At 37.7% G+C, this 122,574-nt stretch overlaps 2 protein-coding genes and 3 long non-coding RNA genes across 5 annotated transcripts, besides 6 other annotated features; 3 read left to right on the top strand and 2 right to left on the bottom strand.

The window, feature by feature from the left end:
- Positions 4,783-4,932: a silencer, noted in NCBI's record as "silent region_17530". NCBI's record gives its function as "represses an Ori minimal core promoter by ATAC-STARR-seq in GM12878 lymphoblastoid cells {active_cell/tissue: GM12878}" and the evidence as "EXISTENCE:reporter gene assay evidence [ECO:0000049][PMID:35858748]".
- Positions 40,161-86,522, top strand: MTCL3 (MTCL family member 3). The gene is made up of 7 exons (NM_001400265.1): positions 40,161-40,917; positions 42,794-43,982; positions 44,449-44,673; positions 46,447-46,605; positions 76,512-76,583; positions 83,028-84,203; positions 86,105-86,522. Exons 2-7 carry the CDS (start codon positions 42,882-42,884, stop codon positions 86,213-86,215), a joined length of 2,844 nt encoding a protein of 947 aa, NP_001387194.1. The 5' UTR covers positions 40,161-40,917; positions 42,794-42,881; the 3' UTR covers positions 86,216-86,522.
- Positions 40,161-121,090, top strand: SOGA3-KIAA0408 (SOGA3-KIAA0408 readthrough). The gene is made up of 13 exons (NR_174482.1): positions 40,161-40,917; positions 42,794-43,982; positions 44,449-44,673; positions 46,447-46,605; positions 76,512-76,583; positions 83,028-84,203; positions 86,105-86,416; positions 105,395-105,649; positions 108,179-108,214; positions 109,144-109,506; positions 109,595-109,674; positions 111,756-113,088; positions 115,214-121,090. It is a non-coding gene; the product is annotated as an SOGA3-KIAA0408 readthrough (long non-coding RNA).
- Positions 43,248-43,477: a silencer, noted in NCBI's record as "silent region_17529". NCBI's record gives its function as "represses an Ori minimal core promoter by ATAC-STARR-seq in GM12878 lymphoblastoid cells {active_cell/tissue: GM12878}" and the evidence as "EXISTENCE:reporter gene assay evidence [ECO:0000049][PMID:35858748]".
- Positions 44,165-44,689: an enhancer, noted in NCBI's record as "H3K4me1 hESC enhancer chr6:127835952-127836476 (GRCh37/hg19 assembly coordinates)". NCBI's record gives its function as "activates a minimal SCP1, AML or CMV promoter by ChIP-STARR-seq in naive H9 embryonic stem cells {active_cell/tissue: H9 hESC(naive)}" and the evidence as "EXISTENCE:reporter gene assay evidence [ECO:0000049][PMID:30033119]".
- On the bottom strand, positions 44,196-49,425 carry LOC107986642 (uncharacterized). Its single transcript, XR_001744337.2, has 2 exons — positions 48,256-49,425; positions 44,196-45,209 (listed from the first exon to the last, which is right to left on the bottom strand). It is a non-coding gene; the product is annotated as an uncharacterized LOC107986642 (long non-coding RNA).
- Positions 75,063-75,192: an enhancer, noted in NCBI's record as "active region_25041". NCBI's record gives its function as "activates an Ori minimal core promoter by ATAC-STARR-seq in GM12878 lymphoblastoid cells {active_cell/tissue: GM12878}" and the evidence as "EXISTENCE:reporter gene assay evidence [ECO:0000049][PMID:35858748]".
- Positions 77,105-78,304: an enhancer, noted in NCBI's record as "BRD4-independent group 4 enhancer chr6:127802337-127803536 (GRCh37/hg19 assembly coordinates)". NCBI's record gives its function as "activates an origin of replication core promoter dependent on BRD2, P300/CBP, MED14 and CDK7 cofactors, and independent of BRD4, by STARR-seq in HCT116 cells {active_cell/tissue: HCT116}" and the evidence as "EXISTENCE:reporter gene assay evidence [ECO:0000049][PMID:35650434]".
- Positions 94,258-94,552: a silencer, noted in NCBI's record as "tiled region #7566; HepG2 Repressive DNase unmatched - State 12:CtcfO". NCBI's record gives its function as "represses a minimal TATA promoter and a strong SV40 promoter by Sharpr-MPRA in HepG2 cells {active_cell/tissue: HepG2}" and the evidence as "EXISTENCE:reporter gene assay evidence [ECO:0000049][PMID:27701403]".
- LOC124901399 (uncharacterized) lies at positions 94,962-95,902 on the bottom strand. Its single transcript, XR_007059750.1, has 2 exons — positions 95,787-95,902; positions 94,962-95,400 (listed from the first exon to the last, which is right to left on the bottom strand). It is a non-coding gene; the product is annotated as an uncharacterized LOC124901399 (long non-coding RNA).
- KIAA0408 lies at positions 100,107-121,090 on the top strand. Its single transcript, NM_014702.5, has 6 exons — positions 100,107-100,321; positions 105,395-105,649; positions 109,144-109,506; positions 109,595-109,674; positions 111,756-113,088; positions 115,214-121,090. The coding sequence occupies exons 2-6, from the start codon at positions 105,515-105,517 to the stop codon at positions 115,385-115,387; spliced, it is 2,085 nt and encodes a 694-aa protein (NP_055517.3). The 5' UTR covers positions 100,107-100,321; positions 105,395-105,514; the 3' UTR covers positions 115,388-121,090.
- Positions 121,091-122,574: the final 1,484 nt, after the last annotated feature.

Raw genomic sequence — 122,574 nt, 5'->3', positions numbered from 1 at the left:
GTGCCCTTACTAGAAAAGGGGGTCTCTTGTAGGCAGCATATAGTTGTATTTTTTTTTACTGTATTTGGCCATTCTGTATTTTTATTGGATCATTTAATCTATTTACATTCAAGGTAATTATTGATAGGTTAGAGCTTGTGTATTAATCTGTTCTCATGCTGCTTATAAAGACATACCCGAGACTTGGTAATTTATAAAGGAAAGAGGTTAAATTGACTCACAATTCCACACTGCTGGTAGGCCTCAGGAAACACAATCATGGAGGAAGGGGAAGCAAAACTGTCCTTCTTCACATTATGGCAGCAAGGAGAAGTGCCAAGCAAAAGGAGGAAAAACCCCTTATAAAACCATCAGATCTCATGAGAACTCACTCACTATCATGAGAACAGCAACATGGGGGTAACCGCCCCCATAGTTCAATTTCTTTTCACTGGCTCCCTCCCATGATACATGGGGATTAAAGGAGCTACAATTCAAGATGAGATTTGGAGGGGGACACAACCAAACCATATCATTATGCTCCTGGCCCCTCCCAAATCTCATGTCCTAATATTTCAGAATACAATGATGCCCTTCTAAAAGTATACCAAAGTCTTAATTCATTCCAGCATTAACTCAAAAGTCCAAGTACAAAGTCTCATCTGAGACAAGGAAGTTCCTTCCACCTATGAGCCTGTAAAATCACAAGCAAGTTAGGTACCTCCTAGATACAACAGGGGTACAGGAAGTGGGTGAATACACCCTCTCCAAATGGGAGAAATTGGCCAAAACATAGGGGCAACAGACCCCATAAAAGTCCAAAACCCAATGGGGTAGTCATTAAACCTTAAAGTTCCAAAATGATCTCCTTTGACTCGCTGTCTCATATCCAGGTCACACTGAAGCAAGAGGTGGGCTCTCATGACCTTGGGAAGCTCCACCCCTGTGGCTTTGCAGTGTACTGCCCCCATGGACTGGTGATGAGTGTCTGCAGCTTTTCCAGTGTACTACCCCCACGGACTGGTGATGAGTGTCTGCAGCTTTTCCAGGTGCACGGAGCAAGCTGTCAGTGAATCTATCATTCTGGAGTCTGGAGGACAGTGACCCTCTTTTCACAGCTTCACTAGGTAGTGCCCCAGTGGGGACTCTGTATGGGTGCTCTGACCCCACATTTTCCTTCCACACTACCCTAGCAGAGGTTCTCCATGACGGCTTCACCCCTGTGGAAAACTTCTTCCTGGACATCCAGGCATTTCCATACATCCCTGGAAACCTAGACAGAGGTTCCCAAACCACAATTGTTGACTTCTGTGCACCCACAGGCTCAACACCACATGGATGCCACCAAGTCTTGGCGTCTGTGCCATCTGAAGCCATGGACTGAGGTGTACTTTGGCCCCTTTTAGCCAGACTGGAGCAGCTGGAACGCAGGGCACTAAGTCCCTAGGCTGCACACAGCAGGAAAAAATCTGAAATCTGCTGAAAGCTTTGAATGTGATCTGTTTTTTATCTTTTGCTATTGTTAGTATTTTCTTTGTCTAAATTTTCACAATTTGATTATAATGTGTCTTAGTGAACTTCTCTTTTGGTTGAATTTTACTGCCAGTTTCTGAGCTTCTATATCTGAATGTTATCATCTTTACCTAGATCTGGAGATTTTTCAGCCATTATTTTCTTAAATATGCCTTCTAGGCCTTTATATCTCTCTTCTCCTTCTGAAACTCCTATTATATGGTGGATAGTTTTTGCTTGATGGTGTCCCATAATTTATGTAGGTCTTATTTATTCTTTTTCATTCTTTTTTCTTTTTATTTCTCTGATTGGATAATTTCAAATGTCCTGTCTTTGAGATCATTACTCTTTCTTCTGCTGGATCAAGTCTGCTATTTAAACTACCTATTGGATTTTTCTCAGTTGTTATATTCTTTATCTCTAGGATTTTTATTTTTTAATTTTTACATTTCTTTGTTAAACTTCTAATTTTGTTGATGCATTGCTTTCCAAATTTTATTTATGTTTCTATTTAAATTTTCTTAGAGCTTTCTGAATTTCTTTATAGGTTGATTATTTGGAATTATTTTTTGGTCATTTTATAGATCTCCATTTCTTCCAGGTCTATTACTGGAGCTGTATTAGTTTTTTTTTTTTTTTTTTTTTGGTGGTATCATATATTTTCCTGATTTTTCATAATCTTTCTGTCCTTATAATGATACCTGTGTGTTTTAGCAGACAGCCACCTCTTCCAGCCCTTGCAGGTGTTCTTTGGTGGTGATAGAACTTTACTATATAGTCTAGCCTGGGATTCTGGAGGAATCAGCTAATAGCAACCTCAGACAGGCTAACCGTGGTTCAGGTGTCCTAGTTGGACTGGTCACTTCCTGTGCTCTGAGGTCTAATGGTACTGCTGGTTGTACTCTGTGGTTTGGTGAGACCACTAACTGGACTCTACTGTCAAATGGGGCTTCTGGCTGGACTCTATGCTTGTCTCTGAATGGGCAGGGTTGTAGATTTTCTTCCTTGGCTGGATGATTCTGTTGCTCAGAATCTGTAGTTGTGCAGGATTATACGCTGGGCTCTGAGACTGGATGAAGTGGCTGGGGTAGCTGCTCAACCACACAAGATGAGCAGGGCCAGAGGCCATGTTTCATAGATATGCATGTAGTCTTGCCTCTTGGACTATGGTGGGCTTAAGCAGAGCACCAAGGCTTTTTGGAGTCACTGCTCTTCAGTTTAGGTTGAGTGGGGCCACATGCTCTCTCTGTGAGTACCAAGGCTGTATGGAGTAGCTGGCTAGGGACTCAATCCTGGCAAACTTGTGGACTGTGTTCCTGTAGCACTATGCTGTTGGCTAGTCATGATGTAATCCTGCTGGTACTCCCAATGTTTCCCATAGGCTGACAGGAGTGAGATTTCTATGAAGGGTCCCAGAATTGTATGGAAACTGAATGTCTACCTCCAACTCATTTTTCTCACTGTAGAAACCATGGGTCCATGGGAATCCTCTGTGTGTGGCACTGTACTGCCTTGGGGTATGGGTGGTGCAGTCAAAGAGAACCATTCCTCTGATCTCCTGAACATGGTTTTTCTCGCTTTGGTGGTCCAAGTGGATCTCTCAGCCTCACTCCTGAGTTCGGGGATTTCCCACAGTTATTCTTGTCTGTGGGCAGTTGCTAGCTGGATTTCTGTGGGGAGAGAGTGGAGGTGGAGAACTTCTATTCTGCCATCTTGCTGATGTCACTCCAATTTTGGAATTTTTGACTGACTTGTTCACGTTTTACTTTAGAAGTATATTTAATGACTGATGAATGTAATTCAATCCCAACAAATCCAAAAGTTATGATTTGGGAACTTGGCCAGAGATTCTAAAATTCATGATAGAGAACAATCATGGCCAAAAATTTCTAAAATATAAAAGTTACACACCAAAAAATTGTTTTTCAGTTTCCACTGGTGAAGCTTTTCAAATATATTTTTAGAACACAAGATAGAAATATCTCTGCAGTAACAAAAATCATAGGCCAGAATGAGGCTGAGTATTGACAATGATCCATTCCATCTACTGGAGAAAAGTTAACACACATGCACACACAGAAACACACACACACACAAATGCATTCATGCAGTAAGCCATGCCTATAATTGGAGATGAATCCCTATGCAAAGTCTACCCCATTTATCATTGCTACACTGTGTTGCTCTAATCCAGAAATTTCCCACTTCCAGAAGTATACTCCACAGTCACAATAAACTAGAGCATTCTCTATAAAACTCAGTATGTTCCAGGCCCCATACTAAGTGCTTTACATACATTATCATATTGAATCTTCCCAAATAGTGACTATTCCTAAGATAACAGATGTATTTTCATCCTCACTTTATGGATGAGGAAGCAGAACTTTAGAGAGTTTAAGTCTTCGTGCAAGATTTAGGTGAGTATGTGGTTAAACATGGATTTGGAATAGCTAAACAGAAGATATATTTTCTTAATTTATAATAGAATTGCTAACAGTTGACACAATAATTTTTTACTGATGTTATATGAACATTTCAGTATCTCACTCAATGTTTTTGCTATGAACCACAAATTATTAAAGGTGATTTTTAAAAACTGCTTACCAAACCACACTCACACACTGCAAGAAAAGCAATGTAAAAGTCTCAAAGATGTTTTGTTAACATTCATGTTAAATATTTGTGCTCCAGATATTTTAAAAATGCAAATCCATAAAATTATATTTTATGAACAAATTTTAGTATTATTTTATGATGATATTAACCAGAACAGCAGCTCCAAGAAACTAATCATCAGGTGGTGAATTAGACATCATTTATTTATTCATTTCAGACAAAGTGTTAGGTTCCAAGAGAATGGTGAATATGAAAACTATGTACCATCCTGCCAATGAGCACATTCACATGGTGACAATCTGATTTCCTAAAACTGAAACAGACTGCTTTAAAATAGCTCTTCACCATTCTCCAGAAAACACATTAAACATGTTTTACTTTTCTTTTAATAAGAGAAGCAGGAGTAATTTAAGACTCAGAATTAGTAAGTGTCCTTTTCAAGAGTGTAAGTAAAAAAATATATGTAATTAATTGTGAAAAGCACTACTAGCACTAATACCAATTCTCAAGTTGTTTAATTTATATTAAGTTCTTTCTAAAAATTAAAACATTCTAAAATATGTATAATTTTCATACATGGCAATCAAAGGTAGATATTATTTTCTTCTTTGAGGTATTTTCATACAAAGGCACTATGGAGCCTCTTGATATGGTCTCAGCATAGAGGTCTCATTTAGCCATGCCTATCTGAGGACATCATACTAACCCTGGTTTTGCCTAATCGGGGCACATGCCCAGCAGGCCATGAGTAACAGTGTTCAAATGCTGCCACCATTCGGCTAAAGAAAATAGGCACCAGGTCCCAGGTAAAAGGCAGAGAGGGGAAACATAAAGAGGCTGACATAATTTTATGTTTTGAGGGAGTTTTTTTCATTTTAGATTTGCTTCATTGTAAAGACCATTGAAATAAATTACAAGAATTTTTATATGCTAGGGTCTTTCCATTAATAGTTTTCATTAATGAAGTTTTCTGCTCATGCTATTGGGGAAAAACATGTAAAGAATAATACAATTTAAAAATTAGGTAGTTAAATGTTTGATGATCTAACCTTGATTAGTTTACTTCCTTATTCATTTATTTATTGACTTAGGCAAGTGACCCTAATGATTCAAAACAAAATTAACAATTTAACAATTTAGTGGTAAAATTTTGGTAGATAACCTTCCGTATTCTTTCTATGCATATTTAAATTTATTTTACCAGAAAGGAAATATATCATACAGTTTGTCAACATTTATTTACATATAATTTAATCCTTTATATTTCATCCAGAGATATTGATAAATTTTTTAAAATGCCAGTTCTTACAGACTTACTTTGTTCTTTCAAGGTTGACACAATACTATATTGTAAGTTCGTATAACCAACCTCTTAGCATGGAAATTTTAATTGGTTGCAAATTTTTGTATTTAAAATGATCCTGTGGTAAATATTATTTGCCATTTTATTCCCAGTATCTCACATAGTGCCTGGCACATAAAAGGTGACCATGAATGTTTACTTAAGAAAACATGTGCATCTACAGTAGGAAAACTTTCTTTGGGTTAAAATATATATCACTTGAAATTGAATTTTGAGAGACTTTATCACATGGGATTCCAAGAAGGATATATTAATTTATACTACCTCTCTTATGAAATAAATTTGCACATCTTACTAACTCTCAACAATTCTATTATAAATCATTGTAATGCTTGCCTATCTGATCAAATAAAATTTTAATTGTTTTCTTTTTTATTCTTCCTTTAGTGAGATCAAGTCTTTACAAATTATTTTTAGCCAGTTTCTCTCTCTCAGATTAATTGACTGTTCACTCTGTTTAGCTATTTTTCTAAGTTATTTCTTTTTCTTAATGACTTATAAAATCCATTTACATAACATGGTCTGGATATTAAAATTTTCTCTGTAATATGAGACAAACATTTCAATTTGGATTATGTTGACTTTACAAAGATTATTAATTTTTTCTGAGGCAATTACGTCTTCATTAAATCTAACATGTAAATTTATTATATAAATAGTTTCTTAGAGAATTAAGATGGTCAAAAAATAAAAGAATAATTGTTATTTTAAAATATTAGACAAATTAAATGAGTCAACCCATTTCATAAGGATATTGGGTACTATAATTTAATTTGCTTGAACAGCTGTTGGCATGTTCATAATTGTAAAATTCTGCCAAATTAATGTTAGCCCATCTGTCTAGGCATTCCATAGTAAGTAAATTCATGCCTTGCATAAACTATACCATTATTTTAACATTATGTTTTTTGTGCTACCCTTTATGTTAATATTATTTTGAAACTATGATAAAATAAAGAAGATATTAACCCTGTCTAATGTCTAAGTATTTACCAAATTTTATTGAACTTTTGTTATATTTATATGCCACCTACTAAAATTTTTAATTTGTTCTAAAGTCCTCCAGTTCTGTTATTAGGTCTTTTTTTCTAGTGTGACATGAACTCATACATAGTAACATTGTAAGCATGGCCATTAACTTGACTCAAAGTTAAAGTCTTTCTATTTGTAAGATAAACTTTAGCAAAACAGTTTTTTCTTAAGGAATTGACATATTTTAATAATATGGAATTACATTTTCTCTAGAAATCCTTCAGTTTCCCCTTTTCAAAATGTTATCAGCAATATATTAGATTATAAACCAATAAACATAGAAGTTAGCATTATAATGAATACACCATTAGAAACTGGGATTCCCTTCAGATTGTTGACTCTTTTGAGCTCAGAGGCCCCATGTTTATCATAGGATTCAGAGGAAAGTAAGCCAAATATGACAAAGATAATGTGCTAATGTGCAAGGAATGACACAGAGCAACTTTCCACCTGAGTTTTGGTCCATATTTTGGCCAATGAAGGTCTGCGTATGGGTTAAAGAAGTTGGGAAAAGACACAAAGGACAGGTAGATGGGGTACAGGTTGAGTGAAGATCCAATTAACTATGTATTCCAAATCTTGACAACAAATACTTCTCATTTTCTGTAGAAATGTAGTGGACAAACAGACCACAAACAATGAATGGGAGCTCAATCAACCAGCTCTGGGCACAACATAGTGGCGTTGTGTACTACTCACAGAAGACTGCTGGTTACAATACAAACCAGACTAAGTGAGGACAGTAAAAACTCTGTCATCATTGAGTTACTGACCACTGGAAAAAGTAGACCCCGGGAACATAAACTCAAGAGGGCCACTCATGACCTTCAAGTCCTTTGTTGATCTAAACAACAGATTCTCAACTAGAGATAATTTTGCCTACCAGAGGACATTTGGCAATGTCTGGAAACATTTTCTACTGTCACAACTGGAAGGGAAGGTGCTACTGATGTTTAGAAGGCAGAGGCCAGGGATGAGGCTAATTATCCCACAGTGCACGTAACAGCACCCCCACCCTCAACAAAGAATTATGTAGCCTGAAACATCAATAGTGCCAAGGTTGAGAAACTTCAATCTAGATGAAGGAAAGCTAACAGGTTCATTCAGTAGGATGTCTTTTTTAAAAGAATGTCAAAGACATTCCTTCAATAATATAAACACTGAGTTTCCTTGCTTGCTCAGGCGAAACAAAGTAGCCCAGTGAAGAACTTCCCTGAGTGGCCCTCTGACGGATAGAAGAATTTATGTGATAGAAAGGCAATGTTTACTGTAGTTAGGCACATTAAAAAATTGAAATTTGTATACTGCAAAGGGGAGGATTAGTATTGCACATAACTGGGTAAAACACATCCTATTGTTCATTGACCTGTAGCTTTCTTTTTTTGATGTGTCTTAGTCTGGTTTTAGTATCAGGGTGATACTGGCCTCACAGAATGAGTTTGGAAGTGTTCCCACCTCCTCTATTTTTTGGAATAGTTGGAGTAGAATTGGTATTTGTTCTTCTTTAAAAGTTTGGTAGAATTCACAGTGAAGCCATTTGGTCCTGGACTTTTCTTTGATAGGAGGCTTTTTATTACGGCTTCAGTCTCATTACTTATTATTGGAACATGACATCACTCTTGATGTTAACTGTGATCACCTGGCTGAGATCGTGTTTGTCAGATTTCTGTAGTGTAAAATTATTATTTCTCCCCTTCCCTATTGCTCTCTGTGGAAGTTACTGTGCACAGCCTACACTGATGGTGTAGGAAGTTAGTTATTCAATGATTTATTTATATCTGTGTGGAATCATGGATATTTGTTTTGTACTTTGCATTTACTCCAACACCATGCTATTTTGCTGCTCAGATTATTCCAGCTTTGGCCATAGAGAGCTCTTTTGGTGGGCTTTCATGCCTCATGGACATACCCCATTGCAGTGTTTTATGTTTTATGAGAGGGTTTTTGTTTTTGTTCGTGTGTATGTGTGTGTGTGCATTTGTTTGATATTTTGTTTTCAGCACTTTCTTGTTTTCTGGCACCACACAATGCTCCAGGCTCATCTCCTATGCTTGTGCCCTGGTCTTAGAATCAGCCATTTCCTAAAGAGCCCTGATTCTTTGTATTGGAAAATGGTGTTGGAAACCAAGATCTGAGTACTGGGTGTGTTCATTACTACTGGGGGATCATTGCTTCTAGACCTTCTCAAATAGTATCTATACTAACCTATGTTTTTATAAATATTCCTATAAATGGCCATCTATACCTATGTTAAGCTGAACATGAGTTCATGCTGATGTCTCCAATTCTAATCTATTGCAATATAGACCATTCTAGCCTTCTTTTTGCCTGTCTGTAACCTCCCACTCCATAAATGAGAAACATGACTCATGATCTACCATCCAGTTACTTAATTATTCAATTCTGAACTCACTCCAATAGAGTGAGTTCAGAATTCCAGTAGAGTGAGTTCAGTTTGTTGATATTTTGTTAAGAACTCTTGTGTCTATATTCACAAGAAATACTGGCCTGCAGGTTATTTTCTCTAGCAATGTCTTTATCTTGTTTTGGTATTAGAGTGATTCTGGTATCATAAAATGAGTTAGGAAGTATTTACTACTATTTTGGGAAGAAATTCAAAATAATTATTATTTCTTCATTAATTGCTGGATAGAATCCACCTAAAAATCATCTTGCCCTGGTGCTTTCTTTCTTGAAAGATTTTTTAATTACTGATTTAATTTCCTTAATATATATACTGAGAGATTAAGTTTATTATTTTTCCCTTTGAGTGAATGTTGCTAGTGTGTGTCTCTCAAAAAAATCAGTCCATTTCATCATTTCATCTACTTATCAAATTTGTGGGCACACATTTATTCATAGTATTCCCTCTTTCTCCTTTGAGTGTCCATGAAATCAGTTGTAATGATCCTTCTTTCGTTTGTGAAATGGTAATTCATGTCTTTTCCCTACATTTTTGTGTGTTGGTAAGCCTTGCTGGAGGTTTCCCTATTTTACTGATCTTTTCAAATAACTACCTTTGGTGTTAGATATTTTCTATATTGTTTTTTCATTTTCTTTTCTTTTCTTTCTTTTTTTTTCTGAGACAGGGTCTTGCTCTATCAACCAGGCATGGTTATGGTTCACTGTAACCTCAAACTCCTAGGCTCAAGCAATACTCCCACTTCAGCCTTCTCTGAGTAGCTGGAACTACAGGCACCTGCCACCACACCTGAATTATTTTTTATTTTTTGTAGAAATTAGGTCTTGCTATGTTGCTCAGGCTGGCATCAAATTTCTAGCCTCAAGCAGTCACCTTTCTGTGGCATCCAGAAATGCTGTGATTACAGGTGTGAGCCACCCAACCCATCGTGTTTTCTCATTTTCATGAAGTTGAAACTTTATGAAAATGAGAAAACAAATTTATGCTTACATTTTTATTATTTCCCTACATGGCAAATTTATAGTAATAGATTTAAGACGAAGTATGCTCTCACACCACAGCGGAATTAAGCTAGAAGTAATAACAGAAAGTTGACTGGAAAATCTCCAAATATTTGGAGATTAAACAAAACATCTCTAAATAAAACTAGGGTCAAAGAATAAGCCTTGAAAAAAATTAAAATATATTTTGAATGAAATTATAGCTAGTACAAGTAGTGCTTCAAAGGAAATGTTTGGCTTTTAATACATATATTTATCAAGAAGTTAGAAAAGGTTAAAATTAATAACCTATTCCACTTTAGGAAGCTAGAAAAGATTAACAAATTAAATTTAGAAAGTAGAAGTGAAAAAAATATGAAAAATGAGAGCATGAATTTAAAACATTGAAAGTGGGAAAGCAATCTAGAAAATAAAGTTACAAAAGCTGATTCTCTGATAAGATCAATAAAATGCATAAACTTCCAGCAAGCTTAACCAAGACAAAGTAAAAGAGTGAATTCCAAGTCATACCATTAATTTATAAAGAATCTTTTATGTAATAGTTTGGGTGAAAATTATTGTAACTCTTTCTTCAAATTGATGAATTACATGGAATTTAAATGATCCCACAGATCCCGGCCTAAATTTTAGCTGTTGGCTTCCGAATAAAATTGATCTAACAAAAGTGGCCTAACAGTATTAGAAGAACTCAAATAAGAAGACTGAGTAATAGCAAAGATTCTTACTCCACTCTTTTATCCTCATCCATAATAAAAAGCCTAAGAACAACTATTATAACAAAGTGTTTTGAGCTTCAGAATTCTGAGTAGTACATCTGTTCCCTGGGACCTTATTTTATGCCACTGCCTTTTTCCAAAATTTCACCTAGGCTCCTGAACTTCCCAGCAGCTCTATAACTAGCCTACTTGTTCAGTGGTCCACAGGGGCAGCCTGAACAAATGAGAAGAAGTGGCAAAAAACAGAAACTCCACTCAGCTGTTCAAATGGGGTGTGTTCCAGACAATCGGATATTATAGTTCCCTTCTGCATACACCTTCCAGGATTTAAAAATGAATAAATAAACTTTGCCCTGCCTGTGTGTCAACTTTAAACAGATGACTCTTATTCTCTCATGCTGTCTCTGATTTTGTCAGGGATTAGTTGCCTTCAAATCTCATTACTCAAAGTAACTGTAAAAAACCAAGGCACACAAAAAATTCTTAGTCATTTGAGGCATAAAGGTCTTCAAAGCAGCTTCTAGAAACAACCTTTTAAAAATTCTTTTTCTGCCTTTCTGGTAACTCCAGCCCTTGTAATTATCATGCAGGGTGGATACAGGAGGATTGTCAGCCATCATCTTGAACCTGATGTTAAAAAACATGGCCTACATATATATACCGTGTATCATTTCCCCAAGAAAACATCATTTGGGTGTGATAAATAAAATCCCTTTTCTCTCCAAGTATGAGTTGCTATTTTAACTTTTAATCACTAGGTGGGGATAAGTTACATGGAGAAAAATAAAATGCATACTTGGGCCAGGACTTAATTTCCTAGAAACCTTGAGTTTCAGATACCCCAATTGCTTCATTACTCCTCTCAACAGCCAATGGGCCAGGACAGCAAGTCATAGACAAACAGAAAGGTAACCTTGAGATGAATGACAGTTTTAAATTTTAGGACAGGAGATGTCACTAAATATCATATAATCCAAAACACTCATTTTACTTCCTAGAATACTGAGGTCCAGCCTAGAGACAATGATTTACCCAGAATCACATATTGGATCAGGAATAGAACCAGACCTAGAATGTAGATTGTACAGTTCTTTTATCTGGCACTTTTATTTGCAAGGGTAGTGCCCTATATGTAAAAGACTGCATCAGCCAGGTGCTGGGGCGCACATCTATAGTCCCAGGTACTCAGAAGGCTAAGACCGGAGGATCACCTCAGCCCAGGAGTTTGAGTCCAGGCTGGGCAACACAGCAAAGCCAGCCCCCTACCCTCTGCCACAGTCCAGTCTTAAAAAATATAAATAAATAAATAAATAGCTTCATCAGTGTACATCAGGAGGGTGAGCAGAGGATTGTTCTGGCCATATAGAAGAAGAAACAGTTCTAAGGAACACGTGGGCCTTTCCACTAGTGGAGTGACTGCACCAGTGAGGCCACCAACCCACCAGCAGGAGGTGCACAGCTGCCTTCTTGAAAAAAATTTCAGTCAGCCCAAGAAGTTACTGGGTTGGTAAATCTTAGCATCCACAGTGTGTGTCATTGAAGACTATCTGTTCTGAGGCTTTGCAGAATTCTGAGATAACTTTCTTGAATTTGACAGCTATAGAAGAATGGCATTTGCAGACATTAAAAATATATTTAATAACACGTTACTTATATAACATCTTCAGTATGATTGAAAGTAGGGGAGTCAGGGTAATTGGCCAGGCTGTCCAGGGCAGAGTCATGTTAAACCAAGTATCCAGTTCCTGAAAAATAATGTAACCCTTCATACTATCATATCTTTAACACTGAGTCATAATAATGAGTTGATGTGAGAGTATAGCATAGAGAAAAAGACTATGGACAGATTTAGAATTGGTCTGACAGATCAGCCAGCTTTTACTTTGGTAATCAGGGAAGTGGGTCAGGGAAATCAGAGGACGAGTTGAATCAAACGATGCAAATAAGAAAAACTCCAAACATGAGGTGCTGACAAAACCGATCTGGGTTAGGGACCAAAGTGCTAATTGATGTCCGCTGAAGAAATAAAATGAGAATATAGGTGTCTGGGAAAGGAAGAAAAAAGAACAAAGATGAGGTGCAGTGGTGTAGATTGAAGGCGGCATTCATATTCGTTTTGAATTTGGAACTTAGTCTAAAAACATGTTAACAACTGAAAAAAGAGCTTCTTACAGCTTTGCCGTAAGAAACTAATTTATTTCAAAAAAGCATTACAGATTTTGTTAAATGCCCTTGTTACACACAGGGGCAAATTTCCCACGCCAAAACAAAAATTCATGAATAAGCTTTATAGATAAGATTTGTCTCCCTCCTCTCTCAGGCTCCTATGATACCCCCAAAATGTAAAAGAACACCATCCTGCCAAAAATGTGATTCAAACAATGAAGATATTTCACTGTGGAGGACACGAGGAAATCTACTACTGCAAAACATACATCAGAGTGGTAAATCTTTGAAAAATAAGTCATTAACATGCGCAAACGTACAGTGATCCAACTGGAAAAATACTTGTTATTCAGAGAGAATAATAAGGGTGCTTTTTTTTCCTAATTAGTATTCAGTGTTGATACAAAATTAAACATTGTTTCTTAGCAAGGTTCTTTTTCAATATCAAAAAAGGAAAATAATTCATAGATTAATTTGAATAAGAAGCACTTTTTCAGTATACTTGCTAGTTTTCAGTTCTTTTGTAAAAGAGCAGTTTATTTATATTCATATTTTCATTTTGAAACCACTTAATCCAATGCAGGATAACATTTTTAAGTGAGTTACCATTGCAGATATGTGATAGGAGCTGAGTTTTTAATATAGTATTTCCATCTGTCATTATTACTTAAGGGAGGATTCATTTATATTTTAACACTTGAGAATTAGAAATGATAATTTTTAAAGGAACTATTTCAAGTTGGTTGGCTGAGCTGATTTTTTTTTTTTTTTTTTACTTAGTTCTCATTGAAATTCAAAAGAACTACCAAAAAGTTAAGGGAAATCAGAGAAGAGTGACTTCAAGCAATTTCTGGAAGACATGATACTGATGAGATTAAACTTAGTGAATGGCAAACCACCCAGCAGTTTATTAGCCCACCTGGAAAGCCAAAGGACAGCTTTCAGAAAGATCTGAAAACCCAGTGAAGTTCTGCTTGGCAAGAAATACAGGCAAGCCTAGCCTAAAGAAGGGGATGATGGGTGAGAAGGGGAAAGGGAATTCTCAATCTTACCTTACACCTATCTTATGAAAGTGCATGGAGGCTTGTTCACAGGCTCTCCTCCTATCCTGCACTCGGCCCAAATAGTATATTAGTAATCAATCCAATAGCAACAACTATGTTTGATTGAAAAACAAAAGCAAAGACAAACCCCACTATTTCCATTACAGTCATGAAGAATGTGATATAAATGACACTGCACCATTACCTACTCTTTTTCAGCATTGTTTAGAAAGCTTTAACCTAGAGAAAGAGAGAGACAGAGAGAAAGAGAAAAAAAGAAACAGGGATAGAAGGAAGGGTGGGGAGGGAAGAATGGAAGGAGAAAGGAAATCAGTAGAGTATAATTATGAAAAAAGAGTCAGTCAGGCATGGTGGCTCACGCCTGTAATGCCAGCACTTTGGGAGGCCAAGGCAGGTGGATCACAAGGTCAGGAGATTGAGACCATCCTGGCCAACATGGTGAAACCCCATCTCTACTAAAAATACAAGAAAATTAGCCGGGCATGGCGGTGCGCGCTATAGTCCCAGCTATTCAGGAGACTGAGGCAGGAGAATTGCTTGAACCCGGGAGGCAGAGACTGCAGTGAGCCAAGATCATGCCACTGCACTCCAGCCTGGCGACAGAGTGAGACTCCATTAAAAAAAAAAAAAAAAAAGAAAGGCAAATTTATTATTATTTACAAGCAATAAGATTATTTATTTAGAAAATCCAAGATAATCAAATAAAGAACTGTCAGTGCCTATGAGAGAATTTAGAAACGCAAAGTGTTTCTGGAAAAAAATAGAAAATTAAAGACTTTTCTATATCTGAGAAAAATAAAGAAAGAGGAATCAGGTGTGGTGGCTCATGCCTGCAATCCCAGCTACTTGCGAGGCCAAGGCAGGAGGATCACTTGAGACCAGGAGTTTGAGACTGCAGTGAACTATAATCATGCCACTGCATTCCAGCCTGAGTGGCAGAGTGAGAGCCTGTCTCCCTAAACAAACAAACAAAAAAAGAAAGGAAAGAAACTAAAAAAGTAAACAAGACATTTGTCAATAGTTTAAAAACAAGCAGATACACAGAAGAAGAAAAAAAGACAAGAAATTGACCCAAGCATTTGAAATAATTTGGTATATGATAGAAGTATAATTTTAAATCAGTTTGACTTTCGAATAATGCATTGGGCTAAGTGACTAAACATCAAGATAGACCACTACCTCAGAGAAATATATTCTACATCATAGAAAAAATTGAAAGGTTTTTATAAAGAAAAGAAAAATCCATGTTAATGAGTTAATGAAAACATGTAAATATAAAAATGCTAGAAAAAAATATTGATGAACAATCCCAAATTGGGAGAAAACTATCCAGTTATGTAACCAAATGCAGAAACCAATAATTAATTTGTAAAGAAGATTCTTTTTCATTAAAAAAATTATTTGTTTTTTGTTTTGTTTTGGTTTGGTTTTGGTTTGAGACGATCTCAACTCACTGCAACCTCTGCCTCCTGGGTTCAAGCAATTCTCCTGCCTCAGCCTCCCGAGTAGCTGAGACTACAGGCATGTGCCACCATGCCTGGCTAATTTTTGTATTTTTAGTGGAGACGAGGTTTCACTACGTTGGCCAGGCTGGTCTCGAACTCCTGACTGCAGGTGATCCGCCCTCCTCGGCCTCCTAAAGTGCTAGGATTACAGGCGTGAGCCACCTTGCTCAGCCAAAAAAAAAAAAAATATATATATATATATATATGTGTGTGTGTATATATATGTGTGTATATATATGTGTATATATATGTGTATATATATGTGTATATATATATGTGTATATATATGTGTATATATATGTGTATATATATATGTGTATATATATGTGTATATATATGTGTATATATGTATATATATGTGTATATATATGTGTGTATATATATGTGTGTATATATATATATATATGAAGTGAAGGTGGGAAAATGGGATAGGGATAGGTAAATGTTAGTAGTGGTCTCTCATGGCCACGCATTGAGGCTGAAGAAAACGTGTTGGAAATGTAGTTATCCAATTTTCTTCTTCATGATATGCACTGGATGAGTCCCAGAGGAGACTGATGGCATGTGATTGATACGGTGTTGCATAGAGGTAGACATATAACCTGGGACTATGCACTGTAGAAAGGAGGGTAATGGAGTTCCGTGCTGAACCCACCGAAATCTAGAATTTATTGGATGTCCTTAATGTTGGGACCCTTCCCATTCAGAGTAAATGATGAAACCTGGTGTTCTGCAGGTGACCTTAGCAGATGAAATATTTCCAGGGAATTCTACTACAGGCCTCCAGATACATGTTTCTTAGCTTTGGAACAAATATGGTACTGCTATAATCAGCCCAAAAATACTTGGACCTGAGACCATACAAAACAGATTAGTGGAATATACTATGTAGGTAACTAATGATACTGGCTGTTTCACAATGTTGTGCAGATTCTAGTATGTCAGTTGTCAGAAGAAACCAGAATATAAAAGACACAAGTAGAAATTTGGGTTGTTCAGGAATCTCTGAAAATGTGTTTCTCTTCACTTATTTCTCAGATATTTATGTCCCCCAAAGCTCTGGCTTTGTGGCGATCAGGGCTAGGAAAGGACTGGTAAATGTTAGTAGTGGTCTCTCATGGCCACGCATTGAGGCTGAAGAAAACATGTTGGAAATGTAGTTATCCAATTTTCTTCTTCATGACATGCACTGGATGAGTCCCAGAGGAGACTGATGGCCCGTGATTGATACGGTGTTTCATAGAGGTAGACATATAACCTGGGACTATGCTACTGTAGAAAGGAGGGTAATGGAGTTCAGTATTGAACCTCTCTTTCCTCATCACACTCACTAGGAGGCCAGAATAATATGTAAAACAATAATATGATTTAGGTTAAATCACATCTGCTAACCTATATTAAAATATCAGAAATACTTTTTCCTGCCATATATGAATCATGTCCAAATAATCAAGGGGTCCAGGGCCTCTCAGCTAAGGCCTTAGGGCCACTACCTACCTACCCTGTGACTAGTAGGCCCCTACCCTGTGACTAGTAGGCAATAAGCAAATGTTCCCTCTTGGCCCACCATCTCTTCTCTCCTCTGCTCTCAACTTCACATGTCTCTGGATCCCTCTTGCTCCTGCCACAGGTTTATGCCTCTTCTCTTCAGTGTGCCCTGCTTCAGATTGTGAAGTGTTCTGATATCATCCATCTCCAAGGTTCTGGAGATAGGAGTGAAGCTGTGAGTAGAAAGTGAGGACCTAAGAGGGCCTCTTCCTCTCATGTCTCCTGGGGTTACTAAGCTAAAGTTGTCTCTGCCTCTTCCTGTGATTTATGTTGTATTTCCAAAAGCTGGCTTTTAATCCAAGATTTGTCTTAAACTTAGCCTCAGAAAGAAGGGTAGATACAGGAAACATGGTCATCAAGGGTTGCAAAAATCCCAATCTCAGGCTCAGGGGGTGGAAACAGCAGTTTAATAAAGAGGCTTGTCTCTCCACTGGCAACACTCCCCAGGTGAGGAAGAGGTTTGGTGGGTTCACTTCTTGGTAAATGACACATTTAGAAAGGAATCCAGATGCCAAATAAGGGGAAAGAGAGAGAAGAGGTAATAGAGTGGAATAGAAATCTGTGGTCCTGCAGAAAACTTGGATAGGTGTGTGCAAATGTATAGCAGCAAGTTCTCCAGCGGGTGTTGGTTCTGTGTGTTTTCAGCAGGAAACTAATGACTGAAGAAAATGTGGGAAATGTATGTAGAGAACATGGCAGTTTGGAGTTGATTCTCATGCAAAGTCCACAGGGTGAGGGTGGGGGATTTTGTCTGTATTAGGGGCCCCATCAGAAGGCATCCATTTGAAAAGTTCACACATTGGGATGGCCCTCCATGGAGGGGATAAAAAACTACCTGGAACCAAAGATTTCATCCATAAAATGGATTAAAGCACATCTTCTCCACCCCACTTCCCCTCTTTAAATTACTCTAGACAGGCTCTGTGAAACAAGACTGCTCTGGTTTTATCTGATTTTCATTATAAACCCAAGTCTGCTAAGGGCCAGGGTCCTGTGGGCATCGGAGATTCATCTCTCCTTTTATAGGTTACCCCTGACGTAGAAGTTTCATGGAGGCTGTTGTGCTTCCAAATAAACAAGCCCAGCCACAGCTTTCCCAGGCTCACCTGGGGAAGATGATTCCACTGCATTAGATCTTGGGGGTGGAGGACCCTTTACAGTATGGCGAAGATGAGCAGACATACCTTTGCCTTAAGTACATCTGCTTGAATAATGCTCTAACAACACTTAAGCTGATTTATCTCCTAGCATCTCTGAATAATTTGCTAAGCTGTTCCTGGTTACTGCCAAGAACAGTGTAAGTTATGTCTTGCCATGAAGAATTGGTGAATAATAGTGTTCATTCGGTTGTAATATGCAAGCCCATGTAAATATGCCTACAGGAGGCCCAGGAATCCTGCATCCTGCTTGGATGCAGGAAAACCCACCAGTACGCTTTCCTCAATCAGGGCACTATGACCAAATGCCACTCTTTCAGGCTCCCCCAGATCTTGAGCCTTGTGTATGTGAATGTTGATTCTTGCTGAATCTCAGGAGATTTCTAGGACACCTACGGATTACTCTGGAAGGAAGGAATGAGATGGAGGGGAGCAATATTGCTTTCTATATTCCAATGAAACATTCTTAGAATTGTCATTAATGTGGTACATTGTTAAATAACTGCTAAGAAGCCGGATGATTTCAATAAATATTCCAGATATATTTAAAATATATCACCCACATGGCTATACTAAAGAAAATATGTTAATGACTACACGTATACATTTTATATTTTAAGACTCCATTTAAAAAAACCTTTTACCTCAGTAAAACTGTGATTTATATTCAAAATATGTCTGATTTTAAATCTTACCACTCAACGGATTGCACTCATCAGCCCTTAGTTTACAATGTGACTAAAAACTGCTCCTATGGTGGCATTTGATACAGAAAGGGGAAATTAAACTAATTTTTTTAACAAGCTGGAGTAGCAGCTCTTTCTCACCTGAGGACGGATAGAATAATATTTCCACACACCAGGAAATATTGCTACGTCAAGGGAAGAAAATATGTTCAAATTACCTCTTTTTTCATGACTTTTTCCCTTGTTGATCATATCAAGGTTTGAAAAACTTCATCAAATAACTGAGGATTTGTAAATATTAGCCAGCTCCCAGGGATATGGGTCATGATATGATGAATTTTCTAAAGATATGTAAAAGACCTTGGTACACATCTAGTGCTCCCAGTACAAGCTTATTGATCACATACACTATGAAATATTATATCTTCTAAGTCAATGTCAGTTTATACTAAATATCATCAAATAATATTGGACTAAATATAGTCTTTAAAATATTCATGGTTGAGTGCTCAATTTTTTAATATATAAGCCTGTCAGGAATCCCTCACATTAAAATTATGTTGTGCTATGTAGACCTGATAAATGCTAGAATCCCGCTGTTGTAAATCACACATTTGTAAAAGAAAGGGGAACATGGCTACATTGTATTAAAATATTTGTTGGGTACAGAGTGAACATGTGGATTCAGAACCAAGCTGACTGCCAGCTTAGAGCCCTGTGACTCCCTATTTCCTATCCTAGTACCAAAGTGGCACAGCAGCTCTCAGGGCTGGCCCTGGAGTAAGCAAGCATGCCCTCCAGATGGTAGGCTAATGAGACCACTTATTTAACTATGTTTTGCCTCATTCTCAAGAGCACCTATTTGTCTCCTAGGAAGAAGGCTCACATACCAGGCTATCTGTTGCAAACCTTGACATCTGGTTCATTTCATACCATAAAATGAGAGCAAATGAATATTTTATGCAAGATAATTTATCCCAAATTTTCTAAATTTCAAAGTTATTGTGACATCCACCTTAAAAACGTGGGTTTTGAAAACATTAATTGAAATGATCCTTTAAATGGCTGCTATTCTCTTACTGGGCCCATAAAATATGTAAATATGTGGTTATATAGTTATTGCCAATTTATGATACATTTGTAAAGATTACATCAAGAAAAATAAAACTTCGAATATTAAATACATATTTAATGTATAATGCTGAAATTCTCTAGATTATCACTAGATGGTAGTATACAACATTAAATACAGTCTATTCCCCTGATTGTGCTGTTCTCTGCTTCAAGCTCTTTCCAAATGGCTTTTTAATGATCACAGATTTAATTATAACTAATATTTAATATCTTCTCTAGACACTGATCAAATAATATTATAGTAACTGAGTGATCTTGGACAAGTCGCTTATCCTCTCTGTGCCTCAGTTTCCTCATCTATGAATTGTAGTGCACAATCCCCCATGTAGCCTCTTGATGTTGCCTGAATATACCAAAGGTAAGCCTATAACCTAAAAAGTGACTCAGAATCTTTCCCCAGGGTTTTTCAAACTGTACTTAGGAGTAGCTAGTACATCCCTGGTAGTGGGAGCAGCACAATGTAAAATGCAGATGCTGGAGGAAGCAGGGCAGGAAGCTGCCCTTGAGTAGGAAAAAAAAAAAAAATGAAACTGAAAAGCAGAGAGGAGCACAGACAGTATACTGAGGTAGAGAGTGGGGGGTTCGGTGGGAGAGAGTCCTGATCATGTTGATTCCCTGGTTCCAGCTATTCCTGGAAGCCATGATGTCATTCTTCCAGGAGTTGATTATTCATTCATATTATTTTTCTTTCTGCCTTTCTTTCTTTCTCTTTCTTTCTTTCTTTTTCTTTTCTTTTCTTTTTTTCTTTCTTTCTTTTTTTTTTTTTTTTGGAGTCTCACTCTGTCACCCAGGCTGGAGTGCAATGGTGCAATCTCGGCTCACTGCAACCTCTGCCTCCTGGGCTCAAGCGATTCTCCTGCCTCAGACTCCCGAGTAGCTGGGATTACAGCCACACGCCACCACACCCAGCTAATTTTTGTATTTTTAGTAGAGACATGGTTTCACCATGTTGACCAGGCTAGACTTGAACTCCTGACCTCAGGTGAGACACCTGCCTTGGCCTCTCAAAGTGCTGGGATTACAGGCATGAGCCACCGTGCGCAGCCACATTCATGTACTTCTTTAATCAAACTTGATAAGAAGGCGTTTCTCCAATAAATATTCACTTTTGCCCCAGCTACTTTGACTAGGCTTAGTTACTTTAACCAATGCAATTCTTACCAATTCTTTCCCAGGTGAGAAAGAGATGCTACTCTAGCTCTTAAAAATTAGTTTAATTTCCCATTCCTGTATCAAATGCCAGCATGGGAGCAGTTTTATTCACATTGGTAAACTAAGGGCTGACAGAAGCTGCTCACTCATTCTGTCCATTGAGGAATAGTGGAGCTGTTTAAGTCCTTACCCACGTGGTCTATTTCAAGTTTAACTCCCAGCTATACATTTAACACCAAAAGAGGAAAAATGCAAAGAAGGGAGAAGACGAAATAAGGAGAAGTTCAAAGCTTTGGCTCATTAGAACTAATTAGAATCTTTTTTTTTTTTTTTTTTTTTTTTTGAGACAGAGTCTTGCTCTGTCGCCCAGGCTAGAGTGCAGTGGCAAGCTCTCAGTTCACTACAGCCTCTGATTCCTGGGCGCAAGCAATTCTGCTGCCTCGGCCTCCTGAGTAGTTGGGATTACAGAGCCCCCGCCACCACGCCCGGCTAATTTTTGTATTTTTAGTAGAGATGGGGTTTCGCCGTGTTGGCCAGGTAGTCTCCAACTCCTGACCTCAGGTGATCCGCATGCTTTGGCCTCCCAAAGTGCTGGGATTACAGGAGCGAGAATCTTAAAGAGATACACGGGCCGGGTGCAGTGGCTCACGCCTGTAATCCCAGCACTTTGGGAGGCCAAGGCGGGCGGATCACCTGAGATCAGGAGTTGGAGACCAGCCTGGCCAACATGGTGAAACCCCGTCTCTACTAAAAACACAAAAATTAGCCGGGCTTGGTGGCGCATGCCTATAATCCCAGCTACTCGTTAGTCTGAGGCAGGAGAATCGCTTGAACCCAGGAGGCGGAGGTTGCAGTGAGCCGAGATGGCACCACTGCACTCTAGCCTAGGCGACAAGGAGGAAAACTGTCTCTCAAAAAGAGAGAGAGAGAGAGAGAGAGATACACCTGCCCAAAAAACTCAAGCACTTTGAAAATAGGTATTGCCATTTAAAACCACAACTTCAATCCTAAAAATCTAGATACTTCAGTCCTCCCAGACATTTTCCTAGTGGGGATTTTAATAGTTTTGAGGGTAGGTGAGTGGTATAACTTTATTCTATTAACTTATAGAGGTCCTAATTTGATGTTTATAAACTGATGGTGTTGGCTGGGTGCAGTGGCTCACACCTGTAATCCCAGCAATTTGAGAGGCTAGGGCAGGCAGATCACTTGAGGCCAGGAGTTCAAGACCAGCCTGGCCAACATGGCAAGACCCTGTCTCTACTAAAAATACAAAAATTAGCTTGGCGTGGTGGCATGCGCCTGTGGTCCCAGTTACTTGGGAGGCTGAGGCACGAGAATCACTTAAACCTGGGAGGCAGAGGTTACACTGAGCCAAGATCATGCCATTGTACTCCAGCCTGGGCAACACATCTGGAGTGCAGTGGCATGAGACTCTGTCTCAAAAAATAATAATAATAAAAATAAAAATATGTTAATTAAACATGTTTTAAAAATACAGTAAACTGATAGTGTTAACATATATTTCCCAGGTACCTAAATTTTCAGAAATCCAAGACTAAAGTACGTAGCAGAAATTACCAGGGGTTCTAATCCAGTACAGAACCTCAAAGCAATAAGCCAATTTGGAGATATTCCTACCTCTCTCTCAATCTGTCTGTCTTCTTTCTCCCTCTCTTTCTCTCTCTTTTCCTCTCCCCCCTCCCTGTCTGTCTTCTCTCTCCCTTCCTCCCTCTATCTCTTTCTCTTAGTGTTTATATCTCTCTGTCTTTTCTCTCTCTCTCTGGAAAGATGTTGGATTTTGGAGTCCACTATGGCAATGAGCTGCTTATGAAGGCAGAATCCTAAAATGGGGACACAGCTAGCAGGGTAGGGCCACAGAGAACCTCAGGATTTATTTGTTGGTTTTATGACTCCTTTAGACCCAGCAGGAACATACCCTAAGCTAATCTGGATCTGTACAGAGCCGCTCCTCTGCTGGCTAGTATACAGATCAAATGGCAGCTGCCTGATATGTGGAGGAGAAATATGAAGTATAAAAAGTAAGAACGTGGCTTAAAAGGGACAGTCTTTTAACAGTGTGTCCATTCACCCTTCACTAAGTCATTGCAATAAAGAATACTGTGGGTTCGAAATGATTAAAGAAAAAATTATCAATAAGCCATGGCTGCCCACCCCACTCCCGTTCACAACAGTGTCATCTTCCCCAAACAAACGGAACTTTCCAAGTTCTCCTTGTTGTGAGTGGACCCACATTTTCCAGTTCTCAAAGATCTCAGTATTGGGAATGTCTATGAAATACCATTTTCATCCTCCCACTATAGTTAATCTGGCCAATTCACATTTTCTCCCACATGAAAATTATAACATTTTCTTCATTTCCATAACTATTTATGTAAACCCGATTTCAGTTTGGATTATAGCAGTCCCTTCTTTACTCTTTCTTGTCTTCCTTAGATTTATCTAGCTTTCTGACTGAAGATAATCTCTATTCCCTTCCTCAGGTATCTGCAGTGTGTTCTTGCTGATTTTCACACCAAAACAAAACTCCATTTGGAATTTGTAATCTCCATCAATGCTTTTTGTTTATTCATGCATTTATATTTTACCCATACATGCATTCATTTATTCAAATAAGTTAAAACTTTTTTAGTGTTTACTAAGATCCTCTATCCTGAGTCTTAGGGATACAGCAGTGAAAAAAACAAAGCTCCACCATCATGGAGCTCCCACTGTAAGGCGAGGAAGCAGACAAGTAACAGTATATCAGGTGGAGAATACTGCTATGAGAAAAAAAATAAAGCAATGTAAGAAGAGTAGGGATTATTGAATGGGTGGAAATTTATGTAAAGAATTAAGATTATATTCTGACAATCAGAGAAGGTGACATTTGAAACGAGACCATAAGGAAGTGTGAAAAGCAAGCAATTATTTGGGGAAAGAGAATTCTTATCAAATGGAAAACGATGCTTCAAAAATCATGAGTCATGAGTGTGCATCTAGTATTTGAGGAACAGTAAGGAGGTCAGTGTGAAAGAAGACTAGAGAAGGTCAGAGAGAGTGCAGGAGCCAGAATTGGTAGGGCTTCATGAGAAATATATATACCAATATGGAGAGCTTCCTGAGGAATATATATATACCTTGGGTTTGCTATGGGAGAGATCCCAAGCCATTGTACAGGCTGAGCTAGGAGCATCATGATCTGACTAACCTTTGAAAAGATGACTCTGGTCACCATGTAAGCTTTACTTATATGAGAAGGAGAGCAAAGTTAGAAGCGGGGAGACTCTTACAGGCACCATAAGATTCTCCCTTGGATTGTGTTGGTAACAGTGAAAGTGGTGCCAAAAGGGTCTCTTCTATTAGAGAATTATTTTGCTTATAGGTCTGACAAGATTTCCTGAATAACCAAAGTAGGATATGAGAAGAAAGAGAGGAGCCAAAGATTTTTAATTGAATAATTAGAAAGTTGGCATTTTCACTAACTGACATTGGAGAACTACAGAAGATGTCCAAGTACTCCATAATAAAAAGATTCTATGTGTTTCAGTTTGGCCTCCTTCCTGGACTTACTCTGCATCTCTCATTTCCTTTGCTAAAATTCATCTGCCCACCCACAACACTCTTATTCAATCAAGAACATTTATCAGCCACTCATAATTTGCAAAGCCCTGCATTAGAAACTGAAAAGGACATCAAAATATGTTATGTGACTCCACAAGTTTCTAAGAATTTATGTGAGAAAAATAATGTTTACCTGGAATAATATAAAAATATAATTCAAATATGCAAAATTATCTTGATAAATAACCTTTTATGAGCAAAATTAGTGAATAGCCACAGACATACAGTAGGGATATAACTATGAACAAGAAATGACTGCTCTTAGGAAGTTTGTAACATATGCTGAAAGTTCAATAAGTGACATCCATGTTTCCTGGTTGGAATGTAACAGTTTTTCAAAATGCATTAAATGAAAAAATGAAACACCAGAACTAAAGTGGGAAGAGGTCATTGTCAGCCAGGGGAATTAAATAAATAGGTCAAACCTGCAGTTCCTGCAATACCAGCTTGCATTTTACTGTTTCATGATGATTTCTCTAACTAAATGCTTCTCCAGCAAGTTTCCTCTATACTTACATACTATCAGCACTAGTCTGATTTTCACTTATGTTTATGTTTGCTTAGAAGTATACATTAGTTATGCTCTAGAATATCAATTTGATAGCAGGAGCTTCATCATATTTAATTTCCCTTGAGCTTTATAGATGCTAAATAAATATTGTGAAAAAGTTACAACATATACTTGAATATTACAAAATGTTTTACATTACTTAAAATCGCTTTCATAAAAGGGGGAGAGGGTAGGGAGTCTTTCCAAAAGTCCAGAAAACTTCCTTCTTTGGGAATATATATCTTTTGCAGCCCAAGATAGGAATCCACTCAGTGTTCAAGAGAATCCGTCAAGTACTTGTTCCCTAATTTTAGTTGTCAGATTTTAAGCCAGGAAGTGGTACTATTTCCACATATTGTGTACAATTTCAATCAATCATGAGATGTGTGATGTAAAGATCCCTTTTATCAGGAACTGCACGTTATTTTAATTTCTTCTAAAATAATTCTAATTTAAATTCCCACTGAATACTGGTTTTTCTAGCCTCTTCAGTGGGAGTGAAAACTACACTTTAATTTCTTCTAAAATATTTCTAATTTAAATTCCCACTGAATACTGATTTTTCTAAGCCTCTTCAGTGGGAGTGAAAACTTCACTTGACGTGCAGTCAGATCTATATTTTGTTCCAACTCTGTGGCTCATTCATCTCCATGCCTGGTTAACTCAGACTAGTAGATTTGCTCTCTCATCGATAACACAGAGCAACTAAACCCTGCCTTTGTCACATAGCACTGGATGGTGATGAAAATTTTAAAAATAATAATAACCATGTATGGAAACGCTATCAATCGTGAAGCATTGTACTAAAATAGAGTATTTTTGTTTACCAGTAAAACCTGCTAATATGCCAGTTCTGTCTTCTGGCAAGATGCCTTTGGTCAAAATGGGGCACTTATCTAAAATGGCGGACAGCAGTTTGTTACTTTGCTGATTTTGTTTCTCACACTTTAGGAATTGTGTGTGTGCATTTCAAACAAAATATCCTTTAGATTGTCTCAGGCCATCAGTGACATTCATAGCATGAAGTTTTTGTTTTTAAAGATGCCAAGATTGACAAAACATGATGAAAGAAATTATTGCACAATGCTGATGTTTTCCATTTGTCAGCCACACTTGAGTTTCTTAAGCAATATTTGAGATCATCATAATGTAAACTGAAATATCATTTTTATTGTACTTTTTATGCAAAAGAAAAAGAAAAAGCCAAAAAAAGATAGCAAAGAGAAAAAACATTGAACTGAAGGAAATTGCTTCAAACACAGATCAAGTAGCTGAAAATACATAAAATGTAGTTAGTTACTTTGATGGGTAGATTCAGTGAACATTATAGTTCTTTTTGCCTTCTTCCTCTGTTTATTCATTTCTGTAACCATTTTATATTCTTCATTTCTAAAGGAAGCATAAAAGGCTTTTAATATTCTTTATTTGTAAAAGAAATTTAATATGATACATGAAATAACAATTAGAATTTATAAAAGCATTCAGCTTTGTGATAGAGACAAAAATCAACTAGTTTTAGTTTCCATACATAGCAATAAATAATTGGAAAATTAAGCTGAAAAATAGTTTGCTTATAATTGAAACAAATATTCTGGAATACCTGGACATAAAACTAGAAGAAAAGTGCAACACTATAACAAAAAAACCTGAAACATTATTAAGGACCTTTTTTTAAAAGCCTAAATCAATGTATAGATTATGCAAAAATACTCTAATTTTTAAGGACATTAATTTTCCTAAACAAATGTATGAAGTCAGATAATCACAGCAAGATTTTCATGAAACTTGACAAACCAACTTTAAAGTTCATTTGAAAGATAAAATAAAAATAAACAAGAAAAGATTTAAATAAATAAGAGGGAATGCCCTACCAGATATCAACATGGTGTATGAATTCATGGTAATTAGCATACCATATATTAGCATAATAATAGATTAATCAACAGACTAGATAGTACGAAAAAGACTCGTACTAATATTGGAATTTAGAATATTAAATAATTAGTATACAGTTAAGAGCATGTATTCTGGAGCCAGAGTGCCTGTGTTCAAATTTGATCCTGACACTAACTGGCTGTGTCACCTTGAAAAAATTATTTAATCTCACTTAACCTAAATTTTGATATGTATAAAATGGAGATAATAACAGTATCTACCCATTTATAAAATTAAGCTCCTTTTTTTTATTGAGAAGAACTTTCTAAGCTAGATGCAAACCTAAGCACTATAAATATAATGATTTGAAAAGTGCCTGCATAAGAATTTAAAATTTTGTCCAAAACACTATCAAGTCAAAGAGCAAAGGACAATCTGGAGAAAAAAATATGAGTAGACTATAGAAAGGTATATTATCTAGAATATTTTAAAAATCCTAAATAGTAATAAGAAAACTTGACTCTAATTGAAAAATAAGTAAAGGAGATGAAGAGCAATTCAAATACAAATGATATATAAAAAGATGCCCAATATCATTAATAATCAGGAAAACATATATTGAATAAAAATTATATATAGTTTTTTTTTTACTTTTTCTTAACCTTAAGTTCTGGGATACATGTGCAGAATATGTAGGTTTGTTACACAGGTATACATGTGCCATGGTGGTTTGCTGTACCTATCAACTCATCATGTAGGTTTTAAGCCCTGCATGCATTAGATATTTTTACTAATGCTCTCCCTCCCCTTGCTTCACACCCCCTACATATAGTTTTTAATCAAATATATTGTAAACTATTTAAAAGATACCTAGTTTTGACAAAAAGAGGAAAAACAAGTCCTGTCATGCACTGTTAGTAGGAAAATGCATTAATAATGATGTTCTAGAAAGTAAAAGGGCAAATTCTTAAAATATTAAAGGAGCATATATTTCAATCAGTAAGTCATTTTTGAATGTCTACTCTACAGAAAAACAGAGGTGCACAAGGGCATATGTACAAAGTGGGCTTTTTATGTTTTTACCTACAATAAAAAGTCATAAACAATATAAATGTCTTAAATATATTGGAATATTTCTAGTACGGTGTACTAAGCAGCAACTAGAGAATAAGGCAAATTCGTATGACTCATAGGAGAAGATATCCAACTCATATTGTTAAGTTAAAATAAAGTATATTGCAGGACTATACAAGTGGTATGTTCGCATTTTATATTTAATTCATTTATTTCTAATACACATTCATAGGAAAGGCCAGCAAGTGCCCGCACTAAACTCTCAGCAATGATCAATTTTGTGTTGAATAACGAAACAAAAGAGATGTGAAAGTAGACTTTCAGTTTTTAGTCTATATTTCTCTATTTTAAAAATCTTTCACAGTACAATATGTAGGCATCGCTTATGTAAATAAAATAAAGAATCCATAGTAGACACCCCTATCGTACGAGGCTCCTTTTCAGTCGATTATATGATGTTTTGCTATGGTTTGAATTTTTGTCCCCTCCAAAATTCATGTTGAAGCTTAATCCCCAATGTAGCAGTACTGAGACGTGGCCCTTTTTTTTTTTTTTTTTGAGACGGAGTTTCCCTCGTCGCCCAAGCTGGAGTGCAATGGCGTGATCTTGGCCCACTGTAACCTCCGTCTCCCTGGTTCAAGCAATTCTCCTGCCTCAGCCTCCCTAGTAGCTGGGGTTACAGGCACCCACCACCATGCCCAGCTAATTTTTTGTATTTTTTGTAGAGGCAGGGTTTCACCATGTTGGTCAGGCTGGTCTTGAACCTTGCCCTCAGGTGATCCACCTGCCTCGGCCTCCCGAAGTGCTGGGATTACAGGCATGAGCCATCGTGCCTGGCCCGAGACGTGGGACCTTTAAAGGTGATTGAGTCATGAGAAGAGATTGAGTCATAAGAGTTCTGCCCTGAAGAATAAATTAATCCATTCATAGATTAATGGATTCATGGGTTATCATGGGAATGGGACTAGTGGTCTTATGAGAAAAGAGAGACCTGAACTAGCAAGCTCAGCTCCCTCACCATGTGATGTCTTGTGCATCCTTGGGACTCTGCAGAGGGTCCCCACCAGCAAGAAGGCCCTCAACCAGATGCACTCACTCAACCTTAGGCTTCTCAGCTTTCATAACTATAAGAAATAAATTCCTTTTTTTTATAAATTATCCAGTATTAGGTATTACATAATGAGCAACAGAAAATGAACTAATACACCACAGAATGCCCAGCCTTACTGATTTCTATTTCTCTAAGATTTTCTACCACCCAAGGAGCTTTAACCTCCCTCCTCTGCCAACTATAATGCAGAACAATTGAACTTTGCCCCATTTTGTACTCCAAACCCAATGTGTGGAAATACAGAGTTGTAGTATAATCCCTTGTTTAAAAGCATTTAGTTGAGATGTTTCACAACTACACTGAAGGTGTCTTGGTACCACTAACATTATAAGTTTATAATAGACTCATCTACCCGCTGAAGAACCCTCAACTCACTTCCTTTCCTTTCAGATTTTGTACTATGAGGATGTGATACTTCAAGCCAGGACAACAGTCCACTACCTCAAGATGTAAAGCCAAGAAAATATTAGAAGATGAGAATCAAAACCTTAACATTGTTGAGCTATAAAATTTTCCCTAGACTGCCTAACTCTGGAAATCTACAGGTAAAAAATATCATAATGCATATTAATATATTTGTTATATACTAGTATATAAACATATTATATATGTATATATTAATTTGTTATATAGTAATAGAAAATATATATTTCTTTACTATACAATAAATTAATATATAATAAATAATACATATTCATATCTAATATATTAATATATTATTAGTTATATTAACACATAATATGTATTAATATATGTGTTAATACAACATATTAATATAACTAATGTTTAATTATATATTCATATATTAATATAACTAATATGTGATAGAATATCCTAATATATTAATATATAATATGCTAATATATAAACATATTTTATACATTAGCATATTTTTTATCTGTAGATTTCCAGAGTTAGGCAGTCCCAGGGACAATTATATATATATGTACACACACGCACACACACACACACACACACACCACCATGACCAAAACAAATCAGCATGTGGTATTTTCACTGAACAGGTTTAAGTTAAAACATTATATTGAATGTTTTTTTTCTATCCCTGCTCTATGTGGATAAGAGAGATGGGGAAAGCTAGAAGTGTGTGTCTAAGTGGTCCCAGCTGTCTGACTGAGTCCCAGGCCCCCCATTCTGAAAGTCTCCACTCAGGACCCTTCTTATTAGCAGTGTCCACTCCTTGGGCCTATGCTTATCAGGAATTCCACTTGTAGAGGTTGTATGAGCTCCAGTTCTCCAAATATGAATTTAAAACTCAAATCTGACCCCATAATTTAGTTATGTTACCTGAGAGCATCCAATTTGGTTTCCTTTCTTACAGTAATAACTACATAAATGGTGAGAACTTGGGGGAGTCCTTTGGATCTTTAATGAAGTCTCAGCTTCCTCAGTAACAAGTTGGTGCAAATTTTACTCATAACTTGCTCCAATTGAGTCAGACCTTCCAGAGGGTATTCCACAGTGGCATGGTGTCTTGTCAAACATATCCAGAGGTCTGTCCTCCCATCTGCTAATTTCTGGTCAGAACTCAACTAGGCATCTTAGAGACTCGCCACATTATCAATCACCATTTAAAGGTTGTTTGACCCTTGATTCAGAAACTGTTATTGTTTGCCTTGAGACTGAAGTACATATCTATTGTTTGGGCATCTCAGCATCAGTATCTCATTCCTTTGATAACAAAGACTTAATTTTCCTTTGGAAGACCTGAATCTTCCATCCTGCCATATGGACTGATGAGATTTACCCTACAGCCTAGCTTAAGCATCTGACACATGGTCTAGATCTGGTAGTGATAATTACACATTCCCAACATCACTGGAGGGTGAACTTAAGACCTAACGTGGAACAAGGAGAGTGGTATCTGGAATTTCACTAAAGCTAACTGAAAAAAAAAAAAAAAAAACAGATGTTCTTATTTCTCTGAGGTTGATAAGCCTGGAAATGCGGGTGGTTCCCCACAGATGAAGAGACTGTCTGAGATTGAAGCCAATACAGAGGAAAGCAGACATACAGGGGGAAAATGACAAATTGAAGATATGCTTTGAACACTGAAATCCAGCTTTATCAGGTGTCACTAAAGCCAGTTCTACCCGGAACTACTTTTTTCTTGCACTCAAGAGTTAACTACTATTCTGAATTTTGTTATTATTTCCTTGGTTTTCATTCTAGATTCACTTCTATGCATGCATCCCTAAATAATATTGCTTAATTTGGCATGGTTGTTTTTTGTTTTTGTTTTTTGTTTTTTGTTTTGAGACAGAGTCTCGCTCCGTCTCCCAGGCTGGAGTGTAGTGGCGCCATCTCGGCTCACTGCAAGCTCCGCCTCCCGGGTTCACGCCATTCTCCTGCCTCAGCCTCCCGAGTAGCTGGGACTACAGGCGCCCGCCACCAAGCCCGGCTACTGTTTTGTATTTTTAGTAGAGGCGGGATTTCACTGTGTTAGCCAAGATCGTCTCGATTTCCTGACCTCGTGATCTGCCCACCTCGGCCTCCCAAAATGCTGGGATTACAGACATGAGCCACAGCGCCCGGCCTGATTTTGCATGTTTTAAAATTATGTGAGTAAATGTTTTGTTCATGTATTTTATGAATGTCTTCTTTTACTTAGCACTATTGAGAACTATTTACATTGTTTGTAGCTACAGTTCATTCATTTTGACTGTTATATAGCAATCCATTGAATAAATATGTCACAATTTTATTATTCATGTAATTTCTGGGTTTTTGAAATTACAAATGTCTTCATGAACACACACACACTGGAAAACATGGAAGAAATTCTATCCCTGTGATTGAAGATCCCAGATCGTAAGAATTTATTGCCTGTAATATTTCTGCATAACATTACAATATTTCCCAAAGTGATTACACAAATATGTAATCCTACCAGGCTTAATGTTGCTCCATATCCATTTCAACATTTAGTTTTATCAGACTTTTTAATATCTTGAAAATATGATGGGAATATGTTAGTTCAAGTATTTTTATTAATATTTCCTTTTTTACTAATAAGATTGAAAATATTTTCTGTATTTGTGAGACATCCATTGCTTTATTTATGTCTTTTGATAATTTTTTATTAAGCTGTTAATTTTTTTATTGATTAGTAGGGACACTGAGATTTTCTGGATATTAATCCTTTGTTGTTACAAATTTAAAGCTACTTTAAAGCTACCATATTTGCACTTTAAAAAAATTATCTTTTGATAAAGATAAATTATTATATTTAATAAAGTCTGATAGATTAATGTTCCCATTTGTGTTATACAATTTTTGAATTTTATTTTTTAAAACTTCCTTCTTTATTTGAGACCAAAAAATATTTTCTCCTAATCTTCCTTTTAACTGTTTTAAAGTTTTGCCCTTCATGTTAAGCCACAAATCCATTGTCAAATGATATTTTATGATGTAACATAGTGACTCAATTTCTTTTTTTTTATTTTCATAGATTTAACCATTTGTCTTAGCACTATTTATTGAATAATCTATCATTTCTCTGGTGATTTTAATGCGCCATGTTACTTTACCATCTCTGTTTCTTTAGGTTTTCTATCCCTGAGGCATATACATATACTAAGTGTTATAGTTTAGATATAAATGTCTGGTACAGCCTGTTAACTCACTTTGTGTTATGGCTATCATTGGTCTTCGAGACTTATGTACAAAACTAATACTCATATACTAAAGTTCAAAAAATAAACCTGTGAGATTTTGATTGGTATTCTTTGAACCTATCAATCAACTTGGAAAAAATGGACACCTTTTGGATAACAAGTTCTCTTAATAACATCTATTAACATCAATTTCTTAGTTGACTTAGGCTTGTTTAACTTTTCTGAATAAGAGTTTATTGTTTTCTTCAAAAAGATATATTTCCTGTTAGAGATTTTTATAGATACTTTAACTGTTTTGTAGTTATGATAATATATCTTTTAAAACCTTATTTTTGTTTGTTGCTGGTGTGTTGGCATGACTTATAAGTTGATTTTTTATTATATAACAATATTTCCTAACTCTAGCATCCATAACTTATCTGCAGATCCTTAAGATTTTTGATAGTTAATCATACAATATATCATCTAAAATAAAAATCAATTTTGCTTCCATTTCAATCCTTAAACTTTTATTCTCTTTGTTTCCCTGTAGAACCTTCAGCACAATATTGAATAAAAGTAGTGAGAGTATGTCTCCATGTTTGGTTCTAATTTTTAACTGAATGTTTCTAATCAATCATAAAGTATGCTGCTTACTCTGGATACTTTTAGTAGATATACTGTATTATGATAAGAAAGTTCTCATGTATTCTTAATTTAGTAATAGCCAGTGATATGATTTGGCTGTATCCTCACCCAAATTTCATCTTGAATTGTAGTTCCCATAATCCCCAAGTGTCATGGGAGGGACCCAGTGGGAAGTAATTAAATCATGGGGGTGGTTAGCCTCATGCTGTCCTCATGATAGTGAGTGAGTTCTCATGAGATCTGATGGTTTTATAACGGGCTTTCCCCCCTTTTGCTCAGCACTTCTCTTGCCTGCTGCCATGTAGGTCATGGCTTTGCTCCTCCTTCGCCTTCCACCATGATTATGAGGCCTCCTCAGCCCATGTGGAACTGTGAGTCTATTGAACCTCTCTTTCCTTTATAAATTACCCAGTCTCAGGTATGTCTTTATTAGCAGCATGAGAACAGACTAATACAGCCATTTGTCACAATTTCTATATATATGGTACCACAGAGCCTAGCCAGTACCATAAAACAAGAAACATATATTTAAGACAAAAAATTTGGAAAGGAGGAAATAGATGTCATTATTTTCACATAATTATCTACTTAAAAATTAATCTTCAAAAAAATTATCAGAAATGATCAAAGAATAAAGCAAGTTTAGTGGACATAAGATCATTGCAAAGAAGTCCATTGTGATTCTATACGCTAACAAGAAATAATTAGCAAACATGCTTTAAAAGACACCTTTGACAACAGCATAAAAATATCAAACACCTAGGAATAAATCTGGCAAAGCGTGTGCCAGATCTTTGAGAAAAAAATATTGATATTTAGAAAGGCAACCTAATTAAATAAAAAGACATATCATGTGGATATATATAGGTAAATTTAATACCATAAAATTGTAATTCTCCAATTGATTAATGTGCAGTTCCAATGAAAATACCCACATAGAAAATTCATTACCAGAATTATAAGAAATAACTCAACATACATGCTTTTACTGAAATTTTTAGATCACCACCATATATAAAAATGAGTTTGAAGGCCGGGCGCAGTGGCTCACGCCTGTAATCCCAGCACTTAGGGAGGCTGAGGTGGGCAGATCACAAGGTCAGGAGATCAAGACCATCCTGGCTAACACGGTGAAACCCCGTCTCTACTAAAAAGACAAAAAAAAATTAGCCGGGCATGGTGGCAGGCGCCTATAGTCCCAGCTACTCGGGAGGCTGAGGCAGGAGAATGGCGTGAACCCGGGAGGTGGAGCTTGCAATGAGCCGACATAGTGCCACTGCACTCCAGCCTGGGTGACAGGGCAAGACTCCATCTCAAAAAAAAAAAAGAAAAAAAATGAGTTTGTGAGGGACATTGTAAATTTAAAGACTTTGCATTATTGATCATATTGTTGCTTATTGTGCTGAATATTTTACATTTCACATCTTAAGATCTAATCTCAAACCAGGAGGTGGCCTTTATGGGCCACATCAGTTGGTTCTATAGCCTTCTGGACTTCAAGGGACCAAGCAATGGACAGCACCAGCAGGACACCAGAGACAGGGATGAAAATTGCAGTAATGATAATTGTAACACTGAATCCCTCACAGCAAGATAATCTTGGGCTAGCTATGTCATCCAATAGGAAATCACTCTTCTCAAAGTAGCATGCTCTGCACATCTTTTTCTGGGTACAGTGACCACTCTGTTCTCTCATCTTTTTAATCCCATTGTCAATAGTATCCTCTTTTCTGCATAAGTGTGGTGATAGCACCATCCTGGTACTTAACTCCAGTTTATTGAACTCTCCATTGTGGTTTCTCCGACATCTGATCCACATCTTGTAAGTAGTCCCTTTGTAAATAAACCTTTTTCAAATTATTTTACATTGAATGTGCTATGTATTTCCTTGAAGGACCCTAAAAATTACTCATGTATAATAAATATCACTGGGTGAAGAATGAATCAAGTCAAAGCAATCTAGCATCCTGTCAGAAGAAAGTACTCTGAATTTGCATAGCATATTACAATATCCAAAACTTTAATGACTACAAATTGAATTTAAATCCTACTGATATCTAAGAACAATAACAAGAAAAGCAAGATATTAAAGTATAACATATAAGTGGCAGTTTGCTTACATTTTCATAACTGGATCAACTGAATATCAAGACCTTACATTTGAAGTTTGCTTAACAGATATTCAGTATATAATAATATAAATATCTGTCAGATCCATTTACAGTTACTAGGATCTTTCTTAGATTATGTCTATGCAGAGGACTATTTGACTTTTTTTCAGACAGCATAGGGGAAGAGGGGAGCTAGAAATGTAAAGTTTGTAACTTAGGATGCCATCCTTTTCGGTCTGGCTAATGAAACTTGGTCTACTGTGCTCATTTTAAGGCATAATAATTAGTGATGAATTCTGAAACTAGCAAGATGATCCACAATAGCTAAGATAAAGGATTATTAAAATGCAGATAGAGACAATTTAATGACTCTGAGTTATTAAAGTAGAGATATTAGGGGAACTTTAATGGTGATTCTAAATATGTATAATGCATTTATATAATAAGTACCAGAGTTGTTAAAAGTTTTCACTAAGGTTAAGACTAGAATGAGAATGGGTTTAGATTGAAATCAGGAATCCAACAATATGTTGGCTATAATGAGTGGCTAGACATTGGGTTGAATTACCAAGAGTACTTACAGATGTAAAGTTACTCAAGACTACTCAATAGTCTTGAATAGAAGTCTATTCAAAGCCTAACTGCAAATATACTCAACAGTAAAGGCATGAGTAACTAAGGCAGCCATGATAAAATAGCAATTTCTGTCATTCACAAAACATCCTTCTTCCAATATATGAATTAAACTGTAAGTTATTGCTCATAAAGTTAAGTTATAACATGTGTACATGTACTCAGAGAGATTGTAGAATAGCCTTTATTGAGATGGCTGAAATTAGGCTAATCCCAATGTATAATACAGTTTGGTCACCCTGCCTAGAGATAAAAAGATGAATCATGATGTTTACACCTCAAGGACTCTACGATTCATTAATGATTATCTAAAGTGTCATCCAGAGAACAAATACAGTGTGTGACTGCATACATATGTTAATAAAGGTCAGGACAATGGCACATCTCCAAGCTAAGTTACTCTCCAAAAACAAGATGAACCCAAACACATCAGCTTTTCTCAGTTATGACTCTACTAATCAATTTGTATTGCCTAGCTTCTATGTATCCAATTCTCTGCTGGAGATAATGAGAAAAACAGAAATATTATCTTAAAATATTTACTCTCTGGATGAAAAATTATAACATAAGCCAAGACTAACCAAGTATTTTAAAATAGTGTGACATAGTTTTGTAGAAATTCAGAAATGGTAGAATTTGGTTAAATTAATGATAATAATAACAACAATAATAGTTAATTCATACTGATAGCCTACAATGCCAAGCACATGGTAATCATCACTTAACATTAGTTATGATTACTGTGTTTCATGCACTGTGATAAAAATTAACTTCACTATTTCATAATAATAATCACATAAACTAGGTATTATTAATGACAAAAAGTCAACAATATATCATACATGTATGAATAAACAAGTGAAGAAGTAAGTGAAAAAAACTGGGGCTCTGAAAGTTTAAATAACTTGCCTAAGTTCATGAGACAGAAAGATTTGAAACTTAAGCTAAACCTGAAAATATGAGCAGATTTCAGGCTAGAGAGGAAGAGGGAAATACCAAGTATGGGGACTGGAAAGAAGAAAGGTACAGAAGCAGAATAAGCCTGCATGTTCATGAGAAAAAGAGACAGTAAGTCTGACGAGGACAGAGTGATGTATTAGAGAGTACATCTTATAGAATGGGGACAGTACACTTACTTGCGGTCTAGGAAGAAGAGTCTGGATGCGATGTAACAATGTAGACATGACTGTAAACAGAATGACATGAGGAAAGTGTTGTTTAATAAAGGTGTAAACAGGCAGCATTAAGCAGTGCGGATCTGAGAGAAAAAAATCTATCATTAACAGAGGAAGCATTTGTAACAGTCTAAACTAGAATTATGAGGATCTGCATTTTGGTAGTTGATTGCAAAGGAGATAAAGAAGAAATGATGAATATAAGACATTTTGAAAGAAAATATGATTATAGAAGTGAAGGGAAAAGACAAAGCAATGAAGAAGCCCATGTTTAGTGGGAAAGTATATGACATGATAGTTTCACTAAAAGAAAAATAGATACAGAATATATTGTTTTTCTTTACTAAAAGATAAATAGAAATAGATAAGAGTTGGAAAAAAGAAAAAAATTACATGAGTTTGAGGTGATAGTGTTATCTCCAAATGTAGATATTCTATGCATTGGTGAAAAGATTGAACTAGGATACAGGTGCAAAATCTGGCTTTGAGATGCAGAGTTTTACATCATGCTATGAAAAGGAGGTGAGGCACTTAAGGCCAATATAGTAAGCACAATTGATGGAGAAGAGGAACCAAGTTTAAGTTGTGATTCTGAAATTTAACTAGAGGAAGTCACTTAACATCTCTGAAACTCAGTTATTCTGTGTTTGGTGGAGAAGATAGTATCTACTTCACACGCTTTGTTTTGAGCACACAAAATGAAAGGGCCTTGCAAAATATAAAGCTATATAAATTAAGATATTGTGATGTAAAGTCGTGAGAATAGGAGGTTGGAAATTTTAAACTACGTATTTCTTAAGGGTTTCCAAGTTGAGACTTTAGCCTTCTTCCCTTGATCGAAGGTCCACATTTTGCTGTGCTATGAAGTGGATAACTCATTATTATAAGCAAACATTAGAAGGCTGATTGGCCTGTCTGCTTCTGAAACACAGTAAAAATAATGCTGAAATCTTTCTAAATCTTGGAAAAAAAGCCTTTGAATAATCATTTTTAAGTTTTGCTTAGTTGAAGCAATATAATTTTAACCAGCAAATAAAGGAATAAATCAGGAAAATATCCAATTCAGAAGTTATTTTTCTTATGGCATACTTATGGGTAAACAAGCATGTTAAATGTTGCTTATACTTATTCTGTATTATTACAGTTTTCAACCTTGAAATTGCATAATACTAAATTATAAAATGAAACATTTAGACACATTGTTTGATTTAAGGATACATAATAATCCATTCTTAATATTTATTTTACTTTTTAAAGTTACTATTTGCACGAAATAAATGATACCGCTTTCGGAAAAAAAATCAAAACATAGATGCCTGAGCAGAGTAAAAATTCTTAGAGAAGCAGGACTATGCATATTCTGTGTCTTTAGACTGTGTTTACAGTATCAATATTTTATTGGTAAAGATTGAGCTGAAAAATATTTGTATCTACTTTATCCATTTTGATTGGATGAGACATGTGCATCTTGATATTTCTTGAGGATATTACAGCTCAAGTTTGGGTACATAATAAGAAATTGCCTAATATAAATTCAAACCAACTTGTGATTACATTTTCACTTGCTTTTTTTTTTTTCCTTTATTTTTGGTATGCTAGTCGAGGTGTGGGCTTTTTATTATAAATGTCACAGATGTCACTTTTCCTGTTCCCAAAGGTATTTGAAAGAAAATAAGGAAATTATCTCAGTTTTCACCAGTATGCTTGAGTGTCCCCAGCACAGGGACAATTTCTTGATTCAGCTTTGCATCCCAGTACCTTGGACAGTGCCAGGCTCAAAATTGGCTTTTAATACCTATTTTGGAACATGAATGATTTTATCGTGATATCATATTTGTTTTATGTGTCTCTAAAGATAAGAATAACCAGAGCTTGAGCATGTTTTTATTTTGCTGTAATAATTGCTTTTATGCAAACTACTCCTAAATTGTTTTTATTTCACTTTTAATGCAAGATCAACACTTGGAAAATTGAATCTCTTGAGCCAAAATTCATGTTGGCACAAAAAGCTATTATTATTTCAAGATATCTTCTTCCTTTTACTTACAAAATCACCATATAAATGTAAGACAAATTAAATTTTAAAATGCCCTTTCAAAAGCAGTACTTACTTTTATTCTCATACTCAAGCTCACAAAGGAATTCTTAGAGGTAGAAGGGAGGCTCCCATGCCCCCCGCCCACCACTGAAAGAAGAAACTGAAAAGAAAAAGAGAAAATTCCACTTAATTTTTAAAAATATTATTACTGTGAAACAGTATGGGTTAGTGTAAATTGTAAAGACATGTATATTCTGAACTCCTCTTTTTAAATGAATTCCCTTTTAGGCTGATATAATGTATTCTTCCTGGTTTCTGTTATTGTTCGCATGCACTACTATAAAGATTATGGATCCCAGCAATTACTCATTTTCACGGTAGAAACCGGCACTCAGTAGAAAACAGGAAAACGTACTGAAGGCAAACCGTTCTGTAAAGGATCTCTGTGGGCCGATATTTATTTCGGTTTGCACTAAATTAGTCGTGGCTTCGCAAGAACCCTTTGTCTGTGGGACGGTGGGTCCCATCATGGCAACCATTATCTATTCGTGGAAACGACATCTGATGACTCCGCCCGGGCTGGGGGTGGGGAGGGAGCACCGCGTGTAGAGCTCGACTGAGAATTAAAGTGAGTGAACAAAGAGAACTCCCAGCAGCCGCCAGCCAGCTGCATCAGGAGATGTTAGTCACGCCCGGAAGGCTGTTCTAGTCCGCCTCCTTGGAAAAGAAGCTCAAGTAAATAATTGATGGAGAATGACCGAACCCAGGACAAAGCTTTGCAGGAAACCAGTGCATCCGTGTTCGAGCGGTTTTGGGATCCTCTGCCAAGTACGGGATAAGAGAATAGAGCAAGGAGTTTGAGCGCTGCTGCCAATCTTCCATCTCGGGCGTGGCTCTGGCCTTTTTGTCTCTTTATCCCGCCACTCCCCACCCCCGTCCCCCGTCCCCCTCCCCGCCTTCTTCTCTTTCCTCTTGAAAGTAACCTCTCTTTGGTTACTTCTACCCTATCGTCCCTTGCAATCCCGCCTTCTCTCCTGCCCAGTTCGGTGAGGTCAGCTCATGAACATCTCTGCACTTCCTGGGGAGCGTCTGGCCCAGCTTGGTACCTCGCGTGTTAGCCTGCTGAGAGCTGCAGCTCCAGCCCAGCCGCGGACCGCCGGGAAGTCACCCGCTCTGGGGGCAGCTGAATCTTGACGTTACCGCCATTGTTTGGAGAAATCGAGTGGGTGTGGAACTGCGGCGAGCGAGCCCAAAGTCATGCTCAGCCGGAAAGTCGCATACAATAATATGAAGTTGAACTTTCCTCGGCGCAGAAAGGCACAATAATAAACCCTGAGATCCCCGGAATATCAGAAGGAAAGTGCTGTTGATTTGTTCAGCTACTTGGAAACCTCGCCTCTGCTGAGAAGTGAGCAAGTTCTGGATTTCTAAAGGGTTGGGGATGAATGATGGGGTGGGTTAGCAGGCGGATAAAACTTGAGATTAAAAGTGTTGGTCTAAGCCGTGCAGGGGTTGGTTGGGTGATAATTTTCACCGGGAAAGCCTTGAAGAGATGCAGCATCTTGTCACTTTGTGGGAACCACGTGACAGCAGCCGGATACCTTTGATTGTGGAGCCCAGTTACTGGAACACAAGCTTTCGCCTGGGTTAATGCTGTCTGAGGGCTGAGTTTAAACATTGGCTTCTCAGCTCTGGAATTATTCTGCCTGATTAAAAACAAAAATAAGTTTGCATTGGCAATATAAGTTAGTTAGATAGCCCATGTTAGTGCCACCCATGATGATAAACTAGGCCAGACATTCTAGTAGTATCGCGACTGGGAGAGAAGATGTAGAAAACAAGTTGGTGGGCAATTTTCCCCCGATGTCTTCTTTGTTCACCTTTATATTTCAAAGTGAGTTGGAAGGAGATGCCAGAAACAGAAAGGGAGGTGGATTAGGAACCCTTCGGTAATATTTCTTTATAAAATGAGGAATTACTGCATGCTAAGTTGTGATGCTAACAATAGATGTTAACAAGAATAATGCAAGTAAAATAACTGGCAGTAAAGTAATCTGCTCTCTGTATAGAACAAATATTTTTAAAGGAGAAATTTATGCCTAGTCATGCCCCTTTCAGTGCTTTAGACAGAAATAATTTTAAGGAAAAGGCAACTAATTGACTAGCTGCCTGGATCCCTAGGGAGAGGAACCCATGAGGCAGTAACTTGCTATTTTTCAGATTAAAGAAGCTAGTGACGGATTTATCTTGGAAATACACATACTGGAAATTGATCTTACCACCATGAGGGAAGATGCACCAGCCTTCTGGGTTCTGTCTCAGAATTGCTATATAGGAGGAAATGGGCACTTTAAAAAGTACAACTTTTGCCTATGATATGCGATGTAAGAAGATGGCTAAGAATGAAAATATTTTCTATCTAGCAATTACACTTAAAACTAAAGTGATTCATAAGACTACAAAACTGGGTAAGCATAGGAAAATTCATCACCAGAAACTTAGGAAACTGCAGAACTGACCACAACTTTTCCAAATGTATTTTAAAAATTATTTCCCAAAAGGGAAAAAATACGTTTTTGGGTTGCTAATAACTAACCCATATAGACAATTCTTAATGCTATTATTTTCTTGAAACTGAGATTGATTTAAAGGCATTCATTATTTATATTTTCTTTTAGTTCTATTATAAAGGAAGTTGGGTGCATTTTCCCAAAAACAACATTAAGGGTTGGAGCTGCCTGGGGAAAGTGTCATTTATCCGTAGAAAATATTCTCTAGGAACCCTACATCATAACCCTTTTCCTCTAATTGAACTTGGGAATACTAATTAAATGAAAACTTTCTCCAGTAAACTAGGCTTTACATATGGATTTGATGGTAAGGAAAGCCAAAGTTGTAAAAGCAGAGTTGACAACTCTAATATATGGATATCTTTTCTTTCTGAAGCTTCTTTTCCACTTTATCCTCTTTTCTTTTATATCTCCCTTTCCATCAATTCCTGTCTGACTCTGTATCTCACCCTTTCCAAAGCCTGCTACCATGAGAATGTAAGGTTCAGCTGCTTTCAGATCCGTCATTTTGCTGAGGTGGAGTGAGATGGAGACAGCGCCACCCTGGGCAAAATGAGAATTGACAGCCCTCCATCCTATTCCTAAAGACAGCCCTGCATCCTATTCCTAAAGTCAAAGCTTCTATTAAGCGCCATCCAAATGGAGCAATATCACCCTTTGCTCTGCAAAAATTCAGACATGTTGTCTTCTTCTCTCCTTTTGTTTCTGTCCCAGCTTAGGAAGGAAGGTTGGCGGCGGTGAAGAGGGAAGAGGATGATCTAGTAATGGGCTCTTCCAAATCGCATCTGGTAGGTTCATAGCCATGAGTCAGCCACCAATCGGGGGCGCTGCCCCTGCCACAGCAGCAGCTTCTCCCGCCGCTGCAGCCACTGAGGCTCGTCTGCACCCGGAGGGCAGCAGCAGAAAGCAGCAGCGAGCTCAGTCACCCGCTAGACCGAGGGACAGTTCGCTGCGACAGACAATCGCGGCCACCCGGTCCCCAGTGGGGGCCGGCACTAAACTCAATTCTGTTCGGCAGCAGCAGCTGCAGCAGCAGCAACAGCAGGGTAACAAGACCGGGAGCCGCACGGGGCCGCCCGCCAGCATCCGAGGAGGCGGAGGTGGGGCCGAGAAGGCGACGCCCCTGGCGCCCAAAGGGGCCGCTCCGGGAGCTGTCCAGCCTGTGGCTGGTGCTGAAGCGGCCCCCGCCGCGACCCTGGCCGCTTTGGGCGGCAGGAGGCCCGGACCGCCCGAGGAGCCGCCTCGGGAGCTAGAGTCCGTGCCCTCGAAACTCGGGGAACCCCCTCCGCTCGGAGAAGGGGGAGGAGGGGGCGGGGAAGGAGGAGGAGCCGGCGGCGGCTCCGGGGAAAGGGAGGGGGGCGCTCCGCAGCCGCCGCCGCCCAGGGGCTGGCGAGGGAAAGGCGTACGCGCTCAGCAGAGGGGCGGCAGCGGCGGGGAGGGGGCCTCCCCTTCTCCATCCTCCTCTTCTGCGGGCAAAACCCCAGGAACCGGCAGCAGAAACTCCGGAAGCGGCGTTGCGGGGGGCGGCAGCGGTGGTGGAGGGAGCTACTGGAAAGAAGGATGTCTGCAGTCTGAGCTCATCCAGTTCCATCTCAAGAAGGAGCGGGCGGCAGCGGCGGCGGCCGCGGCTCAGATGCACGCTAAGAACGGCGGCGGCAGCAGTAGCCGCAGCTCCCCGGTGTCTGGCCCCCCTGCCGTTTGCGAGACCCTGGCCGTCGCCTCCGCCTCCCCAATGGCGGCGGCGGCGGAGGGCCCCCAGCAGAGCGCAGAGGGCAGCGCGAGCGGCGGGGGCATGCAGGCGGCAGCGCCCCCTTCGTCGCAGCCGCACCCGCAGCAGCTCCAAGAGCAGGAAGAAATGCAAGAGGAGATGGAGAAGCTGCGAGAGGAAAACGAGACTCTCAAGGTGAGGAGGGTGGGGGGACCCGGCTGGGGGATGGGAAGAGTGGGCCTGGGAGGATTAGGGCGTGTACCGGCAGGGATCAGAGGCTGCTAACCTGTTAGGGAGCCTTGAAGAGGGAGGAGAACAAGAAAGGAGGGAGGGGGTTTCCTAGGCCTTGCCGGAATTTGAATCTGCTCTCAGTAACGCGAGGTTTTCATTTAAATTCAAATCTGGGCCTCCGTTTCTCTAATTATAATGGTTTGTCACACTTCTTCCTGGAGAGAGGTAGAGTAAGAGAACGAGAGAGGGCCTAAAGTGGGCCTTTTTCCCCCAGTTTCCTCTTCTGTACTCAGCTCCTTGTCACTCCTGTCTCGTGGAGAGAGAGGGCAATTAAAGCTGAGAATTTGGAATTGGAATGGGGTGTGTACGGTGTGTGTCGGAAGGGCTGGAAGCGAGTTTGATTTTGACACGCGGCCTGTCACCGCCTCAGAACGAGATCGATGAGCTGAGAACCGAGATGGACGAGATGAGGGACACTTTCTTCGAGGAGGATGCCTGTCAACTGCAGGAAATGCGCCACGAGTTGGAGAGAGCCAACAAAAACTGCCGGATCCTGCAGTACCGCCTCCGCAAAGCCGAGCGCAAAAGGCTCCGCTACGCCCAGACCGGGGAAATCGACGGGGAGCTGTTGCGCAGCCTGGAGCAGGACCTCAAGGTCTGCGGCGCGGGGGCTCAATGGCGCGCGGCAGGGGCGGTGGGTGGGGACTTTGGCCAAGGGCTCTTTAGGCTGAGAAGTCTTCAGTGGCGACTGGCAAGGAGCCTTAGGGACACAGTTTCGTAGCGCTAACCACAAAATACTAGGGTCTCAGAAGGGAGAGAACTGGCAGGTGGCTCTAAAGAGTGCAGAGTGTGTGGAGGGCCTGGCAGCAAACGAGCTAAGTGTGCTCTCCTGGGAGCAAAGGTGGCTCTTCAAGAGGTGATGAGAAGAAGGCTCCCTTCTGGGCAGAAGCAAGGGCGTGGCAGAGCGCAGGCTCTAGCCTTTGATCTGCCCTTCAGTCTGTCTACTGAGAGAAGTCCGGTGGAATCGGGCAGTCAGGAGCTGCACTAAAAGGACTCCTCTGGGGGAGTTGAAACCCAAAATAGGAACTGCACTGGGAAGATACTAGAGTTAAGATTTCTTTCAGCAAGTGTCCACTCCACTTCCTTCTTCCAGGACTTCTTCCTTTCTGCACTTGCCACTTAGGTGACTCCCTGAGGGGGAAAAAAAAAACAGATAACCAACTTGCAGCCTGTTTGGTGTGAGGTAAATGAAATAATCTCATTTTTTTAAAGTGCAATTGTTCCTTCAGAATTTCTTCCAGTGGAAAAATCTCAACCTTGAAGTGCATTTTCTAGACAGGTGTGGTCTCCAGTTCAGTTTGACTGTAGGCAGATTCATTGACTATGCAAACTAGACATTAACTTAATCTCCTTGCACAACCAAATAAGTATACGTTCATTGCATTAACTTCATTGGGATTTAAAGATCACGTGTAATCTTTGTTTTAAAGAAAGCTATGTGTAAACATTTTATGAAAGACGTATTACTTTTTTTCTTAACTTTTGTCGAGTGCTTAGTATGTACTAAGCACTGTGGCAAACACTGTTACATACATTATTATTTCATTTAATTCTCAAGGGAAAAAAAATCCTACAATGTAGGGATTATTAAGGCACCATTTTATAGGTGCAGAAGCTACACCTTTTACAGAGGTTAAGTGCCCAGGCCTGGAAAACAGCTAATAGGTGCCAGGCTGACTCTCCACTCAGTCCAAAATCACAACCTGTGTCCTAAGCCTCTACACCAGTCTGCTCCACTTTTCTTCCAAACCCTAGAATTTCCAGGATAATCTCAAAATATGAGGCAAAAATGCACAGTCATTCAAAAAATAATAATCTCAAGGACTAAAACTTTCCTAAGATTAAGCAACTGGAATTCAAGCTATAAGATTGAAATTCAAGCCCAACCCACTACTTGTAAAAACTTCAATTTTTCATTCTTTAACATAGATTATAATGGAAACATCTACCTCATAGTTTTGCTGAAGTAAAGGAAATTTGTGAAATTTCTCTACATGTGATAAAATGCAATAGAACATTTTTTACCACAGAGTAGTGCAGAAGTTAAGGGAACAAAATTTAGAGCCAGATTGCCAGGCCTCTTAGCCCAGCAGTGTCTACTCATTAGCTGTGTGACCTTGACCTCTCTGAGACTCAGTTTCCTCATCTACAAAATAGAAGTAATAATAGTACCTATCCCATGGGATTTTTGTAGGGTTAAACGATTGATATATGTGAATGGCTTATATGTATACTTTGTGGAATAATGCCTGGCACATGGTAAACACCATATAAATATTGGGTTTTAATGCTTTCAATAGGAATACAATTTTAGCCCTTATTATATTGTCATTAATTATATTTTATTGTTACAAACACCTTAATTCAGGTTGCAAAGGATGTATCTGTGAGACTTCACCATGAATTAGAAAATGTGGAAGAAAAGAGAACAACAACAGAAGATGAAAATGAGAAACTGAGGCAACAGCTCATAGAAGTTGAAATTGCAAAGCAAGCTTTACAGAATGAACTGGAAAAAATGAAAGAGGTTAGTATTTGATTATTTCATGGTGTACTATGTATTTTTAGCCCTTTAAAAAAGAATCCCAAGGACTAATATGACTGTTAAAAAATTTCTTTTATGATTGCAGGACAATTTTTTACTCTTACCCAAATAGTAAAAAATACATGATTTCATACTAATAAATGAGTAGCAACGAAAGATTCTGACCTAAACACGGTATCTAACTCGACATGTACGAGCTTTGACTGATCTCTGTGTTTCATCTCTGTGTCTTCTAAATGTATGTTAATTAAATCAATTCCACAGCATATTAAATGCAAAGAGTGTCAAGCGTGTGAAGGAATGAGACTTGTGATAGTTGAGGGGAATAATTAGCCCCATGAGATTACTTACAATTGAGTTCATAGAACCATGAATTTTTAGGATGGAAAAGACTCTAAGGTCCATTTGATCTAATCCATTCATTGCTTGAAGTCTATATATAGCAAAGCCAGCCCTTCCCGCAATGTTCTAATGCTTGCAATATCACCAGTGACTATCCCTGAAGATCTTTTACAGCAGCCAATTGTATCATATCATAGCTCTGTTTAAAGATTTTCCTTTTTTTTTTACATGATATATATTTAATTGCAACTTTAGCCAGCTCATCTTAGTTATACCCTTTAGGGTAGAAGAGTAAAGTTCTCCTTCATGTCAGCTATTTGAAGATTCCAAATGTGTTTACCATGAGTCTTCTAAAAGAACAGAATCAAGGTAAAGAAATGGAGGAGAAAAGAGACAGAAACACCTATCAAGAAATGATTAGCTTTAAGATAAACAGCAATTTAATTAGAATTAAATTATACTTCTCTTTGATAGCTACCTGAACATGTACAATGCAACTTGTGAAAACTACCATTGAGAAATAGCAAATGCACAAGTTGTCTTCCGAAAAATTTCCTCTGCTTGGATAAGCAGAATTCTAAAGAAAATTCTAATCTTTCCACAGACTGAGGTATTTACCCACCTGTCATTGCTGTGCTTATCTCAAAATGGTACAAAAATATAATGCAAATAACAGTGCAATTATCAACAGTCTGATTAAGAATATGTCTTAGGACTTTGAAGAATACAGTTTCAGTGGAGTAAACTATTTTTTGTGATCTGTTTACTTATATTATCCTGACTTTAAACATTTTTTAGCATAAGAAAATAGTAAAAAAATATTTTAATGATATAAAATCCTTGGCTACTAGCTAGGAGTCGCTCTGTGCTATAGTAGAAAAATATGGAGACTGGGAGCTGTGTGATCTATTTTCACCAGTAACTGGGTGACTTTAAAAGGCCTGTAACTTGTACTTGTCTACTTTTATCCAGTTCTACACTGAAAGATTGTTTTTGATGATTCTCAACATCTTTTTCTGGTATGTAAGACTTTCCTCATGAAATTCAGAACATTGCCATTTAAGGAATGGCAAAGATTTTTTCCCTAAAGTTAAAAGATCAAATATGAAATTAATATAGTTATAAGTATATATTTCTTCAACAATAATGTACAGTTGAAGGTATGTCAAAAATTGACTTTCATTTATAGAAAAAAAAGTAAAGTAGGTAACTGTATTAGTTCTCTAGGGTAGCTGTAACAAAATACCAAAAACTGGGTGGCTTAAACAGCAAAAAGATGTATTATCTCACAGTTCTGCAGTCTAGAAGTCTGGAATCAAGGTGTTAGTAGGGCTGGTTCTTTCTGAGGGCTGCGAAGGCAGGATATGTTCCAGGCCTCCCTCTATGGCTTGTAGATGGCCATCTTCATGGTCACATGGCATTCTCCCTGTAGCTCTCTGTTTCCAGACTTCCCCTTTTTGTAAGGATATCAGTGATATTAGATTAGGGTCTTCCCTAAGGACCTCATTTGACCTGCCTGGGCTCAAGCTATTCTCCCACCTCTGCCTCCCTAAGAGCTGGGATTACAGGCATGAGCCATCACACCCGCCCCTCATTTTAATTTGATTACCTCTGTAAATACCTCTGTCTCCAAATGAGATTTCATCCTGAGCAGCTGGGGGTTAGGACTTCAATATATGAATTTGACAGGGAGGGTAGAAGGAGAGAACAGAATTCAACCCACAGCAGCAACAATCTAATAGCTTCCTGTGAGCAAGCAAAGAGAATGTTCATTGTCAGTCTCATAGGCGCCATTCCCTATTCATACGTTACTTGTGCTCTCTCATATTCCTTGAGTGTTTTAAATTGTAAACATTCAAGTACAAACAAACTTCGCTTGATTACCAGAGATAAAAAAGAAATGCCTTGTAATTTGGTGTCATGTGAATGTTTTAAGTGGATACCTGAAAAATTGTACTTAAGAATGGCATAAGAGCTTTCTGATTTTCATTTTACTTCCATTAAAGGGGAAAATATGCATAGACTGTCTATCCATTAGCCAGAACAATGGGACCTCTCCCATCTTAAAATAAAAGCCAAAATAATCTGGCCACCAGGAAGAAAGGGTAGAGCTTGGGAATGTCCTCAGGAGATTGTAAAGATGCGTTTCCTTGATTCTTTTGCTCACACTCTTCCCTGTGACTATTTCCTCCTTCAGGGCTCTATTTCTGGGTTGGGAGAATGCTGTTCCAGCACCAAGCAGTGTGGGTATATATATTCATACCAAAGAGGCAATTTGATTGTCCTTGGAGTTACAAAAAACCAAATGTCAATGCCTGATTAGGGAATACAACAATAAAAGTAAAAATAATTTAGGAGTATATATGCAGAACATCAGCCTTTAAAGTAATCTTTTATTAGGAAAATGGCATTCACGATTTGAGAAGATGGAAGGTGGTGGGGAACAGAAATAAAAAAAAACAGGAAGGGAGAAAGAGTGGAAGATAAACATCTGGAGGATACTAAATATAATAAAGGAAAACCAAATAATATTCTGGTAGGAGTTCTCTATAATTATCCATTTGAGGTTGACCTTCATAGTGTTCAGAAAAATGTCAGAAATAGAAAAAGTAGTTTAACAATATGTTTAGAAATCAGAAATGTTTCATTCAGATAAGATTTTTGCAATGGTAATTTTATGATGCTCTAAAACGGTAAATATTAAAACTGAGCTGCAATTATAACTGGCTTACTCTGTGGATAAGGGTTGTAAGCTACTCCTTGGATGACTTGCAACAACTTCAGTTAACCATCTGCTTCATTGGTTGTAAAATGAAAACATATTCAAGCCCTTGGTGAGTGTTAACCAACTTGGTTAATTTGGTGAGTGATGAATTGTCATCCCTTCGTGTCATTTTTTTAAAGGAGAAAAGTAGAACCAGGCCAAGCTCTCCATTAAGAGAAAAGACACTAGTTATAGAGTAAAGTCAAAAAATCATAGAATATACTCTAGAGAAGCAATCCTCCAATTCCAAGTTTTTAGATCTTTACATGGAGTCATATAGATGTTGAACAGCACCGCTGGGACCAATAGACCATCTGCTACAGTTTAGAACTGTTTGCTAAAAATTTAATTAGCTTCAAGGGTATTGACCAATTGCTCTCAGGACTGGTGGCTGCACAAGGTCTTGTGCACCTCCTCACATCTATCTGTCTATCTTCTCCCCCTGAGAGGATGGAGTAGGCACCTGGGAGTAAGAAGAATTGAGTAGAGGCAGGATAGAGGTAATTAGCTGCATCTATTGCATCTCATTGCTTGTATTGAAATAGCTGATGTTTGACCAACTGCAAACAAGAGGGACCTCTTCGAATGCTGCCTTCGAATCTTAATAGCATTGTCATCCCAATTATAAAACACTGATTGCTACCAGCACTATGCTTTCTTGCTGTAGAAGAATGCCTTTACCTTTCTGTAACCTGTAGAAAATGGCATTCTATCTTTCAACATTGCAAATGATCAAAGAGACAGAGGTTTTTAATTAAAGTTATGTCATGTAAACAACAACTAGCTCTTTGAACGTCATACACAAATAGGATAAAGTGAGGTTGTGGAGGAGGCTTTGGACAATGCATTCTCTGTGAGAGGTGAGTTTTTGCTCCAGTTAAATTGAGGATCACTGCCTGTCATGAGGTTCCGCTGCTGTAGCAGTGAACTTTATTTTCAAAGCTTTGAAACTCCTTGTAATCATCAAGAGAAGAAGGGTCATCTGATGTCACTTTTAAGGTCTGGTGCTTGTTGAAGTGTTGATAAGAGACATTTGAGCAAAGAATTCACCAACAGAAGAGCAAAGAAAAAGAGTAAGATGATGATGATGAGAACTGTTTATCAGATCTTTCTTCTTTTCAGAATCTGTACTCCTTATATTGTCTCATACCTCACCCATACACAAGATTCTTAAAAGAAAATAATTTTCTTAACTTTTCCCAGTCTTTGCTCCAGAGGGTTCTTAACTGGCCTACTGAAATAGCACCATCTATCTTGGACTTTTATTTTTTGTGCACTTGGTATAATAGATCTTATCTATTACAATGAACTTTCATTCTAGAACACAAAAATAATTAGTACTATAAATTTTAACAGCGTCTCTGGTTTTCTTGTTTTTTAGAGTCCCTTGAGAGTATATCTGTATACCCAGATTCTCTTTACAAATGGAACACTTTAATAGGCAAATTCTGTACTATATATTTACAATTACCTATTTATTTTCTTATATAAAATAAAGAACTGATCATAGCTACACTTGGTTCTAATAGGGAATGTTTACCTGAATAATAAAATGTGAAAAAGAAATGTTGAGTGATAAATCAGCGAAGAAGCATTCCAAGAGACGGTTTAATGGGGCATTTCTTGCAAATATTTTCCCCTGGTTCTGGTAGTTTACTTAACATTTTAAAATAAAACAGTAGTCATTGATATTTTAAAATGAAATGGCCACACATATATTTAGATGCATCAATTACACATTATTATTTTAGTCATATCTTCTCAGAGCCAATAGTTTGTCGAATAACATGGGCAGGAATAAGAGACTAAATTTAAAAAAAGGAAGAGTGTGTCAGGTAAGCATAGAAAAGCTTTTCTTCCAGGAAGTTGCCATGTGTTATGAATGCATTTTTTTTCTTTTTTTTTTTTTTTTTTTTTTTTTTTTGAGACATAGTCTTGCTCTGTCGCCCAGGCTGGAGTGCAGTGGTGCAATCTCGGCTCACTGCAAGCTCCACTTCCTGGGTTCTCGCCATTCTACTGCCTCAGCCTCCCCAGCAGCTGGGACTACTGGCACACGCCACTATGCCCGGCTAATTTTTTGTATTTTTAGTAGAGACAGGGTTTCACTGTGTTAGCCAGGATGGTCTCAATCTCCTGATCTTGTGATCCGCCCACCTCGGCCTATGAATGCATTTTTAAAGATGTATTTATGTAGGCATTATAAATTTTATTGGATTTTTAAATGAAATTAGATATACAGTTCCATGTACTCTGAAGTGATCTTTAATATTCAGTCACATGTAAATGACTGTTTTACCCAGATGCCAAGCCCCCATTAGAAGCAAAGTAGTACACAGATCAGAAATTTGTGGATTATTTTTGTGCAATATAATGAGCTTTTATTATAAATTTCAAATTTCTTATTTACATAAAAATACAGGACAGCATGGCACACCCTCATGTTGTTGATCAGATTCCAGTTCCTTTCTTGGCTGAAATTTTGCACTTCATATTATTGAAACTATAAAGTGCTGAACAAATACAGGTTTTTACCTGATTAAGCATCTCCTGTTGAGTACATTCCCAGTTCCCATCTAAAATATCTATTGATTTTGATGTATGCAACGTAATGGGCTTCCTAAAAATTGTTTAATACATGTATATTTAAATTTTTGTTGCTTTTGCTGATGAAGCATATTCATAAGAGTTAAGTCTCCAACCCTGAACTCTTTGAGGCCAGTTTAACTTGGTCCAAGGGCTCAAGGCTGAACTTTGAGTGACTCAGCTCTGTGAGATTAGCAATTTATCCATGTTAAGTATCTCCATGGAAGTATATTACTTATATAGTTACTGAAGTGTTGTTTACTTCACTGACTTCTGTATCCAACCTACCTTAAAAGGAGATTTGAGGCCGGGCGTGGTGGCTCATGCCTGTAATCCCAGCACTTTGGGAGGCCGAGGTGGGTGGATCATGATGTCAGGAGATCGAGACCACCCTGGCTAACACGGTGAAACCCCGTTCTACTAAAAATACAAAAAATTAGCCGGGCGTGGTCGTGGGCGCCTGTAGTCCCAGCTACTCGGGAGGCTGAGGCAGGAGAATGTTATGAACCCGAGAGGCGGAGCTTGCAGTGAGCCAAGATCGCCACTGCACTCCAGCCTGAGGGACAGAGCAAGTCTCCGTATCAAACAAAATAAATAAAGACGGGGGAGGGGGAATTTGAAATGGTTCACAATAAAGCCATAAAACTATTGAAATAAGGGTTTTAAAATTAGGTAAAAACGCTGGGAAGGTGAAGAAAAACTTAATCCAAGGGATGTACATTGTTATGAAACAGCTCTGAGTTTAGTATCACTCAAGGCTGGGGACCAAATATTGAAAGAATTCATTTCCTAGCTGTGACCAGATACAGAAGCAACACTGAGTTTTATGTGAGGCCTCTGGGGCAATCATGAAGAAAATCCATATAGTACAACAAAAAGTTGCAGTTATACACAGACTCTACATGCAACCATCATGGATAAATGAGCCTTCTAAATACTTGACAGGTCTTTTCTATAGAATCTACAAATTATGAGTTAAAATTTTACAGAAAAGATAATAGTCATTTTTTCATTAGCCATGAATTTGAGTGTGATTGTTAGAAAGTACACGAATAATGGAGTCTAGAAACTAGCTTTGAGACCTCATCTGTCATTCCCTATGACCTTGAGCAAATAACTTAAAATTTATAGGCCTCAGTTTTTAATATGTAAATGCAGAAATTAAACTGAGTGCTCTCGAAGCTTCCTATAAATATATCATTTTCTACTTTGTCAGTTATCCATCTCTGTTCTCCCTGAAAGTTTCATAGGTATAAAATTCAGTTTCATTACTATTATTTAAATACTATAATTATTTTTTCATATAGTCAGTTAACAGCTATTTCTTGAATGCCTGGTGTAGTGTGGCCATGTAGATAACACAGAGGATATAAAGATATAGATGGCAAAGCGTTGCATTAAACTCCAAGTTTGCACCCACTGAAGGTCCCTACTGAAAGTTTTTTTCCAGATACACATTTTTTAATTTAAAAAAATGGACATTTGAGGAACATGTATCTTTTTTATTTTTTAACTTTTAAGTTTAGGGGTACAAGTGTAAGTTTGTTACATAGGTAAACTTGTGTCATGGGGGTTTGTTGTACAGATTATTTCATCACTCAGGTATTAAGCCTATTGCCTATTAATTATTTTTCCTGATCCTCTCCCTCCTCCCACGCTCCATCCTCTGAAAAACCCCAATGAGTGTTGTTCCCCTCCATGTGTCAAGGTATTCTCATCATTTAGCGCCCACTTGTAAGTGAGAACACGCAGTATTTGGTTTTCTGTTCCTGTGTTAGTTTGCTAAGGATAATGGCCTCCAGCTCCATTCATGTCCCTGCAAAGGATGTGATCTGTTTCTTTTTATGGCTGCATACTATTCCATGGTGAATATGTACCACATTCTTCTTTATCCAGTCTATAATTGATAGGCATTTAGGTTGATTCCATTTTTAACACAGGAAGTAAGACCCACAGTTATCTCGCCATTGCTACTCAGTACTCAGGGCCTGTGTTAGCGCTGTAGAAATTACAACTGAAGACCTGATATGTGGGAATGAGTACAAGTTGAAACTCCCTAATAATCCAGGCATGCCTTTTGATGTGGCCTTGGCTCTACACTCTAGGAAGCTACAAAGACCATGTGATAACAAAAGAATTCATCATCTATTCCAGTAAATAAACCAGGGTGTTGAATGATGGCCCCTAAACATTCTAATTTCTGCAGAAAATCTTGAGGTGGGGTTTTTAACCATATGATTCTAAGAATGAAATCTGCCCCTGCTTCCTGCCCCTGGAAGGCTGCCAGGCTCTCACCGCAGAATGTGGCCATTAACCAGCACTGATCCTCAGCTAAACATCCAAATGTTTGTATTTTGTTATTATTGAAATTTATTTTTATTCCCTATGACTTCTCTGATGTTTTTTGAAGTTGCAAGTCTTTATGTTTTCAAGAGCATAATAAAAAATTTTTTGAGATTACTTGGCCTTTGTATGTGTGACAGACATCAACCTCATGCAGAAAAGACCTCAATTAACCTCAATCCCTTCCTTAAGAGATTCTCAGGGCACAGTTGTAACTTAAATAGTCCATGTGGTGCGTTCAGGCTTTGGGACAGTAATAAACGACACTATTCTCCACCACTCCCCTCTACCATGGCCACCCTTGGCTGCCTGTGAATGGCCTTGCTCCCAGTAGTGGCAGAAATAGCATCTTATTTCTGTCTCAGCCTTTTACATAAAAATAAAAACATATAAACTTGGACCTGACTTTCACTTAGCAACTATTTATGAAGCATATATATAATATGTATAAGGAATAACAGATAATGTCACCAGGTGGATAGTCATTGCCCACAAGTTAATTATTTTCTAATAGGAAAGAGCCTCATACAGGTTGTATTTTGACTATAGCTTCACATACACATTACTATACCAAATACTTCTCATGAAGTCCTCACAAGACCAACCAGACTGTGAGTTCTAAGAGGACAAGAGCCGCTCCTGTGTTGGTCCCTGTGGCACCCTCAGCATCTAGTTCAGTACCCAGCATATAGGCAATGAGACCACCTTCTTCTGTAATATTACAATAATTATTTTTTACTTGATTTGTATATAACTTTTTCCTGCTGAAACTGTTTACAGTTTCCTGACTGTAAACTCCTTGAGACTAAAGACTGAGTCCATGTTATTAAGACCAAGTCCATGTTATTAACTGTGTCCACAACAACCAAAACAGAACAGGGCACAAAGTTGATAAACAATAAGTAATTTCAAAAAGAGAATAAATGGTAATTAAGCAAGGTGTTTCATGCCCGATTTTTGCAGAGAAAAAAAAAGTGGCTGTGAACCAGGGCTCTTTCCATGGTGCTTAGTGCAGTGCAAACATGATGAAAAGGAAGTAGATGGGTAACTCCAGCCTCACCCCACTTCCAGAAATAGAGATCTCCCAAGAACTTACTACCTTCTAGAAACTTCTAGCACTCTACTTTGCATCTCTCAAATTCCATTTATCCCCCAGAAACAACAGGTCTTCCCTGAAACAAGGTACAATTGGATTCTTGAGAAAGGGAATGGGGACAGGAACCCAAGAACAAGAAGACAACTCTGACATCTTGGGCATCAGCTCTGCAGTTTAACTTCTTTGTGCTTTGGTGAAAAAATGTAAAATGAGGGTTTAATGAATGAGAGAAGACTGCAGATCCTGTCACTCCCAAAGACTATCCATTGGAATTTGCTTGATATCTTCAATGTCTGAGACAATTGATTTAGCAGCTAATTTGGCTGGAGAGATATGGAAAATTACCCCAGGGCTGCAGTGGCTCAGTAGCCACCAATGTTGAGTGCTAATTACATGCCAGTGGCTGAACTAGATAGTTTATGTATAATTATGTTGTTAATAGCCTCATTTTAGAGATGAAGACTCTAAGGCTCAGAGAGGTTAATGTCACCAGTTAGCAGGCCAGGCCCACACCCAAGTCTGTCTGCCTCCAACGCGTGGTCTGCAGTCATCAGTGCTGCGTGGCCTCACTGCAAGGACTCAGGCTGCCCCTCCACTGCCACTTTCATGTTCTTCCTGACCCACAAATAACCTACCCCCTTTAGGGAACCTCAATACTCCTAGAATCTATAATCCTCTATAATACTCTAGGGTCTATCAGAGAATGTTTTGAGTAAACACTGAGAGAAGACTTCCAAGGTGGCTGTAGGGAAAAATCTATTTTATCTTACAGAAAGGGAATCTTTGGAGCAAAAACTAGGAACATAGGACTAGAAAAGTGTTTTCAGGTCTGTCAATTCTATCTCACTTTTTACAAATGTAATAGCTATGTTACTTCAGATAAGTCACGTAATAGCTGACTCTCAATTTAATCACCTTTTAAAGGAAAATAAATATTTTTCCTATCCTGTCTATTCACAAGGGTAACATGAGATAACATATGTGAAGGTGCTTTATAAATTGTATGGTACCATATCAGATGTTACTGTTATTAACATCACGTAGCTGTAAGTTAGCTAATAAAGACAATTCCTGGGAAGAATTTTGAAGTCTATCAGAATAAAATTTTAGAGCTGTCTAGGACCCCAACTGTTTCTACAGAACTTTGAAATGCTTTTTCTTTCCATTTTTTCATGAATGTCTATTACTCTCTGAAATTCCCCTTTAAATCTCACTTCATTATAAAGCCATGCTAACTTCTTCCATCTGACCCATTGCCTCTTCCACTAGGCCTGTATTTAGTCCTTACTGCTTCAGGATCCACTAGCTCACATTTGCAAATGTTTTGATGGACAGGGAGATAATCTGGCTGCATTACCTGCCACTGCATTCATCAACAGGGCAACAGGGCTGACTATGTTGATTTGTCCTGTTAAATATCTCTCTTCTACCTTACTGCTAGATAAATATGCTTCCTAAAAAGAAACAGAGTAGCAGAGAAAGAAGAACTGTTCTTTGATCAAAAGTGGTCAAGCACAAGATAATTTAGTTTGCATTGTAGTTTTTATTGACTCCACAGCTAAATTTAATGTTCTCTGAATTTAAGAATTATATTTCTATTTAATTCACTTACACACACAGTGATACATATAAAAAATATCAATAAATGTTTGGGCAAGAGAAGAGGTTTAGAAAGATAAGATTGCTGTCATAGGAGCTCATCTTTAGCTTCTTAAATTATAATTTACTCAGTTCTTTTGTTTTCAAATACTTGTGATGTTACTTTTGAGTAAATATAATGTGCAATTTTACTGTATATTGGAAAGTATTTTCCAAATTAAAATTTCAGTTATATGTTGAAGACCTTAGACCTGACTGAATTTGAATGGAAATACAATTATTTATTTGATGCTTCTGTCCTAATTCCATTTTTTACATTTCAGGATCAGTTAAATTGATCTTTATCCAGATGGTAAATGACATTTGAAGATGACATTTGAAGTTGTCATTTAGCCTTTCCTAACATTTTCCATTTTATACTTATATATTTCACTTAATTGGAGCATTTATATTCAGCATGATTCAACTTAGAAGCACTTAAAATTAAAAATTCAGAATATTCTACATTGATCTGCTGGCTAGCTCAGTTATTTAAATTTGTGTAGCCAATTAATCATGGGGGTAACTGGTTAATACAATTAACTGTTAATTTTTTCTTTCCTTCACAAAGTAACAGTTTCTTACCATTACATTAGCCAAGAACCTTGAATAATAGTAGAAATAATTAGACCAATTGCTTATTTATTCTGATATATAATGAGCAACTAATATGTTAGTATGTAGTTGTATCCACTGCCTCTTTGCATATGAAGAAAAGAAAAATTTTCATAGAACTTTATCAAGTGATCCAACTGTGTGTATTTAGGAATATCTGTTATATGGGAAGTATTATCTATCAAGGGTAAAATGTAGCTATTGGGTTTATTCATTTAGCGGTATGGCTAAGTTTAAATTAGAATAATTATGTTCTAGAGTCGTTCTGAAAGTAGTTATCCTATTTTTAATTCTACTAGTGTTAATTTTATTCTGTAATACATGTACAATTCTCAGTTTTCCCAATTGCCAAAATCAAAAATGAAACTTAAAAAATTCTTGGCCAGGAGCAGTGGCTCATGCCTGTAATCCCAACACTTTGGGAGGCCAAGGCAGGCAGATCACGAGGTCAGGAGATCAAGACCATCCTGGCTAACATGGTGAAACCCCGTCTCTACTAAAAATACAAAAAAATTAGCCAGGCGTGATGGCACGTGCCTGTAATCCCAGCTACTTGGGAGGCTGAGGCAGGAGAATTGCCTGAACCCAGGAGGTGGAGGTTGCAGTGAGCTGAGATCGCACCACTGCACTCCAGCCTGGCAACAGAGTGAGATCCCATCTCAAAAAAAAAAATTCTTTCAGTTAGTTTAACTCCTTACACTACAGCCTGTTCTTTGTTAATTTAATGTGAGATTATAGATAAAATTATTACTACTAAATGTTTCATTGTTATAGTATATACTTTCCATTTTAAAGCCTGTGGGAAGGTGAAAGGTGGGAGAAGGAGAAGATCAGGAAAAATAACTAATGGACACTAGGCTTAATACCTAGGTGATAAAATAATCTGTACAACAAACTGCCATGACACAAGTTTACCTATATAACAAACCTGCATATGTACAACTGAACTTAAAATAAAAGTTAAAAAAAATTATAGGTATTCAAACAATTCAATGCTATCAATGATTTTAAACCACAGCTTCTACAATTCTGAGATCATAGTTTTAACTAATCTTTCATTGATTAGATAATACTTGACATGATTTTTCAGGAAAAAGCTTATAAATATTTTCTGAACCTTTGTATTTTTGAAAATAGCCTTTGGTTGATTTCACACAGGAATGGCAGAATGAAATTATTGAGTCAAAAAAATATGTCTTATTATATATTAGCCCTGGCATTCATTTTGCAATGGAGAAGTATGAGATCAGTCTGACTTTTATTCCTTTGTAGGTCAGATTATTTTCTCTCTACGTATTTATGGATATTTTTCTTCATCATTTATATTAATCTGAGTTCCCCAGTGGGAAACAGAATTCACCCAAGATGGTTCAAATGAAAAGAGATTATTACTCACAGCAGTATGGGCAGGATTATGGGAACAAACCAGGGCTGGCAAGGCATTCAGAAAAATCTTGCTACTCTTGGAAACCATCACCACCCCGAGAAATGAAGACATAGCTGAGGAAATAGTATTATAGAGGCCAGTGAAAACTAACAGTTGAGTAGGGTCCTCCCAGTGGGATCTATCGCCTGAAGGGGACTTAGCTACTGCCTAAAAATGTGGTGTTGTAAAAGAAAGGTAGTGAGGGGAAATACTCTGAACCATCTCTTCTCCCACCTTCCACCTGTCAGCGTGCCTGCCAGTGCCTTCTATTGGCCAAACCCAAGGAGGAGTCAACCGATGGGGAGAAAGCCTGGGTAAAGTTTGCAGAAGTCAGCCTCCTGGAGCACAGAGCAGGGCAGAGAAGGAGCAAGCATGAATCTGGGTAGCTAAAGAAGAATACCCGGTTCAGAAATACCACCTGGGCATATCTAGGTGATGGTCTTTGTTTATAACATGTCCAGAACATACAGACCTTTTACTCTGAAAATTAACACTTGTGTGTTCATTATTTCAGAAAAGCTTTCTTGTATTATAGATTTGATAATCATATGTGCTCTATTTTTTCTTCTTAGCATTTTCTTTGCTTTGTATTCCTTACTATCTTCTCATCCTTTCATTTTTTAATCCTTTTCCTCTGTGGCCTTAGATAATTTTCAAGTTTGTTTTCAATATTATGGAATCAATTTTCTGCGATGTCAGTTGTGCTCCTTAAAGACATCAGTGCAAAATTTCATTCTTGTGTTGAATTTTAAAGACCTTTTTGAGTTTTCTTATTCCTGACAGCTTCCTAGTCTTCAGAGCTTCATCTCCCGTTATGACCTTCTTGTTAGTTCATAGAGGCCATCTTTGTTATCTTTTTAAGGGTACAATATTTTCTAACGCTATCTTCTGTTTCTCATAGCAAATAGTTTTCAGAAATATTTGGGGGATCTTTTTCTTTTTTTAGCTGACTTTTTAAATCATCCTGATGCATTTTACTTTTACAGCTTTGAGGTTTGATTTACATACCATAAATTCACTTAATTGTACAATTTAATGGTTTTTAGTAAATATGCAAAGTTATGCAACCATCACCATAACCCAAATTTAGGACATTTCCATCACTTCATAAAGATCTCTCATGTCCATTTGCAGTCACCTTCTGTTCTTAGCTCTAACCCCAATCAGCCACTAATCTATTTTTGGAATCTATAGCTTTTATTTTCTGAATATCTCATATAATTACAATAATAAAATATGTAACCTTTTGTACCTGGCTTCTTTCACCTAGACCAGTGTTTTTGAGGTTCATCCCTGTAGCGTGTATCAGTAATTCATTTCTTTTTATTTCCAAATAATATTCAATTGTATGTATATACCACATTTTGTTTATTCATTCAGCAGTTTTTGGACAGTGGATACTTTATAATTTTATAAATAATGCTGTTATAAACACACACATGCAAATTTTCGTGTGGATATATGTTTTCATTTCTCTTGGGTAGATAGCTAAGATTAGAATTTGGGGGTCATATGGTGAATTTGTGTTTAACTTTTTAAAGAAACTGCCAACTGTTTTCCAAAGGGGCTGCACCATTTTACATTCCCACCAGCAACGGATGAGGATTCTAATTTATCCACACCCTTTTCAATACTGATTGTATATCTTTTTTATTATTGTTAGTCCACTGGGCATCAAATGATACATCATTGTGGTTTTCATTTGTTTCCCTAATGATGTTGAGTATCTTTTCATCTGCTTATTGTGCACTCATATATCTTATTTTGTGCAATATCTATTCACAATGTTTAGCCTATTTTTAATTGGGTTTTCTACTTATTTTTGAGTTCCAATTTAAGCTCTATCTGTATTTTGGATATAAGTCTTTTATCAGATATATGATTTGAAAATGTTTTCTTCTTAGGCTTGTCTTTTTAGTTTCTTAATAGTGTCTTTTGAAGTGCAAAAGTTTGCAATTTTGATCAAGTCCAATTTGTATTCTTTTGTTTCATCACTTATGTTTTTGGTGTCGCATCTAAGAAATCTTTGCCTAACCTACAGGAAGATTCACTTCAATGTTTTTTCTTTTCCTAAGACTTTCATGGATTTAGCTCTTACATTCAGATCTACAATCCAATTTGAGTCATTTTCATGTATAGAGTGAGTCGGGAGTCTAAATTCATCTTTTTGCATGTGGATCTCGAATTGCCCCAGCACCGTTTGTCGAAAAGACTATCCTTTCCTCATTGATTTGTTTTGACTCAGTGCAATTTTATCTTCTTTTTTCCTTTTTCTTTCTCTTAGAAAATATCATCATTGAATGTCAAACATTCTTTATACATTCAATGTTGGCTTTAGATACTCACTGTGTGGCTTTTTTTCTTAGTTCCTCTCACTCTCCATTTGCTATTAGTTGCCCCTTCTCAGAGCCAAGATATAGAACAGCTTGACGTGCACAATTCCAGCTCAATTACTGATGATAGTAAACATTCAGCTAGTTCTGGCCTGTTTGAAGTAGGAAAGGCTGCTACTGCAGCACTCAGGTACACTGACTCTGAGGGAGACATATCTTAGAAATATTTGAAGAAGTTTGTAGTTGTTCTTTAACTACCTTTAATATATGAAAAAGAATAAACCTCAACATGGGTGCTCCCAAGTCTTTTCTACCTATGTTTCTTCCCCTGAATGTTTGGATAAGGAAAGAATATATCTCATAATTGATTGCACAGCTAGTCACCTAGCTCTTTTTCCTTGCCTAATTCCTACTTGTTTGAATATTTAACCACCAGAGAGCTACAGTATTGTCTGTGCAGTACTTATGCATGTACTGGGGAAAATATGATTGGGGTGCAGAAGTTTTAGCTACCTGATTGATTTTTTAAATAACTTTGTTGAATCATATTTTACATGTAATATAATTAATCCATTTCCAATGGTACAATTCAGTGATTTTGTAGTAAACTTCCACGTTGTGCAACAATGACTATAAATCAGTTTTAGTACATTTTAATTACCATAGTAGTGAGATTCTTCATGCCCATTTATTGTTAATTCCTATTTCTTCCTTCCCTTTGACTACCTCCAGGCAATTACTAATCTACTTCTTTTATCTATGAATTTACCTTTTCTAGACATTTCATATAAATGAAATTGCACTGTATGTGGTCTCTTAGGTTTGGCTTCTTTTACTTAACATAGTGTTTTTCAAGTTCATCTGTGTCATACCATGTATCCGTAGTTCATTCCTTTTGTAAATTGCCAAATAATACCCCATTGGGCAAATATCATATTTTATCTATTCATTCATCTGTGTCATATCATGTATCCATAGTTCATTCCTTTTGTAAATTGCCAAATAATATTCCATTGGGCAAATATCATATTTTATCTATTCACTCACCAGTAGGTGGAATTTTGGGTTGTTTCCAACTTTTGGTTATTATGAACAATGCTGCTAGGAATATTACTGTGAAAGTCCTTGGTGGATATATGTTTTTATTTCTCTTGAGTATGTACCTAAGATTGGAATGGCTGGGTCATATGGCAAATTTACATTTAGCCTTTTAAGAAACAGGATTTCTAGTTTTCATTGGTCTGCATGTCAAATCCTTCTGTTTCACACATTGAAGGCCATACATTCGATAGCTTATATTTCTTGTTTGAATTTCACTGATGTTATTTTTAAAAAAAAATTTTCTCAGATTCTGGTTAATGCTTGACTACCATGTTAGTTTTTGATATTACTGTGTTTACGTTTTTGTCTTGGCCTTCAGATATATTTTAATCAGAAGTAAATGATAGCTTTATACTATATTAACTCAGAATTCTGTCAATTTGAGTAACAATATGAACAGGGTAAATTTTCTTTAAAAAATATTACTTTAGGAAATAAGTCTGGTTCATCTTTGATTACTTTCCTTAACTTCATTAATATGTGGAATATTTTATTCCTGTGGCAGTGGTATCTCATGCTCTTGTGTACATGCATTTATTTCCCCCAGCTAGTTTTTTGTATTTTAGTAGAGATGGGGTTTCACCATGTTGTCCAGGCTGGTCTCAAACTCCTGAGCTCAGGCAGTCCACCCGCCTCAGCCTCCCAAAATGGTAGGATTACAGGCGTGAGCCACCATGCCCAGCCGAGAGTGTATGTCTTAATATTCAATTTAACCCAGCGTTGCCATGCCATAATCTAGACCCAACTTTACCCGTTCTTCAAGTGTTTCAAGTGAAACTGGAAATTTGGATTTTTCAAATGTAAATGGTTTACATTTTTAAATTTGGTAACTAATTCCAAAAATTTTAAAGTGTAATTGTGGGCTATCACATTTAACCCAGTCCAGGAATTACCCTCAGAAAAGTGCTTCTATATCCTTTCAGTGCATTTTGGAAATTAATGAATACTCTGACCTTTAAATTTGTATTATGAAATATCTTAAATATGTAATTGTGTAAAGAATAATTTTAAAACACTCATGTAATGCCCACCCCTTAGTGTCCTGCCATCTTGTAATGGCACATTCAAGCATATTTCTTACAAGATTCTAATCCTGATAGAACAATGTTGCTAATTTCACTGCATTAATGAGTTCGAAGCTGGTTGAGATGCAGTGTAGAATAGACTGGACAGCTCATCCTTTCACCTTATAAATGTTGGCCACAGTTTTTTTTCTTTGCCTGAATTATAAACAAAGGCCTTAAGGAACTCTGGTCACCACCCAGACATAATTTTCTAAGTGTCTTTTAATTACTCAATGCAATGATGGTTAGAACCCAATCCATTAACAAGAGTAAATTAGAATACATCTCTGCATTTGTTGTTGTCATCCATAGTTTAATAAACATATCTTTACTGTGGATCTAAGATATAAAATAATTTTTTTTTTTTTTTTGAGATGGAGTCATGCTCTGTCGCCCAGGCTGGAGTGCAGGGGCTTGATCTTGGCTCACTGCAAGCTCCGCCTCCTAGGTTCATGACATTCTCCTGCCTCCGCCTTCCTAGTAGCTGGGACTATAGGTGTCCACCACCATGCCCGGCTACTTTTTTGTATTTTTAGTAGAGACGGGGTCTCACCATGTTAGCCAGGATGGTCTTGATCTCCTGACCTCGTGGTCTGCCCGACTCGGCCTCCCAAAGTGCTGGGATTACAGGTGTGAGCCACCAGGTTCTCAGATTTTTTAAAACTCTAAGCTGAGAAATATCCCAGTCTTAAATCCATTTGCTTGGGTGGAGTTCTCTGAGGCTTTTGCATGGTGCCAACCAAGTATAATACATGATATATTAAAGAAGCACTTACCATGTTGGCTTTGATTTTTTAAAGCAAGGTGGTCTTGCTTTGTGATCAGTTTATTATTGGCAGTTTGACAGACCCTCTAATAACCCATACCCTGCTCCAAAAGAAGGTTCTACAATGATGAAAGAGTTAATTGTATCATAAACTACTTCACTGGTAGCCTTGAGTCCCTTGATGAATCCCAGAGAAGCTTAGAAAATACAGAGGCCAATTCTTCCTAAGGATCCAGGAAATATTTTGATCATATGATATGAACTACATAATGCAAGGCAGCCCATATGGAGTTCTAACCTGACTTTTAAAGGGGATGTTTTCACAAGGATCTTGTAGGCCTCAACTGTTACAGTTTTTTGTCAGTGCTATTTCCTCCAGTTCTGTTGTAACCACATCCCATTAACAAGAGAAGCCTCTATTTTTTTTTCTTCTTTCTGATATCCTATGGTTTTTAAGCTCTCTTATATTTTCTAGAGTTAAGTTCAGCATCTTACTTTCTAAGTTTCTGATGTACCTAAATTTCACTGTACACTTAAATTGGTGCAAAAGTAATTGCAGTTTTGCCATTTTAAGTTTAATGCCACTAATAGTTACAAAGCATGGGTTCCAATTTAAAGACATTTAAGCTTTATTACCAAATAATACACTAGGAAAAGGGCAGATATGTTCTAAAGTAATTCCTGGCACCAAAGAATGGCTTAAAAAGACACTGTACAACTGAAGGGCCATGCAAACCTATTTGGCCCTGTGAAGATAATTCTGATTCCCACACCAAAAAAGACTTAAAAGTTTCCTCTTTTATTGGTAGCCTGGTTCAAGGGTATGCTCTACAAATTGACTCATTAATATTCCTTAACGATAAAGAATTCACATAACTCTGTCGTCAATCTGAGCTCTGCTGTAGGTATCTACTTTATCACATGGGAAAAGAATAGAGGAACTAGGAAAAGGAAAATTTATTGGATTCTTTAATTTAAAAAAATAAAACAAAATAATACCATGATCACAGCTATTTTAGTTTGGCATTGTATCAGTTTTTAGAGCAGAAAAATAGTTTTCTCAGCTTTTAAAATTTGCTTTTATTTAGGCATTCACTGGAGATAGGATGAAATAAGTTTGGCAGCCTCATAACTCAAAAGATAGGAACGGTACCTGGCCTTATGGGATGGAGAAAGGGTTTAGCTGTCTAGCAGAAGAGGGCTGGCTGATTTATTGGCAAATTCAGGTCTCTGCCTTCATGACATAAACATCTGTATGCCAGATATACCTCCTCACCTCTGACATGTGCCTCTATGACCATCTTTAGAAGGGAGTCAAAGTGAAAAATCCAGGACTTTTAAAATTTATTATTACCTTCTGGAAACAATTTCCAGATTTAAATTGCCAATCAACTTTCCTTCCCATATCTTCCAACATTATTTATTAGAATCAATGAATTAATAATGCTTCTTTTCTTCCCTTCTCTATTCTTTTCTAAAGTCTGGCTTTTTAAACTATCACTGTAAGTTTGGAAAATCGAATCCTTAAATTAAAATTGATAATTTTCTGGGTATAGTTCACTTTGTATTTGTGCTTCAACTCTGTAAATTTACATAAGTAGGAAATTTTGGAATATTTAAAGTTATTGTTCTTCTCTTGCCTAGGAAAACTATAGAAACAGAATGATAAACAAAGTTTGCTAAAACTAAGGGTGGGATGAACAAATATAAATCAGAGGCATAGATAAAGGCATTGTGAAGATGTATATATCACTTCTTCCTAAAAATGAAGAATAAAAGCTAAGTTCAAATAGAAGAAACACTTCATATATAATAAGCTTAAATGTTAGGATGAAATTTATTAGCTTTTAACTCCTATATACCTTTGGTGCTAATTGAACACCTGCTATTAGTAAGGGCAGCATCTGCAATTTAGAACTGGAAAAGTGAACTTTAAAAATAATTTATTTAAGCTCAGTTTCATTAAAAAATTTTTCTGGGGGCTGGGCCTGGTGACTCAGGCCTGTAATCCCAGCGCTTTGGGAGGCCGAGGCGAGTGGATCACGAGGTCATGAGATTGAGACCACCCTGGCTAACACGGTGAAACCCTGCCTCTGCTAAAAAAATACAAAAAATTAGCCGGGTGTGGTGGCGGGCGCCTGTAGTCCCAGTTACTAGGGAGGCTGAGGCAGGAGAACATCGTGAACCCAGGAGGCAGAGCTTGCAGTGAGCCGAGATCGGGCCACTGCACTCCAGCCTGGGCGACAGGGTGAGACTCCGTCTTAAAAATAAAAAATTTCTGGAATCAAAATAGTGGCAAAGGCAGGGGAGAAATAAAAACAAGGAAAATACATTAAGCTTTATTTTTCTTGTGTTTGATAACCTTCTCAACTCTTCCTCTTAGCCTTTTACATTCTTTTTTTTTCGCTTTTATGGAATTTGAATACAGGATATTGTTTATAAATCTGAACTAAATTTATTAGCCTAGTGTATTTTTTAATCCCGGGGTGAAGAATGTTTGGTAGATGTGTCAGTGGATTTTTGCTGTGTAGCAAACCATCCCAAAACTTTGTGGCTTAAAACAACATTTATGTGGCTCATAATTCTGTGGTCCATTCTGGTCTCAGGTAGGTCCATGCATGTATTTATGGTCAGATAACAGCTAGAAGGCTCTGCATTGAGGATTAACTGGCTGTTCACTAGGGCAATAGGAGCATCTGGGCCACATGACTTTTCATGGAGCAGGCCAGCCCAGACTTAAAACACAGGGTAGCAGATTTCCAAGAGAGAGTGAGCAGAATTGTACAATCTCTCAAGGGTAGACTCAGAACCAGCACGCCATTTCTGCCAACAGATTTTACAGGTCAAAGCAAGTCACAAGGCCAGTTCAGTTAGAAGAGGTACGGAAGTAGAGTCCATCTTTTTTTTTTTTTTTTTTTTTTTTGAGACAGGGTCTTGCTGGAGTCTAGGGTCACCTAGGTTGGAGTATAGTGGTGGGTTTATAGTTTACTGCAGCCTCGAACTCCTGGGCTCAAGCTATCCTCCTGGCTCAGCTTCCTAAGTAGCTAGGACTAGCTGCATGCCACCATGCCTGGCTAACTTTTAAAAAATTTTTGTAGAGATAAAGTCTCACCATATTGCCCAGGCTGGTCTACTCACATATTCCCATTTATAGGCCTACCTCAGAGATATTGCAGGTTCTGTTTTAGACCACAGCAGTAAAGCAAGTCACACTATTGTTTGGTTTCCCAGTACATGTAAAAGTTATGTTTATACTATACTGTAGTCTGTTAAGTGTGCAATAACATGGTATCTAAAAAAAGTATATACCTTAATTTTAAAATACTTTATTGCTAAAACATCCTAAGGATCATCTTAGCCTTCAACAAGTCATCATCTAGTTGGATGGCGGGTCTTCCCTGGATGTTGATGGCTGCTGACTGATCAGGGTGGTGGTTGCCAAAAGTTGGAGTGGCTATGACAATTCCCTAAAATAAGGCAACAATGTGATTTGCCACGTCAGTTGGCTCTTCCTTTTATGAAAGACTGCCCTGTAGCAGGCAATGCTGTTTGACAGCATTTTACCCACAGTAGAATCTCTTAAAATATTGGAATAAATTCTTGCAAAACTTGCCACTGTTTTATGAAGGAAGTTTATGGAATATTCTAAACTTTTTGTTGTCATTTCAGCAAAGTTCATATCATCTTCACAAGGAATACAGTTCATTTCAAGAAATCACTTCCTTTGCTCATCTATAAGAAACAACTCCTCATCCATTAAAGTTGTATCAGGAGCTTTCAGCAAGTCAATCACAATCAGGCTATACTTCTAGTTCTCTTGCTATTGTCACCACATTTATTTCCTCAACTGATGTCTTGAACCCCTCAACTCATCCCTGAGGGTTGGAATCAACTTCTTCCAAACTCCTGTTAATGTTTTGACCGTCTCCAATCAATCATGAATATTCTTTTTTGTGTGTGTTTTTGTTTGTTTGTTTGTTTGTTTGAGATGGAGTCTTGCTCTGTCCCCCAGGCTGGAGTGTAATGGTGCGATCTCAGCTCACTGCAACCTCTGCATCCCGGGTTCTAGCAATTCTTCTGCCTTAGCCTCCCGAGTAGCTGGGACTACAGGCACGCATCACTACACTAGGCTAATTTTTGTATTTTTAGTAGAGACGGAGTTTCACCGTGTTGGCCAGGATTGTCTCAATCTCTTGACCTCATGATCCACCTGCCTAAGGCTCCCAAAGTGCTTGGATTACAGGCGTGAGCCACTGCGCCTGGCCCAATCATGAATATTCTTAATGGCATCTAGAATGCCATTTCTTTCCAGAAGATTTTCAATTTACTTTGTCCAGATTCATCATAAGAATCACTACCTGGCAGCTATAGCCTTATAAAGTACATTTTTAAAATAATAAGACTTGAAAGTTAAAGTTACTCCATGATCTATGGGCTGCAGAATGGATTTTGTGTTAGCAGGCATGAAAAGAACATTAGTCTCCTTGCACATCTCCATCAGAGCTCCTGTTTGACCAAGTGCATTATCAACGAGCAGTAATCTTTTGAAAGGGATCCTTTCTTCTGAGCAGTAGGTCTCAAAAGTGGGCTTAAAATATTTGGTAAACTGTGCTGTAAATTGAGATGCTGTCATAAAGGCTTTGTCCTTTCATTTATAGAACAGAGGCAGAATAGGTTTAGCATAATTCTTAATGACCCTAGGATTTTCAGAATGGTAAATGAGCATTGGTTTCAACTTAAAATTATCAGCTATTTTGGCACCCAACAAGAAAGCCTGTCTTTGAAGCTTTGAAGCTAGGCATTGACTTCTCCTTTTTAGCTATGAAAGTTCTAGATGGCATCTTCTTCCAATAGAAGGCTGTTTTATCTACATTGAAAGTCTATTATTTAGTGTAGCCACCTTCACCAATCATCTTACCTAGATCTTCCCAATAGCATGCTGCAGCTTCTACATCAGCACTTGCTGCTGAACCTTGCCCTTTTGTGCTATGGAGATGGCTTCTTTCCTTAAACCTCATGTACCAATGCCCACTAGCTTCTAACATTTCTTCTGCAGCTTCCTCACCTCTCTTCCTTCACTTTCATAGAATTGAAGAGTAAGGGCCTTGCCCTGGGTTAAGCTTTGGCTTAAGGGGATGTTGTGGGTTGTTTGATCTTTTATCCAGACCACTAAAACTTTTTGCATATCAGCAATAAGGCTGTTTTGCTTTCTTATTATTTGTGTGTTCACTAGAGTGGCACTTTTAATTTATTTCTAGAACTTTTACTTTGCATTCACAACTTGGCTAAGAGGCCTAGGTGTTTGTCACAAGAGGCCTAGCTTTTGGTTTATCTTGGCTTTGGACATGCCTACGTCACCAAGCTTAATTATTTCTAGCTTTTGATTTAAAGTGAGAGACATATGACTCTTCTTTTCACTTGAAAACTTAGAGGCCATTGTAGGGTTATTAATTGGCCTATTTCAATACTGTTGTGTCTCAGGGAATAGGCCTGAGAGGGAGAGAGATGGGAGAACAGCCAGTTGGTGGAGCAGATAGAACACACACCACATTTAAGTTAGCCAATTTATATCAGTGAAGTTAATCGTGCCCCAAAACAATTGAAAGAGTAACATCAAAGATCATTCATCCCAGATTATCATAATGGATATAATAATAATGAGAAAGTCTGAGATAATGGGAGAATTACCAAAATGTAACACAGAGACACAAAATGAGCACATGCTTTTAGAAAAATTGCACGAATAGACCTGCTCAATGCAGAGTTTCCACAAATCTTAAATTTGTAAAAATTGTGGTATCTGTGAAGTACAATACAGTGAAGCTCAATAAATCAAGGTATGCCTGTGCTTTATATCAACTCTAGATTACTTATGATACATAATACAATGTAAATGTTATGTGAATAGTGGTTTTTACTGTATCATTTTTAAGTTTGCATTATTTTTTATTGTTGTACTTAAAAAAAATTCAATCTGTGGTTGGTTGAATCCACAGATGTGAAACCTGTAGATACAGAGGGCCAGCTATATGTGATATGTCCTGTTTTAAATACTTTTCAGCTCATACAATTTTGACTCTTTAGTCTTTTTGTTGAAAAGCCTAAGACATTTTTATTTTTCCAGCTTCTTTCCATTTTATATTCCAGCTTTTTAAAGGTCTACTTTTAAAGTAGACCTTTTCAAATGGGCTTTTGTTTACCTGTTATCATTTATTGACTTTTAGTAACGCTTCCAAAACAAATCTAGGTAAGAAATAAAGCTACAGTGGCTGTTTCCTCATTGAACTGACATAGACTAAACAACTACTTTGTGTCAGGTATATTTCTAAGAGCAGGAGCTATAACAGAGACCAATTCTAGGAGCCTGCTCTTGTGGAGCTCACATTGCAGAATGAGAAAACAGACATTGAAACAAACAAATATACAAGTCAGTTGGTGAGATTAGAGGAGCTATGGGGAAAAATTAAAAAGCAGAATTAGGAAGACAAGGAATATGCAAAGGAAGAGAATGGCCGAAGGATTTGCTTTTTGATATGAAATGGCCTGGGAAGGTCTCTCTTATTAGGAACCCTGAAGAGACTATGGAAGTGGGTCATGAGAGTATATGATGGAAGAATGTTGCAGGCAGAGGAAGCCATAATCCAAAGGCCCCAAACAAGGGCATACTTGGTATGTTTGAGGAACTGCAAGGATGCCTGTGACACTAGAGCAAAGAAAGCAGTGAGGAGTGTGGTGGGAGATGAGGTTGAAGGGCTTGTTTGGGATGTGGGATTGGGGGGTGGGGTGACCACATAGAGTGGGCTGGTAGTTGACAGAACCAGCTACACATTCTAGTCACTCTGGGAGCTTTGAAAAAATGTCTGGGCCCAATCCCAAAATCTGTTTTAATTGGTCTGGGTTGAAATCTGGTCAAGTCTTTATAAAACATTACCAGAATAAATCCAGTGTGTAGTCAGGGTCTGGTATACCTTAGTAAAGCATGACTCTAACTCAGTGAGATGGGAAGCCACTGAAAGATTTTGCACAGGATGATACAGCTTGATCACCCTGGCATGTGCCTCTTCTTCACCCACATTCCCCTCTGGACCTTAAGATCATGCCTTAGTATGAAGCTTGGGATCCTGCCTCACCCTTTTAGGGAAGAGAGTGAATGTGGTCCTAAGTAAGCTCTCTGGGCACTTCACCTGTTCTGCCTCTGCCAGTCTGTCTGGGTAAGTGTCAAGGATGTAATAGAAGGAAAAGAGGAAGACTTCTAGGAACAAGAGCCCATTCTGTCCCCTTCCAAGACAAGTTGGAGACAGAGCTTCTACCTTTTTCAGTTTCCTTCCAGCAGGCAATCCCTGGGCCTCCCTCCCAGTGTTACCCTATAGTCACAGTATTTACAGATTGATTTAAGAACCAGTAAGTGGTGTATGTCACTTCTGCTGATCCCTGTGTTGAAAATATTAAAACTTCTGCACATGTGTCATATATGTAACCTAGTACCCCAAACCTTGCTGTCACGCTCTGTTACCATAAAGGATATGCTCAGAAATAATATAAGCCTGCTATCTAAATTGCACCTTTTTCTGTCGAAGTAACAGTATAATGTAGTTGTTCAGAGTGGGAACTCTGAAACTGGCTAATTTGCATCCTGGTTCTAACACTAGCTAGCTGAGCGATAAATCCATTGTGTGCTTCAGACAATGGTGTCAATAAGTCTGTTGTCAGTCTGAATGAGTAGATACATATAAAGTGCTTAGAAAAGTGCATGACACATATTTAGGGCTCAAAAGATCTAAATATTAATGTCTCTATAGTTTCCTTCTTGATTTAATTACCACACAAATGAATCTCTCTTTAATTTTATCAACAGCATAGGAGACTTCTATATGCATAATATGTCTTTTGGTAGCATGTTAGGCACATTCTTCTCTGTGGTTTAATTGCTGAAAACATAAAGATGCTACATACTAAGTGGAGTAAATTTTAATTGAGAAAAGGAAGATAATCTCAAAACATTTTTAGAAAACAAACAACCCATTTTATATCATTGCTGTGAAAAAATAATTACTGGCAAAACTCTCTAATTCCTGGCCTTCTCATGATCAAAAAAAACAGCAGCCTCTTTTGGACAAGCTGAGGCTGGGAATGTAAAGAATTAAGAAGTGGACAATAAATGTTTTCAACGTATTTATCTAGAGAACCATCTAGAGAAGTGCCTGCTTTGCCAGCAAATATGAAAATCTGAGATTTCATTGTGGCCTCCCCAACTGCTCCCCTAGCAGAGGTTACAAGATTTAGTGGATGATGGTGGGGGAGGATGACAAGGGGGGAGGTTACACAGTTTCATCCTCACAGGAAAGGGACTACTTGGACTCACATTATTTCTCTAACTTTCTGTATCCATAGAAATGTCTCATCTTTGTTTCATAGGATTCAGAAAGTTAACATAAACTTACTGGAATATGAAAATATGAAATATTTATTGAAAATGCAAATGTGATACTTACACATAGTAGCAGCCCTAAAGGCACCTGAAAGCTAATGTATCTTTATTCAAGGGGAAGGCTTTACTTCAGAGCTTTATTTGAGCTTAACACTCCACCTGAGTGATATTTAAATAAAAGCAAAATAGAAAATGCCTCTTAGGAAAGAATGCCCTAATTTCAGCATTGCTCTTATATTAATTTAGAGGTCTCATTTTAACATTGCCCACAGGATAAAGTCTAAATTTCTCAGCTGCACAAGCTGACCTCAATCTTTTCTGCATCTTCTTTTACCCCATCTCTACAGTGGCCCTACCTCCATCACTTCTTTTCAGGAGTTAGTGCATCTGAAAGGCAAACTCATTCCTCTATATCTTTACTCCTACAACAGTTTGTTCAGTTTTATTTCTGTTGAAATTTTGCATATCCTTCAAAAGTCAGTTCTCTTGAATGATTTTCTCTGATTCCCCAGATCTGGAATTAGAGCTTCTTCCTTTGCCCTCTCAGTCCCTTTTTGTTCATTTATTGCCCTGAGTTAGTTCTGCCCACTGTTTTTGCTAATTGCATCCTTTTTATCATTATAAACAGTTAGCTCTTTGGGGAAAGAGTACAATATTTCTTAGTCACATGTGTTTGGCATATATACAGTACCACATATAGACCAGAAACTAAATACCTATGAAATGAATGAAACACAAAGACCAAAAAACATTTCCAGAACTAGAACATACTTTCCCTTGAAACCCCTGCATGTAACATCTTTATCTCACAGCGATTTGTACTGCCACCCTTGTGTCTTTGTATATCTCTATGACAGTCTAATTATGACATTTCTTGCTCAATAGGAGCATTTAGTGCTCCAAGTTGACCCTAGGACAATAATTTGACCTGAATAAGATAAAATTCAATCTTTATTCAATGTCCTTCAAGATCTGACTTATGCCACCAGCAAATCTCATGTCACTCCTCTCCTCTCACTCTGTAACACCCATATGGAATTTCTGTCCCAGAAATGGTTTTTCTATGTGGAATGCCTTTTTTTTTCCCTTTTCCTCCTCTTCATCTTCCATTGGCTAACTACTCATGCACCAGATTCTAGATAAGATGCTACTCATTTTGGAAATTATCCCTAGCTCCCCACACCATCTCTAGCCCTAGATTAGATAAAGTCTTTCTCCTTAGTGATCTAATAGCTAACAGTTAGATATGAGAAAGACTTGGGTCAAGGTCTGAAGTTATTGTTACCAACTAGTAACTTTAGACATTTGCAAACTTTAGCTTATTAAATCATAGATCACTGGGCCTCATCCTCAGAGTTTCTGAATCAGTGGTTCTGGGATGAATCTCAAGAATTTGCTTTTCCAACAGCTTTCTGGGTGACACTGATGATGCTGTTCTGAGGAGCACAGAGATAACTGATGCTTTTGATAATTTATTCATCTACTTCTGTTACCCCTGTAAACTTTAGTTTCAGCACCTGCAAAGTGAGGCTAAAAGGAGTGTTTAAAAATTAGCTGAGATAATGTATGTGAAGGGGTTGACATGAATTAGGGCTCAATGACAGTTAATATTGTTCTTGTATTATCATTGCTTTCATAACACTGTGTTGAATTCCAGACTGAACAGATCATGCCAAGTAAGCTGAGAACCCCCAAAAGAGCAAAGATCACATTGGTTTCATTATTATTGTGTCACAGGTATGTTATGAAGTGCATTGGTAGTCACTAAATAAACACATAATTGAGTGAATTCAAATACAAGCATTCAATAAGTATTTAGTGAAACAAATTCAACGCTTCTTGTAGGCAGCCCCTACCTAGAATGTTCCAGGTTTCTTAGTTTAGCTCACTTTATTCTTGGTATTCTTGGGACTGTTTTGTTGATTACTTCCTAAATTACTTTTTGGTTATGGTGAGTCAGTCCCCAAGCTTTCCTTTCTAAGAAGATTATACAAGCAACAGAAAGAACTTCTTCCTGTAAAGAACTAGAAATGAATAACCACGTGGGCTATTCATTTGTCTGTGTAGTTTCAGTTTCATACTGAATGAAAGCAGTTGCACCAAAGTATTCCCCTGCCTTCTGTGCTTGAACGTATGCCTTTACTTAACAGTGGATATGGGTTAGAAATTAACATGTGAAGAATTTAATTTTCATTTCTTTGCGAATTTATGAAGACTCCTGTTTGGAAAAGGCTTCCCTATTTTTACTGTCAGTCTATACCCCTGTCCTTCTCTTTGACCTCAGAACCTCGATTTGGTATTCATATATCATTAGTTCAGCAAGTATTTTTTTCACCACCTGCCATGTGGCAAGCACTATTTTTATGGTGGTGATGCCACACTAAATCAAAACCCCTGCTTCACAGAACCTAAAGCATAGCATTTATCAATTTGCACTGTAATTGTTTGCTTCTCTGTCTCCTCCCCTGCTAAGTTTCAGCTTCCTGATGGTAGATGCAGTATCTAATCAAACTTTGAGTCTCCCCCTCAATGTGTAGTATATGGTAGACAGTCATACATACGGATAATTATTGTTTACATACAGAGACCCTTCTTCTTATATTGGTGTGAGAAATGGAACTGAGCACCAGAGATCATATTACGCTTGTCCTTGAAACAGTTTGGCACTAGCTGTGTATTCTTTGACTTCCAAAGTGTTAGTTTGAATTTTAATTAGGATCAGCCAGTAAAATGTGGGAGATTTTACATAAGAATCCAGATTCCCAGCTTCTCTTGTAAAAGCCCACATTCCTGTATCACACAATGAGCTGAAGCTGTGGCTGGTCCACCTGTTTCTTGAGATGGGGCATGCCTTCTCCATTTCACTACAACCCCTACCATGCCCTATCATTTTGCACGTGTCGAGGAGGAGCAAGGGGGTGATGTGTGGTGAGGGGAGAATGAAGTGCTTCCGATTCTACATAAATTCACTGAAAGTGTGTGTTCATAAGCTTATAGCAACCTAACTCCCAACATTGGAAATAATAACTTACTTTTTTTCCTTCAGTGATGTGGAATGCTAACAAGCATTTGTTTACATTTGAACTATATATCATATTGAGTCAACAATCAATTTTGTCTGTTGTTTTTCTGCATTTTCACAGTAGGTTTCCTGTATTTCTCAAATTAAATAATTGCCAGCTACATTCTACTGTGATGTGTATCCTAGTCCAAAGTAAAAATATATCTAAATCTATCTGGTTTAGGATTTTTTTTCCTCCTTTTATGATTATTGAACTAACTCTTTTTATTTGTCTTGGTTTTGTCGTTTGAGACTAGAATACTTAAAAACATAAAATTGAATTAAAATTATAGTTTATCCAACTAAATATATTCATGCTTTGTTTCAGTTATCCTTAAAAAGAAGAGGAAGCAAAGATTTGCCAAAATCTGAAAAAAAGGCTCAACAGACTCCCACAGAGGTATGTGGAAATAAAATTTCAACTAGTACACCAAGTACCTCTAAGTGTATATAATCACAAACTACATTTATAAATAGATATAATGGCCAGATAAACTTATGCAAAACAAAGTCAAATTTGCATATCAATTATGTAGCTGTAGATACAGGTAGTATAAATCAGAATATTTACTTATAAAGCCAACCATAACATCCCTATTATAATTGCTTTACATTGTAAGCACACAGAAAAATGTCATTCGTATTTTATACGCTGCTATATTTGAGAACTATACTCATGATGCTAATCTTGTCCTTTTATAATTAATAAGGTCAATAGAAAGGCTGTTCCTATAGTGTCAGGAGAAAGTAAAGAAAGGAATGTTGCAGAGGGAAGTCAGAAAGGAGAGAAAGGCTCATTATATCTTTAGAGAGCCCTGGAATGAAGTAATTCTCCATACCAGTGATTGGAGAAGCAAAAGAAAGGAGACAAAAGAATAAAAATGAAAGTTGAAAGATGTACTCAACATGGGTTTGTTAAAAACCTTAGAAGCACAGCCACAGTAAAGACTAGCTTTGCTTTCAAGGTAAAAAGAGGTGCCAATGGTTGTAATGAAGAAGATTTTAAAATGGAAGAGGAAACATTTGGGATAAAAATGACACTATTGTTAAGGAAGGGGATCCCAATCCAGACCCCAAGAGAGGGTTCTCGGATCTCGTGCAAGAAAAAATTCAGGGCGAGCCCATAGAGTAAAGTGAAAGCAAGTTTATTAGGAAAGTAAAGGAATAAAAGAATGGCTACTCCATAAGCAGAGCAGCCCTGAGGGCTGCTGGTTACCCATTTTATGGTTATTTCTTGATATGCTAAACAAGGGGTGGATTATTCATGCCTCCCCTTTTTAGACCATATAGAGTAACTTCCTGATGTTGTCATGGCATTTGTAAACTGTCATGGCACTGGTGGGATTGTAGCAGTGAAGACGACCAGAGGTCATTCCCGGTTTTGGTGAGTTTTAGCTGGCTTTTTTACTGGAATGCGTTTCATCAGCAAGGTCTTTATGACCTGTATCTTGTGCCAACCTCTTATCTCATCCTGTGACTCAGAATCCTTAACCATCTGGGAATGCAGCCCAGTGGGTTTCAGCCTCATTTTACCCAGCTCCTATTCAAGATGTAGTTGTTCTGGGTCACACGCCTCTGACATTATAACTCTCCAAAAGCACTTGGCTAGATATTAACCTTTAAACTATGTCAGTTGGAATCTATGGTACTGTAGTATACTTTTGTGATTACAAGGTTTTTTTCACATTAGATAGATAATTTAACTAAAGTGATTTTAAATATTCAAAATTTGAAAAAGTTGATCTCAGACATTTTTTAAAGCATAACATATTAACTATATATTATTTTCCTTTTTCCTCTCTGTACCTGCTCTGTTCCTGCTCTGTTTTCTCCTGGTACTTGCACCAGAACATGTATGGACCTCAGCATTTTTAGAATCCCAGAGAGTCTCACAGCCAAGACCATGATATCATTTTTTGTACCTTTCTCTCTGTTCCCTTAGTAAGTCCAAATATACTCTGTCACTACAGCTTTTCCACTCTGTCTTTGCTGTCACTTTATCCAACTCACTCTAAATATTTTGTTGTGAATCATTTCACGTGTTGCCATGAATCTTCTTTCCTACCTTGTTTATGGAGTAGACGCTGTATCTACATTTGTCCTATTCTTACACTTCCTGTGTTAAAAGTTTATTTATTCTTTTCAACCATAGTCTCTGATGCAGGAATTCTTAACTGTTTAGTCTTGGCTTTATGGACCTCCACTCACTATGCATGTGGGCAACTTTCTGCAAAAACATCCACAACTTTAATCAGTTTCTCAGTGAGGTCAGGGACCTTAAAAAAGTCAAGATGCTATGCAATCTACCAGCTTTTATTTCATGGACAAAAACTTCCTTTTTTATAAGTATACTGTAGCATTTGAAGTTTCTGCTATCATTTCCAACACATTTATTTTCAGAGGTTATGACCTGTCACTTTTAAAAAACCCACCTCAGGAGACTGATCAGGCTATCTCTGATGGGATATCTCAATTATAAAATGGTCAATTTTTACAAAATTATAACACGATTCCAATGCTCAGTCAAGGTTGCAAACCATCGATCCACATATTTGTATTACTGAAAATATACCATTCTATTGTAATTCTTGTTTATGCATTCATCTCTCCTACTTAGCCAGGGCATTTTTGTGGACAGGAGCCATCTTATTCAGCTTTGAATCATCTGTGTCTAGTGATTGGCACTCTGCACATGTTCAATACATGCTTTTAAATACTCCCATGTCTCCTTTTTCTATGCGAAATCACACAAAATTGCCAACATGCTATTGAATTTGATCTACAGAAGTGGCAATTTCATATGGTCCAACTCTCTATTATTCATTTAGCTTTGTATTTCATTTTGTTAATTTGCTTCAGCTTCTTTGATCTCTTTCTCACATGTTCCTCCAGCAGCACAGTGACTTTATTTACAGAGAAATGATACTGCACAGCAATTAAGAACTGTAGCTCTAGGGCCAGGCTGCCTAGGTTGAAATCTCTGGCATATACCAGCTGTATGAACTTGGGCCCATTACTTATTCTTTTTAGTGCCTCTATTTCTTCATATATAAAATGGGAATCATAATAGAGAGTTGTTGTACAAACTAAATGAGTTAATATATGTAATCGATTAGAATGCAATTTAGTTTCTAGTAGTGGCTCTTAAAGTGAAAGCCAGGAGTAGCTCATTTCTTACTGGCCTTCATCATCATCATATCTTTATGTTCCCCTCTTCACATGTAATTTGTATCTTCAATTGAGTGAGTCTTTAACATACACAAAAATAAGAAATAACTTGCTTCACACCTCAGAGCATTTTAATTTTTCTTGCCTACCTTTCACTGTGGAAAATAGGAGAAAGTATTTACTGCTCAATTACTGTGGACCAGGCACTTTGCATACAATCTCCTTTTTTTATCAATAATTATGTATGATATTTCTATGCCAAGTTTCCAATGCAGCCTACAATAGTTGGGTTACAAGATCAGGATGCAAGGCATATTGGCATACAGGGTGGTAAACTCTTGGCATTGCAGAAACTAGCACATTTTGTATCTTGAAAATATTTATTTTTAAATAAATAAAATAATTACCATGACCATTAGCCCTTGATGCAGCTCTTTCCCTCCTAATGACTCTATTATATTCAGTCTATGTCCAAGTGTTAAAATAATTGTTGTTTTCATTCCTTTGGGCAGGAGCGCTTACATACACACAAATCAGATATTCTCTTTTTTATTTGCTTAATATAACCCAGTGAAGTGTTATTCTGCTTCAGTGTGTGCCTTGTATCACACCCACTGCTGTTTTGGTTAGATTCAATTTGCAGTATATGCCAACTATACTAGCAAATAAAGGCCTTGCCTTGCAATCAAGGACTTCCACCACATATGCAACCCTACCTGGCTTCCCAGTCTCATCTACTCTTGCATGTCAAATAAAACCTAGCCTATGTAAAAGCATATTTGACATTTATTTGTGCTGATAAAATGCGTTCCAGTAAAAAAGCCAGCTAAAACTCACCAAAACCAAGATGGCAACGAGAGTGACCTCTGGTCGTCTTCACTGCTACAATCCCACCAGTGCCATGACAGCTTACAAATGCCATGACAACATCAGGAAGTTACCCTACATGGTCTAAAATGGGGAGGCATGAATAATCCACCCCTTGTTTAGCATATCATTTTTGGTCATGTTTCTGTTCAAACATTGTTTCTAATTATTGGCCTACATGACCTTAGATTTCCCCTCCCAAACCTTTGACTATTTCTTACCTGTCTCCCCCTTTCTCTTTTTTTTTTTTTTTTTTTTTTTTAGATGGAGTCTCTCTCTGTCACCCAGGCTGGAGTGCAGTGGCGCAATCTCGGCTTACTGCAACCTCTGCCTCCGGGGTTCAAGCAATTCTCCTCCCTCAGCCTCCCGAGCAGCTGGGACTACAGGCGCATGCCACCATGCCCAGCTAATTTTTGTATTTTTAATAGAGATGGGGTTTCACCCTATTAGCCAGGCTGGTTTCGAGCTCCTGACCTTGTGATCCACCCACCTCAGCCTCCCAAAGTGCTAGGATTACAGGCATGAGTGACCGCGCCTGGCCATATGTCTCCCTTTCTTTTCTTCTCCTCATTGGTTGTGTCTGTGACCATTATGATAGGTTCAACCATCACCTCTACACATCTCATCCACACGTCCTCACTTCTAGACCTGAGCTCTAAGTGCCAAGCTGTAATCTTAGTAATCTAATCATGAGCCTGAGATTCTACATGACTGTTGATGGATGTTTCCACCCTGTATCCCTCCACTGGAACACCTCACAGACAGCATTCTTAAAACCTTAAACCCACATTCTTCACCCAAAACCATTTCCATTTCTCCTTTTGTACTTTTCAATTTAGTTAATGACTGGGCTTTGAGGTTGTCATGAGAATGTCGTGAGAATGTTTGAGAAGAACTTCTGTAAGTTTCATTCCACTGTCCTTTCAGCAGGCAGAACCAACTTTATCCATTTTAGATTGATGGGAGTACATCCTATTTTGAAAGCGATCTAAATGGAATGCTCCTCTTTATTCATTCTCTATCCTTGCTATTGGCCATACAATCCAATGAGACCCCTCAACTCAAAAATTCAGGGTCATCTTTGATTCCTCTGCTGATGTGATCCAAAACATTGTAACATGTCCTTGGTCTCATCCTCAAAAAATCTTCCATCAAAGCTTTCCATGACATGCCCTCTTCTCCTCTCTGGATGCTGCTAAGGCTCTCTCATCTCTTCTGGTAGTCCTTCTCTTCTTTCTTCTAAACCTCTCCTAGAGGAAAGTGTACAAGGCAACACATCTTACTTCTTTGATTTTACCACATTGCTCTATTTTTTTTTCTTTTATGCTTCTTTTCTAGAGGCAGCATGTGCAGTGGAAGGAATATGAGTTTGGGACTCAGCCAGAATATAGACTGTGCTCTGTCACTTATTAACTTGTGCACTGCAATGTTAATAAATCTCCCCTATCGGTAAAGGGGAGATAGCATCACCTATCTTGAAGGACTGATATAAGTATTTAATACTATATGGAATGTAATGTTCAGGCTCTGCACACCCAGCAGCTCTCAAACCCTTCATATTCTTCATATTCCCATTAGTAGATAGGAAGACAGAAGACCTGTGCCCTGTTCTCCATCTCTTCCATCTCAAAGGCTCTGTGTGGTATTTACTGAGCATCTCTGGCAGAAGCTCATTATTCTCCTCACCTTCTCACCAGTGGTTGCTCCTTCTTTACCAGAATGCATCTCAAACACAGATGACCGAGTACTGGATAAGGAAAGAATTTTTATTTTTGTTTTTTTAATGAAGAAACCAAAGTTCACAGAAGTTATATGATTGGCTCAAAGTACACACTTAAAAGAGAATTTTGAGAAATTGTCCTTGGGAGAAATGACCTTAGACATAATAACATGCTTCAGTAATATCCCTCAGAGAAAGATTTCCATTCCTCCTTTTGTACTTTTCAATTTAGTTAATGATTGGGCTCTGAGGTTGTCGTAAGAATGTGTGAGAAGAACTTCTATAGTTCCACTATTCTTTTGCCAGGCTTTATCCATTTCAGACTGATGGGAGTACAACCTATTTTAAATGTGATCTAGATGGAAAACTTAACAGTTTCTCCTTGGATGGACCATTCCAATGTCAAACTTTGCTGACTTACAGGCCTCTAAAACAATTTTCCTTTGAATAAAAACAGGGGGCAGATTATTTCCTAAGTGACACAGAAATCAAGAGCCTGAGCATTTGTTTCAGACAGAACTGGATTCAAATTTCACCTTTGTCCTTTGCTATTCATTAGCTGTGTAACCTTCGAACGGTTACTGAACATCTTTAAACCAGGAACTGTAATAACTACTCCTAAGTTTACTCTGAATATTAAATTAGGTTCATATTTGTAAAACACTTTTCAGCACTTGGCTCAGTGTAAGTGACAAAAAAGTGGCCGCAAATGCATATGAACCACATGCTCGTTGAACAGATTTTATATTTATTACTGCAATAATGAAACAAAAGAAACACTGCTGAAATGATCACCAAACAGTTGTATGCAGTTACAACATATAATAATCTCTGAATAGTGATGCCACAGTTATTCTCTTTTCATATTCCTTTTCCTTTTTGCTTCCAGGATGTAACATTGTTCTAATCTTTAATTTGCCAGAGAATTTAAGTGATCTGAAGAAAATACACAGTATCTGCTTCTGTTTCTCTCTGTCATTAAATCTGGATTGCAAGAAAAATTATTTATCCAGGTGTCCTCTTTTGGTTGTTTCCTTGATTTACATAAAAATGATCTCCTATCCTTTTCCCTCTTTTCCCCCAAATGAGGAGGACAATGAAGATCTGAAGTGCCAGCTGCAGTTTGTTAAGGAAGAAGCCGCTTTGATGAGAAAGAAAATGGCCAAGATTGATAAAGAAAAGGACAGATTTGAACACGAGCTCCAGAAGTACAGATCCTTTTATGGGGATCTGGACAGTCCTTTGCCCAAAGGAGAAGCCGGAGGCCCTCCCAGCACTAGGGAGGCCGAGCTCAAGCTACGGCTAAGGCTGGTGGAGGAAGAAGCCAACATCCTGGGCAGGAAAATCGTCGAACTGGAGGTGGAGAACAGAGGCCTGAAGGCGGAACTGGACGACCTTAGGGGCGATGACTTCAACGGCTCGGCCAACCCGCTCATGAGGGAGCAGAGCGAATCCCTGTCGGAGCTGCGGCAGCACCTGCAGCTGGTGGAAGACGAGACGGAGCTGCTGCGGAGGAACGTGGCCGACCTGGAGGAGCAGAACAAGCGCATCACGGCGGAGCTCAACAAGTACAAGTACAAGTCCGGCGGCCACGACAGCGCGCGGCACCACGACAACGCCAAGACCGAGGCCCTGCAGGAGGAGCTGAAGGCGGCGCGCCTGCAGATCAACGAGCTCAGCGGCAAGGTCATGCAGCTGCAGTACGAGAACCGCGTGCTTATGTCCAACATGCAGCGCTACGACCTGGCCTCGCACCTGGGCATCCGCGGCAGCCCCCGCGACAGCGACGCCGAGAGCGACGCGGGCAAGAAGGAGAGCGACGACGACTCGCGGCCTCCGCACCGCAAGCGCGAAGGGCCCATCGGCGGCGAGAGCGACTCGGAGGAGGTGCGCAACATCCGCTGCCTCACGCCCACTCGCTCCTTCTACCCGGCGCCCGGGCCCTGGCCCAAGAGCTTCTCCGATCGGCAGCAGATGAAGGACATCCGCTCGGAGGCCGAGCGCCTGGGCAAGACCATCGACCGGCTCATCGCCGACACGAGCACCATCATCACCGAGGCGCGCATCTACGTGGCCAACGGGGACCTGTTCGGACTCATGGACGAGGAGGACGACGGCAGCCGCATCCGGGAGCACGAGCTGCTCTACCGCATCAACGCTCAGATGAAGGCCTTCCGCAAGGAGCTGCAGACCTTCATCGACCGCCTCGAGGTGCCCAAGTCTGCGGACGACCGCGGCGCCGAGGAGCCCATTTCCGTGAGTCAGGTACAGTTCTGCCTATTGCGAGCCACGGCGGTGGCCAGGCTGGCCCGTGGAGCCGCGTCCCTGGGGGGCGTCTCGGCGCCCGGACTGCCGCGCCCCGCTTGAGGGAAGCCCCCGCTCAGGGCCGCGCTGGGGCCTGAAACCCCCGGCCTCGGCCCACCAGTTCTTCCACACTGTCCTTCTGCAGGGCTGAGGTTTTTGTGACTCCATCACATAGTCACCATTTCTTCCTCTGTTTTGTTTAAAAGGAAAACTGAACACCATTACCCTCAATTGTTGTGGAAAGAGTAACGGATTTTGAGGCACGTTATTATTTTAGAAGGTCAATATTTTTCTCTGTTACTCTGCTAGCAGATGAACTGCAAGATGGTCCTGGATAGGAATATTTAACTGCTGATATGTGGTTTTTGAGCCAAGATCCATATTGAGTTTAGGATTTAAAAAAAATGACTAGACTAGGAGGCCGAGGAGGGTGGATTGCTTGAGCTCAGGAGTTCGAGTCCAGCCTGGTCAGCAAGGCAAGATCCGTCTCTCCAAAACATATGAAAAATTAGCTGGGTGTGGTGGCACGCACCTGTAATCCAAGCTACTCCGGAGGCTGATGTGGGAGGATCACCTGAGCCCAGGCAGGTCGAGGCTGCAGTGAATGGTGATTGCACTACTGCACTCCAGCCTGGGCAAGAGTGAAACCCTGTCTCAAAAAAAAGAAAGAATAAAACTAAAACAGAATTGATGGCAGGGCACTGTGGCTCATGCCTGTAATCCCAGAGGCCAAAGAGGGCAGGAGGTCAGGAGTTCGAGATCAGCCTGGCCAACATGGCGAAACCCGTGTATACTAAAAATACAAAAATTAGCCTGGTGTGGTGGCGCACTCCTGTAATCCCAGCCACTCCGGAGGCTGAAGCAGGAGAATCACTTGAACCCGGGGAGAGGGAGGTTGCAGTGAGCCAAGATTACACCACTGCCCTCCAGCCTAGGCGACAGAGTGAGACTCTGTCTCAATAAAAAAAATTAATTTAATTAAATAAAACAGAACTGATGGATAACTACTGGTAAATGTAGAAACCAGTGGTAAAGAGACATGGTTTTGTGTCTACAACCCCCTGGAAAGGAACAAATGAAAGCCACTTTTTTTTTTTTACCATAAGTTGAAATAACATGATCATTATTTCCAGAGAAAATCACTCTCAGTTGTATAGTGGAGAATCTCAGGACTGGGGAAGGAGTCTATACGGTAGCTTGAAGGCAACACTAATTCAGAGAAATAGTAATAACTATTCCAGAACAGGGAAAACCAGCATTTTTCCTCCATCCTGATTTGTAGAGGCACACCGGATGAATTGGACTGAGCTGCTTTGGCCAGGTATGGTGGCCATTTAAAGACCAATGCATTTTGTCAGAGTTAACCACATGAAAGATAATTTATGAAACAAAACAGGCAATGCTGTTTCCTCTGGCAAGCCTGGTGTCCTGTATCCATTGGAGAACCCACGGAAGTACAACAGCATGCATGGCTTTTAAGACACGGAAGACATTTAAAAGCCAGTTTACGTACAGAAGCATGGTTTTAGATTAACTGCCTGTTGGTACAGCTAGAAACATTGCAGCCCTATCGCTTATTTATCTTGCATGTTGCTCTGCTTTGCTATGAAAAATATCGTTTTATGATAAAACTTGTTGAATTTTGATATGTATTCGGTTATACTCTTAGGGAAAATAATAGAAATTAGAGTGAGAGAAAGTGCTATGTATATTAGGCTTTCAGATTTTATAGATATAGGCTTAAGGGAGGGTGGAGGTTCTTTTTTAAGTTGAATGACTACTTAAATTTGTTGATGTGAATTTAAGTTTTAAAGATTATTATTAATTAACTCTTCTCTTTGTCTTTGCATTTACCTTCCCAGATGTTCCAGCCTATCATTTTACTTATTCTCATTCTTGTATTATTTTCATCACTTTCTTACACAACAATATTTAAACTTGTCTTCCTTTTTACACTGTTTTTTGTACTGTAAATCTTTCATCATTTACCATTCATTGTAGTATTTTCAGTTTGTTTATTTTGTTCACCCTTCAAGACAAGAAGTAAAAGAAGTATAATTTCTGTAGTAACCAATGCTATAAAAACACTGAAGACTGCTTATTTCTTTAAAAAGATACAACTCATCTTACCAAGACCAAATTCAATAAGAAGCCCAAACACTAAAATATTTCAGGTAAGAAAGTGTGACATTTTTCTGTATGAATTGTTTTAATTTTTACTTCTTTTTTTCATCCTGTTTGTCTCCTCTTGATAAATAATTGGCATACTGAATATAAAAATGGACTACATGTCTCATAATTATTTCTCAGTAGTTCACTATTATTATTCAAAAGCTGGACGGACATTCACAATTTGGTCACATTTCCAAAAAGTATATACATTTGTAAAGTATCTTTGCCAGGTTGCATCAAACTAACAAGATAATTTTGACATCCAATAAATATCTGAAAAAAAATATGGGAAATAAATGAAATGTGACCCTCATGAAAACTAAGTAATATGTCGTAATGCCAATGTGTTTTGTCTACAGAGATATGCTTGGAAGCATGAGATTGGATTAGGTCTTAGTTCATTTAGGAAATAATTATCCCTATCCTACTCTATTTGACCAGATTCCCACCAAACCTGCCACTCCTGCTTTTACTTATTATACTTGAAGTCGTGTATTGCTAATCGAACTTATTGCTTAGAGTCCTATCCTCTATAATAGATTGCCTCCAGAGTAGGAAATACTCTATAAATATGATATGTGAATTGTTTTGAATAGGGAAAAAATACAGTCATTCTCTAGAATTTCATTAAAGTATGGTCATTTTCTAGAATTTCATTAGATCACAATCCAAGACTGGTAGCATAGTTCAGGCAGGAGGTGCTCTCGAGATATAAACTAACTTCAATAAACCTGAGCATCCCCCTTTCTCCTCAAACCTAAAGTGGCCTGGATAGACTCCATCTACCCAAAGGACCCATTCTGTCCATCTCATTGATAGTTTATCCAGTGCCACCCAAGAGTCAGCAATCTCCGCACTTGTTGAAGTCACATACTTGTAAATATTCACAGGTTGGTTGACGGATATGAAAATCTGTGGAAAGTGAAGTATCTTGCATGTCTGCAAAAAGGATATGTGGAAAAACTTTGTTATAAAAGTTGCTATTGGTAATGGTCCTTGGAATCCCAGGAATTTAACTTTCAAGGGACTATAATTTATTTATAGTCTCATCCTCCCACACATCCGTTTGAGTATTAATTAAACAAACAAACAAACCTTCACAATAGTCTAAAACTTTAGTTTAGAATAACTGCTCTTACTCTCTATAGGATTTGTTTGGTTTTGGTTTTTGGTTCTGTTTGTTTTTTGACGGGGAGGAGAGACTTGGAGTGAGGAGTGGTTACCCAACAGTTGGAATCTGTCAATATGCACTTCTGGCTTTTCATTTTAGAGATTCTGAGAGCTAGGTAAAGCTTCATTACAAAAATGAATGAAATGAGATAAATGCCATGTTTAATCAATTATATATAATTCAGGTGTTTGCTTTTTAAAATTTTTTCATCTCAGAGATAACAAACACTTTAAAACCTAAAGTTTGTCTGTTAGATCCGTGATAAGTTTCCAGGCCACCATTTCAGGAACTGAAAGTAAATGTTTGAGGGCAGAAATGTAGCTGAAATATTTATCATCTTTGGAGCCAGTTATACCTGTTAAAAGGTTCTCAGCCACCTACAGAGCATTTGGAAGTGTGTGGAGTGTTGCAGGTTATTACAATGACTGGGAAGTTCACTGGCATTTAGGAGGAAGGGATCAGAACTTCAAGGTCCCTGAAATCCCACATCACAAATAATTGGCTTGTCCAAATTGCTGATGTTGTCTTTGTGGAGAAACGTGATATGGTATGCACTTATTCACTTCAGAAGCATCATGCATATTCACCACCCTGTGTGACTTTAAGAAACTGGCTTTACATTTTAGCTTTCTTTATCATGAGAGGAATCAAAAATGAAATAACTAGATCAGTAGTTATCAACACTAGCTGCACATCAGAATTTCTGGGATGTTTTTATTTGGGGACCTACTCCATACTAATTGAAATAAAATGTACGGACCTAGGCATTTGTATTTTTAAAAATGCCCCAGAACCACTACTCTTAGATATTTGAATTATCTAAAATACACATTCTATATAGCCTCAACAAAGCTTACAGTAAACTATGTGATACCAAGATATAGGATCATTAGTTGTCTAGGTTTGAGTAGACTTTAAAGTTTCAGCTGCTCAGTGGATGTCTGAATTCTCTCTACAGCATTTCCACTTAGTTGTACAGCCTTTGCCAGAAGGGATATCACCTCCAGTGATAAAGCAATTATATTTCTGCGCTGGTGGTCGTGCCAGAAAACTTGGCTTGCATTAATACAAGTTTTCAAAAACACAAAATCAAAGGTAAATAGGAGTAATACCTAACAGAAAAGAGAACCAAGATGAATAGTGTGTGGGCACAGGGTCACACACCCACTGAAAGAAACAGGCATGTGTGCACACTGAATTCAAGACTCAAGATGATCCCACAGTGATCTAACATGTTATTACAACAAAATCCCTAGGCATTCTTAGATGGGCTGACAGCCTAAATATATGCAAAGATGGTGCAAACACCTCAGTGATAACTTATGACCTGAATAGGAAAGGAGAGATGTCTGAGCTAACCAAAACACCAGCCTCAACTATAGATCTCATTTTAGGAACTATGGTCATGTTCCCTATGTTGCCCTTCTGGCAACAGGGGTATTAATCTTACCTATGAACTCCTAAAGCAGTGATAAGGTTTGACTCTGTGTCCCACTCAAATCTCATCTTGAATTGTAATCCTCACAGGTTGAGGGAGGGACCTGTAATCCCCACATGTAGAGGGAGGCAGGTGATTGGATCATGGGGGTGGTTTCCCCCATGCTGTTCTCATGATAGCAAGTGAGTCCTCACGAGATCTAATGGTTTTATAAATGTTTGGAAGTTCCTCCTTCACTCCTCTCCACTGCTGCCTTGTGAAAAAGGTGCCTGCTTCCCCTTCCACCATGATTGTAAGATTCCTGAGGCCTCCCTAACCATACAGAACTGTGAGTCAAAGCTCTTTCCTTTATTAATTGCCCAGTCTCAGGGAAGCTCTTTATAGCAGTGTGAAAGTGGACTAATACAGGCAGTTATTTTATAGAATTTCATGAGACTTAAACCTCATCCAGATCCTCCATATGTGAAACTCCTGTGAAATACTGGGGAGAGGAAAGTAGGCTGAAGCAGTACTGACTTGACTGCTGCTCACAGATTCTGGGGGATATGGGATCATTCCAACAGCTCCTCTGAAGTTAGTGAATCAACTTTACTGAACAGTTGAATTCCAGGGAGGCTCTTTTCCACTCTGCCCCACTCACTGCATAAACCAGCTTCCCGGTTGTGCCTGTGTGTACACACACAGCTCCATCACACTGTGGTGTATAATGAGAAATGCATCCAGGGTCAGGGCATTCAGAACTGCCTCTATCTTAGGGGACATGCTGGGGACCAGTTGGTGGAAGGTGGGGTCAGAAAATTGCCAGCAGGCACAAAGTGACCTTTTTCCTTGCCATCTTTTCCCTATAACTTCAAGCTGTTCAATGGGCGCCCAGTATCCAGGGTGCACCTATCTCTTAAAGCGTAGAACATAGACTTGGGAAGATAAGTTGACAAAGATGGTGCCCAAAACCTCAGAAAGAGAGTCCCCAGCATCTTCCCCTTTGATCCTGTTGCTTGCATTATTTTTGTTATATTAAGCTGTTTCTGAAAGAGGAACAACCAGGCTTCTTGATTCACCAAGAGAGCAAAGACTCTTAATTATTAAGACAAGGCGTCATCTTTTGTTTGGACCTTTGAAGCTGTGCTATTTAAACATCACACCAAAGTAAACTCAACAGAGCAAGCCTTATTCTAGAAAATTCCCTTGTATGCACATTCTTGGCCATAGGAAGAAGTGTCTTCTTGTTAATTTGGCCTAGATCTAAGAAAAAAGGAATTCAGTTGGCTATTTTTAGGCATAAGTAACTAAACTCATAAAACAAAGGAAAATTCAGTCCTGAGCCTGGAATGTGTTTTGGCCTGCATTCTCCAATCTTCACTTTAGTTTGTGTGATAGAATGGGATATGGTTATTTAATCAGCTGCCAACGAAGTTTGGAGTGTCAATTTGGTAGCTCAGCCCTAATTCCAAATATTCGTGCAGAGTTTGTAACTGCATTCTGATAGAACTACAGTCCAGTTCATCTAGTAGAGTCATGCTTTGGGTCAGACACCATAACTGAATGTAGAAATTGAAGAGAAGGTAGTGGAGAATATTACCAGAAAGTAAGAAAAGTCGACCATTTATTAAACTACTGGGATATGGTACAGTTAAAACACAGTATGCATGAAGACATAACTGCTTAAATCCTAGTTGTAAACCAATTAGGTCTAATGAAAGATTTCATTCTACGTTTTTAATTTTGATCTGGTTTTTGATAAGTAAAGTAATTTCATTCATATTTTGATGAAACTCACATTTCATGGGTAGGTCCTGATATTCTCAGCAGTCTACTTCTAGAATTTCAGATAGAAACTCATACAAAATAGAATGTTTCATGGCCTGGACATGGCAGAACACCTTTGTAGTTACAGTAATAAATGTGGTAATATCTTAAATGTGGTAATGCTTCTAAACTGTACTTTCGAGTTGATCAGTTGAGAGAAGGGAAAGTGGTAGTGGCTGTTTTTCATGTTTGCCATTTTGAAAATGTGTGCAAATCATAGAATCTCTAAAGGTCCTTTCCATGTAACTTAAATACATTTTCATCCATGTCTTCCCTGCTTAAAGGTGTATTTTCTGCACTTACTGGCAGTTCTAGTCTGTGTCTGTCCTAGTGAAGTTGTGGGTAATATTTTAAATATTTCTGGGGGCATCTTTTGAGTAGAGTACTGTTATAACCCACTTGATCAAAGAACAAGAGCAGCAAATATAACACTTTTTAGATGTAAAGAGAAACCTCAGAAATCTCTACCTTGCACTGCTCACTGTTAAGCCAGGCTGTGTTGTCTTTTTTTTTTTTTTTTTGAGACGGAGTCTCGCTCTGTCGCCCAGGCTGGAGTGCAGTGGTGCGAACTCGGCTCACTGCAAGCTCCGCCTCCCAGGTTCACGCCATTCTCCTGCCTTAGGCTCCTGAGTAGCTGGGACTACAGGCGCCCGCCACCACGCCCACCTAATTTTTTGTATTTTTAGTAGAGACAGGGTTTCACCATGTTAGCCAGGGTGGTCTCGATCTCCCGACTTCATGATCTGCCGACCTCGGCCTCCCAAAGTGCAGGGATTACAGTTGTGAGCCACCGCGCCCGGCCCAGGCTGTTGTCTTAAAGAGCCCCATCTGATCTTATATCCCAGATATTTATGATTAATAAACTTAAGTCTATTGACATTTCCTGATTATTCAATTTCAGTGTTACCATTATAAAACTTTTTTAGTTCAGAGTTGTATGTATTTTTCTGTAGCTATTTTTCAAAATAAGATACCAACAAAACTCAACATCTGAAGATAAAATTGCAAACATTTAGTTTAAGATGAGAATACATAATCAGTGGTTGTTAGCAGTTATTCAGCCTTTACAAAAATGTTAATAAAATTTTATTGACTTGCATATTTGAATGTTTTTCTCAATGTTTTTGAATCCAAATTCCTATTTAGCATATATTAAACTCAGATAATAAAAATTTGCGTTTGTTTTGATGATTTTTATTTAAATTATCAGCAAAGTTTTAGATATATTTTAAAAATGATTTTAAATGATTATTTTTTACTAAATAAACATTAAATAAACAGTAACAGTGTAGAGCATTACACTAATTTAAAAACTAGAACTTTTCAGAAAAGTTTAGAACATCAACTCACTTAAGAAAATGGCAAACCACCCTGAGGTATTCAGGAGTGGTGCAGTATCTTGACTATTTGAAGTGTTACAATGTCATGCGTACTCCAGATATGGAGCTGTGGAAATTACTGACTCTGAAAAAGTGTGCTTTATGCGTTTATTTTCTGTAGTCTCTTCTGAATGTTTTGAGTTGAGCTGCTTATGTTAACAAGCATATGCATAAGTGATTATTGAAGGCTGGGAAACGGCATCACTTCTTTTTGAGGTTGTCCAACATGATGTACCTTTAAAGTTAGCTCTTTAAGTTTATGTCAAAAGTACCTGCCTTAACCTGTGCATTCAAATATTAAGAGAGTATGAGGGGCAGAGAGCAGCTCATCAGTTTACTTACTTGCCTCAAGTGATTTAGTAAGGGAAGATAATTTAAGAGCTTTTTTAAAGAAATGACTTATATACTCTTATTTCTTAAAGTCAGAACACTCAGTTTAGTTTGTAGTTTATAACTCCCTTCCATCTTTCTTATAAACAGTTTTTTCACATTCTGTGTTACTCCTTTTGCATCACTGACTCCGGGACAGACAAAATAGAGTTAGACTTCTTAAATAGAACATCCTGTGTATTGGCCTAGATCAGTCATTTATAACTGGGTTTCAGCATGACAAGTTACTGAAATTAATTTTTTTCTGGACATTAGGTGACTCCTGGGAATCCAAGCAGGAAAGGAAATGTGTATCTGCTGAGCCTTTGCCCGAAAGGAAATGTGTACCTGCTGAGGCTGTCGGCCCACTGCATAGAGGGCCTTAGCGTTTGTAAATAAGCTTAGATTACATCTAGTGGAAAAAGCCGTAGTGAAGCTAGTTGAGGTAGTCAAGGAAAATGAGGACTCCCTGGCCTTGGACCTCATCTTGATATGAAAAAAACTGTCCAAGAGGGGAAACTGAAGTCTCTATTCAGCCTCCGTACTTCAGAGGGAATGTAATTGATTCAGATGCAGCTATTTGTTTGAAGATACCTGATATTTGTAGAAAGTGACTGGATTCAAAATAGTAGTGTGGATTAAAAAGAGTTGGATAAAGAAAGAGTGAGGTTGGCTGGGCACGGTGGCTCACGTCTGTAATCCCAGCACTTTGAGACGCCGAGTTGAGTGGATCACCTGAGGTCAGGAGTTCGAGACCAGCCTGGCCAACATGGCAAAACCCCGTCTCTACTAAAAATACAGAAATCAGCTGGGCCTGGTGGCGGGTGCCTGTAATCCCAGCTATTTGGGAGGCTGAAGCAAGAGAATTGCTTGAACCCGGGAGGCAGAGGTTGCAGTGAGCTGAGATCGTGACATCGCACTCCAGCCTGGGTGACAAGAGTGAAACTCTGTCTCAAAAAAAAAAAAAAAGAATAAGGTTGCAGAAATCTTATTTTGCAATATATATTGATAGCGTCAACAACATCAGAATACAGTGGAAGGGTCAGACACAGCTGCTTTTGAGGATGTACTAAATACCTACTGTTTCCTTCCTGCACTTGAAATAGCTTTTGCCCTACATGATACCACCATTTTGTAACTCTCTCTTCCTAACCCCTTTTCCTTTATGAATTTTTGAGATGTTCATGGGCAAATTACCCATCAAGGTATTGTGCTTATAGGCTAATATGGACTTACTGAGGGACCTTGGCCATGGAAAATGGGTCTGCATGGTTCTGCAGAAGACCCTGAAAATGGGTCTGGCTGATTCTGCAGAGTGGGCCTAGGAGCTACACTGAAGTGTGACTTTAGGCCTCCCGTTCTGTAACTTTACCTCCAGATCCTTTACTGTATCCCTCTCATATCATGATGCCATATTCCTTTTGACCTGAACTCCAGGGGCTCAAAATCTAACACCCACCTATGCAGTTCCCCATTCAGATCTTCCACCTGTTTCCCCACTCCATGCCCTGTGAATGAAACAGATGGCTTTCCTGACCTCTAATCAAAGCCTACCCATATTGATCTGTTCCTTCTAGTCCTTAGTATGTGCTACCTCTTCTTTTCTGTGCCGAAGTGGTGAGTAGCCAATAGTTATTTCCTCTACCAGTGGTATTTTACTAGGCAATTATTGGAAATAGAATGCTGCCACCCGGTAGTGATAAATCTAACATTTCTCGTAGAAGATATAGGTGGATTAGTTACTCCCTGGGGCAATATGGATTAGTTCCTGTGTCCTTCAAATTGCACTCACCAAGCCTGAGCCATGCTTTACTGCTGAAACATCCTAGCAGAGAGAAGTAAGTGGCTCAGGGTGGCCCTCTTGTGGTGGACAAGCATTCCCAGGACTCTGCTGGTCACTAAAGAAAAGGTAGCCCTCAAACAGTCCTTTTTATTATTTTTGATTTTATTGTCATCATTATCAGTATCCTCCAAGTCAAGAATCTGTAAATAATACAATGAGATGCTAAAAACAAGTTTGAAAAATGTGAGCAAGGTCTGTTTCTAGTTTTAAAATAGCCCACATTTCTCAAATATGTTACTGTTTGGTTCAGAATTTGGACCACTACCTAAAAAGAACAGATCATTCAAACGTGTCTTTTGAATATTTCTGTCATCTGGAAATGCCTGCGCATAAGCCCCATGACGGATGTGCTTGGCTAAAAAACCTGTTGACGTGTCCTCAGCCTTCAGAATAGAAGAGACAGCCAGTTTCCCATGATTCTAAGGATAAACATCCCCCACTGGAAAAATATTACATTAGCTGGCAAGTAATAATCCAAACATGTACATGGATAGTAAATATTCTGTGTGTGATCCTCATAATTTTATACTCCAAAACAGTATTTTAGGAGGATCAAAATTATATTTATTAACACACAGTTGAAATTGCCATTCTAGAACTCAAATAACACAGGACCAAATTTGACAGAATCAGCTGTGGAACTTTATCAAAAGTCTGAAGCCAGGACCTCACCACTGGATGGTCTGAGTCAGAAGTCTGGGGAGAGTTCCAGCATTACTATTTTTCTTTTTCATTCTCTGTGTGATTATAGTATGCAGCTAGGACTGAGTGAGAGTAACACTAAACCGTGATCTCCTTGGTGGAATGCTGTGGGTACTCCTAGGAGAGACTCTCCAAATTTGTGAATTTATACCAGTGTAGTGGGCTACTCAGAATGCAAACAGTCACGCTACATGTCACATTTCAGGGAATCTTCAGAGCTGACCAGACCTGTTGAAGACAAGGATTTCTTCCTCTTCTTTGAGTCCTCTTGGTCTAACCTGGCACAGAATTGGTATTCACAAATATTTGTTAAATGGAATGTTAATTGAAGTACCCAAGACCTTAGGAATTGAAGATAATTTAAGATTTAAGAGTTCTGCTAAACAACTGAGATCTCATGATCTTAAAGTACTTTGAAAATTGCAAGGGGCAGACATTATTCAAGAAGGAAGGATTTCTTAAAATACGTCCTTTATAGTAGCCTTTGAACTTTAACATGCAGAAGAATGAGTTTAGGCGGGGCACAGTGTTTCAGGCCTATAATCTCAGCACTTTGGGAGGCAAAGGAGGGAGGATCATTTGAGCTCAGAAGTTCAAAACCAGCCTGAGCAACATAGCAAGACCTTATCTCAAAAAAAAAAAATAAATAAAATTAAAAAATTACCTGGGCATGGTGGCAAGTGCCTGTGGTCCCCTACTCAGGAGTCTGAGGCTGGAAGACTGCTTGAGCCCCAGAGGTTGAGGTTGTAGTGAGCCATGATCACACCACTGCACTCCAGCCTGGGTAACAGAACAAGACCATCTCAAAAACAAAACTAAACTAAAACAAACAAAAAAGAACAAGTTTAGTTTTTTTAAAAGTTGTTCTCTTTTTCAATCTTTTCTATCTTCTTTCCAATGAAAATAGAAACACAGTACCCCTTTTATTGTTAAATATGTTTAAAGGGTAAAAGAATAAGCAATGGAAAAACGTTATAAACAAGAAATCAGAAGCTCTCCAGTCTCATAACAACCAGGTTGTCATACCATAAAGAGAACAAATGAGTAACTGCTTTGTAACACTTCAGGATCATTCTGCAAACAAAACCATAGATTAAATATGTACTGGCACTAGCATGCTTAAGGCCATGTTGCCATGTTTATCTTCAGATTTTTTAACTGCTAAGATAAAATCCATTTGCCTTTTTATTTTGACCCAGTGTTTACAATTAGCTAAGGACACGAGCCTCTTTAGATAGTAATAAATACTCAGCTGGCTGGGCACAGTGGCTCATGTCTGTAATCCCAGCACTTTGGGACGCCGAGGCGGGTGGATCACGAGATCAGGAGTTCAAGACCAGACTGGCCAATATGGTGACACCCTGTCTCTACTAAAAATACAAAAATTAGCCGGGCATGGTGGCATGCCCCTGTAGTTCCAGCTACTCAGGAGGCTGAGGCAGAAGGATCACTTGAACCTGGGAGGCGGAGGTTGCAGTGAGCTGAGATTGCGCCACTGCACTCCAGCCTGGGTGACAGAGCAAGACTCCCATCTCAAAAATAAATAAATAAATACTCAGCTATATGATTCTTATGTCATACTTGAAAGATAGAGTATCTTCTCTCTCATTTGGACATAGAAGAAAACTGAATTTAAAATTTGCCAAAGCCAGAAATCAACTTCTCAGTCTCCTCTCATATCCAGCATTCTTATTTCGATTTTCTTCCCTTGCACTTCTTGGAATTTTGAACTTCAAGGCACTCCACCAGGAATGAGGAGACCTGGATTCTATTCTTGGAATGGCCACTAAGTGGCTTTGTGACCTTGAGCAGATGAGTTACTCTCAGGGCCTCTTCCCTCAACTGTAAAATGAGAAGGTTAGCTAGATGATTTCAGAAGTTCTTTCTGGCTCTAAAATTCTGTAAGTCTGGAAACACCTGCTAGTGACATTTATGCACGCATTAGTTCTCTTTTACCCTTTTTAAAATGTTTTTGATTGTGCCTTAATATTATTATTAATATAGATCTTTTCCATTTCTTTTTAGAATTTTCTTTTTTGTTTCTTGACAGCAGGCAGTGTTTCTACATTTATTTTCCATTAAGTGTTATTATGTACATTTCTTTACATATCTGTTATACATTGAAATAAGATTAGTATGTCATAAGGTATGAATGATGTAATTCTTTCTAAAACATAGGGCAATCATTTGTGAATTTCATATTTGAAGATTTAAATGTTCAAATGGTTTAAAGAAAAACTGCATTACAAAACAAATTGCATTTTTTTCATAAGATTTTCAGTCATTCTGACACCTGCTTGAAAACCTCAGGCAGTTCAAGATGTCTGAATGTAACTGTAGGGCTGAGTATACCAGCATCAGTCTTTTAAATGCATTCATTTTATGTATATAATTGTGGTAAATTTTCTTTTAAAAGTTTTCTTAAAAAACAAAAAGTTTTCAAGGGAAAATATCAAAAGCTGTGCTGAACATTTCTTGACTTTGCACCGTATCACCTAATTGACTTACTTTCTGTCTTTTGGGTATGAAATATGGCCTGGAAATTATATATTTTATATAAATAACATATAATATAAATTATATATATATAAACTTCAACAGAAAAAGTTGGTAAATACTAGAATAAGTGGTAAACTTGGAGTAAACTTTTTGTCAAAGATTTTCATTATTATTTGATTCTGTGTACAATTTAAGATCAGCTTTACCATGACAAGAAGCAGATGAAGCACTTGAATCTGATATACATTGAAATAAATTAGTATGTCATCAGGTATGAATGACATAATTCTTTCTAAAACATAGGGCAATTATTTGTGATTGCCCTGGGACAATCACACTGGGACAGCCATTAAAAGAGATTGAAATGGGTACTACTGAGTGACACTTAGGAAGTATAGTCCAACCTAACATCTCTTGTAACTTAGACACATACTATCTGAATTTTCGATAGGATTTACAAAATAGTCTTAGTTTGATTTACAAGTGATACATAGAAGTTAAGAAGTTTGGAGTAGAAGAAAAGGTAAAGGAAACAATGTTTTTTGTTTTGTTTCTCTGAGACAGAGTCTTGCTCTGTCAACCAGGCTGGAGTGCAGGAATGCCATCTCTGCTTACTACAACCTCTGCCTCCCGGGTTCAAGCAATTCTCCTGCCTCAGCCTCCCTAGTAGCTGGGATTACAGGCCTGAGCCACCACAGCCGGCTAATTTTTTTATTTTTAGTAGACACAGGGTTTCACCATGTTGGCCAGGCTTGTCTCGAACTCCTGACCCCATGTGATCCACCTGCCTCCGCCTCCAGAAGTGCTGGGATTACAGGTGTGAGCAACCACACCCGGCCAGAAACAATGTTAAGACAATTCTGTATTGATGTTTTTGTGCAACTCCCTCCTCCCTTTCCCTCTCTCAAAGAATCTTCTTCCTAGCCTCATAAGCATGGAGGCAGACATGAGCTACCCTTTATTGTGTGCTTGGCGCTATATATATTCCCTCATATTCTTATGGCCTCTTAAAGTAAATATAATTATGTCTTTAAGGAAGAATCAGGGTCTGCAAGATCACACAGATAAGTGGTGGCAGCAGAATTGAAACTTAGATCTCTATGACAAAATTCCATGGTTTGCAATCAGACAAAACAGTTCAAACCCGTTTCCTCCACATGGGTGCATTTCTATGAACTTTTGCATGATGCTTTACCACAATGAGCCTTGCTTGGGTTTTATCAGTAAGATCAGATTATCAGTATCTAGAGACAGAATTGCTCTGAGGGTGAACTCAGATAAAGGTCTGTTCAAAGTACTTAGCACAGAACCTTGCAGAGGGTTGCCCCTCAGTGAATAATCACTATTATTACTATAACTATCACTGTTATTGTTGTTATTGCTGTTGAGATTATGATGTCAGGCTTTCCAGACACAGAGTATGGTTTCATTTGATTGTCCTACATGTATTAAAGTCCTACTGTGAGCAGGTTACTATTACTAAACTTTAGCTCCTCATGAAATGTTTATCTGGAAGCAGGTGAAAATAATGTGAGTGAATATGTATTACTTTAAAGACCACACCAGGGAAGCTCTTCAGACTTGAAGATAAGACCTTATTGTTTAAACTTGTGTATTTGCTAAGTTAGGCAAAAAATTGCTCTAGAGACTTTTTTGACTAAATTAAACCAAATATCATCAGATGCATGTGTGTACAAAGCCACAATAAACCTGAAAATGTCGCTGGGGAGGCAAGATCTCCTAGCATTTCAGAACAGGCTGATTTGATCATGATTTAGAGAGCTTTTCCATACACTTAGGCTGCTTTCTCTTCCTATGGCTGCAGCACACTTTAGTGGAAAATAAGCCCATAGGTATCTCATTTTTGGGGTGTGTGTGTGTGTGTGTTTTGTCCTCCCACAATAAGAAATCTCATCCTTTCCCATGGGCTCTGATTTTCTCTAACGTAAAGACATCGCTACTACTGTAGATAAAAGCAACACACTGTCAGAATCACAGAGAGCTAAGAGGTTGGACTTTATGTTCCATTTCTATTTTATTTGAAGATAGAAGTTTGATAACTTTCACAGATCTTTTGAGAGTGCATAATATATATAATTATGCTACACATATTGTTCTGCCACATCCAGATGCAAACTTCTAAAGGTGCAGCAGAGTACATCCTGCCACCAGCTGAGAAGGAGAAAGAATTATGGAAGGAGGGAGATAATTCTTGCCTATAAAAAAATGAGTTTACTTTCCTAATAAAATAAATCTAAAATTGGCCATTGTCATTGTATGATGTTAACAACCAGCTCTTTTGGCAAGTTTGAAAATACTGGGCTCCATTATAAAAGCTAAAAATGTCCTGGACCTGGAGTTGTTTACCCAGAGCATGAGCTGCTCTAAAGTTACAGAGCTCTGGTTGGAAGAGGTGGCTTGAAGGCCGCCTCCAAGTAACTGACGTCACAGTAGTCTCAGCTGCTGCTGTGACACTAAGCTGAGCAGCTTTTTGACTTGTAAAAGTGGTGAAGGTTTCAAAGGGACTTGTCAGTACTGCTCTGTGGAATGGTTGGACTTATTTTGCATCCCCTTTTCTTGTAAAGAATCGAGATTCACCGAGCTGAGACTTTTCTCTTTAAGACAGCTAGCCATCCACTTTCTTCCACTGCTAATTGACCAGTGGTCGAGCATCCATAGGATTTCTCCCCAGTGTGAAAGGTATGTTTCTTTCCGGCAAGTTTACAAGCAAGTGACTAATTATGGCAGGATACAAAGGGGCTGCTGTTGAGATGTTTTAAACTATGGATACTGTTTAAGTGGAGTGTAATTTCAACATCTGTCTCTGCTGTTGTCTGTGTCTGGGCTTAAAAACAGTGGGCGGGGTGCATAACAGATTGTACTGACTCCTAGGAAAAAGGCTGTTCAGCTGCTCAGGGTGGATTTCCCAACTGTGGACTGACAGTACCATCCGCTCTTTGAGACTGTTTTTCCAACACTGCTTCTCAGTTGTTTGAAAAGCACTTTGCCCATCATTGATTTTCACTAAGTATATTTATTCAAATGTGATTTTTTTTATTCATATAAAGACTTTTAACATTTGCAAATTAAAGGTCACAATCCTGGAGACTTGGTATTTGAAAATTGCGGTGAAAAATAAATTTTAGTTTTATCTAAGGTGGTGGTGGACTCACTGTAGAGTTAGTGTTTCTGTAATTTGAGCTGAAGTCTATGCCATTCATAATTGAATAATCTACGTTTAGGAGGGAAACTTACCACTATGTCTTTTGTTCACGATGGTTAGTTTTAGACATTTGTTTACTCAAACCAAATGTTTGCTTTTAAAGTTTGCATTTTATAAGTAAAATCAGTGTGCATACAGCTTGGATGTTTTCTAATTTGAGTAAATAACTGTAAAGAAAACAAGGAAGAAGATAATTAAATGAAACGGTAAAGTTGATTCATTCGGAATTGCATGTGGTAGTGTCTCTTTGACCTTGTTGGAGCATGAGGAATGTGCTAAATCAGCAATACACAGCAATGAAAAAAATTTCCCTTTTACTCTAACAAAATCAAATCATGGTGGTCTTTGGAAAGATTCAATTGCAAGTGAACAATAGAGAGGAATGAGATTTATTAATTCATTGAAATAATTCAAGTGATTATAATAGCCTGGAGAAAGGGATAGAGAATTTAGGAGGTAAATGGTACATTACTCTGATAGGTTATAAGCTGGGGAATTCCTAATCCATCAAAGTTAAGCAGAAGCAAAACATCTTCAGGCCAAATGAGTCTTCTAGGAATTGTGAGATTAGCAGTACCTACTGTGTGTGGCATTTCTATTGGAATATGTAACCTCTTATAAATGAAAAATCTTTAATTATGTGAAAAGTGATATGTTTAGCAAAAGGAAATAAGGACAGCAAGAAACAAGTACTCTAAACAATAATCTAAAAAGAGAGAAGTAGCAATGGAGCAGCTGCCCCTAAGGAACGCTGTTTAGTTTGTTTGGATGCAGTCCAGTTTTCAATGGGCGAGTTGGAGGTTGAAAGGGTAGTGACCCAGGTGTCCTAAGAATGGAGCACCCCTCAGAGAAAGAATTGCTGCCATGACCAAACTGAGGCTAATTTGGGGGTGAAAATAATTTCTTGTGAGACTTGTGTGTTACTCTTAAACTTTGCTTACTGGTAGGGCCGGAAGGCTAGCAGAACTATTTGCCTCCCATCACCATACTTATGCAACCCACTCACAACTCTTTATAATTCTGGCTTTCAGCCCTGGAAAGGGGAAGTAAGTTAAAAGGGATTATGCAATGCTGGTTTAGAGTTGGGGTGTGTGACTAAGTAATGCAGCTCACTCTGTCCTCTTACATTTGCTCTAATAAATTTTTATTCTGAAATGGAATTCTAGAAGGAAGAACATAAACTGGAGAGCCAAAGAGATATGGGGTAGGGGATGCAGATAGCAGAAATCCTTCCTTCTCTCCCACATAGATGCCAGTATCTGTGGGAGAAAATGAGTGACAACTAGGAACAAAAAGAACTTTTATTTTTGCCCCAGTAGAGAGCACTTAAATTGAGTTTTTGAATCTGCTGAACCACTTTACCCCATAACTTCTCATTACGAAACATTCTATCTCTACAAAGTTGCCCCTTCAGTTTGATATTTTTTGTAATATTTAAGTCAGATTTATAACAAAAGCAGTTTTACATAAGATTTGTTCACATTTTTATTAACAATAAAACTTTTTTCTTTAAATATGTGACATGTATCTTTAAAATATTTGAAAAAAGGCAAAAGAAGATCATGGAGAATATGAGAGTTCACACAATTACACTTGCTTCTATCTCGTTTTAAAATAAAGACCAAAATAATCTGTTTTTTTTCCAGAGAACAACATGGAGAGGGATAGATGGAGAAAGAGAGGAGAAAGGGAAGGAGGGAGGAAAGACAAGAAGAGGAAGGGAGGGAACAAAGGACAGAAGGAAGAAAACAAGAACCAAGTATTTTTCAGGCATTTGCTATGATCCAGAGCAGTGTTTAGGCACTTCTTTTAAGCATTTTTCCCTTTTGCTCACTTAATCTCCAAAACAATTCTATGCCCCCCCCCCACCACTTTATATTTAGAGGTGGAAGCAATATGTTTGGCTGCGTTACATCTAACATTATATTTACGACAAGACTGAGATGCTAAGAAGGCCAAATCCTTCCACAAAAAATTGGCACAGATATTGCTCTATAGAAATGTTCTTGCAAAGGCTTGTTTCTGATCCATAACTATTACATTTCTTGGCACTAGCAATTGCTCTGGGCCTGGAAAGGAAAAGCTCCATACATTGGTCCTTCTCCATATTAAGGGATGAGTTTGGCTCTTTGCAAATAGGTGCAGGATTCGGTCTGCTTCAGGACTGTTACCTGGGTTTAGATATAGTCTTGTTATCAAGAGCAAGACTGATCTAGGGTATTCCTGAATGATCTTCCGGTAGGTTAAAAAGAGAAAGGCCTGGCATCTTTCAACAGTAGCATGGAAGCGATTCAAGAAGAGTTAGGAATAGAAGGAAAAATTGGAGCCATTTGCTACATAATTGTAGAAAAGACTTTATGGTGATTTCTGAACATTTCCAATGTTTAAAGACAGTTGGGATAAAACATGGATTTATCATAGCTCCTCTTTTCCAGGTAGCTTGAAATTAGTCTGCATCCTTTTTTAGTTTCTTTGGTTAAATCTGCATTTATCTCTTATTATCTCAAACCACACCATTCTTCCTAAGAAGTTCCAGTGGCAAATACTTTCTAGTCAGCAAGGTAGTTTCACCACACAGTTAATTACGTATAGTTTTAAAGCAGTCTGCTAGTTTCAAGACAGGCACTGTCTGCATTTCCTATGAAGAATTGTTAGACGAACCTAAAAGATTACTAGGTATTCAAGATCAAGATCAATGGAAATTAGATTAGCCAAAACAAACAAAAACCAAAACTCTGTATGTTCTTTACCATCTTTATTTTATTTGTTCTTCACTGACATTTATTATGGCAAGTACTTGTGGTTACTGGTTTATATGTGGGAAAGATAGCAAAGAAAGGGGTGACAGAGGAGGTGGAGAAATGAGGTCAGAAATTGAGCATGGCCAAATGGATAAAATGAGATATGATAGCACCTTTAATAGCCAGATATGAAATTATGTATTTTTCGTGACTGAATTAATCATAATAGTGCTAGTGCCAAAGACATAGGAAAAAATTATCAAAATATCTTTAGTAAATAGTTTGAGAGTAAAGTAACAATATAGATCCCAAAATTATTAGGGTGTTTTGAAGGTAGAACCCTGCATATATAGCTAACATTTTTCATTTCTTATTCTATTCTAATTCATTGATCGTGACTCAAAAAATACAGATTCAAAACTGTTTACTAGTCAGATATGTATGTTCACAACAGTCTGACAAAAATAAAATTAGTGTTCGATATTTAGCTGATATTTAGGATTTGAAATATGCAGTTATCTTCTGTGAATACAAAATTGGCACTTGCTGCTTGGGTATGTGGCCTTAATTCGGCAGTGCCAGCACCCACAAAGCTATTGACTGTTGGGATCTTTGTCCGTAATTAGCATTAGCTGCCACCAGTAAGTTATAGCATTTTGATAATGGCTTAGTGACTGAAGAGTTAGACATCTTATAGGCATAATTATCTTAAACAGAGATTCAAACATTTTAAACATGCTTTTCTACCCCCTAAAAAGGCACATGACTTATTTAATACAAAATTATTTTTAATTGAAGTCACAATGAAATTTTGTAAAGCAAAAAATAGAAAACTTTCTTAAATTTCTCAAACTACTTTGCATTCAGTATGCCATTTAATCTTTTTAACAGTTCTATGACTATCCCCATTTTAATGCAAAAAACTAAATCCCAGAAATTTTAGACTTATACCAGTTACATAGCTGGTATTTTAAATTCTGACTTCAAACCTTAAGTACACGTCCCTGAAGGCTAGAAAGTTAATTATTTCAGTCACTACTTAATGTAATAGAGGATTCCCTGAAAACTGAGCAAAATGTTTTCTTCAGTTCCCTGTATTCAATATCCTAAGCAGTTTATGGTATATAGCCTATTCAAAGGAAAAGAGAGCATGGATAAATTTTAACGTATATTTCACAGGATAGTTTTGATGCTTCTAGATTTTCCTTGATGAAGTGACATAATGAATATATTTTTTATAATTTAGATTAGTTTCTGGATGATACATCAGTCCTAAGTTGACTACCAACTTTGGGGTCTTCATAAGTAACACAGTAATGACATTTGGCACAGGCTTGATCTCTGAATATAGAATTAAGACTGCAAACCAGCTCTGTTTCAGGAATTTAAGTCATAAGAATATATAATCAGGTTGCATCAGAACAGAAAGAATAATTTTATTGCAGCAGAATCTGTCACAGTGTGTAGATGTGAGCATACATTTGAATTGTATACTTACACTCTTATTCATGAAAAAATCTATTTTTAGAGTAAGTGGTTAAAGGGATGATTACATCTCACATGCGCATTTAATCATCTTGTCCACTATAATTTTGCTGTCTGGTCTCAGAAAGGGAAAAAAACTTTGGACAATACTTATTACTTTATTGACTGTGTTAGTTTCTTCTTCTTAAGTAGACTGTTGTCATCTCTTTTCTTTTGAGTCCAATTTTCCTATAGTTTGTTTATGTCAATGGCTCGACAAAATGATAAAATATATTTCCAGAAAGCACATGGATTTGGAACTCTCTCTTGTTATGTTTATATTAGGCTTTATTTTAAAGGCAAGTGAGACTGCTTCAAATAAAACAACTTCAAGCTTCCAAGAAACAGTTAAGAGGAGGCAGAGAAGAGCAGAAACACTTCTTTGCTGACACTTACACTGTTGCCATGGACCTACATAAGCAGTGGGAGAACACAGAGACTAACTGGCATAAGGAAAAGATGGAATTACTGGACCAGTTTGACAATGAAAGAAAGGAATGGGAAAGTCAATGGAAGATTATGCAGAAGAAAATAGAAGAGGTACACTTTAATTTGTTTTGGATATACTGTAATGTTTAAGTGCAGGATGAAAATTCTGTGGGCTGTTTTGTATTGGAAACTGTTTTTGATTTCCTTATTCGACCTAAGAGGTACATTTCTCAGTGACATTTACTAGAACAAAAATAGCATAATCTTATCCAATGGTATTGTAAGGATTATTTTATATCATTGCATGAAAATTAAGCATTTGAAATGTCACTCTATAATGTTTCAACTTATTATTTTCTGGCTAGAGAGCTTTTTTATCAAAAGTGAGGTATGTATTTTGCATGAATTTTCAAATACCAGGTCCAGGAGTAAAATGCAAGAAAGATATACTTGGTGGGACATAGATTAGCAAAATTATAGTTGGGCATTAGAACATAGATCTTTCCTAAGAAGATTTATGAGTAATGTCTATTAAAGGAAATTACATGTTAGATAATGCAGTATAATCAAAAGGAGTATCATATATCAAACAGAAAATGGCAGTAGACATGAGATTTATTCTATCAAGGTGTGCACATTTAGTGGCATATTTATTGGAAAAGGAGTTATGAAAAATGACATATCACGACTCTGACACAGTCATTTTGTTCCCGTTAACCCTCCCTCAGTCCGTTGACCCTGAAATATTTCCTTCAAGCATTTGCATTGATGTATATTCAAGCTTTTGCACCAATTGGAAATAATTTATGCTTATCTTGCTTTCTTTTGGTAACATCCTTAGTATTGACTTTATATGGTTTTATGCACATTACCAAAGTTGTTATTTTAAGACTTCTTGGCCTTTTTTGCAGGCAAAGTAAGTGCTTTATGTGTTTATAGTACAGTCATGTTTCTTATTAACAGCCATGTAATTGACTGTGAATAAAATATGAATTGGCATAGTAGGAAGAAAGCTGAAGAAAAGTAACTATTAAGCCCTTCCTCTAAAATAGAGCTGAGAAGGCAGGCATGTGGTGTATGATTAGGGATTAAAGGAGAATATATACTTCTTGTCCCTCTATAGTTTAGAAAATGTGTCCTGCTTGCTCCTTTAACCCCTCTACCCATACTCGGATTGGATCAACAAAGAGATTCCCTGGTCAAATCAGAATCCAAAACTCCAGCGCAATCAGAAACTGACCTGTAGTCCTAGGTCATTGCCTTCCAAATGTTTGGGAAGTTCAGTTCATAACAGTCTCAGACAATTCTAGCATCCAAGCAAAATAACTAAGGGATGCAGGATTAGTCTAGCCAATTTTTTAAAGCCATGTAGTTAAAAGAAGCTGCTGTCTGATTAAATTTATTACTGTCCAATAATTATTCTGACAATTCTATAGAGTTCATCTATGGTAAATATTAGCTTTATCAATTAGCAGGCATGAAATATGCTTTAAACATCAAATTATACCTCATAGAGATAACATCCCTTTCTGTATCAGAGAGACAAACGGGCTGTCATATTTTTTTATCTTGGAGAGTAGCTGTACTGCTGTTTATGTTTTGCTGCCTGTGCTATACAGCTCCATAACTAAACTAAAATTAAGAAATCAACACTTGGAAAAATAATCTCATGCCACAAGCATAAAAGATTGTATTTGTTTAACATTTATCACAAAGTTCTGTATGTTAAATCAGATGTAAATTATTAAGCCATGTACTAGAGAACTGTAGATTCCCAGGTATGCACATATATCTTCAGTGACTTTAAGTGATAATATCTAATGAGAGGATGCAGTGTTGGCTATTAAGATGCTCGTAGTTCCCTGTTCAGCCACTATCCACAGTCATTGCATTTGCTATGGCAAAACCAAGATGTTCATACTTGGATCATTTGAAATTTGAAATAATCCAGATAGAAATTCTGGATAGAACTTATAGACGTCTGGGGTTTTGTTTTGTTTTTTTCCACACTGTAGTCTCCTGCCTGTATCCTTTGGTAGAATAATCAGATAACCATTGACAAGGGCTGAGTACCAAGTAACATAGTACCTTTGTACAAAATAGTTTTCCATCAATAACATTGTTATTTGTTGATTCATACCTCACCTAAATCAAGAAAATTTAAGATGGCATAAAATTAGGTATGATATAAAATATGCAAAAACAAAAATGGAAAGATGAGCTGAAGACAGGAGGAAGGATCATATATGAAATGTACCAGTGAGTCTTTCTAGTAACTAACAAAAATTATCAGGTGCATATACCTTCAAATTCAAATGATAAGGCAAACTTATTTCCCAGGAATAGCACATTTTTCCCGGTTTTGCAACTAAAGCAATTTTGTTTTCACTCATGACTTCGCAAAAACAGGACAGTGTCACCAAGAGCATCCTTAGATTTAACATGTCACTTTTTAGGGTTCCTTCTTATATCCCTCAAGGTCAGCTCAAACCATAATGCCCGCAGAAGTTCAGTACAAATAATTTGGCAGGGACCAAACAATCAATTCATGGCTGCAGTTTGATGCTATCCTGACTTCATACAATAAATACTAATACATTTGTAAGCATTAGAAAAATAAATACACTGTATATTTTTCAGGCATCAACTCTAGTGCTTCTCTCAACTGAGTTATCGGTATGTATTAAGCAGCAATAAATCTATTATATTACTTGAATAATACATGTAGTGTAGATATTGATTGCGGCTGTTAAACATAGAGTCATTTGCTTTGATAGTCATCTGACAGTCTCTTTTGAAGTTTGACAAGCTTTTACATGACCCAAGCCTAAAGAGAAAGCCATTTCTTTCCTCTATTCAGAAGTGAACTGAATGAGTGTGTGCAGGTTCAACTAAGATCTCATAAAGAAGTAATCTGGATTCTACCTTAATACAGACTAATAGATGATCAAAGCCTTGCAGTTCTATTATATCACGTAGGGTATTGTCATATTTGTTTTAATCTGGATGAGAAATATTTTAAAAATGTGTATCACTTTGAGATTTTTTAAAAATCTCAGTAATATCTAGCCCTCACAATGTAATTGACCAACCAAAGGAAACATCTTTTGACTGACAAGTGACTGTTTAGGGAACAAGAATAAGTTGACTTACTATCTGAGATTGTCAAGCATTTAGACAGTTAAATGTTAGTGTACAAGTAGGACCAGACATTTGAAAACTATGACTTTAATGTTAAATTCTTGCATCTCTCTGAAAGCAATTATATAATATGGCCAGTAATTGATTCAGGTCATTCTAATTTTGTGACAGTGTTTCTGTATTTATATACAGATACAGATTTATTTTATTTTTGAATGATTGATTGCTAGTCAAAAGAATTAGCATCCATGTGTTGCCCTACTAAAAGTAGCCTTTATGTTTCATCAAACTTGTTCCAGCTAATCCATATTTTAGAGGCACTATTTGGAGGCCGAAGCATTAATACCCAGGAAGTATATTTTAATATGGCAAAGAGAACTCAAAGCGGTTTGCTTAGTATCAAGAATATTAGCAAAGTGAATTAGGGGAAAAGAAGTTTTAATTTTGTTTTGTTTTTCTTACAGCTTTGCCGGGAAGTAAAGCTTTGGAGGAAAATCAATATCAATGAAAGTGCTAAGATCATTGATCTTTACCATGAGAAGACCATTCCAGAGAAAGTGATAGAATCTTCCCCAAATTACCCCGATTTAGGACAAAGTGAATTTATAAGGACGAATCACAAAGATGGTCTGAGAAAAGAAAATAAAAGAGAGCAGAGCTTAGTCAGTGGAGGAAATCAAATGTGTAAGGAACAAAAAGCAACAAAAAAATCAAAAGTAGGGTTTTTGGATCCTTTGGCTACAGACAACCAAAAGGAATGTGAGGCCTGGCCTGACCTGAGGACTTCTGAGGAAGACAGCAAGAGCTGTTCTGGCGCCCTCAGTACAGTAAGTAAGATGTGATTGGCCTAGAACTGTTTCTAAAGAAATATTTACATTTCAAAGTGCTAACGGGCTGTTGCTTATATGTGTAAAGGCTCTTGAAGAACTTGCGAAGGTGAGTGAAGAATTATGCAGCTTTCAAGAGGAAATTCGAAAGCGGTCTAACCATAGAAGGTAGGCTGGTACATCTGATTATTTTAGATGGGTAAATAAAAAATAATATTGTTTTTAGTTAATGACTCCAAACTGCCTCCTCCTTACATGTAAGAACTAATGAGTTATTAAAATGTACTATCTAGGGTGGGAGATAGAAACTTTAATTTTTTGTTTGCTCGTTTGTTTTTGAGATGTTATCTTGCTCTGTCTCCAAGGCTGGAAAGCAGTGGCATGATCTTGGCTCACTGCAGCCTCTGCCTCCCAGGTTCAAGCGATTCTCCTACCTCAGTCTCCCAAGTAGCTGGGACTACAGGCACACACCACCACGCCCAGCTAGTTTTTTTGTATTTTTAGTAGAGACGGGATTTCACCATGTTGGCCAGCATGGTCTCGAACTCCTGACCTCAAATAATCCCCCTGCCTCAGCCTCCCAAAGTGCTGGGATTACAGGCGTGAGCCACCACGCCAGGCCAGAAACTGTAATTGTATATTTCTCTGTTCACTAATTCTTAAAGCAAATCTTCCAATTCTCTTTGTAATCTATTAGTAATACTTTACTCTTTTTCGTGTCTAATTAAGGTAGACCCTCCATAAAAAATCAGTAAGTAACCTCTAAAGTAGTTCTTTCTCATTCTGAGCATTTGGACAATGAAAGTGTACAACTGGGCTAATTCAGTTAAACGTATCATTAAACGATGTCAGAATTAACAGTGTGGCGTTTTGCTTATATAATCATGTTCTACTAAAATATTTAATGCTTAAGAGCACTTTATTTTGCTTCAATTCGTGTTTATGTAATGGAGGCCTACATACTTTTCAGAACAACATATTGTAAATATGTACACATGTACGCGTGCCACAAAAAATGCTGTTTCCATTTGGAAACAGTATATACTTAATAACAGTAAGTTTTAGCCAAATTAACAAATATATTGGAATTCTCTACAAGTTTAGTAAAGATGGATTATTCTAGGATCAACATTTATCTCTCCTCGTGGGTCAGTAGGCTTCCTACATTCCCTTATTTTTCATTAGTTGTTAGGAAGCTCAGAAAGAATTTTTGTGCTGACTTGCAATAGATTTTCTTAGCCAATCATGTTTTAAACATAACTTTGTCCTCTATTTGCCTATTTAGCTTTTCTATTCTCTGTTAATAGGTATTTATCCACATTTTATTGTAAGCTATCCCATAATCTTTTATAATTTGAAGAGGTATAAATATGATTTATATTTATCAGTGTGATTAAGTTTGAATTGCGATATTTAGTTTTTTATTTAATATAACTCAGAAAAGACTTACTTGCCAATTTTCTTTTACAAATCACACCTAATATAATGTTCTTATTGTCACCCCATGGACTTTAGAACAAGGTTCAAGATATTTGTAATTCAAAGACATTACAATTTGACATAACCTAATGTTTCTCTCTCATTTTTCATTATCCTCCCCACTCTGCTTTATAATTAATCCATATCAAAGTACTCATTTTCCTTCGAGTAGCCATAGTATTTAATCCTTTTGCCTTTTACTTCAATCCTATATGCCTTTTACTCAAGTCATCCAAAAAATTTTTACTTTTTTTCAAGACCAAATGACACTTTCCATTTGGAATTACTCATATCTCATTGCACTTTTATTCAGATTTGTATCTGACTACTTAAAATGTTATTTCAAATTCAAGGAGAAGAACTTGAGCTCACATTACATAATGAATAAGAATTCAGCAGGCAGAGAGAAGGTAAGGGAATGGCAAGATAAAAGCTACAGAGAGAGAAATGCCAGTAGCAGAAACCCAGGAGACTACATAGTTTAATCTGAGGGTAGGTGAAGTCTCAGGTAATAGTGAAAATGAGAGACAAGTTTGGAAAGAGTTTGAGTCAGAGTGTGTAGAGCATTGAATATAACACTGAGAGGTAGACTTCATTCCACCATAAAAGGACTTGAAGTTTTTGACTGGGAGATTTATGTAAAAATGATGTATGAGGCAGTTGTGAATCCTTTTCTTATAGCAGAAACTCATTGCTTTAGCTATGTTTGCTTTTGAGAGCTTATTCTAAATAAAGTTATAACCAATACACCATGTTTTATCATTGTTTAGGATGAAGTCAGATTCTTTTCTCCAGGAAATGCCAAATGTAACTAATATACCTCATGGGGACCCCATGATCAACAATGACCAGTGCATTCTTCCAATCAGTTTAGAAAAAGAAAAACAGAAAAACAGGAAGAATCTGAGCTGTACCAATGTGCTCCAGAGCAATTCTACGAAAAAATGTGGAATTGATACAATCGATTTAAAAAGAAATGAAACTCCACCAGTTCCTCCTCCAAGAAGCACCTCTCGAAATTTTCCCAGCTCGGATTCTGAACAAGCCTATGAAAGATGGAAGGAAAGGTTAGACCACAACAGCTGGGTGCCCCATGAGGGTCGAAGTAAAAGGAATTACAACCCTCACTTCCCTTTGAGACAACAAGAGATGTCTATGTTGTATCCAAATGAAGGGAAAACTTCGAAAGATGGTATCATCTTTTCCTCTTTGGTACCAGAAGTCAAAATAGATAGCAAGCCTCCAAGTAATGAAGATGTTGGACTTAGCATGTGGTCATGTGACATTGGGATAGGTGCAAAAAGGAGCCCCTCTACTTCGTGGTTTCAGAAAACCTGCTCTACCCCCAGTAATCCAAAATATGAAATGGTGATCCCAGATCACCCTGCTAAATCTCATCCTGATCTTCATGTAAGTAATGACTGTAGCTCCTCAGTAGCAGAGAGCAGTAGCCCACTTAGAAATTTCAGTTGTGGCTTTGAAAGGACTACAAGGAATGAGAAGCTGGCAGCAAAGACTGATGAATTTAACAGAACTGTATTTAGAACAGATAGAAATTGTCAGGCAATACAGCAAAATCACAGCTGCTCAAAATCATCGGAGGATCTCAAGCCCTGTGATACCTCATCTACTCACACAGGTAGCATATCACAAAGTAACGATGTGTCCGGTATTTGGAAAACCAATGCCCACATGCCTGTGCCCATGGAAAATGTGCCTGATAATCCCACCAAGAAATCCACAACAGGCCTAGTAAGACAAATGCAGGGACACCTAAGTCCTCGCAGTTATCGAAATATGCTCCACGAGCATGACTGGAGACCGAGTAATTTGTCTGGCCGTCCGAGGTCAGCTGATCCCAGGTCAAATTATGGTGTTGTGGAAAAGCTGCTGAAAACCTATGAGACAGCAACAGAGTCTGCATTGCAAAATTCTAAGTGCTTCCAGGATAATTGGACCAAATGTAATTCTGATGTCAGTGGTGGTGCCACATTAAGTCAGCATTTAGAAATGCTCCAAATGGAACAACAGTTTCAGCAAAAGACAGCTGTGTGGGGGGGACAGGAAGTGAAGCAAGGAATAGATCCGAAAAAGATAACAGAGGTGAGAAAGCAAATATAACATAATTTGGTAGCATCCATATTAGCAATGGCTCTGAATCATGTTTATATGTCCAATTCATATAAATAGAATGAGGGCACAAGTTTTGGACTCTTCTTAGCCTCTTGACCCTGTTTGTAAATAAATATAACTCAACATGAACCTTGAAGGTGTAGTTTTTAACACTGAGAATAGTACATTGTAACTTTTGAAAAATTCTGAAATGGGATAACATAAATACAGTAAGTGGATTTAGGAACCTGAAGAAGATCAAATGTTTGCTCTTTCTTGAAAAAATACTCAGAATGGACATTACTCAATTTATAGAATTTCATTATTTTAAAGGTTCTTTTTTAAGTGTATGGAAAATATTTTTAAAATCGTTTTCATTTTTCAGTTATTAACTATGATTGGTTCAGTCATTCTCAGCATTTGACTCATGTTCTTTCTCATAGGATTAATCACATTAATATGAATATGGGAAATACACATCATTTAAAACAGTGCCTAATAGAGTCCTTTTATCTGTGGAACTAAAAGATAGTATATATAAATAAGGTTATTCTTATTTGTATGTATTCTTAGCATAGAAATTGACCAAAAAAACCCCACTCAAATGGACATTTTAAGTAAACTGTTATCTTTTTTTGTTCCTGTCTATTTATGAAAGAGTTTAATCTTCATTAGTTATAAGAGAAAAAGAGGTCAAAGAAATTGGTATTTACAAAGAAGAGTTATACAACACTCTCTTTTACTCATATAATTTTTAAGAAGCTAACAAAAATTACAAGGTGACATATTGTTGTTATTAACCAATACTTCAGAACTCCTAGTTTCATAGAATGCAGTGAGTACGCAGCATGGTTTTAAACTATTATGCAAGTTGCTTCCTTCTGGTGTAAAAAACTACTATGTGGATTTCAAACCCTGCAAAAATATCAGTTTTCATCCATCTTATGAGAAATCTTGCCTGTTTTTATAAGGTGCAGAAAGTATCCTGCTTTTGTATTTCTCTGCTTTTTAATTGAGCCCATCAATGCCCACAAGGTCCTATAGCTAAAGATGGGAAATAGATATATCTGTACAATAACCAAACAAAATTCTTGTTAACTAACAAGAAATAATACTGAGTGATTTCCCTTTTTGCATTCATTGGGAGTTTGGCAGGGAGGTTCTCTACTATAGATCCTCAGGAGCAGTTTTTGTTTTTGTTTTTTGTTCTTCCTCCTGTGGGAACAAATCTAGAAAATAAGTCTCCAAAAAGAAAAAGAAACTGCAGTTTACTGTCAGACCATGGCTAAAATAGTAGAAATAGGAGGCCATCCTCACTGCCTAGCTCAGATGAAAGAGCACAGGCTTTGTGGGGTCTAAGAAGGGTCAATAAGAACCAAGTGTATAAAGTGTGTCATGGAAGCTTTGTACTTTTGTTTTAATTTTAAGGACCAAGGAATGCTTTTTTTCCATTAAAATAAAAGGAAAGAAGGAAGAAAATAAAAGAAAGAGAAGAAAAGTGAAGGAAAAGGTTTTCTCTCATCAGAACATGCCCAAGAGATAGCAATTTTGTATTAGTAATTAGAATGAAGATGTATTTAAAAGTATTTTAATGATAATTTTAAGGTTTTGATAGATAGTGCCAGTGATAGTGAAAAAAAAAAGCATCAGATTAATCATTTGGTTTGTGTGCCTTTTGCGTATCACCTCTAAAAGTGTCAATGAATTTGACATAAATGAACAGTTTCTTCTATAAATTATCTTTTTATTTTTAAATAACACTGTAACATACTAACAGCGCACTAAGAAACATCTGTATTTCCATGATATTCAAGTTATTTAACTTGAAATTTTAAATCCTGAGCTCATCATTAGTTCTACAGAGAGATTAACTGTATTAAAATTTGTCAGTGTAAGGAAAGGTACAAAATTATCAAATATCATATTCCATATTAAAATTGAATTGCTTTAAAACATTCAAAACCACAAATATTAGACAACTACCTTCTTTAGTTTTCAATGCTTTTTCTTTCTTGTAAATTTACTAACGGACTAATCTTATAGTTGAGACCCATCATATATTAAGCCTATTGTTGGTACCCAGAGAGTGAGAGGAATGTTTTTACTTGTGTCCTAGGAATCCATGTCAGTGAACGCCTCACATGGAAAAGGATTTTCCCGACCTGCTAGACCAGCAAATCGTCGTCTCCCCTCCAGATGGGCATCCAGATCTCCATCTGCACCCCCTGCCTTGCGGAGAACTACCCACAACTATACCATTTCTCTGCGATCCGAAGCATTGATGGTTTAAGTCTTTGGCCTGGATTGCTATATTACAGAAGTTCTAGTCCCACTTGTCAAACAGAGCATTCTGAGTGTTTACAGGCGGACCTGTTCTCTTCCGACAAGCAATTTGAATCTTAACTTTCCATCAGTCTTCAGTGTTTTTAATCTAAGGAATAATTATCTTCCTGCATTTTGATTTCTTAGATCAGAATTTTTTAATGCCATCCTCATTAGTTTTCCAATACAATATAAGTTGAAACAATGTACAATATTGTATATTCTTTGTTGCAAGTGGCAGAAAGTAAGGTTATGTGCATGGCCATGTGTTTGTAGGTGCATGTGTTGAAATAGGAAGTATCCTAGTATGTATTTAGATATGAAAAACTTATGTGCTAGTGTTGACTTTGAAATTATAACATGTATACCTATATATTCTTTGTGTTTATTTAAAAGTTTTGAAAATATGCAGTACTGTTTATATTTTGTATACCTTTTAATAGGTATCCACTTAAGGCATTTGCAGTACAAATATTAATTGACCACTTCCTTGGCCCCCAGCTACAATGAAAAAGAAGAATTATGCACACATCTAACATTGGTAGATTTCTAAAGACAACTCATAAATAATTTCTTAACCCATATAAGGATAAAATAATACCATTGATATTCTTGTTTATTCTTTTTAAATAAAAATGTCACAAGTTTAATAGATCAGCCTTGTAAAGCAAGCATAAAATGTTCATAAATGTTTTATATATTATTTGGTAGTCTAGTATGGCTTTAACTGAATATTTGATCCTCAGAGACAGTATCATGAGACTGCATTATAAATGACATGATTAAATGATGAATTTATTTTGTCAGCCTCAGCAACAAACATTTCCTAAATGGGATGCAAAAAGAAACTGAATGATGTTGAATTTTAGTTTTTCTTTAAGTTGTGGTAAGCTTTTAGTTTAGCTGCTTTAACATGGAGTCATACATACTTAGAGGTAAGTCATTTATTATTTTTTTCCTTTTTCTAATCTTTTCCTTAAAATTAATAGATAACAAACTAAGTTACTTTTTTACTAACAAGGAAGATCAGGAATAATATTTCTTTGAAAGCTGAAATTATACTTCTCACAGTTTGCTACCGAAAAAAGGCTTAAACTAAACCTTGACATCCACAGTAGCATCAGGAATAGAAATGTGTATTTTGGCTACAGTTTGCATACAGTGAACACATAAAATCTATATTGAAAACTGACAGAAATATGAATGTCGAGGGGCTTGGAATTCTAAATGGAAGATTTTAGAAGGAACTTTGCTCTCTACTGTCACTATATAAAACCAATTATGTTATGTTATTAGATATTAACTCTATTTAAGCTTTTCTTTTACTAAGAAATTCTTATGCCAAATGTATTCCAAGAGCCATCTCCTTATGATGTATTTGAACCATTTAGAGAAATTCACTTCATTGTACCCCATGACCTGAGGTAAAGAAAATAATTTTCAAATTGCAGACTTCCTTGAAAGGCTCAAGACTGTAGCATGGTGATGTCTAGATTCATACTTTACTGTAAGGACAGTTTCGGTAGTTAAGTGGAATTAAAGGTCTAGAGTGATTTGTATTGGATGGTAACTAAGGTCTATACATCTACTCTTTTAATTCTTATTTCCTTCAGGAAGATCCTTTTCCACAGGAAGCTATCAAAGAAAAGTAAACTAGACACCAAGTAATATCACTCTCATAATATGCTTTCCAGCTAGAGGGGAGAAAACACCAGGAAAGAGGAACCCTGGGTCATAAAATGACGGACCTGTTAGGAAAATGCTGTTGTGTGACAATGGAGAGCCTGCCCAAGGACTGTGCAACCTATCTGTTCCTCTCCACCAGTGTATCCCAAGTAGTCTGGTATGATCTGTGGTTCCTTAGAATATTGAGGATCTCTTTAAAAAATGAAATTTCTGATCTCACCCCATATTACTAAAGCAAAATTTCCAGGGGTAGGGACTGGGACTCCAGAACCATTAATAAAACAAAACAAAACAAAGCAAAATATTGATGATCAGGCAGATTTGAAAACAGTGACATTGCTTGATCTCTGAATGGATGGATGCCCTTGGGTGGTCACTTTTCTTCCTAGGACTTGCCTTTGTTATCTGTAAATTAGAATGGCTATACTTTCAGACTTCACAATTTTAAGCCACTTTTTTCTATTAACAGTTGAATGAACCAGTGGGACACATTTTAACGTCTTCTTATGTTGACTAAAATTATAGTTAGAGCTGAGAAAAAAAAAATAGCATCTAGTCCAACTCCTTGATTGTAAAACTGAAAAACTAAGGTTATTTGAATGTTCTGTTTTCTCTTTTTAAATATTTTATAACTTTTAAATGGAAAAACCTATTAGGTAAATGGAAATAATCCTTGAAAATAGTTTTTGATGTTTTGTGATTTTTAACTGGTAAATTTCTACTTTAGGTGGGCATTTTCTTCCCTAGAATATGCCCTTTATTATGCTATCATTGCTAGATTTAAAGGGACTTGTAAGCATTTCTGGAAATATTTGATTTAAAAACATATATTAATAGATGTTTTCCCTAGCAGACTTTTGGAGCAAAAATATTATTTTAGTTCAGCAGAGGATTACTGATATTATGGGCTGATCTCAGAAAGGAATAAGGATGAGGCAGAGAGGAGTACTTGAGTTTGTGTGTGTGTGTGTGTGTGTGTGTTTGTGTCAGTGTCACATAAGTTCTCCATATTGCCTTATGTCCCAAAGCCAAATATAAAAATATAAATGATGCTTTGTATAATTCATTTTATCAAAAATTACCCATAACTTTCATTTGTTTTTATATCGACAATGAAGATGATCATATTTCATTTTGCAGATGTGGCCATAAAATATTATTTACTTCTATATAGGTGATTTTACCAGGTTTAGTTATCCTGAGAAAACATCTGGACTTAAGAGTTTCTGCTTCCCTACAAAGATCTTTAAAGTTATTTTTAGGCACATTTGTGACAAACAACTACTTGATATTGAAATCTCCTTCAGCCATTAGAAGCTATCAAATAAAGTAGGTGTAAAAACAACTGTCTGTGGCATTTGTATACATCGAGAACATTTTTCTTTCCCTCATTTTCTGCAGTGAACTCCAGTAAAGCTAAGTGTCTTATGAAATCTAAACTCATATATGTACACAGTTCACTCTAGCTTCTTCCAAAATATCTCTAGGTAGTACAACTGAAGCCAAACCTGCCTGACTTCCTGCTCCTGGCCACCCAAAACTCCATATGGCTTCTCGTACACTGACATCCTCTCTCTACCCATTTAACTGCTAATTGAGTCTGATAAAAGTCTTCTTTGAAAAAAGTTTTTACTTCTAAGATTTGCATTTACATCATAAAATTAAACCATTTTCAGGAAAATCAGATTTTTTTATTACAGTACTATTTGCTTTAAATTCGGCATGTTTTTCTTAAGTAGCAAGTACATGTATCGGAACTTAGAACTGGTGGGCGCGGTGGCTCTTGCCTGTAATCCCAGCACTTTGGGAGGCCAAGGTGGGGGGATCACGAGGTCAGGAGATGGAGACCATCCTGGTTTCATCACGGTGAAACCCCCTCTCTGCTAAAAATACAAAAAATTAGCCAGGCATTGTGGTGGTCACCTGTAGTCCCAGCTGCTCGGGAGGCTGAGGCAGGAGAATGGCATGAACCCGGGAGGCAGAGCTTGCAGTGAGCAGAGATCGCGCCACTGCACTCCAGCCTGGGTGACAGAGTGAGACTCTGTCTCAAAAAAAAAAAAAAAAAAGAACTTATAACTATGACTTGTTCATCTCACCCTGAAAATATGTTCCTACAAGAAAATGTGCTTTGCAAAGCAAAAAAGGCAAAAATTGGGGATGAGTTCTTCAGACAAGTACCAAAAATGATTTCTCGTCATTTTTATTGTATGCATATTCATCATAGAAAATAATTTTTTGTTTTATTGGGAATAAAATCATGATACTTAAAATCTGATACACATTTCAATGATAGTATTAATCCAATAGGTTAAATTAACAAATTCTTAGGAAAAAAATCTGTTTATATGAAGCTATGGAGAAATCTAGAAAGTAGGTAACGGTTTAGATTTTGAGGGACCTATGAACTCAGAACAAGTTCATTTAGAGGTGGGAAACCTGAGATTCAAAGAGGTCTGCATGGCTGCCAAGATTGCAGGGACAGAATCCAAGCCTGGGCTCACTCATGATCTGCTCTCCTGTATAAATGTCCCATGTGCATCTATGACCTTATTGTTTGCAAAGCAAATTCATATTCCACGACTTGTCTGCTTCTTACAACAAACTACAAGGCAGGCATTGTGATTTCTAAGTAAGAAGGAAAAATTAAGTAGTCAAGATAATATTTAGAATAAATATTTTTGAAGATGATAGTTAAATAGATGGCTCTTCAGACTCCTAGCTCAGGCTATTTTTCCAGCCTTCTTTTCCCAAGGAAGAGAAGACAAAAAAAAAAAAAGATTGAACAGCTCTTTTTCATTTTTGTTTTGTTCATTTTATACATGACACAAATTGTTTATCTTGCTCTCATTGGGAGTTTCTGTTGATTCCCTCTTTCAATGATCATCAAAAGTCATCACCCCTGACTTAAATGGTTTTATGAAATTCAAGAAGTTGTGAACAAGGCTTTAACAAAATATTTCCACTTTTAATGCCTATGCTCTGATTTTATATAAATTTTGTATGTAGGACATGATGTTGAAGTAAAACCAATAAATAGCCAATCAGTATTCATCTCTAGCGTCAACTGAATCCTGACCTCAATCTTCAAAAGAATCAGAATAGTTTCACACTTCATAAGTTACATATACTCCAGAATAAATAAAAGCAGTTTGCTTGAAGTATTATCTTGGCTCATTTGTGCTGCTATAACAAAACACACTTGAGACTGGGTTATTTATAAAGAACAGAAATTTATTTCTCTACAGTTCTGGAGGCTGGGAAGTCCAAGATCAAGCTGCAAGCAGATTCGGTGTCTGGTGAGGGCTGCTGTGTGCTTTCAAGGTGGTGCCTTATTGCTGTGTCTTTATATGGCAGAAGGGGCCAACAATGGAGAAACAGCAGAATAGCAAGAAGCAGCTGAATGCTATGTGATGCTTCTTTTATAAGGGCCTTAAATCCCATTCATGAAAGAGAAGCCTTCATAATCCAATCACCTCCTAAAGGCCCTACCTCTTAATATTGAAGATTAAGTTTCAACATGAATTTTGGAGGTACGTATTCAAACCATAGCAAGCATACAGTAATTTCCAATATAAACCTCACTCAAAATTACAGTCACATGCTGCACAAACCAGTTCAATGCACATATATGATGATAAGATTATAATACAATATTTTTGCTATACTTTTTCTATGTTTACATATACAGATATCATTGTGTTACAATTGCCTTTAGTATTCAGTACAGTAACATGCTGTACAGGTTTGTAGCCTAGGAGCAATAGATCATACTTTCAAGCCTACCATCTAGATTTATATAATTACACTCTGTGATGTTCGCTCAGTGATGAAATCACCTGAGAACACGTTTCTCAGATCATATCCCTGTTGTTAAGCAATGTGACTGCAATTGTGCTCTGCTGCCAGTTTATTTTTGAAGCTTTATTTTTCAATTACTTACTCATGGCAATTTTATAAGAATCATTAAACAAATTTAATCCAGCTATTTGGGATCTGCAGATTTTTTCTTACATAATGCTGACCAGTCTCAACACCAAATTGTCTAACCTGAATTATATATTTGTTTATTTGAATATTTTCTTAAAATTTTCTGTTTAAAATTAACCCAGTAAAGGGTTTTTTGAGTTAATGATATCTGTAGTAAAATAGTTCATTTGCAATGAAAGCCAGAGAAGCACCCACAATATTCTTTAGAGGAAGCTACATGTAGGAGTAATAGGGGGCAAAAGTCTCCATCTGTGAAAACTCAGGAGGTAAATGATTGGGAATAAAGATTCTTCCTAGAAAAGCAGAGGTAAGGAGAGAGATACTGAGACCTGGCATGCCACCTAGTTAAAGATGGTGGCCATGTAGCCCACAGAGCCAGAGCTAAGTGAATTTATGAGGTATTCTACTTAGCAAAAGCAAGCATCTAGGCTTTCCAGACAGATCCAGGGGCTGGGAAAAGCACTACATCGAGGACTCCAGGGTGGACAGTGCTCACAGGTCAGATAGGCAGTCCATCCTCAAGGAGATCTCTTCCTAAAACAGCAGAGACCTGACTCTGGGCCAGGGTAGAATAAAGTGTCCAGGGGGGAAAAAAAAGTTGGCAAATGCAAGATCTGAGATCAAGAATCCCAGTCCTGGGGACCAGCATGTAGGAAAGTTAAGAGATACAGCCTGAGGTAGGGAGGCAGGCCCATTGGAAATAGGAATTGAGAGGTCTTTACCAGCACATCACATCTTTACTAAAGTTGGAACCTAAAAAGACTACAGTGGCAAATGAGGACCCATTTGCAGGCAACTAGGACAGTAATCACCACTAAGCTGAAATAAATGGAGGCTCCATGCAGCTTGAGCCCTCATCTGGGATATTTTCAGAAAAAAAAAAATTATAGGAAACCATCAGAAGACCTCACTGTGAGAAACTGAAAAAGACACAAAGATGATGAGGTGCGGACTGAGCCTCTCTTTTCTCTCCACTTTCCATTTATTGTCATTTTCTTGTGACTCTATCCCTAGAACCTAAAACTTTACCTGTTAATGTAATAAATAAAATAAACCATCTATACTTTCATATAATTGACAATAAGAACAGAAATTAGGAAATATATTTTTCTTCAATTAAAATCAAAAATAGGCACATAATTAAAGAGTAGGACCATTTTTATAACTTATAAAATTACTTAAAATTGTCTATATAAATATGAAGTAGATGAGCATAGGGAACACCTGTACTGCATTGGTAAGAATAAATACAGTCTCATGGAGAAAGAAATGCCACGTGAGTATAAGCAAAGGCAGTGAAACTGAATGGACCAGTCCTGAGCTCCATCTACGGTGGGGTGATGGGCTGCATGGAGCGCAGGAAAAGGGACCCCAAGAGCAAGAATATCCAGTGTTGACCCACTACTGTCCAGTGAGAAAGGCCAGGCTCCGAGAACAGAAACTTTCTGCCACAGGGCTACTTCCTTCTGTTGTGGGAACAGG

Source organism: Homo sapiens, chromosome 6 (genome assembly GCF_000001405.40).
Source record: "Homo sapiens chromosome 6, GRCh38.p14 Primary Assembly".
NCBI lineage: Eukaryota > Metazoa > Chordata > Mammalia > Primates > Hominidae > Homo > Homo sapiens.
Note: the sequence above shows the minus strand (reverse complement) of the source record. Positions and strands in the feature narration are given on the sequence as shown.

Bases quoted from the DNA above. Each gene is read 5' to 3' on its own strand.
- MTCL3 (NM_001400265.1), top strand. From the start codon at position 42,882: ATGAGTCAGCCACCAATCGGGGGCGCTGCCCCTGCCACAGCAGCAGCT. The intron at 44,674-46,446 runs GTCTGCGGCGCG...ACCTTAATTCAG, and splicing joins GCCTGGAGCAGGACCTCAAG to GTTGCAAAGGATGTATCTGT. The intron at 84,204-86,104 runs GTACAGTTCTGC...TTACCTTCCCAG, and splicing joins AGCCCATTTCCGTGAGTCAG to ATGTTCCAGCCTATCATTTT.
- KIAA0408 (NM_014702.5), top strand. From the start codon at position 105,515: ATGGACCTACATAAGCAGTGGGAGAACACAGAGACTAACTGGCATAAG. The intron at 105,650-109,143 runs GTACACTTTAAT...TTTTTCTTACAG, and splicing joins TGCAGAAGAAAATAGAAGAG to CTTTGCCGGGAAGTAAAGCT. The intron at 109,507-109,594 runs GTAAGTAAGATG...ATATGTGTAAAG, and splicing joins GTTCTGGCGCCCTCAGTACA to GCTCTTGAAGAACTTGCGAA.